Source organism: Wolffia australiana, chromosome 2, assembly GCF_029677425.1.
Source record: "Wolffia australiana isolate 7733 chromosome 2, ASM2967742v1".
Taxonomy (NCBI): Eukaryota; Viridiplantae; Streptophyta; class Magnoliopsida; order Alismatales; family Araceae; genus Wolffia; species Wolffia australiana.
In genome coordinates, this window is record NC_135836.1 from 3,459,413 (window position 1) to 3,603,591 (window position 144,179).

The 144,179-nt window shown below is 40.6% G+C and overlaps 4 protein-coding genes across 5 annotated transcripts; 1 reads left to right on the forward strand and 3 right to left on the reverse strand.

Moving 5' to 3' along the window:
• Positions 1-12,366: 12,366 nt before the first annotated feature.
• LCBK1 (long-chain base (LCB) kinase 1) lies at positions 12,367-22,098 on the reverse strand. 2 transcript variants are annotated; one of them, XM_078591685.1, is made up of 12 exons: positions 21,905-22,098; positions 21,126-21,190; positions 19,952-19,997; positions 19,795-19,868; positions 18,723-18,823; positions 18,154-18,610; positions 15,924-16,289; positions 15,750-15,843; positions 15,495-15,679; positions 15,333-15,432; positions 14,341-15,260; positions 12,367-12,641 (listed from the first exon to the last, which is right to left on the reverse strand). In XM_078591685.1, the coding sequence occupies exons 6-12, from the start codon at positions 18,541-18,543 to the stop codon at positions 12,501-12,503; spliced, it is 2,196 nt and encodes a 731-aa protein (XP_078447811.1). In that variant the 5' UTR covers positions 18,544-18,610; positions 18,723-18,823; positions 19,795-19,868; positions 19,952-19,997; positions 21,126-21,190; positions 21,905-22,098; the 3' UTR covers positions 12,367-12,500. The 2 variants fall into 2 exon arrangements, with proteins under 2 accessions (XP_078447811.1, XP_078447810.1); XM_078591684.1 differs by lacking the exon at positions 21,126-21,190.
• Positions 22,099-25,571: 3,473 nt separating this feature from the next.
• LOC144716542 (beta-1,3-n-acetylglucosaminyltransferase radical fringe protein, putative (DUF604)) lies at positions 25,572-30,032 on the forward strand. Its single transcript, XM_078591686.1, has 3 exons — positions 25,572-26,577; positions 28,149-28,700; positions 29,496-30,032. The coding sequence occupies exons 1-3, from the start codon at positions 25,723-25,725 to the stop codon at positions 29,604-29,606; spliced, it is 1,518 nt and encodes a 505-aa protein (XP_078447812.1). The 5' UTR covers positions 25,572-25,722; the 3' UTR covers positions 29,607-30,032.
• Positions 30,033-42,547: 12,515 nt separating this feature from the next.
• Positions 42,548-76,608, reverse strand: LOC144716543 (Protein prenylyltransferase superfamily protein). Its single transcript, XM_078591687.1, has 20 exons — positions 75,992-76,608; positions 75,568-75,715; positions 71,479-71,810; positions 58,256-58,337; positions 57,849-58,161; positions 57,563-57,621; positions 54,907-54,996; positions 48,657-48,748; positions 48,475-48,573; positions 48,301-48,378; positions 47,946-48,030; positions 47,811-47,869; positions 47,633-47,702; positions 47,062-47,153; positions 46,689-46,751; positions 46,543-46,609; positions 45,390-45,605; positions 43,586-43,702; positions 42,985-43,137; positions 42,548-42,884 (listed from the first exon to the last, which is right to left on the reverse strand). Exons 1-20 carry the CDS (start codon positions 76,429-76,431, stop codon positions 42,801-42,803), a joined length of 2,739 nt encoding a protein of 912 aa, XP_078447813.1. The 5' UTR covers positions 76,432-76,608; the 3' UTR covers positions 42,548-42,800.
• Positions 76,609-86,752: 10,144 nt separating this feature from the next.
• Positions 86,753-121,374, reverse strand: ETFQO (electron-transfer flavoprotein:ubiquinone oxidoreductase). The gene is made up of 19 exons (XM_078591688.1): positions 121,260-121,374; positions 120,783-121,139; positions 119,225-119,301; positions 119,026-119,132; positions 115,647-115,728; positions 115,466-115,574; positions 114,865-114,911; positions 114,679-114,753; positions 112,935-113,051; positions 95,648-95,716; positions 93,177-93,269; positions 92,682-92,784; positions 91,911-92,035; positions 91,750-91,799; positions 91,617-91,683; positions 91,473-91,552; positions 88,024-88,152; positions 87,872-87,938; positions 86,753-87,000 (listed from the first exon to the last, which is right to left on the reverse strand). Exons 2-19 carry the CDS (start codon positions 121,111-121,113, stop codon positions 86,917-86,919), a joined length of 1,812 nt encoding a protein of 603 aa, XP_078447814.1. The 5' UTR covers positions 121,114-121,139; positions 121,260-121,374; the 3' UTR covers positions 86,753-86,916.
• Between the last annotated feature and the right edge of the window lie 22,805 nt (positions 121,375-144,179).

Sequence of the window (144,179 nt, forward strand, 5' to 3'; positions counted from 1 at the left end):
GACGGAGAACACTTTCGACACCAAAGAGTTCAGGTGTACCTCGGCACCGTAGTGCGTGAAGAGGTTGTGGGGAATTCAGATAGTGACGAGGCTGGGCGAATCCGGGCGTTGAGAGGCCGACTGGACGAGGAAGATTCTGGGCGTTCCGGGCGTTGAACGGCCCTGGTAGTGAGTAGATGTCGTTGTCGCAGAGTCAGGCGTAGGCGACTACCCGCGCGCGCGGAGCAGCTCGCTCGGGCGCTGAGCGCGCAGAGCGCACAGAGCGCCAGCGTGCGCGCAGAGGGCGCGCAGCGCACCCGGAGCGCCGCCGTGCGTGCGGCGTGCGCGGAGGGGAGCGCGCGTAGCACGCGCAGCTCGAAGCGTCGGACGGCATCGACGACGACCGGCGGCCTAGGGCGCTTTGGGTGGCGGCCAAGGACTGCCTTGGGCAGCAGCGTGGGGTGGCCTTGGGCTGCCTTGGGCGGCAGCCTGGGGCAGCCTGGGGAAGCCTGGGGCAGCGGCCTTAGGCTGCCTTAGGCGGCAGCCTGGGGTGGCCTGGGGCGGTCTGGGCGGCCCTGGCTGGGACGGCCTAGGCGGCCCTGGCTGGGGCGGCCTTGTTGGGGCGGCCTAGGCTGCTCGTGGGCGGCCTTGGGCGGCCCTGGCTGGGGCGGCCTGGGCGGTCTTGGGCGACCCTGTTGGGGCGGCCTAGGGCTGCTCGTGGGCGGCCCTGGTAGGGGCAGCCTGGGGCGGCCTTGGGCGGCCCTGGCTGGGGAGGCCTGGGGGGCCTTGGGCGGCCTTGTTGGGCCGGCCTATGGCAGCTCGTGGGCGGCCCTGGCAAGGGCAGCCTGGGCGGCCTAGGGACGGCAGGTCTGAGAGAGAAAGAGAGAGAGAGAGAGATGAGATGAGGAAGAGGAAGAGATGGCCGGCGACGATGACCCGCGACGCGAGGGGGTTGTTGTGGCGACAGCGACGGAGGCGGCAGGGTAGGGTTGAAGAAGGGATAGGGAGGCTTGGGCAGTCCTCCAAGAAGAGTTAAACAAAAACTCGATTCTTGAATTATGACTGCCTAATGTTTCTTGAAAACAATGGCCTATATATAGGCCTTGGAGGAAAGAGAAAATGACGAGAAATTAGAGACAAGAAAGCAAAAACGTGCGCCGTGTCACGCCAAAGGGCAGTTGTGGATCTGCCTCTAGCATCGTGTCATGACGTGCGTAGGGACGTGTGCGGGTGGAGATGTGCTTGTCAACGGCTGTGGCGTGTTGACTTTGGTGTTGACTTCAGTTGACTGTGGCGGGTTCACTTCGGTTGACTTTGTCGTTGGGTCCATAGCAGGTATGTTGACTCCGGTTGACCGTGACGACGCGTACGACGGTGATGTGTTGGCGTCCTCGCCATCAGGTGGTGTTCTACCGTAGGCATGATCTGCCATCCTCGTCATCAACAGCCCCGCCAGTTTGCGTCCAGCCTGACCGGCACGCCAATGCTCAAGTGAAGATACCCCGGGTAAAGCACGTCTGCATTTTCACTGTTTTGATTTTTGTCAGTACGTGCTCGTTCGGTTTATCGTGTTTGCATGTTCATGTTCGTCGTGTCATGTTCGTGTATGTCATTTAGTCCTAATCTATCTTTCTTGTCACCTGTTAGAGATAGTGAAATGATGTTAATTATGATTCTCTAACTTTTTTTTGACACATGTTAGAGATAGTGAAGTGATGATAATTATGATTCTCTGACAATTTTTTTTGACACATGCGAGAGATAGTGAAATGATGCTAATTATAATTCTTTTCAGGGATATGTTTACATTACTTCGTAACCCGCTCACTCGCCCCTTCGGAGATAGTGAAATGATCTCCGATCGGGAAACCGTATCCAAGCTCCGTGGCTAGTCTGCGCTCTTTAGTGAAATACTAATGAACTCACTCTATGGTAGATTTGGTATGAATCCTCAAAGTACTGTCACGGAAATATGCAATCAAAAACAATACGAGGAATTGATAATGAAAGACACATTTCAATCTGCAGAGAAACTTACCGATCATTACTATATTGTGAATTCCATTACCAATTGTTACTCTCTAAACGACGATGACTGGAAAGCTCCTAAGATGTCGGCTGTTCAGTTGGCAGCTGCTATCACGGCTTATGTCCGTATTCATATGTATCCACACATTGCTAGATCAGACTGTTATTATACTGATACTGACTCCATAGTACTACATGTTGGAAATAGAAGATGAGGGAACTATTCTTAAACACAAGGGGCCTGCTAAAGATTTAATCACTGCGGATTGGTTTAAAAAGCAATATGAAGATCCATCTATAGCAAAGCAGATGTCCACTGAAGCCCATTTCCGAATAGATTAGAAAAAACTACAGATTGGAAAGAAGAATATAAACATAAGACTAGGACTACAAAGGAGTTCGAAAAGAGAGAATGTCTATGATGCAAATGAGGACTGGGTAGGCACACGCCCTATAAATGTCGTTGACCTAAGAACTCAAGATGCTAATACTATTCTTAAATATGAGCTTTTTAGTAAGAAGAAGCCCTGATAAATCTACCATTTAACTTAATCCGACAAATGCTAAAAATAGACTGTAATGAACAACCCCGCTCAAACTGAATCCGAAAGATCGACAAGGTGGACTAGCCCCTTTCATCACTCCGACTTACTTATCTTTGGTGGATTTATAGGTGTATTTGATTTTTTATAGGTGTATGTGTTATGTGTTATGTATACTATTATATGTGTCTTTTTCAATACTGTATTATTATAATAGGTGTGTTTGAGTTATAGGTGTGAGGTGTGAGTGTAAGGTGTATGGTGTATGGTGAAGGTAACGCTCCTCGACGTTCCAAAGATATGTTTACATTACTTCGTAACCCGCTCACTCGCCCCTTCGGAGAATTTCACTTCAAGATAAGTTATCTTGAAGATAACCTTCGCTCCTGAGCGCCTTCGGGTAACGTTACCTTCTTGGTCGAAGCACCACTACACCAACCTGGTGGTAATAAAGAAAGTGTATCATTCGCAGCCGCAAGTGCCTGCCTGCCTCTTCGCTTCCACACACGCCTTGCATTCTATTCTAAACGGTTGCCCTTCCATCTCCCCCCCTCTTTAAGGAGGGCGAACTCTGCTCCCGCTCAGATAGAACAGGAGCTACTTTAGGCACCGAAGCGGGGAATCTTCAGATTCAGACTGGAGCGCAGGTTTTTTTATCTTCAAGATAAAAAAAAAGTGGAGGGGGGCTTTGATTATACAAGACAGACCTTGACTGCCGCAAAATAAAGTGTTATACGCCAAGCCCTATAGAGAGCACCTTGGTCGTCTATAGGAAGGAAGAGAGGTTCTGAAAGAAGGTCTTCACCGGCCCATTGTTATTTAGCGTGGGGCGCCTGCATTACAAGAGCAGGTAACGAAGTGGGACCAACACTTATTTTTATCGCCAGCCACTTCATTCAATCAATCATATGTTCTGTTCGCATTCATTACTTTTTTATTTCGGGATGCTTCTTTTAACCGGTTGCTTGGTGCCAAACAACCCATTGGCAAAGAATAATAAGCAAAAAGCAACTAAGCTTTAGATTTGCTTTAGCTACCGCTTTTTTTTTCAACACAGAGCCGGGAGGCCAGGCCGTAAGTCTCTTGCACGCAAGGAGATACTGCTTTGGATGTCATGATTTTGGTGCGCCATGATCCTTCTCTTTGGAACAATCGAGGGCACTGACTTACTTCATCATCGCTCAGTGAGCTCTTAACGCCACGGGTGTATGATATGTGAAAAACACTTCGGTTAAGAGGCGGTAGTGAAAAGATGTTAAGAGACGAATACATATGATCCAAAACAGTCTATTGCCATGAAAAAGTAAAAAGGAACATGTATTGTATCATCTCAAGATGTAATCACTTTGTTCCTTTGAATATGATAAAACAAAAGAAATAACAATATGTACCCTCCTAAAAATTGGGACATTATCACATGGAAAAGGAATCATTAACTAGGTTTGGTAGTTTTCAACTTTATTAGTATGTTGATCAACCACATGAATGAAGTTATCGATAACAGTTGACAATATTATTCCCTAATCTGGACTTAGTCACTATATTTTCTGAAAGTCTCTCATTCTTAAAATGTACCATATTATTCAAGCCATCAAGGTAATCATACAATCAATGAGGGGGAAAATAAATACTTAAAAATAGAGATGCTATCACTATAGGAAAACAAAGACACATATTTTGCGCCTCTTATATATAAGTGTCCTTATCTAGTTGATAAACCTCAATCATCAGGCGTGTACCTGAACCCAAAATATATTTTGGGCTTAATGATTTTATATTCTAGAATATTTATACTCAAATAACACTTTACCCTAAATATTTCTAGTAAGATGTGTTTTGCATTAATTACTTAAATATCTGCCAACAATAAAATGTATCCCCATGTTTTATTCTCTAAAAAATGAAAACATTTCACCTTGTATAGAGTATTCCATAGATATGAGAGTTTAGGTCCCAAATAACGTCCAATTTAATTGAAGTTGTGACCCAACATGTAGTACATACTGATCTAATGTTTTTAAAATTTCAAGTTCAAAGTGGAATGTTTGACTTGTTTAGCATTCTGCTGAATGAAATTTATCATCATATCATGAAGGTATTAGGAACTAACTCACTTAATTGCATTCAAATTTTATTTTTTTCTACATTGTAAGGCATCTTAATAAGCAAAAATGCGTTGAAAAATAGTCAACTAGTCCATTCAGGACAAGTGGTTATATAGCCTAACTTGAATATTCAAGAAGACTATTGAATTAGAAGTAAATATTTGTTTAAAAATTCTATGACTAAATCACTCATCCAGCCTGAATGTCGTATTCACAATGTGAACCAATTATTTTGACTTTTTGTTACATACATGTTGCTTCAAAATATTAATTCCACGAGAATTCCGCCACATTATCCAATAAATACATTTGAAAACTCGAGAAAGTATCATTGACAGATATTTTAATTTTATGTAAACCAAAAAGCTATTCAAACAAGGTTGATTCATGGCTCATATCATTTTTTTGCATGTTCTCTACGTCATTAAATTTTGTGCATAATTTAAAAAATCTTCAACAGGTAATATCCTTACTTATATTATTGGCCCAAAATGATAAGATAATAGTTTGTTATGAATCATAAAATTCATTTTCAATTATAATGAATTTCAAGTTATTCCGTGAATATTTCGGAACGAAGAAAAGAACTAATTTATGAATTTTGGGATGACAAGGAGAAAATTTTACCTAAAACTATTATACTGATGATGAATCTATGAATTTTTTATTGGGAAATTTGGCATTTGATGACACCCCTATTTGGATTTTTCTAACCATTAGCGCGGAAAATAAATGAAATAATTAATATTAAGCTATATAAAAGATGATATTATAATAGATTCATAATCACCATAAATTTGTGTTAATCTACAAAATAAAATACTTGAGTCATCTTCATTTAATTTTTAATATTTATAAAATTAATAAATTTGATAGAATGTCCATCAACATGTCCTTAATTCTGATTTCTTGAAAGGTTAACCAATCAGTGTTTTTGAAAACAAGGAATAAATTTATCCCAAACGATGAATAAATACTTATAATGAAATATTATTTTAATTTAATAATTAATGCACTGTAAATATGACTAATTATTTTTAAAATTTTCATGCTTTAGAGTTTATTCAATGATATATTATTTTTAATTTAGAGGTGAAAAAAGAACATCAAGATATGATTAAAAACAAAATAATTTACAGTGCATTAATAATTAGATAATAAGATAATATAGAAGGACTTGATGAGATTCTTAGAACCATTGATGATTTTTGTCCTTTTTCACCTATCATGTGGTTCCATGAAAGAAGTGATGATCTCTAAGTTTTAGCAAATGAGAGTGGGACAAACGGAGTACATAAAATAGTATGAATTAAGGGGGAAATGTGTTTGACTACTGAATAATTTTTTTTTGTAAGAGTCGGAGATATATACCCAATAAGCCATCTCTCATGGGAGAAAGAGAGAGAGAGAGAGAGAGAGAGAGAGAGAATAAAATTGGAATATGTAATACCATCTTTACATTCACAGTTCAAATCTGCAAGGAAAATAAATGATCACCTAATGGATTGTGTTAGGGAACCACAATGGAAGTTATTTATTCCCTTTTGGAAATAAATTATCTACTTCAAAATATTACAAGGAACACCTCATTTCATTATTCAACAACAATATCAAGGAGAAACTTTTAAAAGTTTTGTATTCTATTGACTCCCATGAAGGTTAAGAATTGAATCCAAAATTTGTAATTCATGATAAATATATAAAATTAGTTTTTTATTATATTTGTTTGTGGACATATTATAGAAATTTTCTAAATGAAATATGCATTTACAACATCCAGTTATAAGGGTTATGATCTTCACCATAGGCAGACATCAACTGGATGCATCATAATTTGTGACATAGTCGCATTGCATCCAAGATGGGTCTCATGAGCAGAGAAGGTAATGGTCTGCCCAAAGTTTGGTATGATTGGACCATATGTCCAATCCAGTTTCAGTTTGCACATCAAATTGGGTCAAAGACTAAATAAACTATTAATAAAAATGTTCTATAAAGTAAGAATATATATATATATATATATATATCTTCACCCCTCTGTAACTCTGTTGATTTCTCACTCTTCTCTCTCATTATCTCCTTGATATTCTTCTTCATCCCTTTGTCTGTCTCTCTATCACTCTCTATTTCTCAATCTCTCATCCTGATTCTTTTCTCAACCGTTCCCCCACTATATCTCGCAATCTCTCTTATGTAGCCCAGAAGCCCATACTCTAAGGCCCATTAGCAACTTGTGGCATAAGAAGGAGATCATTCTAGAAGCTGACATGATCTGTTGAAAAGTACCTATCCCATAACAGATTTTTCTCTAACAAGATCCTTTGACAGATTCTTCTCTAACAGAATCCTCCAACAGATTTTCTCTGACACGATCCACTAACAGATTCTTCTCTGACATAGATTTTATTCTGCCACAATCTTTAGAATATCTCTGCTCCAACTTGTCATAGTTGCATACCTTCTATTTTTTCCTATAATGATCTTTTTGAGCCACAAAAATATCTTCTGACAGATTCTACAGGCCTGAGAATCTGCATAATATCTCTTCTCAGACTTGTCAGGCTACTGATACTCTATTTTAGCTAGTTGGAGTTGTTTTTCTTAATGTTTTGAGTTGTTTTTTCATAAGTATTGTCATTATGGATGACCCCACACTTGTTGTGGCCTATATAAGGCCTCAATGTACTTTGACGGATAGTTATTGAAGCCTATTATTTTGTTTAAACTCATATTTGTCCCCTTTGAGTGCTCTCTTTGTTAGAGAGTGCTTCAGTGCTTGTGGATTCAAGTACAACCCCCTTGTGAACTCAAGGGTTGGAGAAGATAGTTGTGCGGATAGAGCAAGGCTTTTGGATTCAAGTCATGTTCCTACCATGTTTGTGTACTAAGGCTGTGTCACTCTTACTCTTTCTTGATCTCTTATTATTTAGCTCTTACTGTCTGAATACTCTCTTGATACAATCTTATAATAATGTTATCTTTATATTGTAATTATTTTATTAAAATATTTATGATACACCCTTATTAGATTAGTACATCTTTTATTATAAAATAATATTATAGTCCTATTATATTCTCTTTATTCTCTTATTCCCCTCTCAGTATATAAATTGTTTATTCACTCATTTTTATTTAATCACCCTATTCCTAGACTTGTATTCTCTATTTTTACTATTCTCATTTTACTTCCATATTATAATCATGTATTCCCATCTTACTGTGGCATCATGCTAACTACTGAATTATTTTCTAACTTAATTCATATTCTTCTATTTTTTTTGATATCTTCATGACATCTTATCACTACCTTCTTATTCTCAACCAATCCTAGTAAATTCTGATTATATTCTTATTATTTAAGTAGACTTTTATGATGTCATGAATATATTTATATTATATTCTAATACTTAAATGACATCCATTCGTTGGATTGAACCTATCTGATAACTATCCTCCAAAATAAGAAGAGATGGAATCTCGTACGTAGGCCAGTCTAATCTGCATGATAGAATTGTGGTCTTTGCTGTGATGTAAAAATATTAAACATAATACACTTGAAAAGTAATATAAGTGCTCAAAGTAATAAATAAATAAAATTAACATTGGTGCTTCACTTTGAGACTTATTTTCGGAGAAAATATTTTAAATAAGGAAAAAATGTGATGCCCTTAAAAAGCCATTTCATAATTTAGTTCTTATAACATACTATCTTCTCTGAGTTTATGAATCAATATTTGGAAATAACATGAGGAACACTAAGTTCATTGTCTGCCACACAGAGAGAGAGGGAGAGGGAGAGAGAAAGAATACAGATATATAATTTGAAAAAATTAGATAGATAAATAGAGAGAGACGAGGGAGAGATCGTTGAGAAAAGGAGGGGGGGAGTGATAAGGGAAGATGGAGTAAAGAAGAGTGAGAGAGAGGAGAGAGGGGGAGAGAGAGTAGTGATGTTATAGAAAGCAAAGGGGGGTAGGAAGAGAAAGAGATATTGATCAAGGAAAATAATGAGAGATATAGAGGAGAGAGGAAGGGAGAGGGAGAGAGACAAAGTGAGAAAGGGACAGAGAGCAAGAGAGAGAGGAAGGGGGACAGTGAGTGAGAGAGGAGAAAGGGAGGGAGATGAGACAGAGAGAGAGGAAAGATGGTGGCCAGACGGGGAGAGAATGATAGAGAGAGAGAGAGAGCAGGAGGGAGGGCATTTATATATCTGTGAAAACAGATTGAGCTTAGTGCAGATTAATTCAAATATGACCCAAGGGAGGGCATTTATGAGGCCACCTGTTTCCGGACAAAGTGGAAGTCAATTTCAACATGCTTCGTGCTGTCATGGAACGCAGGGTCGGCTTACAAGTAAAGTTATTTCAAGGTTGTCTCAGCGAAGAGTTGGCGGCATGTTGAAGGGGACGTTGAGTTCATGGATCAGTGATTTCAGCAAGAGGAACTCTGACGTCGCATTAGCCAGTGATTCTTATTTCAGTTCTGTATTGTATTAAGCAACAGTTTGTTGTTTCATGGAGCCCCAAGAGATCAGGCTATTGCACAGAAATACAATGTAGCCCCATCAGTCAGTTGGCGAACCAGCCTAGTCAGTGTTTTGCATCAATTATGGGATAAAGTAGTTTAAATTTTTTGCCAAAATGAATATTCCTTACTAGGTAGTATAGAAGTAACTTCAAGGTCCTGACAGTAGTGCTCGTGATATGAGGTGCGAATGGTGGTTTGCAGTGATCTTGGTTTGTTTTATAATAGATGTAATGTGATATTCCTGAGAGAAAGTGCTACCTGTGGGATCAATTGTTAGTTGAATGCCAAAAAGTACTAGGCAGTGCCCAAGTCTTGGATAGCAAATGTCGAGTTGAGATAAGTGTTCAGCTTCCGGATACCTTGATGATCTGAGCTCATAACTAAAATGGGAGACTCATAAATAATAACTATGAATCGGTTTTGGAACCTTGGAAGCCATGCAAGGAGATGAGATGAAAGGATATAAGAGACAATACACGATTAGGATAATAAGGATGTTCAACGACATTAAGTTGTTCCATAAATATTAGTAGATTGGGGTGAAAATGCACGATGGCGCTGAGGATGTCTCATTAGCGAACAACCCAATTTTGAAAGCGGGCAACGGAAGGCATTGAACTGTGGTATGTTTATTGACAGGGCTGAATATCTCAAAGTAATCTAAACTTCCTTCTTTATTAAAACATTTGGCCATGAGTTGAGCTTCGTGGAGATCAAGTGGGCCTTCGGCTTGATACTTTAATCGATAAATCCATTTACAACCTATGACATTCATGATTCAGGTTCAGGGGACTAATGACCAGGTTTTAGTTCGGAGCAAGGCATCAATCTGTTTGCATGACTCTCAGCCAATGGCGATTTTGGGAGGCAGTTTTGTAGCAGCTAGTTTTGGCTTCAGAGGGATAGATAGATGTAAGACAAAGGGGTGTTTGGCAAATAAAAACTAGAGGAAAAAACAGGTCTGTAACTGAGATCTGTTGAAGAACGGTATACCGACCAAAATGAAAAGTAGCGCCGTTGCTATGAGCTATAGCTTTCAGCTTAGTTATTAAGTGCTAAATCTTAACATGGTATCAGAGCCAGGTTGCAAGTTCAAATCCCTGTTGCAACAGTGCTTCTGCCGTTGCGGGATTTGTTGTGCAGGAGTGTTGAAAAACAACAAAGTAATGAAGATCCAGACAATACTTATGTGCTTAAAATTAGTAACATCTTCCTGACCAGGGGCAAAATAGGTATAATGGGTAATTGAAGAGGCAAAGAGCAGAGATCAGAATTGCTAGAAAAAATTATAATCATCTTACATTACAAAGTAGATGCGTATCCCAGTTTTCAAAGCCACTTTACAAAGTAGTGTTTAAAAGAAACAGAAAGGAAAGGTTGTCCTTACCGCTGCAACCGCCGTTGGTGTAGAAACCATTCTCTTGTCAATTTCGGCGTGAAACCTTAGTTTCATCAGAGAAGAGCGAGAGAGAGAGATTACGTTGAGGGTGAAGAGAGGATGAAAGAGAGGGAGAGAGATTAAGTTGTGGAAGGGAGGAAAGAGAGAGAGAGAGAGAGAGAGAGAGAGAGAAACGAGAAAAAGTGACAGAGAGCAAGAGGAGAGAGAGATTTAAGTGAGGGGGAAGAGACAGAGAGCAATGGACAGAGAGAGATTAAGGTGAGGAAGGGGGGGGGAGAGAGAGAGAGTAAGGTGAGGAAAGGGGAGAGAGAGAGAGAGAGATGAAGGTGAGGAAAGGAGAGAGAGAGAGAGAGAGGGAGAGAGAGATTAAGGTGAGGAAAGGGGAGAGAGGAGAGAGAGATTAAGGTGAGGAAAGGAGAGAGAGAGAGAGAGAGAGAGAGAGAGAGAGAGAGATTAAGGTGAGGAAAGGGGGAGAGGGGAGAGAGAGAGAGAGAGAAATTAAGGTGAGGAAAGGAGAGAGAGAGAGAGAGAGGAGAGAGATATTAAGGTGAGGGAAGGGGAGAGAGGGAGAGAGGGAGAGAGAGATTAAGGTGAGGAAAGGAGAGAGAGAGAGAGAGAGAGAGAGAGGAGAGAGAGAAAGGGGAGGGGAGGAGAGAGAGAGAGAGAGAGAGAGAGAGAGAGAGAGAGAGAAATTAAGGAGAGGAAAGCAGAGAGAGAGAGAGAGGAGAGAGAGAATAAGAGGGGGAAAGGAGAGAGAAAGAGAGAGAGAGAGAGAGAGAGAGAGAGAGAGAGAGAGAGATTAAGGTAAGGAAAGGAGAGGGAGAGATTAAGGTGAGGAAAGGAGAGAGAGAGAGAGAGAGGAGAGAGAGATTAAGGTGAGGAAAGGAGAGAGAGAGAGAGAGAGAGAGAGAGAGGAGAGAGAGATTAAGGTGAGGAAAGGAGAGAGAGAGAGAGAGAGAGAGAGAGGAGAGAGATTAAGGTGAGGAAAGGAGAGAGACAGAGAGAGAGAGAGATTAAGGTGAGGAAAGGAGAGAGAGAGAGAGAGAGAGAGAGAGAGATTAAGGTGAGGAGAGAGAGAGAGAGAGAGGAGAGAGAGAGAGAAAAGAGAGGGAGGGAGAGAGAGAGAGAGAGAGAGAGGAGAGAGAGATTAAGGTGAGGAAAGGAGAGAGAGAGAGGAGAGAGAGAGAAAGGTGAGGAAAGGAGAGAGAGAGAGAGAGAGGAGAGAGAGATTAAGGTGAGGAAAGGAGAGAGAGAGAGAGAGGAGAGAGAGATTAAGGTGAGGAAAGGAGAGAGAGAGAGAGAGAGAGAGAGAGAGAGAGGAGAGAGAGAGAGGGGGGAGGGAGAGAGAGAGAGAGAGAGAGAGAGAGAGAGGAGAGAGAGATTAAGGTGAGGAAAGGAGAGAGAGAGAGAGAGAGAGAGAGAGGAGAGAGAGATTAAGGTAAGGAAAGGAGAGAGAGAGAGAGAGAGAGAGAGGAGAGAGAGATTAAGGTGAGGAAAGGGGAGAGAGAGAGAGAGAGGAGAGAGATTAAGGGGAGGAAAGGAGAGAGAGAGAGAGAGAGAGAGAGAGAGAGATTAAGGTGAGGGAGGAGATAGAGAGAGACAGCAAGGGAGAGAGGAGATGAATAAAGCTAGAGACAGACAAAAATAAAGCTAGAGAGAGATAAGAATAAAGCTAGAGAGAGAGAGAAGAAAGAAAGTAGAGAGAGACTGCAAGAGAGAGAAGAGAAGAGTCAGAGAGACAGAGAGAAGGGCCAAAAAACTCAAGGAGAAAAAGCAGCCAAGGAGATAACAGAAACCGCCGGAGCACGAGGAAGAGACCAGATCTTCACACAGTACATATAGCACAGAAAAAAAAGGGCAGAGATATAGAGATAGAGAGAGAGAGAGAGAGAAACCAATTGCCTGTACAGGACAGCGCGGTCAACGGACAGGGTGGCCCACCAGTCGGCACTGGTCTGGCAGCAGAGAACAGACCACCTCCCCGTTGACCCGAAGCAGCTCTCCGTCGATCCCACACCCGTTATGACACCCCTTCCCCGGCTTCACCTTCACTGACTTCACCTATAATCACCGCATTGATCCTTAATACTCTTAAAAAAACTGATAAGATCCTACCTAGGACTTATCACGGTACTAGGTATAGTTCCGGATCGTCCCGGACGTGGACAAAGGACGGGACGGGACGAATTTCGTCCCGTCCTACGTCCGATGTTAGCTCAGGGACGAAGGACGGGACGATTTTTTCGTCCACCGACAAAAAAACCATCCCGTCCAATAATCTCGGGACGGTTTTTCTTCCCGTCCAGTCCTCCCAGGACGATTTCGTCCTGAAATTCGTCTCGGACGAAAAAATACATTTTATGTATTTTATGTATTAATATAGCTTAAAATACAGGGACTTTGATGCAAATTGTCATAGCGAGGCCACGTGGCAACATCTCAACCGTCGGATGTGAATCCGGCGGTTTTCCATCCAGATTTGTCGGTCCATCGTCCGGAGACCTCTGGACGGACGGTTTTTTCATCCCACGGGATGAAAACCGTCCCGTCCGGATGTCCCCGGGGCGAATTTTCGTCCCAAAATTCGTCCACTATCCTCGGACGGGATGATTTTTTTGTCCCGGGACGAAAAAATCGTCTCGTCCGCATCCCTGCACTATAGTACTACGAGAAGAAGACGCGACTCGGCAAGTGCGGGCGACGGAGCACGTGGGAGTTTAAGTCCATAAAAGGCGGGGACTATAAATAAAGTAGAATTCATTTTCTTCGATGAGATCGTCTCGATTTGATGCCCAATTGAAGTTTTTGATAAGAATTTCCCTTGGTTCATCAAAGGGTCTCCCGGCTATTTTACCAACGTCCTCACATCTCCCAGTTGATCCCAATAAATTCATAAAAATATAAATTATACCAGGTGATTCTTTCAAAAAAATAAAAATTATACCAGGTGAAAATAAAGCCCGTATAGAAAAAAGCAGGAAAAGATCTTTCCGAGATTCCAGTGAATTAGGGATGGATAAATTTTGTTGGGTGTCATACAGATAAATGAACGATGATGTATGTCAAATAGTGAGAAGTAAAGTTTATAAATAATGATAAGCACTAATTAAAAAGGCAATAAATATTTGGGAGATTTTGGGAAGCAAAGACGGGAGCATTTTCAATGGCCCAGTTCTCTAAGCTCCTCGTGTATCACAATGGTTAACTAACGATAATACATGGCAATATTTTCACCTGATTATACATATTTCCGTTGATTTATCTTTGACAAAAACTAGGAAATAGGGATTAAATACACGTCCGTCGCAAATGAAGAAAAGACAAAAACATTTAAGAGTTGAAACTGAATGTCAAATGGTCCTTATCATATCCCTCATTATCAGCCTTATCATCCTCCGCCTCATCCTTACCCGTATTCTCATCCTTATCATCATCATCCTCATCATAACCTTTATCATCATCCTTATAATCATGATCCTCGTTATAACCCATATCATCAGTCTTATCATTATAATCCTCCTGATCAATATCATCATCCTTATCATAACAATCCTCGTCATAACCTTTATTATCATCCTCCTCATAACCCTTATCATCATCATTATCATCATATCCCATACCATCATCCTTATCAAGGGCTGCGTTCCCCATTGTCCTAAATTGTTGTGACTATAATGTATGAAGAGAGCCAAAAGATAAAAATCAAAAAAAAAAAAAAATAGTAAAGATTGAGCTGGAACTTAGAGGGTAAAATCGGTACCTTGACGTACTCAATGTAGGGGAGGGAGAGGTGGGACCCGCATTGGAGGCGAAGGAAGAAGCGTAGAAGGCGCAGGCGGCCGCTGCCATGCACAAGGAGAAGGTCGAGACTCCCGTCATCGTGCTGGGCGCGGGGCGCAACCACCTGCGAGCTGAGACTCTGTACCGTCCGGCACGAGTGGTTACACACGAGCACCCCGAGAAACCTCCCCTTCTTGCTCACCCACTGCTCCTCCGTCCCCGCCACGGGTAACGGCACGGCTCGCTCGGATTGCGCCTCATCCAGCGGCGGCTGCTCTTCCACCGGTGACGAAGACGGGGCAGGTCGTGCCAGGAGGTCGATGGGCCGGGCCGGGCCTTCCCATTCGGCCTCTGCGTCCCACTTCGGCTCAGAGTCCCAGACCGGGCCCGGGTCCGAGATAGTAGACGAGATCTCTTCCCTGTCGTTAACCCATGCAGACCTTGGCTCTTTGGTGGCGGCCCGAGATTTGGAGGGGCGGTTGCGGGGAAAGCGGGTCGCAGCTCGGACTACCTGCTCAGGCTCGGACTTCGTGTGGGATCGGCCCAGGGAAAGCCGCTTCACCTTTGGGTCCAGTCCCCGCACATAGTCTGATGGCTCTGGCGATGTCCGGGTCGGCGTCATGATAGAGTCAATGCTGGACATGCTCGAGGCCCGAGGGATCCCACTGCCGCTGCCATCTTTGCCCGTGCGCATTACGTCGGGGTACATGCTGGCAGCCGTGGCTACGTCGTCCTCCTCGGACCAGGGTCTGTCCGGTGGCGGCAATGTTCCTGCCGCTGCTGTCGGGAGGTACTCCAGCTCGTAGCTGTACTTGGGGAGGCAGAGGAACTTGTGAATACCGGCCACGAAATAACGCAGCGGGCCGAACCGTTTCTGGTATGTTTCCGACAGCTCCAGCACTGAGACATAGAATCGACAATGGTGATCATAATCAGAACATGATGATGGTCGATGATCATGATGCCACATACCGTCGCTGAGGAAACCAAAGTAAGAGACTGTGGAGCCATAGTGGACGGCCCCCGTTTGGATCCATTCCACAGCCAAGACATCTGTTGGCGTCAACCCTCCCTGCGACATCGGCCATTTAGAGAGAGAAAGAAAGGGAGGTAGAGATCGAATGAGATTTGGACCTTGACGATGGTGATTGCAGCCAATACCGGGTCTTTGACCCCCAAAACGGTCCACACGAGAGAGTTATCGGACCCAGCTGGAATGATGCCGATGGGAATGGAGATTGCTTCCTTCTGATCAATTCTTCCCAGTAAGCCATTAAGAACCTCGTTGACGATCCCATCTCCTCCCACACAAATTATGCCTACTCAAGCGTGATGCAAAGTCAACGACAGAGTCAAAGTCAACTGAGCTCGGACAGATGCGCCACTCACCATCAGGACAAGCGCTGAAGTCAACGGTAGAGGCGAGAGTCTTGGCATGACCAGCTGAGGTGGTGTTGACAATCTCCATCTTGAAACCTGCAAGCTAACTCAAGAATATTCAATTATTTTTTTGGTTTTGTGGTATACCAGGGAAGAGATGGACTTAATTATGGATTTATTTACCTTGAAAATGGGCTCAACCAGGGAGTGGAAGACCTTGGATGAGCGCCCGTGGCCGGAGCGGGGGTTGAGGATGACAAGCACCTTCTGGGGGGACTTGGACCTGATGTGGTATTCAAAGAAAGGGTCGTTGGAGAAGTCGTCGGGGCCGAGCTTGGAGGATTCCATGGGGTGGGGGAGGAGCTTGACAAAGCACTGCTGGTCCGCAAAGCCTGTGACCCATTTCCTGGCATCTTCGAGAGAGGCAGCGAGGAAGCGAAAGTCCTTCTGCCTCCTCTGCGGTTTGAGGAACCAGAGCAGCCCGGCAGATCTTCTTCTTAAGGGGTAGGCGTGCACAGTAAAGTGACGGAGGCCAGAACAATAAGAAACCTGTGACACAGACAGGACTAGGAGTTGAGAAAAGACCAAGCATGGAGAGAGAGAAGCGAAGATAGACGAGAGAGATGAGAGAGGGATAGAGATGAGCGAAGTAGACAGAAGACAGAGAATGATGAGTGTAGTACTTAGAAAGGAAGGGAGAGATAGACGGAAGGAAGAAAGGAGAGGGAGAAAGGGAGACAAGAGAAGAGAGAGAAAGACAAAGGGAGAGTAAGGCGAGGGACAGTAAGACAAGAGGGAGGGAGGCAAGAGATAAAGATGGGGAGATAGGTAGATGAAGAGAGAGAAAGAAAGATGACTTGATAGATAAATAGAGAGATGACAGAGGAGAAAAACCAAGAGAGAAGATGGAAAAGAGAGGAGAAAGACCGAGAAAGAGGAAAGAAGGGAGAGAGAGATAAATATAAGGATAGATAGAAGAGAAAGAGAGGTAATGCAGAAAGAGATGAATGTAGAGGAGAGAGAGAGAGAAACCAAATGTACAAAAGAGAGATAGATAGAGAGATGAATAGATAGGAGAGAGATGAGGAATATATAAAAGAGAGAGTGGGAAGAGATAGATAGATATAGAGATGAATAGATAGAAGGGGGGATAGAGAGGGAGTATAGAAAAGAGAGACGAAGAAGAAGGGATAGATGAATAGATAGGAGAGAGAGAGAACTTATAAAAGAGAGAGTGGGGGGTGGTATATATAGAGAGAGAATATATAAAGGAGAGAGAGATGGAGAAAGGGATTTACGGAGAGATAAATTGATAGGAGAGCTATAGAGAGAATACATAAAAGAGGAGATGGCGAACGAGATTTACAGAGATATGAATATATATGAGAGATAGAGAGAAAACATATTAAAGCGAGATATGGAGAAAGAGATAGATAGAGAGATGAATTAGATAGGAGTCATATAAGAGAGAGATAAAGAAAGAGATTTGTGGAGAGATGAATAGATTGGAGAGATAGAGAGCGAATACATAAAAGAGAGAGATAGAGAGATGAATTAGATAGGAGACATTTAAGAGAGAGAGATGGAGAAAGAGAGATGAATTAGATAGGAGACATGTCAGAGAGAGAGAGATGGAGAAAGAGATAGAAAGAGAGATGAATTAGATAGGAGACATATAAGAGAGAGATGGAGAAAGAGATAGATAGAGAAATGAATTAGGTAGGAGACATGTAAGAGAGAGAGAGATGGAGAAAGAGATAGAAAGAGAGATGAATTAGATAGGAGACATATAAGAGAGAGATGGAGAAAGAGATAGATAGAGAAATGAATTAGGTAGGAGACATGTAAGAGAGAGAGAGATGGAGAAAGCTATAGAAAGAGAGATGAATTAGATAGGAGACATATAAGAGAGAGAGATGGAGAAAGAGATAGATAGAGAAATGAATTAGGTAGGAGACATGTAAGAGAGAGAGAGAGATGGAGAAAGCTATAGAAAGAGAGATGAATTAGATAGGAGACATATAAGAGAGAGAGATGGAGAAAGAGATAGATAGAGAAATGAATTAGGTAGGAGACATGTAAGAGAGAGAGAGAGATGGAGAAAGCTATAGAAAGAGAGATGAATTAGATAGGAGACATATAAGAGAGAGAGATGGAGAAAGAGATAGATAAAGAGATGAATTAGATAGGGGACAATAATAGAGAGAGATGGAGAAAGAGATAGCTCGAGAGATGAATTTAATCGGGGAGAGAGAGATGGAGAAAGAATAGAGAGATTAATAGATAGGAGATAGAGAGAGAAACAACGTATACAAAAGAGAGATAGAGAAAGAGATAGATAGAGAGATGAAAAGATAAAAGGAGAGAGAGCAAGAGAGGGAGAGTAAGAAAGACAAATAACAAAAGAACTCACGGAAATAACGTCTTGGAGAGAGAGAACATGCGATCCCCAGTAGAGAGCCTTGGTGGTGAGTCTTGCGTCGACGGCATTAACACTACCATCTCCCTCCTCCCCAGCAGCGTTCTTCGGCCTCCCATCCAACGCAAGCTTCCCAGAGAAGATCTCAAACCCCAAAAGATCACCCTGCTCTTCTCCAATCTCAATCCTGTGCTCACTAACCTTCAATTTCCCCTCTTCCCCCTTACACCCTTCTTTCCCACTGGGCACCCCCTCTCCCCCCCTGCCCATCACTCTGCTCCGCTCCTGAGGAAACAATCTCAGCCTACTGATCTTCTCCGACAGACCCGCAGATCTGGGCATCTTAGCCATGGCCGGGGAATTCAACGGCAAGGATCGAACCATGGAAACACCCCCTCTAGATCATTGATTCCGTCCCAAAGTTTTGATTTTTCCGGTTTTTTTCTGAGATCTGGGAATAACCCATGAATAAATCGACGAATCCAGGGGAAAATCGACAATTCCGGGGAGAAAAATCGAATCCAAGAAGAAATTACGGCGATTGAGGAGATCGAAGGGCGTACCTTCAACTGCGGACGGATGGCGAGGGTACAGCGGATGATTAACCAGCTCCAGCAGCGAGAAGAAGGGTCGCAAGAGACGAGAGAAGAAGCTCCCTCCACGTCTGCATCCACGGAAATTAATACGTCTCTGAGGTTTATACCACCGCCCCCCTTCCGCGAAAAGCTGAAAATTTATTTTATTTATTTATTTATTATTTATTATTTACTCCGAATTTAAAAGCCGTTCGATTATCCTAGCACGTGGATAAAACAAAAAAGAAGGGAACAATCTAACCGGCAACGCTGTCCTGTACTTTTCCATGGGCACCGGTTAAGCAACAGACTCCTGCGGAGCAAGGCGGGATGGTTGACGGATGACGGTATTAGCGTCATCCGTCATCCGTCATCCCGCTTGACCTTGGTTCCCAAATGGAAGGAAAGCCCACATGCCTTCCTGCCCCTTGAACGGAAACGTAACCAAATTGCAGGACTCTGTGACGGATGACTGACCGAAGTACAGTTAGATCACGTTCTGTTCGTCCACGAGCCTTTATCAACGTTACTTTGTTTGTTGTCTCTATAGCTTAGATCCGTCCTAAACACGGATCGCAAATGAAAGGACAGCTTCTTTCATTCCAGCCCCTCGGACGGAAACAGAACGAAACTGCAGACTCTGAGACGGATGACCGACCGAAGTGCAGTTCAATTACGTTCTGTCCGTCCACCAGCCTTAGTAATGTTCATTTGGTTGCTCTCTCTATAGTTTAGATCTGTCCCGAACACGGATCGCACATGGAAGGAAAGCCTTCATGCGTTACCCCCCCCCCCCCCATGGGAATGGAATGGAATGGAATGGAATGGAATGGAATGGAATGGAATGGAATGGAATGGAATGGAATGGAACGGAATGGAATGGAATGGAATGGAATGGAATGGAACGGAACGGAACGGAACGAAACTGCAGACTCTGTGACGGATGACTGAACGAAGAGCAGTTCAGTCACATAAGCCTTAGAGATGTTAATTTGGTTGTTTTCTCTATAGCTTAGGTCCATAAAAAGAATAATTGGAAATTGATGAAAGAGGGGCTTACCAGAGACGTTAACGTGATTCCAGCTGGCAGAGGCGCCACCGGCGCCGGCGGCGTTGGCTCGCGCCATTGATATTCTGTAGAATTATACGTGAGAAATATAAATAGAGATTTTTTTTTCAAAGAAAATATGAAGAGAGGTAATAGGGAGGAGAGATACTGGTTTGACTTTCTGGGCCATGTGACTGACGCCAGCTGGATGGATGCTGAAAATTTGAATATAAATTATTAAATGTATGACATATGAGAATAAAATCAAGCTGGAGTCCAGATTGATATCGTAAATAAGGGGGTTAGTGACGTGGTTTTCCATGGAATAATTGCGACTTGAAACTAGAGTTTGTCTAGCCTCGTCCAACGGATGGATCGATCATGTCAATCCATGGATCCGATTTTGATCGATCGTTTTTTTACTGGTTGAAAGGATTGATCTTTTAACTTGATCGATCATAATTTCGATTGATTATGGATCTAATATGATTTTGACAGATCACGATCAACTGGTTCTTTCAATCATTTGATCTATAATTATTGAAAATTAATAAAAAACTATCGAGTCAACAATGCCCCTCTCGAAATTTAGACCGATAGATTCATTCCATCGATCAGGATTGCGACAATCCATTTGATCAATCGGAGGATCCGATCCATCCACGCGATCAATCGGGATCGCCATGATCAACTAATGGGCTTATTTTATGCCACTTAATGGATCGATCCGATTGGATCGGTTAATCTTATTGATTGATCAAATATGACTTAGGTTTCATAATTCATAAGGTTAGTCAACCGAAAAAAATATGATTGATAGATTACCATGAAATTTCAAAATCAAATAAGTCCAGAAGGTTGGGACTGAAAAAGAAATTTAGATTCAGAGATCCCCGGATGTCAAAGGTAAGAAGATGTGTTAGAGTAGTTTTTTCCTATCAAAGATTACAGGAAGAGTTTAAATCGCGACCTGGAAGTAGGGATAGGAATGCAGGATTGTGATTAAAGAAACTAATTCTTGCGGTCTTCGATAGGATTCAAAGCAGGCCTAAACCATGGCTAAAATTCGACAAACTATAACATAAAACCAACTATATAATCCTAGAATCATCATGTTGTTTGAGAAAAATGGAGGAATTCATAGTATAAACTTGTGATGGACGTTTGGCAACGGTGAGTTTGGTTCAGATAATTGATTACCCTTGATACAGACTTTATCATTTCTTTTACATTCGGACAGTGTTTTAAGCATTCTGATGGATAGAAGAAGGCAAGAATTGTACTGCTTTTAAATGCTTCAATATTTTTCCTAAATGCATTTTTGTTTGAGTAGAAATCTTGACCTCTCGGATCAAGAAGACGATCCTCGAAATATCTTTTCACCTCTCCAATTGCATGCGGATCTCAACTGAACGTAAAAAGTAAACACGGTCACATGATATGTTCAAATTTAACGCATTTAGAAGCACCGTGTTATGAGTCAAGTCACAAGATAGATGGAGGAGGTCGTGATTTAAACTAGAGATGGACGTTTGGCTACGGTTAGATTTGTATTTTAGAATAGATGAACAACGGTATGTTGTTGATCATTTCACATTTCAATTCTACGCTCGGACGATTTTTATGTATTCAAATGGACAGAAAGAAGGTAAAAAAGGTCGCACTGTTCGATCTTCCATTAAGCTTTCAAGCTTTTCGCAGATTTATGAGCATCTCCAACTTCATACGAATCACGATCAAACGTAAGAAGTTAACACAAATATATAAGATTTTCAAATTTAACGCAATTAAAAGCTTCTCAACGCATCCGCGTAACACAAATTCAGTTATTTCTAGAAGTGGCGCCATCATTCCCGCTTGGTATTACTTCGTTGATTTACCTATGCTCATAAATATTCGGAAAATGTTCTATATATTCAAATGGACAGAGTGAATGTAAAAAAGGTCTCGCTGTTCAGTGTTCCATTAAGCTTTCAAGATTTTCGCAGATCTATGAGCACTTCCAACTTCATACGAACATCAATCAAACGTAATATATTAACACAAAACATATAGATTTTCAAATTTAACGCAAATTCAGTTATTTCTAGAAGTGGAGGTGTCGTTCCTACTTGATAATTACCTCATCGATTTGCCAACGCCATTGATCACATGGAGCTGGGGAGATCATCAAATAGCTCTCGAATCGCACGATTTATCCATTTCATTCTCTTCAATTCCACTTCAGATCAGCAAACAACGATTACAATCGCGACAACAAATTCGATCGGCTGATCCACCCCAAATCCGTCGCAACAGACTCCGCTGAAGATTCAAACTCGTAAGAAACTATAATATAATATATTTTATATGATCATCGCAGAATATATTTATCCAAGTTTATATTAAAAAATAGTTATTTTATTTTATTTTAATATTTGTTTAAAATAAGTACATTAGATAAGCTTCCGATATGATTGATTTATCCAGATTAATAGAATTTAAAAAATTAGTCAATAACGAAAGCGACTATTAACACATAAATTAACTGTCTGTAAGCTTTAATAAAGCTACTACTGAGAAGGATGTTGATATAACGTGATATTAGATAAACTAGTTAGTTTAATTTTTTCTATTATTTAACTCCCATTATTACTTGACTTCTTCAATATTAACTTAACTAAATTATGTAATTGACTGATTTGCTATTCCGTCCCCAACTTTTCTACTAATTAACTGATTTAAATGAAGGCACTGGTGTCTTCTACAATAAAGTAGTTAATTTATTTACTTCAAATTAACAAAATTCAAATAAGTTTTTCTGATAAAAAATTGATAGGTTAATTTGGAAACTTTGAAACAGCTCGGAGTCGGCTCTCCACGTGGCGCAATCTCAAAGGCCGGCATCATACATTACATTACGCTGATTGTTCTATTCCATCCCCAACATTTTCAAATGTGTTTATACCCACACAAATATCCAATTAAATTAAATAATTTGATAAGTTTAGGAGGCGGAAGTTGGCCTATTGGGAGGACATTTGTAAACGTGAATTTTGCATAAATGAGTTAGTTTAAATATGTAAAATTATGAACTCAGCTGTATTATATTAGATAAGCCTCTGAGCTACTCTGTTTATTCCAAATTAGCTGACTAAGTTAAATCTGAAAGCAGTTAGAGACATCTAGATTGAAACAAGCACTTGCACTTCAAAATTAGGTCATTATTTAATTTGGAAGCTTTGATACAACTTTGATATGAAATTGACATTGTGATCCTGATTATATAACGAGGTATGTCTGGCAGGCAACTTATGGGCATTAAGGATGGTTATCTTGGCATAATAGGGTAAGGTAATGCCACAGTTTATGTGAAATTTGGTTAAATCAGACCAAATGGTTACTTCAGAACAAGACAATATAAACCCAAATATTAAGAAATAATTTTAACTTATTATACTTAAGCATCATATTGATAATCGCAACTGATATAGATCAACTTAATTCTCACACTCCATAACAAACTATTGATTTCAATCTAGGAATATGACGGGATATCTATCAAACTTCACTCATGATCTAAAACCATATATTTATATTGAAAAAATCGATAGACAGGTAGACTAACTCATACACAAGTACATCTAAGCTAATCTTTGAGTGGTTAGAGATGAATTATGAGGTTTAAATATTATGTTTACTGATTATTTGATATTAGATTATTGCTTAAAATTTTGAAATCCTTACTGAATCTTTGTCCATTTTTCTGTACTGCGACAAGACCATGACAAACTTCAGTTTTATTTTTTCCTACTGAATTTGACTACAATTTTGATTTTTATTGCTTCATGTTTGACACTGACAAGCATACGTGATTAGAGTTTGCCACATTGGACAGGGGACTGGTCAGACCGAGCGGGAACGGCAGGTCGGTCTCCTATTTAACTCATTTCCTTTTTATTTTTCACTTTGATTCTTCGTCTCTTCTTTGATTCTTAAGATTTTATTAATATTTTTTCTTCTTCCTCTTCGGTTCATCTCCCTTCATTATTATTTTCTTCTTCTCATGTGCTATTAATATTTTTATCTTATTTTCTTCGTATCTTCGTATTAATCTTCATTTTATTGTCTTTTTTATTACGCTCTTATTTTCTTCTTCTGACATTCTCTCTCTCTTACTCTTTTATTGTTTTTCTTATTCTTTTGTTTATCATTCTTTCTTCTTTCCTTATATTCTCGTATTTTTTACTATTATTTCATCTTCATTTTTACTTCTATTCTTTGACTTTCACATTGACTAGTCAACACGATTGGACAGGGACAGGATCAGGGCTGACCAGGACCATCAAACCCGAGACGTGACAGGATCGAGACTGCCAAACCCTAGATGTGACAGGACCAAGACCAGACCTACCTTTTAGGTATAGGTTTAGGTTTTTGCTAAAACCAAGGACAAAACTGTCAATTCCCAACTGAGAGTGAGACGTCCTCCCAACATTTCAAATGCATAGTTACACCCACAGAAATTCAAAACCTTTTTTTCCACCAACAGATTCAAACTTCTGCGAAATGTTTAAAACGCGTTGTTATACCCACAGAAATTTAAATGAATTTTCCCACATGATATTTAAACTTTTGCCCAATGTTTCAAACGCGTATTTATGCCCACAGAAATTTAAAACCTATTGTCCCACAAATACATTAAAATTTTTGCCCAGTGTTTCAAACGCGTATTTATACCCACAGAAATTTAAAACCTATTTCCCGTCCAACGGACTTAAACTCTTCGCCCAATGTTTCAAACGTGTTTTTATACCCACAGAAATTTAAAAAATTTGTTGGAAAATATTCAATCTTTGGAAGTTTACAGATAAATGCCATGTGGCGGATCCTGATAGGCATACAACGGGCTGGTTGGTTTATTATTATGTAATTTAAATTCAGGGACGAAATGCCACGTGCTGGATGCTGATAGGCTCTGATGGTACAGCTAGCACGCCACCTTCTCCGTCGAGGTTCTTATTAATTAGTTTAATATAACAATAATTCGATGGGATTTAAAATTTGGTAATTTCGCAATGGAAATGCCAGCGGCAGATCCAGATGGGCCCACGTTGTACAGCTAATAGCATCTTTTCACGATTCTATCATGCTACGTGGCGCACTCTAATAGGCTAGACCTGATACAGCTGGCACGACGCCTTTTTCGTTGGGCTTGTGCATTTGACAAGAGACTGACGAAGTTATTATAATATTCTCCGAAATAATTTAAAATTCGAATAAAATGCCACGCGGCGATCTCTGATAGGTCAGGCTCGAAACAGCTGGCGCGGCACCTTCCTTGTCGAAGCTTCTATATTTTAATCGACACGAAATTAAGTAATCTAATATCATCATTTCGAAATAATTTAAATTTCCGGAATGCCACGCGGCGCATCCTTATAAGCCAAACCCAAAACCACTGTTTGCTGAAGCTTCCGTATTAACTAGTAAAACTGACACGAAAGGATTTGAATTTCAAAAAAGTACACGCGGCGCCAAGTCCAAGCTGGAAAACGCCACGCGGCATATCGTGATAGGCTAAGACCAATACACTATGCGTCCCTAATATAACTGAAACGAAATCAACTAAGCTAATCCAAGCAAATGAAATTTCAAAACCTTCGGGATAAAATTCCACGCGGCGTATTCTGATTGGTCAGTCAGACAAATACCACGCGGCCCAGTCTGATAGGGCGAGACCAAATACAGCTGGCAGGCGACCGGCGGACGTTGGGGTCGGTTATTTTAGTTGACGAGGGGGGGGCAAATCTTCGTCTATTTCCCGACAAACCGCGTACCGCTGTCTTCTTCTTCTTCTTCTTCCCGTTCTTCCTGTTCTTCAAGTTCTTCGTCGTCTTCTTCGGCGATTTCGAAATTTCTAGGGCTCCGATCTCCGATCCAGAGCTGCGATGATCGACAATGGCGTCTCCAACGAGCAAGACGGCGCTCCCGACCTCGAACGGATCTCCAATGGCGGCCTATAGAAGCTTCAATCGCCGCCGGAGAAGCCCCGGCACGGCCGCCGCGGCCACCGTCACCATTGCCCTCGTCCTCGCCACCTCCGCCTGGTCCTCCCTCGTCTTCTCCTCCTCCGACGCCCATCCCTGGCCATACACCTCCTCCGACGACGGCCATGGCGGATCCAACCCCTCCCCCGACGGCCCCCTCTCCCTTCACCACGTCGTCTTCGGCATAGCTGGCTCCGCCGGGCTCTGGCACCGCCGCCGCGAGTTCCTCCGCCTCTGGTGGCGCGCCGGGGCCATGCGCGGCAACGTCTGGCTCGAGGAATCGCCCGATCGCGAGGACCTTCGATTTCCCCCAAATTCCATCCCCGCGATCCGAGTCTCCGAGGATATCTCCCGGTTCCGCTACACGAATCCCACCGGGCACCCCTCCGGGCTTCGAATTGCGAGGATCGTGGCCGAGACCTTCCGATTGGGGCTCTACGGCGACGCCCGTTGGTTCTTCCTCTGCGATGATGACACGATCGTCAGCCCGGAGAATTTGGTTAGGGTTTTGGCCAAGTATGATTGGAGGGAGATGGTCTACGTTGGGGGCCCGTCGGAGAGCCACTCGGCCAACACGTATTTCAGCCACGGCATGGCGTTTGGGGGCGGTGGGATTGCTCTGAGTTTTCCTCTCGCCAAGGCGCTCGCGGGTATGCTTGATGGGTGTGTGGATCGGTACCCGAAGCTGTATGGGAGTGATGATCGTCTTCATGCTTGCATAACGGAGATTGGAGTTCCGCTGTCCCGTGAACGTGGCTTCCACCAGGTGGGTTGATTTTTTTTTGTTTTTTTCTCTCTTGATTCCTTGTTATTTTTGGAAAGAAACCGAATTTTTTTTGAAAACGGCTGATTTCCTTTGAAAATTTTATTCAATCTTTGGGAAGTTTGCTTGAAATCATCATGATAATTGTAAAACTGCTTTGTGGTAGAGTGCATGCAGCAGCTGTGAAAGTGCCATCCTCTGTCAAACTGTTAATCCTATCGATTTTTTCTTTTGTTTGTTTTCGGTTTAGTTTTGGAGTTCCGCTGTCCCGTGACAGTGGTTTCCACCAGGTGCGTTGATTTTATTTTTTCTCTCTTGATTCCTTTTTATTTTTAGAAAGAAAGCAATTTTTTTGAAAACTCCCGATTTGCTTTGTAAATTTTATTCAATATCTGGGAAGTTTGCTTGAAATCATCATGATAATTGTTAAAACGCTTCGTGGTAGAGTGCATGGAGCAGCTGCGAAAGTACCATCCTCTGTCAAGCTGTTAATCCTTTCGATTGTTTATTTGCCGGTTTATTTCTAAGTTCTCTGTTTTTTTTTAATTCTCCGTTCATTGTTTTTCCTTCGGAAAGAAACCAAATTGACTGACATCGTCAGATTTCCTTCGTAAATTTCAATTAACCTGTGGGAAGTTTGCTTGAAAATCATCACGATAATAATAAAAATGCTTCGTGGTAGAGTGCATGGAGAAGTTGTGAAAGTGCCATCCTCTGGCAAGCTGTTAATCCTTTCGATTCTCTTTATTAATTGTTTTCTTTTGTTTATTGTTCGGTTTATTACTTTTTCTCTGTGGTTTTTGATTCTCTTTTCATTGTTATTCCTGCAGAAAGAAACCGAATTTATTGATACTGTCCGATTTCATGTATAATTAATTAATCAACTTCTGAAAAGTTCACATGAAATTAACATATGTAAAATATTTCTTGATAAGGGACACGTAGCACTGAGTTCTCGAAATGCCATCCTCTGTCAAGTTGTTTATTATTTTCCTTATATTATTTTTCGTTTATCCTCCAATTTACTTACATTTTCTTTAATTTTTTTTACTCTCCGTTGATTGTTTATCCTGCGGAAAGATATCAAATTTATTGGCCTCGCTCTAGTTCCTGTCTGCTTTGAACTAGAATCTGAGAAGTTTTCTTGAAATTATCTTAGGTGCCGTCCTGAAAGTGCCATCCTCGGTCAAATAGTTACAGAAAACGTTCTTTCTATTTTCTCTACTTTTTTACTCTCTATTAATTGTTTATCCTGCGGAAAGCATTCAATTTCATAGATGTCGTTTGTAGTTCCTGTGTGACTTTTTATAAAACTCAGGGAAGGTTACTTGAAATTACAACGCATAAAAAAAATTTCTTGGTAAAGTGCATGTAGCCACCTCGGTCATGTTGTGAAATCTTTCATTCTCTCTTCGGCTTATTTATTAAAGTCTGTTATTCTCGATTCATTGTCTATCATGGGGAAAGAAATTAAATTTATTGACATGGAAGTTTATTTGAAATTATTATACATAAATTATTTCTCAGTAGAGGGCAAGCAGCATTCATGTTGTTAATTTTTATTTTCCTCGCAGTGGGATGTAAGGGGCAACGTCCATGGCCTCTTGGCAGCTCATCCTATAACCCCTTTCATATCAATACATCACTTGGAAGCTGTAAATCCCTTATACCCTGGTTTGGGTCACCTCGAAAGCCTTCAGCTGTTTTCCAAGGCAATGAATACAGATCATTCCAGCTTTCTACAGAGATCTGTATGCTACGAGAGAAGAAGTAAGCTGACATTTGCAGTCTCCCTGGGCTATGTGGTTCAAGTGTTTCCCTACGTTGTTCTTCCCCGAGATTTAGAGAGGTCTGAAATCACTTATATTGCATGGAACTACATGGGCGGCAAGAATGAGTTTGATTTTGACACCAGAGACTCGTATCAATCATTATGCAAGAAACCCATTCTCTTCTTCTTGGAGGACATCTGGAAAAATGGGAGTGTCACCACCGGTTCTTACCTGAGAGCCAAAGAGAAGGATGAATTTAAGAGGAAAGTTCTCTGCTTTCCTAGAGCATTCCCATTGCCCAATGTGAAGCGAATTCGTGTCCTAGGGAATCGATTAAGCAAAAATTGGCACTTGGTATGTCACTTTTCCCTTCCTTATGTTTTGCCTTTTCATACTGTCACATTTTTCTCCAACCATATAGTCAGGAAAATAATTATTTTTCACACTGTATGCTCAGTATCCTACATCTATGGTTTTTATATTGTATAATAAGTAATTGAACCATTAACTTTTACATCGTGTACTCAGTATCCTATATCTTTGTTTTTTATGTTGTATAATTAGTAAATTAGATCATTAATTTTCACATTTTATAGTCAGTAATTTAAATATTTCTTTCTTGGATTATATTGTCAATCAGTTAAATCATTAATTTTTTACATCATTATTTCAGTAACCTAAATCATATTTTTCTCATTGTAGAGTCAGTACTTTAAATCATTATTTTTCACATGTATATCCAGTAATATAAATCATTATTTTTCTCATTTTATAGTCAGTAACTAAATCTTTATTTTCCACATTGCAAATTAAGTAACTTAAATAATTAATTTTTACATTGAAGTGTCAGCAACTTAAATCATTATTTTTCAGATTGTATAGCCACTAACTTGAATATTTATCGTTTACATTGTATAGCAAGTAGCTTAAGTTTTTTACATTTTATTGTCAGTAACTTGAATCATTATTTTTGCATTGTATAGTAAGTTGAAGTTTTATTTTTAAATTGTATATTTAGTTATTTTAATCACTAGTTTTTACATTGTATGGTTAGTAATTTAAATCATTAGTTTCTAAAGTGTACAGTTAGTCACCTAACTATTATTTTTCACATAATATAGAGTAAATAAAATCATTACTTTTCAACAGGCTCCGCGACGTTTGTGCTCTACAATTAGTGAGACAAATGATGAGCTTATTACATTAAAAGTTGGAGAATGCGAGAAAGGAAGTTTTGGATCTGGTGCCGGCTTTCCTTAGTTTGAGAAGGATGGAACCCATTTTTGTGACGGGTTGGCCCTTCCGTCGTATTAATGCTGGCCTTGAAAGTACTACTTTGGAGAATCAGGGAAACATGCATTGATAACTCATTTATAACCACTCTCCCTTGCACTATATCGACTCAGGCTTTCAAGTAGAATTTCAAGTGGAGAAGATTCGGAGGAAAAGCATTTCTTGAAGGCCAATGACTGGTGCAGAGCTTTATCTGTCTCTTTGTTATTATAAACAGATGAATGCTTGACGCCTAGTCCCAGTGAGTTCATGTGTTGGTCCTGAAGTTCTCCTCTGGCGGATAAGTTTTGATCCTCTGTCACGTACATTTAATGTTATTGATCACCTTGGCAGTGATAATTCAAATTACATTATCATTTCCTTTGATTCAACTATTTAAATTTTGGTTGTGTACCTTTGTGGCCGAATCCATCAGCTGACATTTTTTAGAGCTAACAGATTTTTGTTGAGATGATTCCGACTAATTTTTTCTTATTATCTTGTGTTCTTCCATTTCCAACTCATATTGAATGCCGACATAAACATCATTTCTCACGTATTTGTTGACCTGATAAGCTTGAAGACATTCATGATTTTGATTTTGATGAATTTGTTTGATAATACTATAAAATCCACTTCTAGTCTTTGATCGCCTGCCATCACATTGCTATATCATGAAAATTTTTGATTAATTTTCATTGTTGATAATCAATAAATTTTTGAGCGGTGACGCTTTCATATTAAAAGGATCATTTATCTTCTTTTCTCTGGCAAGAGAATCCCTTTTATAAGTTCAAATTAAACACTACCCAAACTTTGGACAGAATTTTCTAAACTCTTTTTTTTATTGAAGAGTACGTCTTGAATAAATTGTTTGTTAATGTAAGCCTTTATCGATTATTGGACCTTTTTGAAAGTTGGCTGCCAGAATAAGTGGTTTCCCAGCATTGGTGATATATTTAGTCTCTGCTCTTCTGCTGGTGAAGTGCTAAGGGATCAGATGAAAGCAATCAAACTATTTGGCTACAGCTGGAACTGTTTAATTTCACCAGGTTCACACCATGAAACTCATCATTCCACTGCTTTATTGATTTCAAAGTCATTGGGCATTTACATATTCGTCTTCATCTAAGGTTCAAAGAAGAACAGGAGCCATTTCCTATATTTTTTCCGGTCGTAATTTTATTTGCTCAATTCTTTTCATCTGGGGAAATATTATTTCATTTCCAATTAATACTTATATCTTTTCTGCATACTCTTTTATATCATAGATTGCCATCCCAAAAGCTCGTGGAGAAATAACGGATTGTCTTCCAGTCCATCCCGCACCCTGTGGTTATTTTCATTTAGTTTACGACTTGACGAAACTACCTACTCTGTGATGGATGACTGATCAAAATGCCATCCCATCCTATTGTGTCCATCCTACTCCATCGTTCGTCCATGTGTTTCTAAGTATTTCCCTTTGCATATGACTTAAGGGAGATATTGCCGATGCCGCCCTTGTAAATTTATTTTGGAAGGCCATGTTTTTTTTATTCTGATAATTTCTGGGTCAGGTTATGTGGAAAATCTTCTCCACTTGAGTGTCACTCTTCCTGCTATGAAAGTTCATACATCTGTTGCATTATTTGAAAATGACTATCTGAGTTAGATGTATCCAAACTCAGAGAACTTCTATATGTTGCCTTTTTTCAAGCAATTCATATAAAATTTATGGAGTGGTTACCATCATCGGTCATCTTTCTTGACCATGTAACGAGAACGGATGAAAAGTCTTTGTGCTTTGCGGTCCGTTTCATTCCATGCTGTTCCGGCATCGGGTGCTGGTGATTTGTTCTAGGTTTGTATTTTTCTGTCTGTTTAGTCATCTATCCATTCAAACTCTGTGACGGAAGTATGGCCGATGTGCTGTTCCGTCCCGTTGCGTCCGTTCTATTTCAACGTCTGTCCTTAGGCTTGTATCAGCTATTGTCACTTTTGGATCGATCCTCGGGCTGTCTCCAGCACTGCTTATCCCTACCTATATTTTTCTTGAATATGAGAGGAAAAAAACTTTCTTGAATGTGATTTAGCAACTGTGCCACTTATACACAAGCTTTACCTAAGTTTTAGTGAAGCACCTGGGCTAAAGTGTAAAGATAGTGTATATATATATTTCATGCAATAGAGACAGAATCAAGTCCTCAGTTGTGGCACACTTGTATACATTAAGTTTACGAACATCCTCTGTTGATTTCATCACACATTAAACTTTATCTACTTCGTATGCAGAGTTTTTTGTTTTCCTCTACAAAATGGTGAATCAAGTCCTTTGATACTTGGTGTACAATAGGATATAAACACTTAAATTACAAATTTAAACACATACTTTTGTTGGGTCTTTTTTGATCTCAAGTCTTTTACGTTGTGGCAGCTGCAATACAATAAATTGATGAATAAAAAATAATTATCGGGTGGCTTGTATCAGTGCAAACAAGAGTTATGAAATGGCTCGAAGAAACGGAACTTGGGAGTTGGAGGCAGTTAACAACTTCTACTTGATACTTGGATTTATCAAGCAAAAATTAACATTAGAGGAGCATGTAGTCCCAAGTATATGAGTAAAACATACCAAGTATCTTTATTAGAATTCCTAACTTCAACCTTGTACGATAAATAATAGTTAATAAGAAAAAAATGGAAATATTTATACATAATTTTTAGAAATAAATTTAATCAGAAGAATCTTTTATTTTACAGTAAGCTCAAGATTTATTGTGTTTTTTTTCCTGTTTGAAGGACATACATTTTGTGATATAATGTGAAAGTTTCTGAATCTTTTCAAATGGTACGATTTTCTTAGAATTATGTCAGTTATCGAGAAACATAGTATACAGCATAATAAATAATATCTGGGTGCTGACATTGGGATGCTCTCAAAATCAGACAACGCTCGCTGAAAGCATGTCCCTACTTTGGTGGAATTTATAACGGGCAGAGTTAACAGAAAATACTAATAAAATTTGTGAACAAATTAGTTGGTGAGCTAATATTTGAAAAGTAGAGTGAAAGGAAATAGTGGATTAAAGAAGGAAATCAGAGAGTTTGGGCCTTACAACATTCTTAAAACATTTGGCACTTTAAATCTATCAAATTACTTCCACAAGTTGGAATCAATTTCTATGACTATTGGCTGTGCTGCATTAGTTGAAATCCATCTTCTCAGTCACTTTACATCTCTCTACAGTGAAGATTGATGCGAGTACAAAAGCTTACTGAAAAATTTATGGTCATACCCTTTTTTTGACACATAATTGGTTAACATGCATTCTTAATATAATCTTGAACTAGAACTGAAATTTTACTAAGATTTTAAAATGATAATATGATAATACCAAAATATTTTTTTACTGTTAAACTGTCGAAAAGTGGATGCCACATTTAGCTCCATATTCATATATTCAAGGTATTTAAATATAAAAATAGTGGGCATTCATATGCCATAATGTATTATCCTATATATCCATCCATATTGTGTTTTGGACTCATCTAAGCAGATCCTAAATTGTATATGTATATCCTATTCTTATTATGCATTTACATCACACTTATCATCATTTTGTGCTAGGTTTAACATACATGATTCATATTATCCTCTATCTCATTTTATGCTTGAATTTCAAAATTTTAATTATTTATGGAGAGTTAAACATGCAAATTTATTAATCAAACACACTAAACATGACGGTCCAGAGCCGTCGGCGACCATCAGACGAGAACAAAATCTGGTTAGTAGTCATTTTAAGGATTCATATAAATTCCAGTTCTATGAATGTATGCATAAAACTTAGGATAAAACCAAGAATATCACATAAAAATGTTAAGATTCTCTTTCAGGCATTCTATCAAACATATTGTGATCATTGTATTTTAAAATTTATTTTCTGCAATTTTCTTTGCATGTAATATGCAATAAAATTATCTTAAAATAACTAATACCCATAAACTATTATTCATCTTATTCAACTATTTTTCTGTTTTTTTCTTAAAAAAAGATAATTTTATTTCTTCATAAAAATATTAGATAAATCTTCTCTTGGACTTAGACATTTCCATCAACACCTAGAATGTTGTCTCAATTACTTGATATTTTCACCTTATTAAATTATGGGTTGATTTGACCCAATTGATTGGTTTAGTTTCCACCCTGTGGGTGCCAAGATACACCTCATGCTTCAAAATAATTGAGTACACCAACTCTCTCATGGAATCTTACTGTTATTAGTTTTTGTGAGCGTATAGTCCCTCTTTCGCTAGATGCTCTTATGAGGACGTAGGGTATGGTCAAATGTTAAACCCTAATAGGTCATCGTAGTTAGTACTGATGCGGGGGGAAATCATTGCGGAACTCTTCTCTAATATTCCACTACCTTGGAAACAGACTTCATTGTATTGTCTTTATTGAACTATCTCCTCTTGTACTAGAGGGTAATCCCATCTTGGACATTCAATCAACTTTGTGAACTTCTTGTTGCATATGAGCTAAGATGATCTAGAATGGGTGTGACTAGATAGGATTATTCTATGTTTATATCTTGATGTCCTTCTCGACTCTCCTTTGAATAGGAATATTTAGAAAACATGCTTAAATATTAATGATATCCATTTTATGATCTCATTGTAGTTCACTTATTCATATCATGTATTCATGGCCTTTGCTATAAGCATCACATGTGCACTATGTGAATATGGTGTATCAATGAATGTTGAACAATGTTGGAATGCTTAATCGACCTTCTGACCATCTATATTTCCATCACTTTGATATCCCTTTGAGTTCACTTTCTATGTTATAATATCATCGATGTTCAAATAAAAAACATAATAGCTATTAAAACAAGGTAAACATAAATTTAAAGTAAATTTTACTGTGTTTAACCTTGAATTCATCGTCACATTAAATGAGACATGTATCCATTATTTAGTTTTAATGTTTGATTAATATAACCTAGAATTCATTTATCATTATTTAACCTAGCACTTGGTTCCATTTCATAGGATATTTGTGTCTAAAAACGTAGTTCTAATTTGGTACTTGACCCCCAGTTACTAGTTACATGAGGGCTTATCTCCTTGAGAAAAGTAATATATCTGTTTCTCTAATAAGAAAACATTAAAGTGTAAATATTATTTTGATAAATGGGAACTCTTTGAAAATGTTTTTTCTAGAGATTTTTTTATATATTATGAAAATTTTGGAGATATATAAGCTTCAATTAGAATCTTACTCATGTATATATGCATTTAATGGTTGAAAATGAATGTTTTATGGTTGAAAACCAAACCTTAATCTCTCATTTGGTGCTTAAAACTGATATTTCTGAATTTTATTTTTTATGGGTAGATGATAGCCTTATGCAGGTGCTCTCTCGAGTATTTTTTATCTTGGTCATTTCTATGATAACATTAGATGCATATTTAATTCGAAATAAATTAAAATAGCAATATAATATTAACTTTTTTACTTTTTTATTAAATCAATATGAAACCATCTTAGAAATCATGAACTGTTTTAATGTTATCTTATTGAGCCGTCTGTTTCCAAGTATGCTCGGATAAATCTAGGATGGCGTTTTGGGATGTTAAAACAAAAATTTTGAGGTACACTTTTCATCTATGGATATTTTGAATTCAGTATTAGAATTATATTTGATTCGTGTACTGATTATGTGGAATATTTATGTTCAATATGTTCCTTTATTTATAAAATTCTTTTGGCCCTTTATTTTTGTGATTTTGACATACAATAATGTTGATGTAGCTGAAATAAAATGGTACGCTCATTTTTCGAATCATATAAAATTAATTTCACTGAAAATGTCTATTCACCTATAAATAGCCCTATACCAGTCTATATCCTTATCTTCCCTATAAAACTAAATAAATATTTTTCCAAATAACGAGACTATAAATAACTTAATAAGATTATATTATTACTCATTCGAGTACCAAGGTATTATTCATTTCAAGTAACAAGGTAATTGGTAAAATGATAAGATGATATTTTCAATGATTATCATTATGATTTGCTTAATCAACTAATGTTTCAGATTATAGTTTACAACCTAATCAATTAGCTATTACTCATTCCCATCAAAATTCTCAGAAAATGGGAAATAAGAAGACATAAAGTTCTATGTGAACACATTAGTTATTTGACCAAAGATGTTTTAAGTTTTTTAAATATAACAGGATATATATTTATTTATATTCCAATTATTGTATTTATGCACTTTTAAAAGTCTCATATGTTAAATCTCATTTTTTCTCAAACTAATTTTCTTGAAAAATGTAAGTTATTTTTATGTTATTTTTATCACTAAATTCAAAACATTAATTATTTTGGTATGTTTATATGAATGAACTTTATGATTAAATGGTATTTTTAAACAAAATTACATTCTTCAATCCTTATAAAAATGATTATGATACGTTTTGAAACATTATTAGAATTTGTTCATGAATAATTAGTACACCTTTCAGTTATTTTTTTTGTGAAAAAAAACAGTATTTTTTGAGATATTCATCGTCATTATGTTCCAGATTATCAGTTATGATTTTTTGATAATGTATTTTAGTATCATTGGAATGATAAATTTCACATGATCAACTATCTATGATTTTATCACTAGAATTTTTTAAATAAGCACAGTGATGGGAAACAATGGGCATAAAAAGATTTTTATTAAAATCTTTGTAGGTCATCAAGGCTGTAGTACTTGGGCGGTACAAGGAAAATAAGATCTTATTTCTAAGACACTGTAAGTCTATCAATTGTTCCCTAGGGGTTTTCCAGAAGGCAACATAAGTAGGGGATAAGGTGGGGAGACTGTAAATGGTGGTGTCTAATATGGTTTGATCTTCACAAGAAGGTTCGTCTCCTAAAACAGGTTGCCAATGCTCAAGATCTTCACAATTTCTTGTGTGGGCTTAGCAGACATGGATGCTGCCTCCAAAATAATAATATCTATTAATGTGTAGATGCATATTGTTGGCATTGTGATAACCCCCTACCAATAAACTGCAGGAAAGGGGGGCTTGACTTGTCAGCCCATAAAAGAGGGAAGCATAAGCATATCCCCTTTTTGCTCCATTTCTTGTCCTATTTAGAGGGTTTTTACCCCCTTGTGAAGTTGAACACAAACTACAGCCGCTCGGACTTTTGCTCCTCTATTCATACCTTGATTTTTCTTTGGTTATTTTATTTTCTCTGTTGATGAAAAAGTATTTTACTGTTCACCCCTTGATTTTTCTTTCATCTTTAACTCCCTATCTCCCTTATTTTAGTATTATTTATCTTTTGTTTTTCTCTGCTGATTACGTTCTTGGGTTGGAAGCTCTTGCAACAGTTTCTGTTTCTGCATATGACAAGTGAATGCCCATCGGTACAGATTGAGGATGTGGATGTCATGTCAGTGATGAAAACATGTTTACAATACCTCTTTATTATGTCGTCATGTTATCCAAAGAGGTATTTTTTCACATCTATCATATCATCCTAGGATTTATTTCAACAAGAGGTATCATAACTAGTCGGTATTTTATTGCGACTTGATATGGGGTTGTCATCATCTTGCATTGAATTTCAAATGCTAGAGAACTCATCAAACTACCATTTGTGAGAAGGGATGTACTATCTGTTAGTCCAACATGAATTGATGTCAAACTTTGATGGGCCAAGAACTGATGATATTCAAGTGTCTAACTGTCACACATTTCATCATGAATCCATGTGCAGTTCATATTCATCTGATTGTGCTCTTTATTATGTTCTTGGTGACAAGGACCCCAAAATAAATTGGGAAATTTAATGAAGCAATTTTCTTCAAAGTTGATAATGAGAAAGTTAACATTTTAGAAAAGGTTATTTCAGATACACATGTTTGGAGACACTGACCGATATGTTCATACAAGTTATTTAATCAGTTGTTTACATATCCGATGAATATTATGAAGGTGTTCTCTAACAAAAATAATGTTATTTTTATGCTTGTGTCACTTCATTAAACTTATGATTACCTTGCGATGGCTTTGTAGCATGGAGTAAAATCACCAGGACTTGAATATGTTAATACAACCTTGATGGATTATTATTAGCGAGTGAAAGAGGTTGAAAATATTCATATGAGGCAGTCTATGAGATGAATAGAAATACACAAGGAAAAAGGAGAAGTGAAAGTCAGGAGAGAGCAATCATCAGTCCAAGTCCAGGAGTAACTAGTTGAAGAATATAAATTTTCATATGTTTCATGAAAAAGGAAACTTGAGGAGAAATTGAAGAATGGAAAGGCAGTTGCTGAAGACACGAACACTGCTAATGTGATAAGCTTGAGGAAGGTTGTGTTGGAGAAGTATATGCTACCTTGGATCAGGAAAATGAAATAGTAGACTAGTAGAATTATGATTCTGGGTTCTCCTATCATTTAGGTCATTTTGCTGATTGTTGACTACTGTTTAAGTCCTACATGAATATTTTCTATGCTAAATATTTTTTTTGCATGTTTGGTGGTGTGATTAAGTGTTGGGGGAATCTATGACATATACCATATCAGCTATTTGGAGGCCAATGGATGTACTTTTAGGGTTGTGAATGATGTTCGTAATGAAGAGCTCATGGTGATGAAAGGGACACATCCACGATCAAATATTTACAAGCTTGAAGTGAGCATTATGATATGTGAGTCTGCAGTTGCTACACCAAATGATCTGATGATGGATGATTCATTCTAGTGACACTTCTGTTTGGGCTATATATGAGCGAGATGAGTATGAACAGCTACACACATAAGGACTACTTCATGTGGTGAGAGCTTGAAAATTGTACATTTTCAAGTATTGTGTCGTGGGCAAATGACATAGGGTGACATTCAAGGTTGCAAAGCACGGCAATAGCAATGTTATAGCTTACATTCATGCTGATGTGATAAATAGAGGAGGTGCTTGATATTTTATGAATTTGTTGATGATTTTTTCATGAAGGTATACTTTTACTTCTTCAAGCATAAGTTAGAGATTTTTACATTGTTCAAGACATGTTGAGAATGAGTGGAGAACTAGATGGGCAGGAAAACCACGGGTTTAGAAATCTAAAAAGGTATATAGTTAAAGATTTCTGAAGTTGATCAGTTTTGTGTGAGCATCATAATTTATCGTCATATTACAATGAAGAAACATTTCATCAAAGTGACATACCAAAATGGATGAACCACATTTCTGAAAATATAAAAATATTTTAATGTTTGAATGCAGACTTACCCACAAAGTTTTGGATAAATGAAATTCAGATGGTGGTTTATTTGGTCAATAGGTCAACAAATTATGCTATTGAAAGAAAAGTTATTGAAAAGGTGTGGACTAGAAAATATGCTGACTATTACACATTGCCTATATTTGTATATCTAGCTTATACCTTTATACCTATGGATGGAATATCAAAGCTTTATCCAATTCTAAGAAGCACACCTTATTGATGTGTAGAAGGGGAACAAAGGGACATTGGCTTTAAGATATGAAATCAAAGAATGTTCTGTTTACAAGGGACATGGTTCACGATGAAAGTACCATTGTAAAGCTGTCTGATGAGTAGGGTGATTATGTTGAACTTGAAGTTGGAGATTTTAATGAAACTGCCATGAATTCGATAGTATAATTGTTAGATGGGAAAGGCTTCGGATGAGGTTGCTTGCTCATCTTGATGATTATGTGGCCGCTTCTTTATTTGCATCATTATGTCCTTCAAGGATGCACTTAATTGCCATAAAAAAATCAAAACACTTGGAAGCGATGTCTTACTACCACACAATCTTGGACAAGACCAAACACAAGAGTTGGTGGAGATTCATATCAGGAAATGAGATATTAGAGGCAAGAGGGTGTTCAGGAAGAAGGCACCACATTTTAATGCAGAAAACTAGCATGCAAGTGAAGCCTTATCGTTAAGGGTTTTGAGTAGGAATAGAGAGTTTCTTAAAATAAAACAACATATTTATTCATTAAGTTTTACCTTTGTTGCATATGAGGACATTTACTTGTACCATCTGTTGTCTCTAAGAGTATCTGTTGTCTCTCTCCTTTGTCCAGTTTCTCCAGAGATACGAAAAATAGAGGGACATCTTGAGAGATGTTTCAGCAGGTAGAGAGATTTGGATACATTGTGAAATTTCTGTGGGGACCTTCTCTAATAGAGGTTCCTTGAGAATTGGTCTGAAGATGCCATTTGTTATCTCCTGGCTTGAAAATTCCTCAACCTGCATCCCCACTACTGCATAATGCTACAACCTTTTTCTCTCTCAATAACTTTATCCTTATATCTTTCAATCTGCCTTTGATAGTTAAGTGCAGATCCCTGGAGACGTTAATATCTTGGAGTTTGATTGTGGGTTATGATGGGCGCACAGTCAGATGGCTCTTTCTCCATGTATTAGATATGTGAGGCTTCAAGTGATGATACATAAATATTTGAAGTTAGATAATTTGGTAACATGATTCTAAGGCCAGGAATATGGGTAAAAATAAATAAGGAAAAAAAGACGGCCAATGGGCCATCTACGAGGTCGTGATTTGTTTTATAATGCAATGAGAGTATTTGAACTAACTGGTTGAATTTGCAATACCAAAAACTGCACAAATTAGTCTGACTTTATTATTAAAAAAATAATTTAAACTATTAGAGTATTATTGTATTATGTGCAATACTATAAATAATCTGAACTGAATTTTCAAATAATAATAATACTTATGCTGTAGATATTAGATGTAAGATATTGGACAGACATGAGTTTTTAATAATAACGATAACGGGAAGAGTATTATTACTCAATTAAATAATTTTATCAGTCAAGTAGAAGATTGAGAATAAGATGAATTTAGAGAAGTTGAAGAGGAAAATATTACATAATTAAAAGTACGTAAACTCTTGCATGGAACCTTTACCATATTATATTATCATGTAAGTATAATCATTTATCAGCGTGAGACTCATAAGTGACTTGGCGTATGCTTGACCATTAAATCCTAATTCTCATTCATGCAAGGAGTGATGTGTAATAGATTAGAGAATGTCTTATCTTACATGTCCACCATCCTGGCTAGGGGATCAACGACACCTTATTCCGTGCATTAATTGCCACTTGATCATCCAATCATCTTCATGGACGGCTTGCTATATCCAAGCTAAGACTAATTACTTATCAAGCCATAAAAAAAGGTTTAAAAATTAGTTTGGAAAACCTCTGACAAGTTGTAAAATTAATAGGAAACTGAAAATAATAAAATGTATAAAAATTAGACAACTAATATTTTTTAAAAAAAACCATGAAAATATGGGAAGAAACAGCACTGGAACAAGGAACCCAGTCATTATTAATTGCCTCCTCTGTATTGCTCCTGTAATATACTGGAAATTGTAGAATTACAAGTACTGAAACTACTTGGCTTAATATACGAATTTACGTAGTTTACTGATCTGGAACAAAATCCAAATAGTTACACTGCAAATCTGTTTTAACAAAACTATATTTTTATGCAAATAATATTTCCTAAGATATGCATGAAAAGAGTCAGTATTTCTCTGAGCATATTGATCAAAGAATTATAATAGTAAGGTTGAGGCATTTAGAGAGTATATAATTAATATGCATTGAATCCGCAGTACACTTAGACGAAGCAGATTATTATCCTCTAGCCTTAGAATTAACTTATTATTACAAAGTCAATATACATCAAATGCCTTCTAAGTTGCCTACCTAGAACTAATAGATCAATACACGTACGATCCAATACTGTGTCTCTCTACTATGAATGTAAAATCTGCAAATCTATAATGATAAAAAAAAAAATGCACAGTAAGCAACCACACTCAACAAAATTATTACTTGACTTATTGTTTCATATTTTTATTAGAACTCTCTAAGCAACATGTTAAGAGGCAATAACTTTGACACATATTTTAGCATCTGAGGTTTTATTTGCTCTTTAAATTTATGAAAAAATGTTTGGATAAATAATAGTTCCAAGTAGCTATAGGACCCTTACAATCATGCAAGCCAAAATCACAAAGTTGCACACAGTTAGGACTACTAATCATACCCGTATACCAAAAATGCATTTTTAAAGTGCTTGACATTTAGAAGTACTAGCCACACAGGTATAATCATAGATCACATTATTCAATTTTGGTGAAAGACACCAACATCTTAATTGCAAACCTTGGAGGCTCAATGTTAATACATGTTTCATGGATATTGTCTCATATCCAATCAAGAAAATCCATAAATTCTGCAGAAGATAAATGAGAGTTTCACATATCTCAAGTAATGAAACAATGTTACATGGTTGTTTATACCATATCCAATAACTCCTATTTGAGAGGAAATTAACCTAATTAAATCATATCAGTCTGTTAAGACGAGACACAACTGCTTACATTGCATTATTCAGTAAAATGCATCTTTATGGATCTCAATCCAAAACTTAAATGAAATAGACTCTAGTAAAGGTGATCATGCATAGTACAAGAGATAATGACAAAGTAAGTTAGTAATCATAAGTACACGAAAAAAATGATGAATTGAGTTTGAATATGTTTTGTTCATCTAGAGTGATTATAAATACACGAAACAGTGTAATATTTCCCATTCCAGAAGACCGTTCAGGCATCAAATAACAAAATATTGTCGGATAGAAAAATGATATTTATCTGTCACTCAAAATTGTGTTCATAAACCGGGTGGTTACCGCTTTGTCGGGTGACCGCCTTAAATCACTTTTCAAAAAAAAAAAAAATTGTGTTCATAAATGTCACTGCCCCCTTTTAAAAATATAGCAATAGAGTATGACGCATACTCTTTATTAAAAAAGCACAAAAGATAATTTCAGGAGATCAGTCATCATGATGAAATAGAAATAAAAATTTGAAACATAGTTTTGTCTTAATACGACAACACTCTTAAGTAAAATGAAAAAATGAGGGCCATTCCATTGAACTTCAACAACCCCTAGTCTACTAAATTTATGCCCAAATTTAGATCCTCAACTTTAGGCACATGATGGGACCCATATACTTTAAAATACAATCTTAAAAAATAATAATCTAAAAAAGTATAATGATACAGAGAGGGAACCTGTTCTCTACCTTCTTCCTCAAGGCTCAGCAATTCGACTTCGAATTTCTTGAAGGCAGGTCTCAAGATCTTTAAACTCCTTGGTCTCGGCAAAGTCAATGCCCTGGGAATTTTGAGTCAATCTTAACATTAATATACTCCTTCCTCCCCCACTCCTCTTTAACATCAAGAATCTTTTCTTCCCAGAGAAAATATAGGCTGACCTGCTTCACGGCATTCTTTAAATGCATCTCAGCTGTAAACAGCTCCCGGCGCTGACCAGTGGATGAAGCGATTTCCATGTAAACTCGGCAGAGTTGCAAAGAGGCGGCAGCGAACTTCCGGAAACGGTCTCGGTCGCGCCATAAATCGGATCCCTGAGATGATGAAATAAAGTTCTAAGATTAAAAGAAAAAAGATGAACTTTGGAATGCTGATATCACATTCTATGCATATAAAATTAAACGAAATTTTAGATTGGCCAAAGGATGGAAATACTGATCTTATTAGATTGGAACCCGATCATTATCAGATTTCAAGATTGGACCTATCGAATTTGGGAATTGGAAAATAGATGTCAGTGCCTATAATAAAGGTAAATTAAACTAATAGCACTACTTTTAACAGCTAAGGTAGTTAGACTAGTTCCCCAAATCGATCACGCGTGTAATAATGGAGAACACTCTCAAATTAGTTGCATGCCGACTCGAACGCTTTAAAAAAATAAAACAATAAATGGTGCAATTAATAGAAATAAAAAATGCATGAGTAAACAATAAGGCCAAATTTTTCTTCAAGAAAAAAGCAAAAAACGCCATGTGATACCTGGTATGATCTGACTTGCTTCAAGAATGCTTCAGCACACATTGGAAGGTCTCCTTTGATTTTATGCCACCTCGCGTACAAACCCCACACATTGTTGGAGACACCCTTTTTAATTATCTATTCAAAACTCCAAACCGGAGAAACATAAGACAATTTGTTCGTCATGCAAATTAAAGCAGTACATCAATTAAAAACCAAAGGAAACCTTTTTAATATGAGCTAAAAGAGCATCCGTCATAATTGTGAAGGCGAAAATAAAAAAACTGAAACTATAATTGCACGCACAAACGAATTGCCACCATGAAAACATATGTTGGGTTACAGGAAAACTCATGCAATAGTTTTAAAAAATAAGAGTACTTTCAGCGCCAGTTGACAACTATGAATAATGATACGAAAAGTGAAATTATGCTTAACTGTAAATGCACATAAGTATCTGGATTGAGGGAAATACGTATGAGTACAAGAAAATGAATGACATGGTAAGAAAAGTACATTCAGTGCAAGTTGAAGGCTATGAAATACTATGTGTCAGCAAGGGATCTCATCAAGCTAATCTATTTTCTTTATGTTCCTTTTATCTTATTTGTATTTCCTTTTAAGTACTTTCTATGTATAAATGTCTTAGGCCCGGTAAGTGGGGCCCACCGTGTACCCATAAGACTATGGGAACGAATTAAGGAAGTAAGCCTTTTTCTCTCCAAAACCCTAGCCGACAAATCTCTGCTGAGGAAGCTCGACCGTGAGCAATCTGGACATTGTTTCTCACATGGTATCAGAGCCAGGTTCGATCCTGGGACCTGTGGGTTATGGTGCCACGGATCATATGACTCCCTGCTATAGGAAGTTTCATAATTATGCTCCTTATGAAGGGAGTAGACGGGTGTTTACTGCAGGAGGAGAGATGTTGCCGGTTACTGGGATAGGCGATGTTAAAATTGCTAATCTGGGTATTATTAAGCAAGTCTTGCATGTCCCAGGACTTCGGGCACAGCTCATATCTCCTCAGAAACTTGTTAAAGATTTACATATTACTTTTATAATGACGTCTGATGGATGTTTTGTTGATGACAAGGCCAAGAACCTGAGGACTGCACCTTTTAAGGAGAAGAATGGGCTGGTGTACCTGAACGACCGTGTTGAGGAAGCCTATACACCCAACTGTAATGCTCTGGGCTGGAGCAAAAGGAACCTACTGTTTTGTATTGTGACAGTAAAGTAGCAATTGATATTGCCCACAACCCTGTTCTACATGACAGAACAAAGCACATTGAGCTAAACAAGCATTGGATCAGGGAGAAGATCGACCAGGGTCGTGTTCTGATTAAACAAGTCAGATCTGCGAATCAAGTTGCAGACGTCTTCACCAAAGGACTGACAAGAGCACTGTTTGATCGTCTACGGAGCAAGCTTGGGATCAGAAGCATCTGTTCACCAGCTTGAGCGGGGGTGTCAGCAAGGGATCTCGTCAAGCTAATATATTTTCTTTTTGTATTTCCTTTTAAGTACTTTCTATGTATAAGTGTCTTAGGCCCGGTAAGTGGGGCCCACTGTGTACCCATAAGACTATGGGAACGAATTAAGGAAGTAAGTCTTTTTCTCTCCAAAACCCTAGCCGACGAATCTCTGCTGAGGAAGCTCGACCGTGAGCGATCTGGACATTGTTTCTCACACTATGAATGGCAAAAATAAATTGTGGAACTATAGTTAATTATAATTAACTGTGGGGGCACAAACGAATCAGAAATGTGAAAGATATGTAATATTACAAGACATTCAAGTAGTAATAAAAAATAAAGACTACCTGTTGCAAAACATTACCAAGCATTCCAATCAAGAACTCGGCTTCTCGTGGTCTCTCATTTCCTTTGCGAGATCCTGATTCATCTGCTCTGATGTCTAAATTATCCCCTGGAACTGAAGAGATTTCCTCAACTGACTGCACTATTTTCTCCAACAATTCTAGGTCAACTCTTTTATTATCACTCAAATCTAAGGCCATTTTGGTCGCCTCCAGTGCCTACAAAAACATTTAAATCAATGACCAATTTATACCATTATTGGCATTATTAATCCAGGCAACATTCTGTATGACCTCTTATGTTACCCTATTAATATGGGTTACAGAAACAAATGGCCTCACCCCATTCACTTACCCCTGAATAAGAGCTATAAAAATAAGTGGATCTACCCAAAGACATGTTTCTCATATATATATATATATATTGAAATAAGGATAGGGGAGATCACACAAAGTCGGTGACCTTCCCAGTGAGATAAAAATATAATCGATAAGTACATGAAGGGCCTAAAAGGCCGGCCAGGGCCTTGGCCTTGATATTTTACATATATATATATTACAATCACATAGATACGAAAGGTTAATTATATTTCAACAAATCCTTTGACCTTAATCCCTTAATGAGGAGTAAGTTCAAATTACATTAAAAGGTCTCCAAACCTCATAGTTTGGTGAACACAAAAAGGAAACACCATCATTTTCTTGATTTATGTGAAAGGTTTCGAACAAGAGATCGATCTATGCAACAGTTCAATTGCAATGAGAAATGAAATTTGCATCGACAAGAGACGCTGTTATGCAGCATAGTTATAATTTTTTTTTTAAGAAATAATAATCAATCAAAAGAAACTTGACCTTTTTCTTATCCCCTCATCAGACAACAACCATCAACAGCCCAAATCAAATGAAAGATTATTGTCAAAAATATTATATAAATCCATCATAGCAAATAAACTATTCCAGAGAATGCTTGCAGCCCAGCTTTCTAACATCTCCTCGTGAAGGACGCTAGGAATAGCTTTGTTTTTACATTGAAATGCTCATCTGCCTACTATTTCCATTCGATCCTTTATTTATATTGTCCATGGTGAGAAATGGAAACATAAAAAGAAACATATCAATATGGATACGTTTTACACAGGCAATGGTATCATACCTGTGCGATGTTTCCAATATCGAAAGCAACGTGGCTATAATTTTCCCAAAGTTGCCAACTGTTTCTCCTGATGATAATAATAAATTCACGGCTTACAGTAGACCCATGGATTTAACCAATGAATCAGAAAAGTGATCAGTAGTCACCTGAACTTCAGCGCTTCTTTGAATGCAACAAAAGACTCCTTGCTCCTCTTCTTCATCTTATGTCTTCAAACAGAAAATTTTAACAGGTCACCGAATTGGGTGATTATAGATTCTATCTAAAATTCTTTGAAATTCTGGTATCTGAGGATTAATTGTTCCTCTTCTTCATAATGTCTTAAAAAAAAAACATTAACCACGGCACATAACACAGCATGAAATGGACGACTATAGAATCTGTCTGAAGAAAATCAAAATCATATCATCATAAGCATAATACATATCTTCTTAATTCCTTACACTCATGCCTAGTTCTAAAAGGACTATAAAAAAAGGCAAGGACTTCTTTAAAATAAAAGGCAAGGATGGAGCATACAAGCAAGCAATATTATTCCATGCCTCCCCATTGTCTGGATCAACTTGCACTGCACGAGTAAATGCATCCACAGCTTTGTCGAGATCTCTGGCCTGTAAAACGAACTATGACACTGAGCCGAGAAATAACAGTATAGGCTTTGGCCTTCATGGACAAAAACATCATGACATTCAATTTATTCTGTTATCATGAAACTATTTTTAAAATTATATCTTTCCACTTTCTCGTTTATTGTCTAGCCTCTCTTCCACTAACCATGGCAGTGGCAGCTGCCTTTATGGCATTGGCCAACTGTTGTACCTGCCGCGTATATGCCAGCAGCGTGCAAAATGAGAGGGAGAGAGAGAGATATTGACAGAGCGTATGCCCCATCATAATCCAGGAATGACGGCGACAAAAAATACTGTCTTTGACAGCAAACTAGGTGATGATGATTCCCTCATAGTCACCGTCACTCCATGTAGTACAAAAGACTATAATGATGACAGCCTTGTTATCCGTCCACTTGGCTTTATCTAGACAGCGAACCATCTGTCAATGCGTAAAATATCAATGTTAAGTAAAAATTTACCTTCAGTGCAGCCGCTCCAAGGGCAAACCATCCATCAGGAAATAAGGAGTTTATAGCCATAGCAGATTCCCTGGTTAAAAAAAATTGAATTCTGATCATTGTGGCATCACATCTTGACAATTAAAATATAAATTAAACCCGAGTAAGCTCTTGAGTTTATTGAATGGGGCATGCATACCAAAGAATTTTAGATGTCTCAAAATCACCTCTGTTGTATGCACTTCGAGCCAGGGAACGCTGAAAAAAAAATATGGCTTTTGGAGACGGCCACGACAAATCGATATGAAATGGGGCAGAAATGTTATTTCAATACCTTTGCTCGAACAGATCTATTGTTCGAAACCTCAAGCGCTTTATGATAGTGAGCATCATCATTTGCCACGTCACCGAGGGAGCACCTGACCAATAAAAATTGAGTAAAACTGCTCTTGGTATCATATGGCTGTATTTCAAAACACTCTTGAACCAAGAAGCACTATGCACTGAGTAAAAGCAACTCCTCCCGTGAACTGTTTGTGTATTTTAACAAAATAAACAGAAAGAGGGACAGGCACTGAAACCCATTTTTCTGGTTAGCCGAATTTTTCATTTCTTTACTCTTTTAACACGACATTAAGCCATGTAAGAATTAAATGATGACACAGTAGAATTGAGAGATAACTGCATACCATAATCGTGGATCATCAGGCGTCACTGCAAGTCGTGCTCTAATAAGATCAACAGCCGCAGATTTTTTCTCCAATAATCTTCAAAGTAAGCATATTCAACAAGTCCATCAAACAGGAAAACGCTACAGGTAATATACAGTAGATCAGAAGTCAAACTGAAAAAAATAACCGCACCGATAACAGTGTATCAGGTCATCCCACAATTCAAGCTCCTCAAAGGTCCTTAGTGCCTCCCCAATCAGACCATTGCTAACTAGAAGCATCCCATATTCTCTGAAAAAGGACAACATCAAATATCAGAGAATACATGACAGAGGATAAAAAATAAAAACACAACATTATTAGGAGAAGCATACTTTCGCAATGCAGGAATAGTTGGGACATATACACTGAAAGAAAACCGAATCCTCTCTGTGGCATAAGGAGATGGTCCACAAACACGACCAACCTGGGAAAACAATACAAGATCATTCAATGGATTTTCATATTGCGGAACAACAACTAGAACGAAGCCCAGATCCTTCTGTTGAATCATAAGAGAAAAACCAATAGCTAGTGCTCTCAACAGGAAATGGAAATTTAATAGAAACACAAAGAGGGATGATTTGTTTGTAAGATCTCACTCCAAGAAAGCACAAATACACATTCTCAGCATTAACTCATTAACTCATGCAAGAAAACTCCAGCCTGACTTAAGGGTAAAATTTCTCATTTTGTCATGCAGTCATTGATATAGCCCCCATTGTGTCTAGGGGTATCCAAGTCATTTTGGCACACTAAGGATATTTCTGTCATCCCACCCCCTTGTGGTATTTTGGTCAATTTCCACCTTAAACAGATGAAACTTTTCCCTGAGGCAGGGCAGTAATGAAGTATTGAGGTTGTCTTGGGCTCCCCTATCTCTCTTCCCTGGAAATGTCCATCCCTCTGCCAATCCCTCGCCAACTACATCCATTCCACTCTTTCCCATGATGATGTCCATACCAACAAGTCATCTTCCCTTCATCTTCCTTAGCATATATTCTTCTCGCCCAGCGACGATCTTACTGCCAGTTTCACTTCACTTCTCCCTAATCCCTGACAATAACAATAGGTTCTTACAACAGCTCTATTTTACGATGGATAAATCATGGTTCCGTGAAGTCAATTTCAGGGATGAGATAGAGCAAGCATGGACTGCACAACACAAAGCAGGGTCGGATATAGGGACGATGGGTGAGAGACTGAAAGGGTTGCAGCAACATTTGATGGGGTATCAAAAATGGGTTTGGGAAATGAGGAAGAAGAGGAATGAAGCTCTAGGCAGAGTAAAGCAACTGGATGAGTTGGGAGACATCAGAGCTTTAGAGGGAGAAGAGGCTCAAGAACGCAGAGGATGGCAGGGGGTGGTGGCAGAGGAAGACAAGAAATTAGAGATGGACTGGAGACAATGCTCAAGACAATTATGGTTACGAGCAGGCGACGCGAATACGAGATTCTTCCACCTGGCAGCAAATGGCAGGAGACATAAATCAAACCTTGAGAATAAAGGTGGGACGTCGAGAACACATTGGATCACAGGCAGTGGGACAGGCCATTGCAGACCAATACTGATCCTTCTCCAAGAAAGGGGAACGGAACATCACGGGGAATTGATCCGTCTGTTTTCAGAAGATGAGTTGAAGGCGGCAATCAAGGGGTTGAATGGGGAGGGAGCTCCAGTTCCAGACAGCATCCCAGTATTCTTTTACAGTGCGTGTTGGAATCTGGTAGGACCGGATGTGATGGCCACGCTTGAAGACTTTAGACGAGTACGAGGGAATATGGAGAAGATAAATAAATCACATTTTTTCCTCCTGCCGAAATGTCAAGGGGTGAATAGAATTGAAGATTTCAAACCCATTTCACCGTCAAACTCCACCTATCTCATTATTTCAAAGGTGCTCACAAATAGGCTGAGGGCCGGGATAAGGGAGCTTGTTAGACCCACTCAGTCAGCTTTCATTCCAGGTAGACTCTTGGTTGACAAGGCAGTGACAGCAGGATAAATACTAACAACATGGAAGAGGTATGGTACGAGGGGGTTCAAGTGGAAGGTTGATTCTGCCAAGGCTTACAATTTATTAGACTGGGATTTTCTGTGGGCCACTATGGAAAGAAGGGGTCCCCTAAGGGATCATCTGGCGAAGAGATGCATCACAACGCACTCCTGCACGGTACTGATAAACAGACGACTAGAAGGTCGAATCCAGCGACAAAGAGGAGTGCAACGAGGATGCCCACTGGCACCATTATTTTTTGTCCTGGCAGTGGATGCACTCGCAGTCTGCAGCAATCAGGCACACTCCCAGGGACTATTGTGAGGCTATCAACTCTCCAACCACCAAAATGGAATTCCACTGCTTCAGAATGCTGATGACACTACCTTCTTCATCAAATGTTCAGCGAGGGAAGTGAAAAATCTATCATAATTGATCTATTTGCAGATTTCTCAGGACTACAAATGAACTGGAGCAAAGCAGCCTTTTTGTGCAACAGCCTATCTCCAGAAGAGGAGACATAGTGCGCAGAGATACTGAGAGCACCGATTTTTTTGAAATATAAAAGGGGTGAACACCCGATGAATCGATGAACCCCCCCCCATCAGGACCTTACAGTCCCTTCACCATCTTTAGTTAGAGAAATTTCATGTTAGCAAGGTACTGTCGCTCTTCTTGTTATCTTTCTTATAGTTGGAGCTCAAACCTCTTTGATGGCATTCACACTGATTTGTGTGGGCCATGTCCAACACCTTATTAACCTGGTGCTCATTTGCACCTGGTTCTTGTGGATGACCACACCTCGATGGTATGAACTTGTTGAGTAAATGACTACCATGGTCAAACAAATATGATTGAAAATTAGTATCATACAAAAGACAAATGTTTCGAATCTGATAATTTCAGGGATTACCTGTCAATCTCCAGGTTATTTAATATGGAAGGCAATACTCAAGAGCCCTCATGTACCGATGCCCCTCAGCAGAAATGGAGGCTCATTAAATACTGCCACGGCCTAATTATTTCACAATAATATTACATTTTTGTGGGAAGATGTTCTCGTAACAGTTAATCTGATCAATTGACTGCCATAAAAAATGCCAAGGGAAGGAGTTCCATTGATCTTCTCTCCTTTAAATATCTAGACGTGCCACGCAAGAGTGGCCTATCTGAAAATAGTATTCAGATGCATCTGTTAGCGAAGATAACGTCAGACACAAAATAAAACAAAATTTCCCATCTTTTACAGCTGTACCCAAAAGTCAGAGTAATTGTATATACATCCACTTCGTTTCTTTACCAATGAACCCCATAACCCTTTAATGTTGTATAAAATTAGGTCTTCTCTGCCCGAATAATGTCAGTGTTTTTCACTTCTATTTCTAGTTCACTCTCCTCTGCTGCTCACTTTCCAAAGCTCTCTCCATGGAGAATGAAAGCTCTAATGAAGTGCAACATTCACATATCTCTCTCTCCCTTGTCGCTGGTCTATTTAATTTCAATATCGCACCAGTAAATTCTCAGTATTAGGAGGGTAAGCTACATAAGAGGGGAATAAAGTAGATTTGTGGGTTACTTGAATAATCAGAAAGGCTATAAAAGCCTTAATCAAGTGCAAGAATGTTTATATTTCAGTGGATGTCACTTTTGCAGAGGGACAAAGCTGCTTTCAGGGGACACCTGCCACTCCTTGCATGGACAGCCGGACAACTATGCAACAACCACAGCCGACATCTAGTGCTCGACAGGTGATTGATGATGGGATCCATTCAAGTCTACATCATTTGCACCAAATGGATTGCAACGTACAAGTATATCATCGATGAGCCATGAATAGTCTGGAGACTTCAGGTCTTGGAAAACAATGCGGAGCTGATCCACCGAAGGCTAGACCTTTAGGACTACCAGGGTCATGATTTCCGCTCTTCCACGTCCACTTTTGAGCTTGCAGAATCAGTGATTTCCGCCGCGGTTTGCTTTGGCGTTGACCTCTTAATGATCTTGGTCAGTGCCCTTCCTCTGGTGTCAACCTTATGCAAGCTTGGACATCCCCGCAGTCGCTAAGTCATAGGTTTCCCAAATAGGATGAATCCCACAGCACGCTACCTTGTCCTCACTCTCTAACCCCTTTGTCAACCTTGACTGGTTGAGATGCAGCAGACACCGGTCGTCAGGCCACATGTCGCACCGTCCTGGACACCAGAATGTCCACATGCCAGATCAGAACTACGGTCAGGCGTAGAACCACCTCAGTCTTTCTGATGCCATGTCAAAGATATGGCTCCCCCTCTCCACCTGGTGACGGACCTGGCAACAACTAGGATTTAGAAGACTAAGGGTTTTGAGAGACAGAAGGAACTACTAACTTCAACCTGAAAAATAGAAAGAAAGATAAGAAAGGAAAGAAAAGGAAACACGGGAAAATGGAAAATGCCTGCCTCTGACGCAGACACTTTCTCCAGTCTACAATCCTTAGCAGCTATTTTTTTATGGCATCTTTCTCAGTATGATGTCCAGAATGTGTTCCTTCATGGAGCGTTCACAGAGGAGATTTTGTTAGCTGGCGCATTATGTCGTTCTTTTCCTTATATCTCTTTCTGTATTTGGCCCAATATGAGGCCCATTATATACAACCGGTACACCCTAATATATATAGGGTACACGGGAACAATTGAAGGTGTTGTTCATTATTGTTTTTTCTGTTCTTCTCGTGAGTTGGTCTCCTTCCACCCGTCGCCTAGGGTTTGGCTGGAGGAGAAGCTCTCAAGGGAAAGTTCACAGATTTATATGGAACCTTTGCTTTTTTGTCAACCCCTGGAATGCTGTTTCCCAGTGAAGGAGTCTATTGAATGGGGTTATGCAATCCCCAAGAGCTTGGTTGGGAAATTTTCTCAAACTGTAATGACTTGGGAATAGAAACAGAGCAATGGGGATCATATTATGTTTGTCAACGGGGTGACAGTTTTGTTGGAAAAAAATCTCTCTTAAAATTTTGAAGTCTCATGGGCAGATGAAGATTTCTTTGGCACGATGTACTTCTTGTTGTACTTCCCAAAGAATTTGGAAGTGAAGTCGACTTCTTGCCTTACAGTCAATCTTTCCTGTTTCCTGAAGGTCAACAATATACTTCTACTTTATCCAAATCTGAATATTGTGGCAGATAAAGAGAGTTCTCCTGTTTTTCAACGGCACAATCAGTGGCCAGTTGGGAAACCGATTAATCCAGATCACTCCAACACTGATGTTTCCCAAGGGCTCCTGAGTCAACTCACAAATGAACTTAAAGAACATTGTATCCAAGCTGAAAATCAGGTCTTCTCAATAGTGTACAATTGATGTCATGGTAGAATTGTTTAGACACTGAATATGTAAGATCAATGTTATCTTTAATTCCACAACCGGTTAATACTCCATTGGGGATAATTTTGTGAACTCGTGGAGCACGAAACACTTGGTGGCACAGTCTTGTGCTGAAGAAGAATACTGGGTCATGACACAGGACATCTGCTAAGCGCTCTGCATTAACGGTAAACTGCAATTCAAAATTCGTCCTTTATAGATAATGCAGCTAAATTGAGACGAAGTCAGCCACAGAGATTGCACACCATTCAGTGCAGATCGGAAAACAGCATGTTGAAGTTGCCATTTCATTAAAGAAAATTTTTAAGAGAAGATTCTCTCCATATCAATACAGTTTACCCCTAATGGAGGCTTTAACTTTCAAGTTATTGCATTTTTCTGACTGCATTTGTTGTTATTCCATTGCTGTCGAGAGGCGGTTTGAATCCTTTGCGAACAACTTAAATATGCGACAGGGCATTGTAAGTGGCAGAGTGGACTTGCTGACACGATTCATTGAGATCCAGCCCCGCGTCACACAGATTCAACAAAAGAGGAAGATTTTTCAAAATAAAAAATTCCTGTTATTCCACATATGTCCTTTATTCTCTAACTGTACTCCACGGGATCCGATACAGCCCTGATGGATAATGAATAATTTGTATTTCTATCTTCTTGTTTATGGTAGTACCATCACTAGGGCTTCTGATGTCACTGCAAGTTATCAAAGAAGGATACCCTGATCTTGATAGGAAAGGGTAGATATGATATAAAAGCCCATAACACATCCCAGTTGACATCCATATTCATAATTGATATAGATCCAAGGTCAAGTAGAGGTATGAGAGAGAGCAATGATAGAGAAATAACTAAAGAGGGAGGTCAATGTTGATCCCACTTCCCTCTGGACGTCAGGTCAATGCCTGGCAACTACCTCACTGACCTTTCCAGTAAACTCAATTCATGAATCTAATATCCCACTCCCAGCTTTATTTATATTATTTGCCATGAGTGTTCCTTTGTTGAGTTAAGTGTCATGAGAGGGTGTTACTCACACATCCGAAATGTTTCCTCTACTAGTAAAGATGATTTAAAAAACACTTTGAAATACAGTTGAAACAACAGGGCAGTAATGCAAGTTCATAGGTACTGCTGAAAGTTCACAAGAGAGAATAGTTCCTGTATACTACAACGATGATGCTGAAACTAATGAAAAGAAATTACAAAACAGATATTGAAGTCTTATTACCAGTTTCTCCATCATCAACAATGCTCTTTGCTTTGTGCGACCGCGAGTGGATTCCCATCTTACACGCAAGAGGTCACAAAGGCATTGAATCTGAAATAACGAAATACAACTCTAGTTTCATCCAAAAACTTGGGTGATCAAATAGAATCTTCAAAGTAAGCATACTTAAAGCAGGTAAGTGAAAAATGTAGAAAGAGATATTATTAACTATTTGTAGTGCCCACAGCAATTCAAGTGACCATGTCTCATTCATTATTCATTCCAATTAAGGGATTTTAGCTAATTGTCAACACAATACATAAACACTTCTGAAAACACCATCAAGGAAAAGTATAAGGACATCAGGCTGAAAATATTTTACAAATGAATCACATCTGTATAACTTAATTTTCATGTGTAATTTTTCAAGAGAAATCAAGGAGAACTCTATCTTCACAATTCATTCACTGATCTCATGAAAGGGATATCTTTGGGATAGTCACTGATCTCATAAAAGGAAAATGTGTTTTGTGTAGGATGAGACGGATGTAAAGCTATGGCTGATTCCTGGGAAAGAAGGAAATCTACACTATGTGGAGTTTGGCAGGACAGGCCGATTATCAGAGCAGGGTGCAGATCAAAATGAGCAGCCCACTGTACCTGAAGTAAACACAGAGGAAAAGAATGGGATGGAAGTTGAGGGGGAAGAAGTAGGGCATAGAGAGAAAACAAGTTCATGCCATGGAGGCATGGATCCGAAAGGAAAGAAGCTCATGTACATGAAGAACACAGAGGAGGTCCGCAATATAGTACCAGCTGTCATGCTGGTGGGATGCCAGGTTGAAGATCAGAAGTCCTGCGGAAGTGAAGGCAAGAAGGGGCTGATCCAGTTCACCCATGAAGTGCATATCATAGAATGTGGAGTGCTTGCAGGAGACCTGACTATGAGCACGGTACAAAGATCTGGTTGGTTGATAGTGGCCTTGAATGAGGAGATGTTTTCTAAAGAAGATTGTTGGATGGGGCAGTTCGCTGCGGCAGCATAACTGAAGAGAATAGATGGCTTTAAATTGGTGGTCCTCTCAGTTTACAGGCCGGCGAACTCGGTACCTAGGGCACTCCCTTGGGAAGAGCTTGCCGGAATCATTTCGAAATTTTCAGGGATTACCACTGCTGTTTGGGGGGAATTTCAATGTAACATTAGCGGTGGAAGACACATCTCATGGAGTGAAAGAGGGAATCAGATCTGAATATTTTTGGGCACTCATTCTGGGGCATTGTTGAAGAAAATGGCCCCAGTTTACGGAGTATACAGTTTGAGGAGCACGGTGGGCCTATAACACTATCACAGTTGGAATCCATGCTTTCACCTACACCCCTTCATAAGGTGGGTGGGGGTGGATACTGGATAGGCACATGCTTCCCTGTCCAGGATGCATACACGAGGCCCAGCTGCATACAAATAGTAGAAAAACTGAGGACCATCCACACGTGTCGCACCATATGGGAGCAAAAGATAGCCCTTGTTAGTTTGTATTGTCCCATTTAGTTATTTATGGTTTTCTTTGTTATATCCATTGTAACTGGCCCACTATTTGTAATTTTTGATGTTTGCCTCTGAACGGGCCCAGGCCCACAGAAATTAGATGAGTCCATGCCTGCTCTATGTAAGCCACATGCAGGAACACTAATGAAGGATATGGCAGCACTTAAGACATAACACTATTGACCAAAACAGAGGCCATGCTAAGAGAAGCATGCAATGAACCTATGGTACAATGTCAACTTTGATGGCACTAAGGGCCGATGGGCTAAGCCCCTTTGTCAAACAATGCATTGCTCAAGTCTCTTCAAGTTATTTTTCCACAAATTATAAGGAAGGTCATTGTCAAAAAATAATAAATAATATTTCTAGGATAATGTGATTAAATATTTGATGTCCTAGGAATCAGCCCTTTACAGCTATTGCAGAAGTTTCTATCCCCAGTTATTATTGTTAGTCAATGCCCTATTTACCCATGTCTTTCTATTTCTCTATATTTCTCGCTATTTCTTTCTATTTCTGTCTGTATTCTATGTTTCTGCTTTTATTGTATTTGTTAGTTATTGGCCCTGGCTCATTACGACTGTAACCTCTACATATACAGGTCCCCCCAAGTCAATGAAACAAGTCTTTTTCGTTTTCTTCTGTCTCCAAACCCTAGACGCCAGGTGTTAGTGGGGAAGATGACAGGATCCAGCAGGGATCCTAACAATTAAGAAGAGGACCTTTTAGGTGTTATAACAAATACAATAAAAGTCACACGACCTGTAGGTTTTGTACGACAGATTTGTCTTTATGAATGCCACACGACCTTACTGCATGAATATGATGAGCTGAACTACAATGCAAGTGACACAACTAAATACCCCCAAATCCTGAAGAAATCACAAATCCAGCGGTCACATTGGGACCCTTCCGGCAACTAACGTGGTCTGAATTGTTTTTTTTTGAAAAGTGATAGTGAAAAAAAGTCCTCAGATTCTAATCAGTTAACACCAAAACAAAATAAAGTGATAGTGAAAATTCGCTCTAACAAAAGTTGCTTTAAAAAGGTTAACAATCTGAGAAGATGCAAGATGTAATCGGATGAAATAAAAATTAAGGAACAGAACCATAACTAAAGGACAGACATACAATGAAATAAGTATGCTTTTGCGAGTCAATAGCTTCAATGAAGGGAGCCATTTCCCAACCTACAAAACAAAAAATGCAAGCTTCAGAGATCCCATAAATCACAATGCTAAAACCTATAGGCTTCTATTGTCATTAGAAAAAAGAAAAATAACCAGTAGAAACAGAAGATGCTTGTGAGTCAATAAATGACTCTGAGCCACAATAAATACAGGGATCTTCAAATATGGACAACTAGAATAAAAAAATTAGTATCCAAAAATCTTGCAAGTAGGATATAATTTCTCACCACTTAGTTCATTATCAGGATTCTTCTTCTTTATATGAAGGCACTGAGCAAGAACAATGGCTTTTTGAGCTTCTGTAAGGACTAAGTGATCAGACAATTTAGAACTTTCATTTGCTTTTGCATCACCATTGTTTTCTAATAGCCGTGGAGTCATCAGTATATCACAGTCATGATAATCAGCTGAGAACTGTGATGCTTCGTGATTTGGCTCAGCAGAGGATTTAATGGGGAATTCAGATGTCTGAGGTAAGCCACCCTTAATGCCCTTCACTTCTGTTTCTGCAACAAGGACTAGCTGGGACTTAGCATCCACCTGCATAGACGCATATTTACACAAAATATTTATTTTGAAAACAAAATATGAACTCATTGACTAATTTTGGAGGCCATAGAAATTTTTTAAACACCTGGTGGATTGTTCTAAATCCAAGAACACCCGTTACTGAAAGATGTAAGCCACAAGCCCTTTCAGCATCATTAAAATGAAGCCTAGAGACAGTACATAAAAAGTTATAGACAGGGAGTGGTAACAGCAATGGGAATATAAGAAACATATACTATGTCCTTGAGGAGTGAGAAAGATGAAACCACTTCAGAGGAAAAGAGAGAGCCGTTCAGATAAAAAAATTACATACGACTTTCTTGTAATGATTCATCCGAGGAAGGCAAGCTTTCACGATATGATTAACCATTTAACATATCAATTTTAATGAGCTTATCTTTACATGAAGACCGTTCACATAAAACATAATTTACACACCTTTCCAATGTTTGATGCCGCTTTCATTGACCTTGAGAACAGCGACAAGGAAATGAGAAGAGTTCAAATGATTTCTAATTTTGCAGCAGTGCTTTCATAATTCTAATGATTCCAGAACATATTTATCACATGACTAAGTTTTAATTTACCACGGACAAAATATACAACATTAAATCATTATTGCTCAAGCAAGTATGTAAAATAGATACTCTAATGCAGTGTAGAAGTCCACTTGAACTTGAATATGAAGCAGAAGAGAAAGAGAGACAGACAAGAGAGCAGGCGGCTGGAGAAACCCCTCCCCACCGAGAGAGTCGCAAAGTGCAGAATAGAAAAACCTGACTCACTTTATATGTGTCAGCTCTCAGCTGATCTTGGAGCGAAACAATGGAGAGGCTTCTTCTCCACCTGTCCGAACCCTAGCCGCCAGAGGAAGAACCCAAAGAAATTAGGATAACATTCATATTAACTTAGTTTTACATCATAACCCAGTCCTTATACTGGGTTTACTCGTATTGGGTCTCGTGGACCCAATATGAAGGATCCGGTATACCCATAATTTTAAGGGTAGATATCCAATACTGAAAATACATGGGTAGGAAACATAAAAGAGAGAGAGAGAGAGAGAGAGAGAGAGAGAGAGAAAACGTGGACGTCTGCTGACACCCCCCCTCAAGCTGGGAGATATATATTCTTCATGCCCAGCTTGCACGTCAGCCTTTGAAATGCACTGCCGGGCAATCCCTTGGTGAGGATGTCTGCTGCTTGGTCTGCTGACTGAACATACTTCATCTTGATAATGCCTTTATCAATCTTTTCCCTGATAAAATGTCTGTCAATTTCTACATGCTTTGTACGATCATGTTGAACCGGGTTATGTGCAATGTCGATGGCCGACTTGTTGTCACAATATAATATAACTGGTCCTTCTTGATGAGCTCCCAAGTCTTCCAGAATTCCCCTCATCCACAGTGCTTCACAGATTCCTTGTGCTAATGCCCTGAGTTCAGCCGCAGAGCTAGATCTGGAAACTACATCCTGCTTCTTGCTTCGCCATGAAGTCAAGTTTCCTCCAATTAATGAACAATAACCTGATGTTGATTTTCTATCAAACACTGATCCTCCATAGTCTGCATCTGTATACATTTCTAGTAAAATATTTCCTTCCCTTCAATAGAGTAGGCCTTGTCCAGCTGTACCTTTCAAATATGACAATACTCTGTTTGCTGCATTCAGATGAAGTTCTTTTGGATTGTGCATAAACTGACTGAGTGTGCCAACTGCAAACACTATATCTGGTCTTGTATGGCTCAAGTAAATTAACTTACCAACCAAGCGTTGGTACTGATCTCTGTTGACCGGTGCATCATCTTCACATACCCCAAGCTTGCTATTGGGGTCAATTGGGTAGGATGCTGGTTTATAATCAGTCATTCCTACTTCATGAAGAAGATCAATTGTATACTTCCTCTGAGAAATGAAGACCCCTTCCTCAGAATAAGCAATTTCAATTCCAAGGAAATATCGTAGAAGACCCGGAGGCTTAATATCAAACATCTTACTCAACTGATTGCTTAGATGTTGAATTTCTTCATAGTTGTCCCCAGAGATTATAATATCATCAACATACACCAAGCGAACTACAATTCCTCCAGAGGGGAACTGTTTGATGAATAAAGTATGATCCCAGTTACTTTGTCTGTATCCCATTTCTTGCATGGACAGGGAAAATCTTCCAAACCATGCGCTGGGGGACTGTTTCAATCCATACAGAGCTTTCCTCAATCGACACACTTTCTTTTCTGGGTATTCAGCATTATACCCAGGAGGTAATTCCATGTATACCTCTTCATCCAAGTCACCATGAAGGAAGGCATTTTTAACGTCGTACTGATGCATCTGCCATCCTAACTTCACAGCTACTGCTATCAGAATTCTCACAGTGTTCAGCATAGCCACTGGAGCAAATGTCTCTTTATAGTCTATTCCATAGAATTGGGTATATCCTTTTGCCACAAGTCTGGCCTTATAACGTTCAATTGAACCGTCTGACCTACACTTAATTGTATATACCCACCTGCAACCAATTACTTTCTGATTTCCTGGCGCCGGTACCACCTCCCATGTGTTGTTCTTAAGTAACACTTCCATTTCTGTTTCCATTGCCTCTTTCCATTTGGATGTCTTCATAGCCTCCTCCACACTTCTGGGTATATCTTCATTATCAATATTGGTGAGGAGTGCACGGTAGTGAGGAGAGATTCTTCCATAATTGACCACATGGGATAGGGGATACCTGCCCGTTTGGGTACACGTCCTCTTCTCTTTCCTAAGGGCAATTGGCCATTGCAGGTCTTCATTATTCTGATCTTCTTCGATAGGTCTCTCTTCATCAATGGGAGAGTTTTCTGCCTCTGGCTGTGAAACTTCTGTGGACGGACTCCCTGCATTAGTGTCTTCAGGAATAGTAGGACTATAACCCTCTCCTGACGGATGGTGACTCTCCTTAATAAATGTAGATGTAGTACCCTTTTCTTCTTCCCCACTTATTGTCACAATGGAGTCTCTGATAGGCTTCCCTTCATTAGTATTGCTTGATGAACTGTAAAACATTTCGTCTTCATTAAACGTCACATCTACTGAAATAAAATACTTCCTCAAAATTGGGCTGTAACATTTGTAACCCTTCTGAGTAGGAGAGTATCCCAGAAATACACACTTGATTGATCTTGGCATGAGCTTGCTACCAGGATTATGGGCATGCACGGAAACTGTACACCCAAAAACTCTTAGGGAAATAGAAGAGTGCCTCATTGCCTCTGGATAGTGCCTTGTCATCAACTCCAGTGGACTGTGATATTGTAAAGATTTGGTTGGGAGCCTGTTAATCAAATATGCAGCAGTTAGAAGTGCATCTCCCCAGAATTGCCTGGGGACCCAACCTTGAAAGAGCAATATCCTGGTGGTAGCAATCAGATGCCCAAATTTCCTTTCTGCAATTCCGTTCTGCTGAGGAGTATTAACACAAGAGGACTCATGGATAATACCACGGTCACGAAAGAAAATTGTCAAGTAGTTGTTGAAGTAATCTTTAGCATTGTCAGATCGGAACCTTTTTATGGTGACCGAGAACTGATTTTTAATCATAGTACAGAAATCTTGAATGATCTTTGGCACTTCAGATTTATGTTTAAACAAATGTACCCATGTCACTCTAGTGCAATCATCAATAAGTACCAGAAACCACCTTTTCTCAGAGACAGATGGGGTTTTACATGGTCCCCAAATATCACTATGAATCATGTCAAATGGACGATTTCTTCTTTCACTCTTGCCTGAGAATGAGGCTCGCTTGTGTTTTCCAAATTGACATCCATCACAAAACAAGTTTGACAGATTACTGTTTTTAACACAAACAGGGAACATTCTTCCCAAAGCATCAAAAGATGGGTGTCCGGTTCTAGAATGCAAAATCTTCAGCTCTTTCAGCTTCTCTGGTTCTGCACCCTCGTCTCCCCCTGGTGTAGGCTTGGAGCTCCCCACCATGAAAGCATCTCCAGGTTTCTCTTCGACTTGGAGAAGGCTGTTCTTCATTTTAATAGATCCAATCCTTCGGTTGAGTACCTTGTCAAATAGAAAACACTCATCAGAGTTTGAGACCAGCACACACTCAATATCTCTCACTAGTCTTTGCGGAGAAATAAGCTGTGCTCTCAGGCCCACTACATGCAATACTTCTTTAAGAATTCCCAGGTGATTAATCGAGACAGTTTCAATGCCAGTCACTGTAAGTATCTCTCCACCAGCGGTGATCACCTTCTTAGGGGTGTAGCATGGAGAGTATGTGCTGAAGATAGACCAATTTGGGGTCATATGATCTGTTGCCCATGAGTCGACTACCCAATCCAGTTTCAAGGGAGAAGAGTAGAATGCAGTTGAAATTAGATGTTCACCTGATTTCACCATAGAGGTAGAACTGAGCATATTCTTCAGCTTTTCAACTTCTTCCCTCAGAATGCTTAGTTCGTCCCCCAGAGTAGATTGGGGTGCTTTTCTTTCCTCTAGGTGCATTTCTTCAAAATCATCCGTGGTTTCTTCCTGGGCGGCAGTGGTATGTGCATGACTTGTACGAGCTGGACGTCCATGGAGCTTCCAACATTGATCAATATTGTGATTCTGCCTTTTACAATACTTGCAGAATAGCCCATCCTTTGATTGGAACTTCTGATTCTTCTGTTTATTCTGAGTCAACTGAGACTTCTGTGGTACTGTCTTAGACATAAGACTTGTGCCACTATCTCCAGTAAGTGTCCAGAAAGGTTACCGTTGCTACCACCCTCCGTCTCGGAGATTTTTCATCTCGGCAAACGTCACCTTTGCCGAGCATGAGTCTTACTTCGGTGATTCTACCTCGCCACGCCTTCCGCTGGTTGAGGCGTCTTCGACTCCTTCTTTGGAACCCTTTCCGTTTGTGGGACCCATTCCTCCACCGTCGCCGTCCCCAGCCACCTTCTCTCCCTTGCCTCCTACCGTCTCACCTCCCGGTGCACCGTATCCTCCCCCTAGTGCACCTCCTAACCCCGGGCAGTCCACCTCTCACCCCGGGGAGCTACCTCCTACTCTTGGTGCACCGTATCCTTCTCCTAGTGCACCATCTTCCCCCGGGGAGCCTCCCCCTACCCCCGGGGAGCTATCTTCTTCTCCCTCTTTTGCTTCCGCTCCTCCGTCGGACGATGCGTCACCCTCGTCTACTGATGATGATGCTCAGTTGGGATGGCCTATCGCCCTTCGGAAAGGGGTTCGTCAGTGCGCTCGCACACCTCTCTACCCCTTATCTCACTATCTCTCTTTTGATCGGCTAAGCCCTTCCTACCGGTCCTTTCTTTCTCACATCGAGTCGCATCCTCCTCGTCGCCTATCCGATGCTCTTGCTTCTCCTCATTGGAAAGCGGCGATGGATGAGGAGATGCAGTCCTTGCTCAAGAACCACACTTGGGAAGTCGCCCCACTTCCTCCTGGCAAGAGGGCGGTGGATTGCAAGTGGATTCATGCCAAGAAGCATCATGCTGATGGTACTCTCGAGCGCCTCAAGTCTCGACTTGTGGCTCGGGGGTTTACTCAGTCGTATGGCGTCGACTACTTCGAGACCTTCTCTCCTGTGGCGAAGATGGAAACAGTCCGTCTCCTCTTGGCGCTTGCGGCTCATTCCGACTGGCCGATACGACAGTTCGATGTGAAGAATGCTTTTCTCCACGGTGACTTGACGGAGGAGGTGTACATGCAGCCACCTCCCGGGTATACCCTTGGCCCCCCGGGCACCGTTTGCCGGCCGCGGAAGTCTCTCTATGGACTGAAACAGTCACCGCGGATGTGGTTCGGTCGGTTCTCTTCAGTCATGAAGACCGAGGGCTACACTCAGAGCAATGGGGATGCCTCCCTATTCTTCCGTCACAGTTCCGCGGGTGTCTCCATCTTGGCCGTGTACGTCGACGACATCCTCATCACGGGGTCCGATTCTGCAGAGGCCGGCCGCCTCAGCTCTGCGTTGGCCAAGGAGTTCGAAATCAAGGCCCTCGGGCCTCTTCGCTACTTCCTCGGCCTTGAGGTGGCCTACTCCCCCCGGGGGATCTTTGTGTCACAGCAGAAGTATGCCATTGACCTACTGGCCTTGACCGAATGACTGAGTGTGCACGGTTACTACTCCCATCGACCCTAACGTCAAGTTGGGTAAGGGGGAGGACTCAGCACCGGTGAACGCATATCAGTACCAGCAGGTGGTGGGGAAACTCCTGTACTTGACCCACACCCGCCCCGACATCAGTTTCGCCGTCAACCTCCTCAGTCAGTTCATGCACTCTCTGCGGGAGATCCATCGTCAGGCGGCCAACCGGGTACTTGCGTACCTAAAGGGCTGCCCCGGGAAGGGCTTGTTCTTTCCTCGGAGTATGGAGCGGACCGTGAAGGTGTACACGGATGTGGACTTTGCCGGCTCAGTTGTGGACTGTTGTTCCACCACGGGGTACTGCACTTTTGTCTTCGGCAGTCTTGTCAGTTGGAAGAGCAGCAAGCAGGACAAAGTGTCCCGCTCCAGTGCTGAAGCCGAATACCGGGCACTTGCCGATGGGGCCTTTGAAGGCCAGTGGATATCGGAATTCTCCATGACCTTCGTGTGGAGTATTCGGCCCGATCCACTTCTACTGCGACAACAAGTCGGCAACGCTTGGCAAAGAACCCTGGCCAACAGGGACGGATCAAGCATATGGAACTCCACCGCTACTTCTTCAAGGAGCGCGTGGACGAGGGCATCTTTGACTTGGAATTTGTTCCATCCGCTGATCAAGCTGCTGATGTCCTTACCAAAGGACTATCTCGACCTCTCCTGCAACGTGCAGTGTCCAAGCTCGGCATGGATGACATCCATACTTCGCTTGCGGGGGGGTGTTAGTGAGATAGTCAGCCTTATGGGCTAATGGGCCCTATTCTATAAGCCCATTAGCCCTCTTATCATTCTCTCTCTCCTAGGGTATATGTATACCCAGCCATGTACTCTATTGAGTTATGTCATTATCTTCTTCCTTCCTCTCTTGACAAAAATCATCCGTGGTTTCTTCCTGGCTCTACCAAACCACTCTTCTTCTTCTCGAATCAGTCGAATAGCCTCCTCCAGATCTGGAACCTTCTCACGGTTCAGAATTTGGCTTCTTACAGCCTCATACTCAGCATTCAGACCCATAAGAAACGTATATAGTCTGTTTTGGGAGCTTCTCAACATTGAAGCTTGTGACTTCTGGTGAAGGCTTGGGAGTTCCACAGTCTACAGAAGAGTTGTATTTCTGATGGCGGCTACAACATCTGTTCCAGATAAGAGCTTGCAAATCTCGGAGACATCTCCTCATCAGTTGGTGATACAATCAGTTCCGGAAGCAGTGAAGTATACTGGCCTCAATTTACTTCATTGGAGCAAGTATGTAGAGATGATATTGGAAGGAAAAGGTCTGAGTCACTATTTGACCAAGGAGGTTAGTTCTTCAGATGCGAATTTCTTACAATGGAAAGCCAATGACGCTACTATTTGTGCGTGGCTTCTTAGTAGGTTGAAGCCTGAGTTTTTCAACAAATATCTACTTCTGGGTTCTTCAAAGAAAATATGGGACACAGTCCATAAGAGTTGTCTGCAGCAAAGCAATGAGTGGCGTATTTACGATTTAACAATCAAGATTGCTAGGGTCAAACAAGGAGATCGAACAGTCCAACAATATGTCTCTGAACTTGAAGGTTTGTGGCAAGAACTTGATCATTTTAGAAGTGGAACCCTGGAAGGCTGTGCTTGTCAACAGTATATGCAGAAGGATCGACTTTATCGTTTCCTTGGTGGTCTGAAAAGTGATTACGACTTCCTCAAAAGTCAAATATTGAATCGTGAGCATGTCCCAACCTTGGAACAAGCTATTCAACAAATACTTGAAGAGGAGTGTCGACTACACTCCAATGAATCGTCGGAGGATATTGGCACTGCCATGGCAGCAAAATTCAAACCTCGAAAGTCTGCACTTCCGTCTTCGGGTGATCAGGCCCGGGAGACAGTTGTATGTTCACATTGCAAAAAAAGGGGCCACAAGAAAGAAACTTGCTGGGATCTTCATGGGAGACCACAAGAGATTTGGATCTGCTCACATTGTAACAAGAAAGGCCACAAAAAGGAGACTTGCTGGGATCTCCATGGGAAACCAAAGAACTACACACAAGCCCATGTCGCCAAGGGTGTGAAGGCTGAAGAAGGTCAAGAAACTGTCAGTGCCTCCGAAGTATCAATGTCTGAATTCCTTCAACTCAAAGAAGAACTCGAGAAGTTGAAGAACATGAACTCTAATGCACCGAGCTCATCCATGGCATGCTCTGGTAAGAGCTTGGCACTCCTCGGATCTACCTCTATTTCTCAAAAATCGAGTTGGCTTTTAGATACTGGAGCATCCAGCCATATGACCCCTCATCAATCTAATTTTTCGACATATTTTCCTAGAAGTAACCTACCTAAAGTGATTACAGCAAGTGGTGACAGATTACCCGTAACAGGGATAGGGGCTGTTTCTATTCATGGGTTGGGAAAGATACATAATGTTCTCCATGTCCCACAAATTCAAGCTCAACTTTTTTCTCCTCAACGCTATGTGAAAGATACATCAACTATACTAACTCTGAGTTCTGATGGTTGTTTTGTATGGGACAAGAAGTTGAACCGAAGGATTGGCTCAATTGAGGAGCGAGATGGCCTGCTTCACGTGGCAGATTGCTCGCCCACTGGATTAGCTGTCCGGGGATTGCATCCGTCGAACGACACTGAGCTGCCAGTGTTGGAACAAGTTAAATTATTTCATTTTCCTTTGGGACATCCATCTTTTGATCTTTTGGGAAAGATTTTTCCGTGTTTTGCGGAGAAGTGTGACCTTTCTAAAATAGTCTGTGAGGCTTGTCAATATGCAAAACATCGCCGAGCAACTTTTAATCGTCACAGTAAACATCAAAATGTACCTTTTGGATTAATCCATAGTGATGTTTGGGGGCCAAGTCCTACGACCTCTCCAAAAGGTGCACGGTGGTTTATTGTATTTGTGGATGACTGTACTCTTTATACGTGGGCATATCTGTTGAAGCATAAATCAGAAGTGACTGAAATAGTCAAAAGCTTCTGCATCTTGGTGCAAACCCAATATCAAACACAGGTTAAAATATTCCGATCTGACAATGCCAAAGACTATTTCAACAATAACCTCTCAAAATTCTTCAAGGAGCGTGGTGTAATTCATGAATCATCGTGCGTGAAAACACCTCAACAAAATGGTGTTGCAGAACGCAAGATTGGTCATATTGTTGCTACAACTCGTGCTCTTCTATTTCATCAATCGGTGCCCAAATATCTTTGGGGTGAGGCCTTATCTACTTCAATTCATCTTATTAATCGTCTCCCATCCAAGGTGCTGGAATTCAAAAGCCCAATTCATCTCATGTCCCAAGCATTTCCTAATATGATGTTTCGTACTGGACTCAAGCGAAGGGTCTTTGGGTGTGTTGTATTTGTCCATGTTCATGATCCAGTAGATAAATTAAGTCCGAGAGCTTTGAAGTGTGCTTTCGTGGGCTATTCTTCTACACAGAAGGGATATCGATGCTATCATCCTCCAACAAAACGGTTGTATGTATCTCTTGATGTTACTTTCCAAGAACAAGAGAGCTATTTTAGTAATTCTCCTCTGTCAGACGAGTGGTTAGTAGATACAGAAAGTACAGACCAGCCAGCGAATAAAGACAGTCAAGCCATAAATATGAACTATTCAATTCCATCCTCTACTATTCAGTCTTGTGCAGAAGCTGAAGTCTCATCTATTCAGGTACTACCGGAAGTAGGTGACCAGATGGGAGACCCTCCTGGGGGGGAATCAAGCACTCCTGATAAAACGACAGAAACAATTTCTGGCGAAGACCTAGAATCAGATTTGGGGTGGCCTATAGCTCTCCGGAAAGGACGGCGAGCATGTACTCAGAATCCTCGGTATATATTCTCTAACCTCGTCACCGATGAAAAGATGCATCCTGAATATCGAACATTTTTAGCTGAAATTGATAGTGAAACAATTCCACAGACATGGGGTGAAGCTTCACGTGACCCTAGGTGGCGAGAAGCCATGGATTTGGAGATGGAAGCGTTGGCCAAAAACCGGACATGGGAGATGGTGCAACTGCCGGATGGAAAAGAACCAGTAGGGTGTAGATGGGTATATACCATTAAACACAGGGCTGATGGATCTGTTGAGAGATATAAGGCTCGCTTGGTGGCAAAGGGATACACCCAAACGTATGGGATTGACTATGAGGAGACCTTTGCGCCCGTTGCAAAGCTGAGTACTGTCCATATTCTTGTGGGGGTGGCCGCTACCTACAATTGGAAGTTACATCAGTATGATGTTAAAAACGCCTTCTTACATGGAGATCTAGAGGAGGAAATATATATGCAAATTCCTCCCGGATATTATTCTAATTCCCCAAAGGGCCTAGTGTGTAAACTCAAAAAAAAATTATATGGGTTGAAGCAGTCACCACGAGCTTGGTTTGGAAAATTCTCCCATACTATGTTGAAGCTGGGATATGAGCAAAGCAGCGGGGATCATACACTCTTTGTTAAAGCTAATGCTGACGGAAAACTTGCTGCCCTTCTAGTATATGTTGACGACATTATTATCACAGGAGACGACGAGGCTGAGATACAACGATTAAGTCAGAGGTTATGTGAACATTTTGAAATTAAATCTCTTGGACTGCTCAGATATTTCCTGTGTATTGAGGTAGCTTATTCTCCTGATGGTATCTTTATTTCGCAATGCAAATATAGTTTGGATATCTTACGCGAGGATGGAATGGAAGACTGCAAGCCTTCGAATGTTCCTATTGATCAAAATGTTGTGTTGGGACTGTGTGAAGACTCACCTTTGGTTGACCCACTGAGATATCGAAAACTAATTGGGAAATTAATTTATCTGAATCACACTCGACCAGATATCGCTTATACTGTTAATCTATTGAGCCAATTTATGCAAAGTCCTCGAGAACCTCATCTGAAAGCTGCTCATAAACTGTTGGCATACTTGAAGGGGACAGCTGGACATGGCTTATTATTTCGCCGTGGAGGGCAACCAATCTTGGAAGCCTATACTGACTCAGATTATGGTGGTTCCGTGGTAGAAAGTCGATGTACTGGTGGGTATTGTACGTATTTCGGTGGAAATCTTATTACATGGAGAAGCAAGAAGCAGAGGGAGGTATGTCTTTCAAGTGCTGAAGCAGAGTTTCGAGCCCTACTTATGGGAATTTGTGAAGTTATCTGGATTCAAGGCATATTGGAAGATCTTCATATTCCACAGAAAACAGCTACCACAATCTGGTGTGACAGCAAATCAGCAATCGACATGGCTCATAATCCTGTAGTACCAGATCGGACAAAGCACATGCGTATTCGAAGACATTTTGTCCGACAGAAAATCGATGACCAGGTTGTGCAGATCAAGCATGTTCCATCGGCAGATCAAGTAGCGGATATTCTTACAAAAGGACTATCTGGAAAAACTTTTCAGTGGCTATTCTCCAAGCTGGGGATGTGGAGCATCTACTTACCCGCTTGAGGGGGGGTGTCAGCCGTCTATGATGTTTTATCATGTATTGGTATTTATATGTGTTTGTATTGTCTGAAGGCTTATGTCCTTATCGGATATAAGTGAAGCGGATCCAGGCTATCGGGTCCACAATAGCCTGGATGACTGAAACGCCCAGGCTACTTATAAGAAAACCCTAGGGCGCCGTCTGAGGGTGTGTTCTGCATTTTCTACTCTTAACGTGAGTTCCTTCTCTTGTTCTTCCATTCTCTACCATACATAGGTCCATTCTTCAGAATTCGGATTCCTTATAAGGCGATAGTGATCGATCTCTCTCCATATAGTCTGCAGTTCATATAACGTCACATTCCTCTCGCCTTGGACCAGGTTGGCTGCCTTGGTCACCAAGCGATAAATTCTCCAGTCTATGCCCTTGGAGCTTCCCTTCTGTGCATGATCCCATATGCCTTTCGCTGTCTTTAGCAGCAGGAAATTCTTGTACTCTTCTCCAGCCATGCTTCGCAGGAGCCATGCACGGATTAAGGCATCTTCCCGATTCCAAACCCTGTATCCCAGATCTGTAGGATTCAGGTAGAAAAACAGGTGTTCTGAGAGGTCCATACCTTCTAGAATAAGCTCAATGTATTGGCCCCAGTGCAGTATATTGAGACCATAATATCTTAGTGGCTCTGGAGCTTCAGGAAATATAATATTTGTTGAACGATCATACTCTTGACCTAGTTCTGGGTTTCGCCTCACTCCTTGCGTCGTCCCAGAACTGGTTTGGTCTTCTTGGTCGGCCATGGATCTGCCTGCTCCTTCCTTCTTCTAAACCCTACTCTGTCACACCTCAGACAGGGTGGGAGAAGAGAAGAACTTGGTGATCCAGATTAGGGTAGACTGCACGGGGCTTCTACTGTTCCTCCGTGTGAAGATGCTCTGATACCATGTCAGCTCTCAGCTGATCTTGGAGAGAAACAATGGAAAGGTTTCTTCTCCACCTGTCCAAACCCTAGCCGCCAGAGGAAGAACCCAAAGAAATTAGGATAACATTCATATTAACTTAGTTTTACATCATAACCCAGTCCTTATACTGGGTTTACTCGTATTGGGTTTCGTGGACCCAATATGAAGGATCCGGTATACCCATAATTTTAAGGGTAGATATCCAATACTGAAAATACATGGGTAGGAAACATAAAAGAGAGAGAGAGAGAGAGAAGTGGACGTCTGCTGACAATATGTAGGGGTTCGCCATCCTTATAGAGTGGGAAACCTTATGATAAATTATGTAGAGACCCCTTTCTTCAACACAACTCTTGAATGAAAATAGAAATAGAAATAGCAAAGGCTATGGACAAAGTTCAATAGAGAACAAAGCCAATCCGAGCACTGGAGACTATCAAGAAAAGAATTCAGATATTTAGTATATACAGGTTCATACATGTCGCAAATGAAGCAAGAAATGATCACAGATTCAGTTTTTAGTGTTGCCGCTAATGCACTTACTGACAACGAATACAATTCTCACAATCTCTTATTTCAAGAGGGAATCTTGCGTTCGCATGGATACCACACAAACACATTAGATGAGACTTTCACAGTTAAATACAATGAGGTATGTTTGTACGAAGGGTATATACCTGAAGGAGATGGCATGAAAAAGGAAAGACGGCCAGATGGACCCCAGAAAAACGCTAAAAAAGAAGTAAGAATCTTTAGCACTTACCCAGACGAGTCCACACGACCATAGGCCTGTTCAATAATCCCTACTTCAAGATGAGCCATTGACACAATTGTTGAAGCTTCTTTCTCATAGAGCTGAGATGGCCAATATAAGCTTATACAATCCAAGCTACCAAATTGACGCAATGTATTACTCATGAGATCTTGCAAAGAAGTATATAATGAAGAAGATAAGTTATCCAAAATCTTCTGTTGAACAAAAGTAAGCCTACACAGCCACCAAGAAACACTGGCAACTTCAATTCGATGAAAACTGAATCCATCCCCATGGGTACTCTTCAAATTGTTTAATAATATCCTTGCATAAATTATGTACTGCAACATGAAACGATATAGGGTTAGCATGGCCGATTTGAACAGAAAATAAAACCATTTATTGGACTATTAAACGAACAGTAGTAAAATAAGGAAAGATGACTATTTAACTTTGAAGATTTACATTCAAGAAAATGAGCCAAAATTTATCCAGACCACAAAAATATCGCAAGTATTAAAAAGGTATGAAAAAAAAAAAAAGATCGCGTATATTAGTCAGTGTATTGATGATTTCTCTTTTCAATTCTATCTGTTTATATCTTTAGTTTACATTCCGTATAAGTGGCTCACAATAATAAGTGACCCACTCGCATGTTTTCTTTAGGTTGGAATTACCCAATTGAGAAAATTTTAAGTAGCCCTCGGCCACTCATTTGTAGCCTAAATTTAAATTAGCTCTCAGCCCTGGATGCGCAGTTACCATCTACCTCGGTTTCTTCACGTCCGAAGAACAGATTATGTCCGCAAATCATTTCCTTTATTGTTATTTCCTTAGTGATATTTTCTTCATTGTTATGAAATGGGTCACAGTTACATGTAACCCATTTCATATCCCATTGTATAAGGGGTACATGGGAACTAATCAAGTATCAATCTGATACGAGGAAAGTTTTCAGACGGAAGAGGTACGAGGTGACCCTGGCGGGATGGACGATGCCAAGGGGGGCCAAAGGCGGCAGAGGAGTAGTGGAGTGGACGTTGCTGGAGGGGAGAGAGACCTGACAGAGTGGACACCGACGAGTGAGATTGTAGCTTCCAAAGGGAAACACTAAATTGCAGCTTCATGTCCTGCCCTCCAAGGAGGAGGGCCGCATATTCAAAGAGAAATGCAAGACAAGAATGCAAATCCGAAAGACTCCTAGTGGGCTTACTAGAGGGAATAGATCGTAACATGATCAAGAAGCTTCGTTTTCTGTTTCTTCTCGGGTATCTCGATCTCTCCACTTGTCGACTAGGGTTTGGTAGAGGAAAGATTGTCCATCTACCACTACGACAGATTAGGAAAAAAGAAAATTTTGTTATCTGAAACAAGTGGAAAATTCCCAGTTATAAAAGGTTAACGAGGGTTCTCTGATAACGGGCCTGTTAGTCTTTTACGACCCAAATATGTAACCTTCAATGTTCTTGAGCGATAACTCACAATAATATTCATACCCTGTCTTGAGACTTGTTCTGGGAAGAGTGAGAGAGAGAAGGGAGGAGAACCAGCAGAATGAACAACGCCGTCGAAAAGGCAGGACGTGCAACGCCGTGCACTCATGGAGGAGATCCGGTCCACGTTGCAGGGATGGACGCGTGTGAGAGGAGGGGATTAGGAGATTCAAAGAGAGCATGAGAGCACTTCCAGGAGTCAAAAGCAATCATCTCATCTCCATTCTTTCAAAAATAAATTTTCATCTCCTCTCCATTGGCCGGCTTAAGTAATCCTGGCAATTGGGCCAGTCTGGGTTGGCCCCTTGCCCTTCTGAGAGGCCCAGGGTTGACGTTCGTAGATGCGGGTGCGTATTGCATCATAGTCTCATAAGTGAAAAAGAAACATCCCTTCAATGCCCCATCTCCAACCTTATGGGTTACACCTGAGAATAAATGTAATAAGATGTCACCTTTTCTCACTGCAGCACCGGAGAAGAGTCAAAGGTAGCCCAAAGATAAAACAGAATCCGATCCATATTCAGTCTGGTAAGAATGTGAGCACCTTCATTGCAGAAGAAAGCATCACTGTCTTCTTCCCTTTATCTCGTGCAATCTCAGATAACGTGGATAGATTTTCTGGGGTCAATGATGAATAACCTGATGCAGCAGGGATGAGGAAAAAACATAAAAACAAGGCAAGGATGTTTGCAAAGATGCTTTCCTCACATGAAATGATGTTGAACTGATATCGCCTTCAGTAGTCAGTTGACGGAGATGAGAAGAGAGGAACTTCCGGTCAAGGAAACAACCAATGTACTTCAGAAGAAAAAGGGAAATAACTGAGGTTCACGGTTCATTCGCGAGGATGGAGAAGAGGGAAAGGGAAGGAGGAGGAAGAACTTGGAAAAGGAAAAGGAAGAACGATGAGAGGACTCTGCAGGGGTTGCTCCCTCTGGTTGCACGTACGAGCCCTCTTCCAGCCTCCAGTTGCAGTTGCAACTGACTCTGCCAAAAACGCCAAATGCCTCCTGCGGTTCCCGCTGCTGCTACTTAAGCTCCCCTGCACGTGAGAGGCTTTTCGTTCGCACGTGAGCTCCTTCATTTCTTTCTTTGATATTTTTTGGAGAGGAAGAGACTTGTATCACGAACCATCTTTAGAAACCAGAGCTTCTGCATAATGCAATCAAACATTGAAAGGCAGGCGCTCTCTGCTGCCTCCTTGTATTTTGGTGGACCTGAGCAGTCTTGTTCTATGGTTTGGCAATATAGGTTTGGCCACGCACCAACCATCCAAAAGACCATGGACTACACAGCCACTGTCCTTAAGCACAATGTCCACGGGATCAACACCCCAACCCCCCCACAAGGCACATCTCACATCTATGGGCCACTACAACTATCCAAGATGGCACTCAAAACTGGAAGGATAAACAAACTCCCCCATGGACTGCTGAACTACTTTTACAAGAGAATACCACGTTACAAGCTTCGTAAAATCCTTGCTTCAGAGTACTTATTCAGTGTACTTCTTCACTGAGAAGCCCTGCTTCAGTGCACTTCTTCAGCAATTCCCAATTTGGTGCATGTCTCTCGTGCTGCTTTGTCAGGCTTTCTCTTAGTAGTGTCACGAAAAACATCTTGCTCTTCTCTGCTTCTCTGAATAAATAGGGATCTGACCCCATTCAAATCATCAGATACTTTCATGCGAAGTGCAGGAGATCCTTGCGATCTGGTGGAGCAAAGCCAATGCAGCAGATCTCTGTTTATATCTCTCTAGTTCTCTTCCTCGTTATTCAAACTTCTACTCTATTCATTGCGATCACAACTGAAAGGAGAAGATCTCCAAGACTTGTCATTACCCATAAAGGAAATTTCTATATATTGTTTGAAGTTTTTTCTTGGATCATATCAGCAGCTAATTTTTTTTCAAGAAAATGCAGAAGGCCATAAGAAGCTGGTGCTCAACCTGATGCTATTAAAATATATTGACAATCCCATACACATATCAACCAAATTGGTCCTCTCTTCACCACCCTCCAAAGCAATAGGAGATGAGTACCAGATGCTATTAAAAATATAGACAATCCATACACATATCGACCAAGTTGGTCCTTCCTTCACCACCCTCCAAAAAAATAGGAGATTGAGTGCCTTCACGTTATGAATGACACTATCCTTGGAGACCGTCCTACCCCTAAACACCACCTGGTTGCGGCACAGCCAGATTGCCCATATCAGCAGCTAATATGTAGAGGTTACCTGTTATCTCACTGATACAAAGTACATTCAAAAAATAAAATCTCACTGGATACAAAAGAGTCTAACCTAAATCAGATATCACTTCCTTCCAGAAAAACCGACACTACTAAGAGCATCTTCTTGCCTTTGATTTTCATTTCTCTCTGACAACATCAGCACAAGTTATTCTTCACAATGCACAACTGAATCAAGAATCAAATCTACAGCGTAATTATGAAAATAAACCCAAGATTCATACCCTGGATATGAAAAAAGTAAAAAAATTATAAAACTAGTTTGATCCTAAAATACCAAACCCATTACAGGAGACGATCAGACAGAAAAGATAGTGGTAAATGAGTACTGCAATAGGAGGACGACAAACCTGTACAATTGATAACTTCCCCAGGACATCAGAACCTTCCAACATCAACTGATTACGAGCCCACACCCCCCACTGACCATCTCCTTCACCTTTTCTTTCACTCCACCCAGGCATATAAAGAGGAAACGGGCAATAATCCTCAATGGGCCTAAAGCAAAACAACCGTGTGGAACAAAAAATGGAGTCATTCTCACAGAATAAACCATTGCAAAATCAGTGATATTATCTTCAACAACAATTATCCAGCCATTTAACTGCAGTTGATATAGCTGAAATAGAATCAAAATATGGATTTTGCTGCTGGCATTTGTGGCGTCAGCCAAAACGGGTTTATAGTTTCTAAATTCCTTCTCCGGCAGAATGTGAGATATAATCAGTCGATTTGCCAGACGCAGATGAAAATTCAGATAACAAGGGCGCTCACCCAGTCAAATTCCTCTGCACAAAACCCAGAAACGCAGCAACACCCAGTGAAAGCACCAACGCGATCTTGTACCCAATATCCTCCTCAGACTCTTCATCCCCGTCCAAGCAATCAAGCCAAAAATTACGACCGTCACTCACGCGAACGAACTCCGCCGCGCGTTTCTCCACCTCCCTGTAGAATCTCTCCGCCGATTCGCTCGAATCCGCGAATTCCAACGACTCTAGAGACCGAAAGACGAGGGGAACAGCGTCGGAAGAGAGGGCTTCGGCGTATTTGCCACGCTCGATGGCTCCAACGACGGAATCAACGGCGAAGCGAAGGGAGGACGGCGGATCGTCGGGCGTCGACGGGGCGATCGATTGAGCGGGGGGAGAGAAGGTGCAGCGGAGGAGGCGGAGTTCTACGCTGCGGAGGAACTCGACGTCTGCTCTGGCCATGGCGGGAACGATTGCTTCAATCTTGAACAGAGGGTTTTATTAATGGAGAAGAAGGGGAGGGCCTTTTTATACTAGTCTTCACCGCCAACCGTCCCGTCCCCCACCAGTTCCTTCCCGTCGCCGGACTCCACCGTCCACCGTTCCGTCCCCTACCGTCATCAGTTCCTTCCCGTCGCCGGGCTCCATCGTCAGTCGTTCCGTCCCCTACCGTCATCAGTTCCTTCCCATCGCCGGACTCCACCGTCAACCGTTCCGTCCCCTACCGTCATCAGTTCCTTCCCGTCGCCGGACTCCACCGTCAACCGTTCCGTCCCCTACCGTCATCAGTTCCTTCCCGTCGCCAGACTCCATCGTCAACCGTTCCGTCCCCTACCGTCATCAGTTCCTTCCTGTCAGTGGAGTCCATCGTCAACCGTTCCGTCCCCTACCGTCATCAGTTCCTTCCTGTCAGTGGAGTCCATCGTCATCGAGGACGTAGGGAAACTGAAGGTTGAAATGGGGGAACATTACAGTACGGTATCGGTGGGGTTATATAAAAAACCTAAACCTAGACCTGAACTTTAGGGATCAGTCAGGTAGACTAGTCAATGTTAGTCTAGTCTTCACCGTCAACTGTTCCTGCCCCTTATCGTCACATATTCCTTCCCGTCATGGGAGTCCACCGTCATCGAGGACGGAGCCAAACTGGCGGTTGAAATGGGGAACATCACCGTACGGTATCGGTCGGGTTATATCAAAAACCTAAACCTAAACCTGAAGTTCAGACCAGTCAGGTAGACTAGTCGATGTTACTCTAGTATTCTTCATCAACAGTTCCTCCCCCTTACCGTCACATATTCCTTCCCGTCATTGGATTGCACCGTCATCGGGGATGGAGCCAAACTGACAGTTGTAATGGGGAATGTCAACGTCAGGTTTCAGTCTGGTTATATCAAAAACCTAAACCTAGACCTGAAGTTCAGACCAGTCGGGTAGACTTGTCAATGTTAGTCTAGTCTTCTCTATAAATGGTCCATGTCCCTTACCATCATCCTTCCTTCATGTCATCTGTTCTTACTAGCCCCTTAGGCGGGATGGAATGAAACTGGATATTTTAATGGGAACGTCATGGTCGAGTCTCAATCTGGTTTTAGCAAAAACCTAAACCTAGACCTGGAGTTTGGTGCAGTCTCGATCTGGTCAGCTTGACTGGTCAATATTTTGCTAGTCTTTACCTAGACCTGAAGATTGGTCTGGTCAAGTAGACTAATCAATGTTAAAATTGAAGTTCAAAACTATATGTCATGGTTTTAGCAAAAACCGAAACCTATACTTGAAGTTCTGTCTGGCTAGGTGGATTAATCAATGTTAAAGTTCAATTTAAAAAGTCAATGTCATGATTTTTGCAAAAACCTAAAACTTAACCTGAATTTCTGTCCAATCTCAATCCAGTTAAGTTGATTAGTCTATATCAAATTCAATTTTAAAAAGCCATGTTATGGTTTTGAAAAAAAAGTTAGATCTTAGAATAAATATTGAAAGATAAATCTACATATTCTCTCTTGGAAAAAATATAGTAAATCAAATAAAATACTGAATTGAATTTGCACAGTAATGAATAATGTCCTATATAGTGTATTAAATTGTGCTTGAAAAACATAATATTTACCTTTCAATAGATTCCACAAAACTCAATCTTCCTTTTGAGTGGATTACATTTCTCAAGCTGGTTTGAAAATAAAATATAATTATTCACTATAAGGTACCAAAACACGTGTTCTAAATGATGAGGAACAGTAAAAGGGAAATATATAGAGGTGGATAGAAACAGAGTGAAAGGAAAAGACAAATATTAAGAAAGGGAAAGGCAGTGTGAGGGAAGAAAGAATCAGAGATAGAGACAGAATGGAATGGAAACACATAGAGTTAGATAGGGTGAGCCATAAGAAAGAGAAAGAGAGCGATGGAACAAAAGCAAAAGAGTTCGGGACCCAGACAGCCACATAAACAAGAAGAACGAGACAGATCAGGATAGATAATGAGAAGGCATTAAATTGAGATAGAGAGCAAGAGACAGAGGGAGATAGAGAGGGAGAGATATAGGGAGAGAGAGAAGGGGGGAGATAGAGACCAAGAGATCGGTAGAGAGAAAGTAAGAGAGAAAGATAAAAAGTTAGATGGTAAAAAAGAGACCAAAAAATAGGGTGCAAGAGAGAGTCCAAGAGACTCGTAGAGAGAGACCAAGAGATAGGGAGAGAATGTAAGAGACAGACCAAGAGATAGATGAAGATATATATATATATATCTATATATATATATAGAGAGAGAGAGACTTTAAGAGGTGCATTGATAAAGAAAGAGGGTAAGAGATAGAGACAAAGACAGAGCCAGAGAGATAAAGTGAGTAAGAGGACCAAGAGAGCAACAGAAAGACGAGGGGAGGCAGAGTGTGAGAAACAAAGTCGGACAAAGAGAGTAATAGAGAGACCAAGAGAGAGCAAGAGAGAGAGAGATAGACGCCGGGAGATAGAGTGAGAGAAAGAGAATACGAGGGAGACTGACATGGGGAGAGGGGGAGGGAGCTTTAGAGAGAGAACAAGAAGAGATATTTTTCAAGCCTTGATGCCCAAATATTGTGCTTGAAGACGGATGATTTTGTGGTAAAAATGACTTTACTACGTTTAAGATCGAGCTGACTTATGGGTTCATGTTTTCTAGTTCCGCAAAGAAGAGCCGGGTTCCGCTCTGAGATCAGTGCCTTTAGTCGGGAAACCTTCGTGGTAACTGATCATCTTTCCTCTCTTAGGCTAGTGTTCAGAAGACATTCGTCCATGATGTAAACCTCGGCGTTGGACTTTTATGATGCTTTTCAGTCTCTTATCTAGAGTTCTCGAGGTTCGAGAAAAGATATTCAAAAGCGGGAGCGCATGCTATTGGTCCTTGCCCAACTATGCAAAAGGCCAATGCCTAGGTGTATCACCGTGAACCCCACAAGATTTTTGTGGTTTATTATCCCAAAGATAAATGTGTGATAACCATAGATGTCTTGCCAGGTGCTCAGAGAACAAAACACATGGAAGAGAAGAGAGGAGCCCTCGCTTTATTATCAGGGGACGCATCATAGTGGCTCCCGCCTTAAACAAGATGTCGTGCCCCGACAGGGTGGAAGGGCTTGAGACTGAGGCTGTTACAAGGAGAGCGACATTAACAGATGGCTGAGGATTAGGAGAGATGAGGGGGGTACAACATCGCGAACATCCAGGCGTGAAATCGGTCTGGAGATCATCATGGGTGGTTCCTTTAGCATCCAAGGAGTTGAACATGCTGACCGCACGCCTAGAGCAACAGTTTAATGTCCCCAGAGACGTTGACATCGGTGATGAGCCCGAGAACATTTATCTTGGCTAAGGCGCAGAGGCATTTACCAACTTGTACATGTTTTAGGGTTGCGAGCAACGCGCAGCAGGCGTTCATGACCATGTCAGTGATTCCCGCGATCTTGATGAGATTAAGTGCAGTACCGCACACAGTAACTTGGAGGACACTGCCACTGCAACTAATAATGCTCATGAGTAGCTGTGCGGATGCAAGTGGGAAGAAAACCAAGTTTAGTATCAGGAAGGTCACCACAAGTTCAGTCTTCTCGCCCATGGTAAAATAGAGACTTGGGGGTGGCAACGGAAGGCAGGGAAGTGAAAAGGAGAGATATGGAGGGGATGATTCCTGTAGGTGGCATGCGCCGCTATATATAGGATAACGGTAACCCCCACTCCAAAGAAGAAGATAACATCAACATCAATATCGATGGACGAGAAGAAGAAGAAGAAGACATTGGAGAATATAGACCTGACGTTCAAGAAGACCCGAGCTCAAGAGAGAAGACCTAGGAGGTCATATCCCATTCATGAAAGTGAATGGATAGAGAACAAAATGGATAAGTATGTTTCTTATCCATGTGAGACTATGCATCCATATCCGCAAACACATGTTCCAAGAAATGTGGCGCCATATATCCAGACAACACTATGCACATGGCTATTCTTGTAGATATGTTTCTCTTAGGAATTATCCTAGCATGTATCATCATCTCCCTACATCTATTTAGACATATACGTTCCCTCCTAGACATACCATACCTAGGAAATATGATATGGAACTCAATTTTCACCATGTCTATACTACTACACCTAGCCCACTTGCAAGGATGACATGGGTTAGGAAATTGACCTAGATTTATTTCAGGTCAGTCACGGTCAAAGAGGAGCTGGTACTTAGATAGTGGTTGCTCAAGACACACGACTGGTGACTTTTGGGGCCTACCAAATAAGTTTGAAGACATTGAGAAAGTGTGCTCAACATGTCTTAAGAGGAAACATGTGAAAGAAAGTTATGCTTCAAAACTTTATGTGTCTACTAAGAGACCACTATAGTTGCTACACATGGACCTATTTGGGCCAAACCAGACTCCAAGCCTGAGTGGAAAAGTACACTGCCTAGTCATAGTGGATGCCTATTCAAAATATACTTGGGTGTATGTTCTAGCACATAAGAATGAAGCATTTGAAATTTTCATGAAATTTTCAAAGAGAATCCAAAATGAATTTGATTTTAAGATTAAGATGATTAGAAGTGACCATGGGAGAGAATTTGAGAATATGTTATTTACTGAATTTTGTGATGAGAAGGGGATCACACATCAATTCTCTGCCCCAAGAACTCTTCAACAGAATGGATGAGAGGAGGAATCTATCTTTGATTGAAATGTCCAGGACTATACTATAAGAATATATGGTAACGAAGTCCCTGTGGCAGAAGCTGTGAGCACGGCATGTTACATTTAGAACAGGGTGGTCTATAAGATAATGATAAGAATGAGGAGGATATACCGATAAATAAAGAGATTAGTGAGAGAGAAAGAACTACAGATTTTATAGAACCGGATGTCAAGGAGGAAGTAGATCAAGAGATGATTGAACTTAGATTGGAACTAAGAAAAATCAGACTAGCTAAGGACCACCCACGAGAGAACATTCATGGCAGTCCTGTTGATCAAAATAGAGGTCGATTCACCTTTAGAGACAATGTAGATTTAGCCTCTACATCTCAAATTGAGCCAAATAAAGTGGATGAGGCTCTAAATGATCCGGATTGGGTAAATGCTATGCATGAGGAGTTAGCCCAATTAGAAAGGAATAAGGTCTGAGAGCTAGCACCAAGACCTAAGGGTAAGAATGCCATAGGCACTAAGTGGGTGTTTAAGAGTAAGTTGAATGAAAAATGAGAAATCAGTAGAAATAAGGCGAGGCTTGTTGCTCAAGGGTATGTCCAAATCGAAGGAGTCCATTATGAGGAGACACGCTCCAGTGGCAAGAATTGACGCCATTAGGATATTACATTTACTTTTACATTTTATTTAATTTGATATAATAAAACTGGTGAAATGCAAGAAGTATTATATTTAGATGAAAATAATTTTATTTTTTAAAAAACATTTTTTGTACTCCTGAATTTATGATTATTTTACTTTGAGTTTTTAAGAAATAAATATATTAAAACAAGTAATCATGCCAAGCCCAATTGTCCCAATCAGTAGGATGTTGGATTTGCGATTGGGCACACAGGTTGAGATGTCCTTAGGGGCCTTAAGACATGCTAAAATAAGGACGATGTTGTGGATGGTCCATTTGTGCGATGAAATGGAAGAGGAGTGTTTTAGGCATAGCAATGAGGAGGATTATTAGCATTTTTCATATTGGTTTTGTACGTCTAGTTGATATAATATGAATGAACAATAAATTAAAAAGAGGGAGAATCAAGAAATGGGCAGAAGATCACACAAACCTCTCTTTGAGTGGTGATTTTCTCTAGGCCCTTAATAAAACTATGTAAATATTGAATGTAAACTCTGGATATATAATAATGGACCTCAAGAAACTGTTGTTTCAGTCTCCTTGCCATTGCTTGGGCAAAATAAATTTCGGTGCATCAATGTTCTTATGTCAAAATATCTTACTCGAGGATGTAAGAAACCATCCATTTGATCCATGCACATGTGATTTTATCAATTGTTTTGAATGTTGTTCTGATTTTTTTTATGGGCTTCCCTCGCATGAAGCACATTATTTTCATCTAAATCAAGGTGTAAGGACCCAAAGTAGGTGGCATTCCTGTACAGAGGCCTGCACACTTACTGCGTTGGGTGCACATGCACACGTGCCCATTGGGAAACTCCGCATACTTGGACTTTGGATAGAAACCCAATTTTGTTGCACGAACACCACATGCATCACGAGTGGTGATGCACAAGGCCAATGCCTTCATGGTACTCGTGCTCGCCAGCATGAATACACTGCGGATCAATCCAACACTGGAGTGCCACTAACCAAGCGTGGGTTGTGCCTTGTCTCTATGTTTCTATATTGGCCTTGTGACCCATGTAATGGATACAACCTGCATGTAATTCCCCTTGTGTTTTTCAAGTGTCTCGATGTTCTGCTATGGACTAAACCTACCTCTCTCCGTAACCCCAAGACATCTTAAGCATTGCAAATAGACTTCCGATGTACAAGTAAAGGTCACTCAAAGTTCTTGCCCATGCATTGAGGCCGGCAAACATTCAATCCGAGCATTATTCTTAGCTTTGGATTTGTCCGCGTGACAGAAGGCGAAAGAACCAAACAACCTGTTCATGTCCCAGATCTAAAAAATAGCTTCTAGGTCGAAAATTGGTTCAGATAAACAAAAAGTTTCCTCTTATTGACTCCGTTAAAAGTATGTTTGATATAGGCATTAAATACTTTTTTTAATCAGCCTTATATTCTGGTCCATGTTGATACTTGGTCTTCTTATTTTCTCGGACTTTCCTAAACAAGCAATCTTTAAATGCACCCAAGTCATGTAGTGAAATAAGATTGAAGAAAATATGCCAGATTAACCAATTGCCTTTAAGGAAGTCAATTTATCAATAAATACCCAAAATAATTCAAATCATAATTCAAGTGATTATGTTTGTGAATTACATATTTATTCAAGAACAAATACATAATCTGCATAATTGTTATACTTTCGTAACTTAATATGGGATAGTGGCACATTAATGCACAGATTAATCTGCGATTATCATTGAAAATAATATTAGAAATATTTAAGTTTTCAGTTGATTGAATAACTAAAATCTGGCCTAGAGCGACCTTGTTAGAGATAAAGCAGTGGACTGAATAAGGTTTGGGGATAAGTGAAGTATTTTCATATCTTTCTTTTCATTGATGTGTGTGTGAGCCTGATGGTATATTTGAGATGACTTGAAAATGTTGTAAAGTTCTTTATCAAGTGTTTAGATAAATAGTAATAGTGTTTCTTTTTAGATGATATAGATAAAAGATAGAGAGACATGATTGTATTAATATTTATTGATTCTACGAAACCTAGATTGGTATTGTGGGTAGATTAATATCTTAAAATAAGTTATCTATATATTAGGACTTGGTAATGGTATTCTTGTATATATATATATATATACATATAAAGTTTCAGTATCTTGGGTTGAATATAAAGAAATAAGAGTTATTTGACAATATCCAAGAGCTTACGGGGCAGAGACTAGGGGGTGAAATTAAATTTGTGTCTGATTTTATCTGTTATGTACTGCCATTATTTAGAGAGACGTAGGTTTTTGCCTAGATAGTTTATTCAAGAGATACCATGAGATTGAGGCCCTAGATAAAATATAGCCTCTGAGACCACATGGGGTATATCATAACTTGTGTAAAAATAAAGTGTCAAATTCCTCTTATAACTCATCATTTATACAAATATGTCATATTTATATCTTAGCTTCTAATAAATGCATATCAAGAGATACTATGAGATTGAGGCCCTAGATAAAATATAGCCCCTAAGATCACATGTGGAATATCTTAACTTGTGTAAAAATAAAGTGTCAAATTCCTCTTATAACTCATCATTTATACAAATATATCATAGGTATATCTTAGCTTCTAACTAGATGCATATGATGTCGCATTGCTAAAACAATTCGCCCTCTGCTCGCAGGTTTTTAGAGACGCTAGACAAAAGTTTGAATTTTGAAAGGTGGTTGAAGGATTTTTAAAGTAAAAAAATTTCTTAGCTCAATTAGTTTTATTTATTCGAAAGATTAGGATAGTTAGTTTGAAGAATAAAAACACCAAAATTATTATCCAAAACTACTTAAACTAGGTGAAATATTTTGATTAATTTGATATCTTTTATTTTTGAAATTTGAAAAATCCAAAAAATTAATTCTCAAAACACATATGATGACGCTTGGGACGTTATTAGTCAAAACTGGAAAATTTCACTGTGAAAAATGTGAAAATAAAAGCATTTAAATATAGTGCTAAGGGGACGAATGAGAATAAAATGGAATCTGCTTAATCAAGGATAAAGTCAAAATAGGATAAACTGATGGAAAATAATTATCATTGAATGAATGTCAAAATAGTTTTATTCATGATTCCATTGTTATTCATTTGAATTTAATTTTCTGATGTTTAGTGGGGCCAAATGGTCTTTAATTTATAAATAATGGCCATAACAAGTTTACTGCATAAATAATATGTTTTATGCATATGACGTTTTACTGGGATGTTATAAGCTGCATAAAGGGGGAAAAGCGCTAAATTCATTATACAAAAGCGAATCATATTGTATTGTTTTATATAAAATAAAATTTTATATTTACAGAGTAATATTCATTGAATTCCCATGGATGCACAATTATACAACATGTTAGTAGCATTATAATTATACATGAAACCATAAGTAACCAATAGATTTCATAAGGGGAACCAAATGGTAAATAACAGTTTCTAATTATGAATTGGTTTAAATTTTCTGAATGGTATTTCATCAATCAATGTTAATTTGATTTTATAACAAAATACATATAATTGCATTGAAATATAGTTTTTGATAAATATTAGAATAAATATGAGACTTCATGTTGTTTGAGTATAAACAATTTACTTTGTAAGATTTTTGAGAAAAAAATTAAATAATATATAAATAGGGAACAACGCTTATTTAAGCAGTCAAGTCAGCTAGATTTGAGAGCACCTCCCTTTCTCCACTCTCTTCAATACTCAACGAAAGAGAGTGCCTTCATGGTCATAATATCTTTAAGATTTTTAAGAAGAGTTGAAGAATAAGACGTAGAGATCCATGCGCCGAGTGATCGCATGGATACTTCTAGAAGCCGGACGCGTGAACGGCTTCAGAATGATCTCAGAGCGACAAAGTCAAGGGTGGAACAAATTTCCCACAAGGTACATTCGATGTTTGATTTTAAAGATTGATTATGAATCAATTGTCACGCTTCTACATCCATGGAATCATGTTTTCCATGGACGAATCAAGGCACCAAATCCAACAATACCAACATGAAAAATAAAAATTTATCAGCTTTGATTATTTCAGAGAAAAAGATAGACTCTCCAATAAAATCTTCCACAAATAATATCTGGAATTATCAATAGAAGAGGTGATCATAATTCCATGTATAGTTCTAAATGTGATTATAATTTCGGAGAAAACGATAAACAATTGTTTACTAATAGCTTATAAACTACATAATGGACAATGATGCAGTATGATTGGTATTTCACAATTAGAGAATACCTAGAAAATACATCAATTGTCGAGTCATATACCATTTAAAAAACTCAAAAGATGAATCACAATTATAAATACGACTGAAGAACCTAGGGTACCACACGCCCATTTCTAAAATTAATAAAATGTAAGATTTTTTAAAAATAATATTATGGAAGGAAAACACAAGGGCATCTAGTACTAATGTAATCTAAGGTTAAAAATAAAAATAAATAGAAAGCATATCTTCAAGTAGAAAATGTCACTGATTGCTACTTTATCTACTTCCCTTATAATATTTAGCATTATAGAACAACCTAGAAGTTTAGAATTACTTCACCATCTTTTAGACCACCAAAGAACTAAACCTACAAGAAGATCGTTACATGAATGAACACTCAATGGCATTTAAAAAAGTAATAGAATCTAAGTTTTAAGATTACATAAATGTGATATAATGAAAGCATAAGGACAGTTCCAGTATTAATGGAATCTGAGGATAAAAGCAAAATACACATGCTCAAAATAAAGCTTAAATTCATAAAATATTCATTGAAAAAAATGTTACTGATTTCAAATTTAACATGGTCCAAGAAGTTAGAATTACTGGCTCAACTTTTAGACGACAAACCTAACTAAATTTACGAATAGTTACATGACCGAACAACCAAGGGCACCACCACAAGGGCATTTGTAACATTAACAACATGTAAGGTTTAAAATAAAATAAATGAGATAACTTGAAGGCATTTGTAACAGGATTTATTAATTGAGACACGCGAAATGACTGACTGTAAATTTAAGTATCTACTTTAGACATGAAAATTCACATCATAATACAGCCCAAAAAGTTAGAACGAGTGAAGTGGAGAGTATTTACATGACAGAGTATCCAGGCCCACCGCCTCCTTCAGGTACTGTCCACTCAATGTTTTGAGTAGGATCTTTGATATCACAAGCCTAGCGCACAACAAAGAAAGAAAATAAACTAAATAACTAGAAAACCATTAAAAATTATACTTTTCAAGATTAAATGATTACAATTCATCGCGATAAGAGATGGAAAAACGTTCATTACAAAGGCTGGAACTTTATTTGCGTTTTCCATTTTCGGGTATTTTGCAGAACTATATTTGGGTAAAACTTTGAGCTGTTGGCCAAGATAGAATTATAATCCGATGACTATGGAAGAAGATTTTTAGAAGATATTTTTGCCATTATGGTTGACTAAAATTTCTTCTATCCTGAGCTAGTTTAAGAAGCAGTAAGATGAAAGAAACTGCAAAAGTTATTTTTTCACACATGAATTCCGGATAATAACGCGCTTTAAATTCGTAACTGATTTAGTAATCCTGACAACCATCTCCTCTGAGTTTGATAGACAAACATGATAACTTGCAAAGAAAGCTACTATCGTGAACAGAAACCATATCCTATGTATAAAACAGATACAATGATTCATGAGAAAGATGGAAAACATCGAAATAGATATTTTTTTCACAGATAAGAGATCTGAATAATAATCCGACTTCAAATAATTCTAGATTTTGTATTCTTTAAAACTAATCCCCTTGAGGTACTCAATAATTGTGAAAAAACATGATACTTTACCATGGAGGCTTCTATGCTGGACTGAGAAGCCCAAGAAATCGTAGAGTGTGTACACAAAAGATAAAAATATTTATAGGTACCATGGAAAAGAAAATGATAGATGTTTTTTCACACAGGTATGTGATCCTAATCCTTATCGGGATCAAAGAAATATCTGTTCTAGAATGAGATAGCCGGATAGTGTTTTATATTTTCCAAAAATGAAGTATAAACAGGATACCTTGCAATGGAGGCAATTTTGGGCATTAATCTGCAGTTTTGATTTCCCCGTCTCATCGGTGACATACCTGATATTTTAGTCTTGAATCAGCCTCTAGGTAATAACATAATAAGTAAAGATATCTGGAGGTTCGACTATTCAGAACAACTTACTCATAGACACGAGCAGGACAGTAACGTGATTCGGGTCCACCGTAGATTGGAAGGTTTACCAGCTCAGGAACCGCAGGATCCTTCAGCCGAAGATGGGAGGGCTGGTCATGCTCATGGTTTGTGTTACTCCTGAAAAACCATCAAGATAAAAAAATGGCTATTTATTTTATGAACGAAAAAGAATGTATTAACTCGGTGTTTAAACCACAAAAAAATAATTGAATATTATTAAATGTCAAAATATGGAAAGACGGAGGAGAACTTGATTAAGATTATTGATGGATCACAGGTAAAACGTCAAATAAAGAGAGTTCAAAATGGATAGAAATGAATAACCAGACGGGAATCGCTTGCGGGAAGTGATTGATGGACTCGTCAGCCCCTATCAGTCAGCCTTCATTCCGGGCAGGATGATGACAGACAGCACCGTCTTGGCGGGGGAAATCGTGGCGGCATGGAAGCGAAGAGGAACCACTGCATTCATATGGAAGGTGGATTTTGAAAAGGCATATGATTCCTTGGATTGGGGCTTCCTGTGGGCAATGCTGCGCCGACAAAGATTCCCTGAGTTGTGGATCCAGTGGATGAAGCAATGCGTGACAACCCACGCGTTCTCTATCCTGCTTGATGGACGTCCACAAGGGGGATGGATTCACCCGCAGCGAGGGCTTCGACAGGGGTGCCTGTTGGCGCCACTGTTATTTGTCATTGCCGTGGACGCCTTAGCCATATGCACTCAGCAGCTCTATGGGAGGGGATTGCTCCAGGGATTCCAAACTCCTAGCCAGCCCCTGGGAATCCCTTTATTGCAGTATGCCGACGACACAACGTTCTTCATCGAGGGATCGGCTGAGGCGGCGGGGACCGTCTCCACTTTACTTGACATGTTTGCTGATTTTGCAGGTCTTCGACTCAATCGGCAGAAATCATCATTCGTGGGTTTTGGTATGACACCGGAGACGGAGCGACGGTGCGCAGCCACTCTTGATACCCCCATCGACACCCTCCCAATCCGTTACCTGGGGCTCCCTCTTTCCGGGGGGCGGATCCGGGACCGAGACTGGCAACCAGTTCTTGAGAACATGGAGCGGCGTCTGGAAGGATGGAAGTCTAGACTGCTGTCCAAGGGGGGGCGGCTGGTTCTCATCAAGGCGGTGCTCTCGTCCATCCCAACCCACTACTTGTCAGTATTCCGAGCACCAGGGGCTGTCCAGACCCGCATGGAATCCATTATGCGGCGCTTCTTCTGGAAAGGCAGTCAACCAAGGGATTGTTGGGGAGCAGCGCGGGTGGCTTGGAAGGACATATGCCGACCAACCAGATTTGGAGGCCTAGGCATTCGAGACATTCAGCTCTCCAACCAGGCTCTCCTGTCCAAATGGGTCTACCGTATGCTCCACCCATTGGACTGCTTGACGACTCAGGTCATTCGAGATTCCTACGGAGCCTGCCTGGATAGGCACAGCCTGGGCAGACTCCAACGGCAGCCGTCGGCGTTCTGGCGAGGAATATCACAAGTCTCCCAGCTGACCTGGCAGCACTACACCCCCCAACTCGGCGACGGGGGGACTTTTCGCTTTTGGCTCGACGATTGGTCGGGTCACGGGAGGCTAAAGGAGAAATACCCCCGCCTGTTCGCGCTAGCACAGGATCCGCGCGCCGCGGTCTGGGTGTGCTGGCACGAGGGATGGTCGCCGACTTTTCGAGGGCACCTGTCAGATCAATGACAGAGGGACCTCCAGGAGTTGAAGCTTTCACTGGGGCAGCTTACGCCCACCGAGGACGGGGCCGACCGGGTCGTATGGCGGGGAGCAGTTTTCTCCGCGAGAACGGTATACTCACGGCTCTGTCAGTCTCACTCCCCGGCTGTCTGAGACCTCCCCGGGGGGTGTCGCCTCATCTGGAAGCGGAAGATCCCCTTGACCGTGAAGATATTTGGCTGGTTGCTGCTGAGGCGTCGACTCACTACGCGAAGTGTACGACGAAAATGGAGACCGGGGGAATCAGCCGAGTGCGCCCTGTGCAGAGGGGAACTCAAGGACTGCGACCATCTGTTCTTCCGCTGCCCCCTGGCGCGGGAGGTGTGGACTACGGAAGAGATCCCGGGTGTGGCCACCCGATCGGTAGAGTCCTTCTGGACATCGCTCCGGGGCGGGCCATATCGGAGTGAAGCCGAGTGGCAAAGACTCTTTGCCATCCTTTGGACCTTGTGGCTTCACCGAAATGAGGTCATCTTCTGGAGTCGACTACCAGTAGCTCTGGCAGTCATACAAGACGCCAGGGCTCTCGCTTCAGTGTGAGGCCGCGGCATGTAACCGCGTTTCGCCTCTAGGCATCCATACCTTGTAATGATTTACATAGTTATGGCAATGGGGGCACCGTCTTACGGGTGACCCCCTTTTTCGTTTCAAAAAAAAAAAACCAGACGGGAACATCCAAAATTTAATAAAATAAATCACAGATACCACATGAGAACAGTTGGTTAGGCCAATGGATCTCAAAAGCATCCATACCTAAGCAAAAAATAGGGTGATGAATGATGATGAAACAAGTGTCTTCATGAAGAGATAATCAAGATTGAAGAACTGTGTTAACAAGAATACTTTTTCATAGATGTTAAAAATAGATCTGGAGAATAGATCATCAAATGGTGGATAAAATAGGGTAACATCAAACCGAATGAACATAAACAGTCCATTGAACATGACTAAACATCCAACTGTTGAATGACAAACAAAGATAATGCTAAATGGAGGACATTGGAAATATAATAAAATTACATAAGAGATATTAAAGTAAAAAATTGACCAAGTTAATGTGCACAAAAACATGCACACAAAAACATCAATACAACTGAAACAAGTGGCTTCAGGAAGGGATCATAAGATTTATGAGATATGCTTAACAACAGAAATAATTAACATGTGGTTTGGAGAATAGAAAAAGTTGTGGAAAAAATGAAGGAAACAGCTTCGTGGCATAAACACAACTAATCAGTTGAATTCAAGAAAAGGGAGATGATAAATTACATTTTAAAAGTACATGTCTAGCTATTAAATGAGAGGAAATTAGAATAAAAGTGTAAATCGAGGACATATTCAAATTAAGATATAGGTAGACAAAAAGATGAAGATAAAGAAACTTGGGGAAGGAATAGCCCGAAAGTTAAAAAATAAATCAGAGAAATTTAATAAAAAAATTGTTTAGGTAAATGAAGCAGAGAAACATCAATTGAAAAGCGAAAGAGTTGAAGATAAATCATAAATTAGGTAAAATAATAATCAAATGATTTTTGATAAGAAAGAAAATGATACATTGGCAATGTGACAAACGAAAAAGTTAAATAAAAAATATGATTTTTTAATAAAAAGGGAAAAAATCAACACAAAATAATGATATGAAAATATTGTCTTTAAAGAAGCAGAGGAAGAGAGGTAACACAAAATCACCTGTACAATGAAGTTGGTACATCAAAAGAAAGTATTCCATCAGCTTTGGGGTACTCTATAGGCTTGTGTAGACTGGCGACCTGAAGATAAAAGGAAATATTATTACGACATGTTTCATACAACATGTTTCGTGGAGTGGATTACATCTGTTGCTTTGTGATCTGGTTTACTGTGCTTGAGTGTGAAGGGTGATCTTCCTCTGAAAATATATCTGAACACAAAAGCATTTTGATTTAAAAGAACAAAGTTGATTGAAAAGAAAATCGAAAAACAATACCTCTCTACAACAGAAATAGCCAGACCAGGAACTAGTCCATACTTGAATGCCTATTTTTAGGATGAGAACAGAAACATTACTGAGTTGGGGCTTAAAAAAATTGATTAGTGGTTTTGATTAAAGAGTCCAGACAGAACTATTAGCTTGAAAATTAAGCTTACAGGTCGATAATTGCGTGCTTTGTGGAGCTCTTCCCAGATCCACGACTTCTTCAGGCTATCCCAATACGTAGACAAATCTGCCTCTCCTTTCAATGATTTGAAGGATGCCTCAGCTGCTAGCATTCCTGAGTAGAAGAATTCATATTAAGACTAGTGGAAACATAGTTTCCCCAGATTTTAAGAAATACCAGTATACACTAAACTTGTTTAGCATGAAATAAGTTTTAGACAGATTGAAACTTGTAGAGTGTAGATGGTACAAAATGCTTAAATCATTGAAGAATGTTTATGAAAAATCCATTTGTATACTCCATAAAACTGGAATGGCTTGGAATGGCATGAATGCAAATTGTAAGTGACTAAATTATCCAACTGTCAGACTGAAGATAAGAGATTACTTATTTTAAAAGGACAATTAAAAGGGAAACTGTGTAAGAAATATAACACTCAAAAATAAAAATTTCACGATGTACATAACAAACAGCCGACAGTAAAACACATATACACATGCAGTGCCCAACAGTTGAACAATTTCCAACACGTGAAAATATTTTGCAAGAAATGCAAATGTTTGTAAGAGAGACAAGCAAATGAAAATTTTGAAAATAAACTCAAATGAGCAAATTTTGCATGTATTTATATACACACCAGGAACAATCAACTCATCAATCAAGTTGAAATGGAATAAATTTCTACTTAATGAGGACTTTTCATTAGAGGGCAACACAACAGTGAAAGTCATAATGTGTAAGAATATCAAATGAATGCAACCTGATTTCATTGCCGTGTGAGATCCTTTTATTTTGGGTACATTGAGGAACCCAGCAGCACAACCGACAATTGCTCCCCCAGGAAAAACTGGGTAAGGGATGGACTGAAATAGACGAAGTATGAGAAGTTCCATAAAAATAATTTTAAGTCGGAAGGGTCACTGATTTTGTGTGATCTCCCCTATCTCTCTTAAAAAAAGAGGAAGTTAAAGGATTCATTTTTTGTCACTGGAATAACTTGAAAGCTTCTTGCCAATTCGTGAAACTTGACGAGTATAATTTCAACTAGCAGGACTTTACTAATGCAAATGAAACAAAAAATGATCAACAAAGCTTAAAAATCCTTGTATGGTGCCTGATATTGTACCAAACAGATGGAAAGGGAACTAGAACAATAAAACGTCGAAAATGAAAAAATTAACTATAAATCATTTGGGTCTAGAAAACGTCCCAGAGCTAAAATGATGTCCATGTGTTGTAGTATACCAAGTACTACCTGAAAACCACCTTCATTAAGTGTTCGTGCACCATATTGGAGAACTGAACCACCTTCCAAAAGTTTCCTGATCATAGGATGATGCTTGAATTTCTATTCACAAAGAAAATATGTGAGGATGGATATGTAAAACTGCATTAGTGTATTCAAAGTACAAACAAGTTGATGAATCTATCCACATTATTGAGGGTAAATGTAAATAAATTAGACACATTTCAAACCACATATTCTCTAAGAAAAATTAGTATCCACCAATTGTGAGACAAGTGGATCCTCCATAAATATACCGCATGTATTCACAAATAGATAGGGGTTACCAGTAACAGGTATTCAAATGCCCCGGTTGTTTTGAGCATCTTCACCAAACTTTTGAAAGTCTCAACAAAGAGAGTGCAACGCTTAAACGGAATCGCTACTATGTAATATGAATCCCAACCCCTTCAGGGCTATTTGATGTGACTCTACCCAGAACATATAAAAGGGTCAGACGTGTTTGGTCAATGTGACAGGCGTGTGGTCAATACATAAAGTGAGTCTATTAATTTTAAGGGTGGCTCTCAACCAGAAGAGGCAGAAATTTTCTTGAATTTGTTGCAGGATCAACCTTGTCTGGATTGTGGGAAGCATGCCCAATCCACATGGTAGGGTTGGGCGAATCCGACAAATCTTGTGCGTTCTGCCATATCTTCAGTTCTACTCTATCATTCCATCTTCTTCCTCGTATTCTCTCCACACCTCAAGACCACTTTTCTTGGAAGATCTTGATTGTTGTTCAAGGTCGTCCCCCACAGTTCTTTTGGGAGGCATATCCGTGTTTTAGTCATTTTCCTTGTGTTTTCCTTTTAAATACTTGTACCTCTGCCTTTACAAAGATCAGCAAAGAAGTAGTGTCCGGTTCTTGGTTATATCCGGTCCTTTCAGTCTTTTATGACGCCCTGTACCCATGATTTTTTCACAGGGTCTTCAGCTGGTTGCCCCTTTGGATCAATTTCCTCTTCCCTTTCCAGATCGATCTCTATATGATAGAGACCATTATGTTGGTCTCTATTCAAAAAGGAAAATCTTGAAAGACCGAAAGGGTAGATTGATATATTGGAAAAAATGTAGATAAAGTTTAGTGGCAATACAGCCCCATATCGCCGGTGTTCTCCTTATTGAAAGCATCTTGTGTGCCCATCGTCCCTCATCCTGATTGGCCACTCGACATTCCCTGTATCTTTCCGCTTCATCCTCTTCTACATTTCTCTAATGTAATCAGCCCTTGAGGGGTTACATTTCCTTGCCTACCCCATGGTGGGCTACTTCTATTCACAGAGGTTGGGGATCTTGCTTTGGATTGATCACCTCATCCCTCTATAAATCAATATCTCTATTTTCCCACGCCCTCATTCAACAGATGAGCCTCGCTGTTCGTATCAGCATGTGATAGTTACTGCAAATCCCAGGTTGGCGAAGCATTGATTTTCAGAGTAGTCCAATACCAGTTGCTAAAATTCGTCCTTGTTAAGCAGGTCTCCTCCAGCATCTCCTGTCTCTCCTTCCCGTGAAGCTAGGGTTTATGACAAATCGAATTTCTCACAGTAGCTGGTTTAAATAAAAGCTGGTATAGTTAAGTAGGCTGGGCCCATCAATCTTAAATTAAGTTACTTATTCTCTCACGTGAGAAAATAAGTAACTTACCTTTTTGTCTCTCAAGTGAGTCCACTAATATGAAATGGCCCACATGCAAATAGAAAGGGCAGAAAGAAAATAAAAACATGAAACATGGAGTAAATGGAATAAGAACAGCTGGCTAACACTAATCTTTAGGTTAATGTGCCGGGCGTTTTGCAGGGGATGAACCTGTTAGATTCCTAGTCCACGGTCTGCTAAGTAACAATAGCCCTTTAATGTGAACCCCAATATTGAAGAGAAAGAGAAGGAGAAGCATCAGAGAGTCAAGCATCAAAATGCTTTAATCTCACCAAAAATAAAAAAATAGCAGCACTCTTCAATAAAAGCCATAGATGTTCCCGATCAATGCCTCCTATCCTTGTCTATAGGGAGTGATTCTCAGCAGTTATATTTTTAAAGCAGTCGTGCTTCTTAGCCTGCAGGTGCTTGACAATGCTGACGCCTTTTTGACAAAAGATAGGTTCTTAAAGGAACCTTACCAATGAGACTTTCCTTTCCTGAATCTTGTTTCGTGTACCTTATATATTGAGGGATGTTGCTAGAAGCTAATTAAATATTAGTTTGGTTATTGGGTAAAGTCTAAGCCATGTAGACTACTGTGCATTAATCGTTAAGGCGACCAGACTTGAGGAAGTAAGGGCTTCACGTCATCTTCTCCCCTAAGGTATGTTTAACTAAAGTAGCAAAGGCTCTTTGTATTCCGCAGTCACAAAAGTAAAGAAAAGCATCAATAGAATGCACCGAGTTAGCATAGAACTATAATCCAGCATTTTATGAACTAAAATTTAAGCTCCAACCTGAAATTCATCATACGGGCTCAAAAAGGGATTCTGATAATCCAAGCCAACAACGAGGCCGATTGACACCTAAAATAAAGAAATGATAAAACCCTTTTAGTTGAACATAATTGGGAATTTTACAATTTATAGTTATTTAGGAGGCAATACATCAACATTCATTTGATAAAAAAGTTCATTCTAATTGTTCTATATCAGGACAAAAGTCAAAATAAAGTAAAAAATTGAGTTGCAATTTAACACAGATTGAGGTTTTTAATATCATCTGCAGTAAAGAGTCTTCAGAATCCAGTTTTGAGGACTTCAGGTAGAAGGCAGACGACTGCAGAAGGGTCCAGAAGATCAGTTCTACAAGAAGAGTTCCGCAAACAGAATTTGACTATTTCCTCTTGCCTTCTATTGATTTCACCCTATAGAAAATTTTTATTTGCAAACTCAGAGATTTCTACATTTTTCCTTTTTCAAGAACGTGAGAGGATTTTCATAATTTCTTGACTTGTGGATTTTTCTTCCGTTCTGCAGGCACAGGCAACAGAATAGTCCATTGAGAAGCGAAACTCATTATCTAACATATAGCTCATGCAATAGAATGATACAAAGAAACAAGGTTTGTATCGTGAGAAGAAAGGATAGACGGCTGACAGAATAGACATCATCAAGAGGAAGAATGAGAGGGTGATGGAATGGATGTTGCCAAGGGATAGGGAATCTGACTGGGTGGACATTGTCAGCAGGGTCTTTGGCGGAATGTACTAAAAAGAGTTCTTTTCCAGCCCCCCCCTAAGAGGACTGGAAGGAGAGGATTGAAAAGACAAAAATGTCCTCCAACGGCCTAAATAAATGCATTGGGATTTACGTGATGAAAATGGATCTGAGTCATCCTACACTTAGTACAAATTTTCGGATACGATTTTGTTAACGGAGTACACATGTGTATGTCACATATGCACACAGTTTGAGCAGATATGGTCATGTGGCTAAAGTGTACCTGTTTCCTGTCTCCCTAGCTTTTCCCTTCAAGTGGCTAAAGTGTACCTGTCTCCCTATCTTTTCCCTTCGAGGGCTAAAGTGTACCTGTCTCTTAATCTTCCACTTTGTCATGATATCAGCGCCGTTGATCTCAAAGGATGAACGATGGCACTCGTGATCGACAAGGGGCCAATTTTTTTTCACTATCAGAATGACCAGGGAGTCAGAGTAAGAGGCGGCAATCGGAGACATTTGTGCAACCCTATATCTTGCTGTTTGCAATTTTTTCTTCCAAGATTCTGTGTTCCTGATGCAATTGTTTCGCTGTTATCTGACTATCAGTCTGTCACTATATTCATATAAACTAGTATGTAGGAGAGCCCGGACATCTTACCTATGCTATTAAGAAATGTAACCTTTATCGGGGGCTATAGGAAACAATGAGAGGTGAATGCACTGGTCCGGTAGGATGTGTAGTACATTAGGAGGAAAAATGGTATCCACATCGTCCACGAATAGCACATCACAACCTGTTTATGGGCCATAACCTTTACTATTGAACTAAATACACCCAGAATATATTCAGGGCTTGGAACTCTTCAGCAAAATCTTATATGAAATAGTGCGGAGAAGATGATGTTCTCTTCAATTGTCTCTTATATTCAATGCTCCCAGAACTAAGTCAATCTGATACGCGTTATTTCAAGACTTACCGAAGGCGGAAGCTCAGATCTGGTCAACGGAGGGTTGACCAGACCCAGTAATTTGGGCGGGAAAAGACATACCTCGGACGCATATAAATAAAGCTTGAATAGCAAATAGGGTAACGGGTTTTTCTTGATCTTGAAGTCTCTTACCGGGTCGAGAAGGGTGGAGCTGGCGATCGGCTAGAGGAGCTAGGCGATCGACTTCGCAACTGAACTTCGAGGAGGGAGGAGTCCACCTGAGGCAGGGGGAACGCCAAGATCCAGAAGGAGCTCTCAGACAAGAGCCGTCTTGATCACTCCAAGGAGTTGTCGTGTTTCTTATCAACGATATCGATATATGTCTATAAGAGTTGATATTGTGGACAATTTGAATCTCAATTTCTTTCTTCATACATTGCTAGTATCAACTGGTATCAGAGCCGTCGGTTCTCGGAATTCAAATCAAGACGGGAATCTAAGATTCCGGCGATCCAAGATCAACCAAACTTCCGGGACCTTGAGCGACAAGAAGATCACCGAATTTCGCAAATTTGGTGCAAGATCTAGAAGCAACTATTCGGCTATCTGGTTCAAGATGGAGGATATAACTGAGAAGGGAAAATCAAGATGCGACGACGTACCGGTTCCGGCGGAGATATTATTGGGCATTATGCAGCAATTACAAGCCATGAATTCAAAACTGGAATCTATTCCAGCTTCATCATCAAGAAACGCACCAAAGGAAACTCCAAGGTACGGGAGAGTGCGGACACCAAGATTCGGTTAATGACAACAAGGTCTTGTTTAGAAAGGGCGACTTTCCCTACTTCAACGGCACTAATGCACAGATATGGCTGAATTGCGTAGAGCGATTCTTCAAAATCCACCGTCTTACGGATGACGAGAAACTACAACTGGTCTCCTTACACATGGAAAGACCAGCGCAAGGATGGTACAACTATACCGAAGAGAATTTTGGCTTTGATCACTGGTTAATATTCCGTCAACATTCTGAAAAATGTTATCATTTCTCCGCCAGATCTTTATGTAATCAATTGATGAGCCTCAAACAGACCGGAACAGTGTTGGAGTATCGATCAGAATTTGAGGACCTTTGCGCATTTTTACCTCATGTTCAGCCCGATATTCAAGAAACGGCGTAGTTCAGAGGATTGAAGCCCCCAGTCAGAGTGGAACTAAATAAACATCGACCAGAGGGAATTCAAGAAATGATGGAGTATTCAATAGAAGCAGAGAGTAATCTAGCTATCCGGGGAGAAGAGGAAGAGGCAAAGTACATTGCAAAGGCTTCTCACAAGCCTCACGATTTCAACTTACCCAGAGCAAACTATTCTAAAGGAGAGGGTCTACCATCGTCCCAGACTACCAGAGTAAATCACAATTATCTCAAGGGGGATACTTCCCACAAGGGCAACAGAAAGAAAATTACCAAGTTGTCCACAGAAGAGTTCTTACAGCGCAAAGAGAGAGGTCTTTGTTATCATTGTAATGATCAATATACACCCGGTAATCGATGTCAAAAGAAACTCAGTATTTACATGCTGGAGGAAGAGGTCGAGGAGGTGGATCAGCAACCACTCACCGAAGAGGACTTCATGCAACTAGATGAAGGGCCCCTAATGGGGGGTGAATTGATGTCATTGCAGAGGTTTAGCAATGATACAGGTCCGAGGAACAATTCTTTCAGGCTTTGGGGAGAGATATACAATCAAAAAGTGACCATCCTCATCGATGGAGGGGCCACCAACAATTTCATTCGACCCACAGTTATTCAAAGGCTAAAGATTCCAATTCATCCTTACCACAAGTTCAGAATTTCAATGGGCGACGGTCACTGCAGAGAAACAAGTGGGATATGTCTTAACTTGCCAATTACCTTCCAGGGTCTGGTTTTCGAGAAAAAATTTATTCCTTTTCCGCTGGGAAGTTGTGAATTGATTTTAGGAGTACCTTGGCTAAAAACATTGGGTTGGTTTCACTGCAATTACCATCACCTGATGCTCAAGTACACTTGGAAAGGGGAAATCCATACTATTATTTCAGATCCTGAATTAAATTCACTGAGGTATTCTCAATTCTATATTGATCAAGCTAACCAAGATTGGGAGAACTCTATTCAACACATTACGGAGATTCAGGAGCAAACGCCCGATCTAAAAATAGAGGTATCTTCTATTGCCCTTGAAAATTTCTTACATTGGCTGAAAAATGCTTTCCCACATGTATTTGAACAACCAAAGGATCTACCTCCAGTCCGAAAATGTGATCACCAAATATACTTGAAGCCCGGGGCACAACCTATAAATAAAAGGCCTTATAGATATTCGTATACCCACAAGAATATATTGGAGGAATTGATACAGGAATTACTCAGTTTGAAGGTGGTCAGACACTCACAGAGTTGCTTTGCGAGTCCAGCGTTGTTGGTAAAAAAGAAGGATGGAGGATTCCGGCTCTGCGTGGACTACAGAGCTCAAAACCAGATGATTATCCCCAATAGGTTTCCAATACCAATGGTGGATGAGTTATTAGAAGAACTACATGGTATGACTATTTTTTCCAAAATTGATTTGAAATCTGGGTGTTATCAGATTCGTATGCACCCAAATGATATTCACAAAACGGCTTTTAAAACATATCACGGACATTTTGAATTTGTGGTGATGCCATTCGGATTGTCAAATGCTCCCGCCACTTTCCAGTCTCTTATGAATGCAATGTTTGCTACACATTTGCGCAAGTTTATATTGGTCTTTTTTGATGATATACTGATTTATAGCAAGGATTACCAACAACATGAAAAACACCTTGCAGTGGTATTCAAATTATTGGCAGAAAATCATCTTTATATCAACCCCAAGAAGTGTAACTTTGGGTGTAAACAAGTGGAATTTCTGGGACATGGCATTTCAGCCGAAGGGGTTTCCACTGATCCTATCAAGATTGAAGCTATCAAACAATGGAAGGTACCTTCTACTATTAAGGAATTGCGTGGGTTCCTAGGCTTAACAGGATATTATAGGAGGTTTGTAGCGAACTATGCAGCTATCTCACATCCATTGACATCTCTACTGAAGAAGAACTCATTTAAGTGGAACGACGAAGCACAGTCAGCTTTTACTAATCTAAAGGAAGCTATGTCCAAAACACCAGTGTTAAGGCTACCGAATTTTGCAATACCTTTCAACATTGAGACTGATGCTTCAGACTTCGCTGTGGGAGCAGTATTATTGCAAGAGAATCACCCTATTGCCTTCTTCAGCAAGGCTTTTTCAAAGCACTCTAAACACAAATCAGCGTATGAAAGGGAGCTAATGGCAGTGGTGTGGGCGATTCAAAGATGGAAACATTATTTGATGTTTAATCAATTCAACGTATACACTGACCAGATCAGTTTGCATTTTTTAACAGACCAGAAGGAGGTGCCTATACAATATCATCGCTGGGTATCCAAGCTACTAGGGTACAACTTCACCATTCATTACAAATCAGGGAAGAAGAATATAGTTGCGGATGCATTATCAAGGGCCCCACAAATCGTTTCAGGAGAATGTAATGCAATATCTACAACGCATTGGTTGGATAAAATAAAGCTTTCCCAGGAAGTCACAGACGACCCCAAGTTGAGTAAAATCAAATACGACATCGAAGCAGGGAGAGACCCACCTCCTGGCTATTCACTTACTCAAGGCATCCTTATGTATAAAGGAAAAATTATCTTACCAAGGGGCTCCACATTAATCCAGAAGGTCTTGCTTGAATTCCACGATTCTAATATAGGGGGCCATGGGGGATTTCAGAGAACCCTGAAAAGAATTTCTCAACAAGTCACTTGGATGGGCATGAGAAAACAAATCAAAGCGCATGTGAATGGTTGTCAGGTCTGCCAACAGCAAAAAGCATCCACACTATCACCAGCAGGATTGTTACAACCTTTACCAATCCAGAGTTAGATTTGGGAAGATATTACCATGGATTTCGTGGAAGGATTGCCTAAATCAGAGGGGGCTGATTCAATACTGGTAGTGGTGGACTGCCTGAGTAAGTACATTCACTATATAGCTGTGCGACATCCATTTAAGGCATCTACTATTGCAGAAATATTTACCAAAGAGATAGTGAGGTTACATGGCATTCCACGTTCTATAATTTCAGATAGGGGCAGCCTGTTTACAAGCCTTTTCTGGAAGGAACTACATCGTCTACAGGGTACCCACCTCAAATTCAGTTTGTCATATCACCCTGAGACTGATGGTCAGTCTGAAGTAACCAACAGAGGCCTGGAGTGTTATCTAAGATGTTTTGCATCCGAAAATCCAAAGAAATGGAAGAACTGGTTACATTGGGCAGAGTAAAATTATAATACATCTCTACCCAATGTAACCAGTTCTTCCATTTCTTTGGATTTTTATAATACATCTTGATCAGTCATCTGCCCCGAACATAATTTTGGGCTGAAGGGAGGTCAACGGGGACGAAGATCGATGGGAGGAAGGGGATCGACGGGAGGTCGACAAAGATCGACGAGAACTTTTGTGAGGTTGACGAAGATCGACGGGAGGTCGACTGGAGGTCGATGGTGATCGACGAAGATTGATAGGGTGGAGGTCGACAGGGAGGGGAGGTCGACGGGGACGAGTAGCTCGACGAGGAAGGAGATCGGAGGTCGACGGGGACAAAGATCAACGGGAGGTTGGGGATCGACGGGAGGTCGACGAAGATCAATGGGAACTTTCGTGAGGTTGACGAAGATCGACGGGAGGTCGACGGGATAGACGGTGATCGACGAAGATTGATAGGGCAGAGGTCGACGGAGATCTGCGGAGGTGGATGCTATAAGGGAGGGGATCGGAGGTGATTGGTGGCGGAGAGCGGGGGGAAGGTCGGGAACGGCGGAGTGGTTTCGAAAACGGCGGAGGAGGGGAGTAGCTCGGTGGACAGCGGGGGAGATCGGAGGCTTTCCTTGAAATTGCATTGATTGCTGGGAGATCGGTGGAGGTCGACGGAGACCGGCGGACGTCGACGCTCTAAGGAAGGGGGTCGGCGGTGAGCGGTGGCGGAGATCGGGGAGAAGTTCGGGAGCGGCGGAGTAGATCAAGAACGGTGGAGGAGGGGGGAAGCTCGGTGGAGATCGGAGGCTCTGTGAAATCGCGTTTTGACCTCTGGGTGATCGGAGGAGGTTGACGACCGAGGAAAGGATAAAAGCTTGAGGAGGATCGGGGTCGGCGGAGGTGATAGAAAAAAAAAAGCAAGCTTAAGGAAGACCATCGAAGGAGCGCCGGAGAAAGGACGTCGGTGGAGGACCGTTGGAGGAGGATCGGAGGAGGAAAGAACCGTTGGAGGAGGTACAAAGAAGGGCAGAATAGACATGCCGAGGCAAGGGAAGGAGTGGACGGAGGTGAGAAAGCGCGGGGGAAGGCGGTCAGGATGGGCGGAGCATGGCAACAGGCGTGGACAGCCATGGCGAAGGAGGAGTGAGGCAGTGGAAGGCAGGGGACGAGAGACGTGGAGTAAATGCTTCAGGTGTCTGGGGTGGGGGCATCATGCACCTGATTGCCGAAGTTCGCTCGTCTGCAGGCGATGTCGGGGGGTGGGACATCGACAAGCGCAATACCCCGACGTGGCCTCTGACTATAGAAAGACAAACAAATTAATGGTCGCAACGCAGGTGAGTCTTACCCAAGCCACGTGCATTGTTGGGAAGATTGAAGCCGGTGAAGTGAGAGAGGAGGAAGTGCGAGAGGCATTGGTGAGGAAATTCTTGGAGATGAAGGGGTCGGAAGTAAAGAGATTGGAGACGGGAGAGACAGTGGTCCGACAAGTTCCGGTATCCGAATGCATTGCAGTGTGTGGGTGGAGGCAGGTGATTGGGGAAGCAAGAGTCATATGGCAGCGCATCATCTGGACAGGGAAGGTCAAGGATAGAGCGTCGAGGCCAGCTATTATTGACGTCAGGGGAGTACCAGCTGTATATCGTTCCACCCGGAATATGGAGGCATTAGTCTGATCTTTTGGGAGGCTGCGAGGGGTCGTTACGTCGGGCCTAGAGTCGGGTGACCCAGATCTGGCAGTGTTGGATGTGGCAGTGAAGGAGGATGCGGTGTCGTCGGCGCGGGTTCTGCTGCAGGGTCGAAAGGGCACATATAATGTTAGAGTCCTGGAGCGTCAACCACCAGCCCCACCTGATATAGAGGGTCAGGAGCCCCGTAATGGGGCGATCGGAGGCGGGAGGCGAGAGAGGTTGTCTACAAGGGAAGGGGAGATGGTGATGGATGAGAAGGATGGCGAAGGTGAGGTGGAAGAATGGGAGACAGGAACCAGGAAGGTGATGGCAAAGGGGAAAAGAATGTAGCGGAGAGCTCGCGGGTATCGGAGGATATGAATGGAAGTGATGGCATGATGGAGACACAGCGTTCGGGAGCGATCGACCAGAAAGGGGCCAAGAGAAAGGGCACAATGCGATTGTCAAGAGGGAGGCGGTTAATAAGGGGTGATTTATTAGGCCGTTGCATTGGTTATGAGAGGCAGCAACTTTATATCAAGAACGTTGACGGAGAGAAGATATGGCTGGAGGTGGGGAAAGGTGGGAGGATGCAGTTCCCCCGAGAATGGATGGCAGTAAGAGTGGGAAAGACAAGGCACGACAGGACGGAGAGGAAAGCAAACAAATTGAGAAGCAGGGCAATGGAGGAGAGTGTGATAGAGGAGACACTCGAGCCGGAGAGGGAGGTGGTGGTGACCGAGGTCGACAATGCGACACGAGACAGAAATGTGGGTGTGCTCGGAGGCTTCGGGGAGACTCAAAAGGACACGGAAGGGGTCTGTGCCGATCTCCATGAGATGCATATCATGGAATGTGCGGGGGCTCCGGGATGCCAAGAGGAGAGGGATTGTGGGCAAATACTTAAGGGAGTGGGTGCCACGGTGGTGTGCTTGCAGGAGACGATGTTGGAGGATTGTGGGGCAGGGGACTGGCGTGGGGTTGGAGGGAGTCTGCTGGAGACTTTCGTTTCGGTGAATGCAATTGGGCGATCAGGGGGGGTGCTGGTTGCTTGGAACGAAGCGGTCTTAAGGAAGGAGGAGGCATGGCGTGGTCAATTCATGGAGGCAGTAAGGTTGACACAGAATGATGGTTTGGGGGTGGTTATAGCTTCAGTTTATGGACCTGTGAACGCCAGTCTCAGGGAGGGGCTATGGTTGGAGCTGGTGGAACTTGTGGATAAATTTCAAGGGATGCCACTGTTGATTGGGGGGGATTTCAATGTGACCCTGGGGGCAAATGATAGGCCTAATAGAGGGGGGGGGAGACCAAGGGTCGGAGGAGTTCTGGGCTTTTTTTGGCACAAGCAGGGTTGCAAGAGATGGGCCCAATTGACTGTTGTTTCACACGGAGGAGTTCGGGGAGAGCGGCTTCTAAGTCTCGGCTGGATAGGTTCTTATGCTCAGTGGAGTTGATGGAGAGATTCCCGGGGGCAGATGTAAGAGCCTTGCCTAGGCCTATATCGGACCATACACCGATCATGTGGCAGTCTCATGAGGGCCATGGGCGGACCACATACTTTAAATTTGACAGGTCATGGTTACGAGAAGGGGGTTTCAAAGAGGAGTTAAAGGACATATGGCGGACAAATTCGGAGCAGGAGCCAGGGGCGAGCAGATTGGCAACTCGCATAGATGGGTTGAGAGATCACTTGAAAAGCTACAGAAGGAGGATAAGGGAGGCTAGATGTAAAGTGAGAGTCGAGGCCCTCACAAGAATTAGAGAACTGGATGAGGTGGAGGACGGTCGGACATTAATGAGTGCAGAGATTCATGAGCGAAAGAAGTGGAGATGTGTGGTGGCAGAGGAGGATAGGAAGGAGGAAATGGATTGGAGACAAAGATCCCGGCAGCTATGGTTAAAGGAGGGGGATGCAAACACGAGGTTTTTCCACCTTGTAGCAAAATGGACCACGGAAAGCGAATCAGATATTATCAGTGAAGGTCGGAACCCAAAGGGTTACAGGGACACAGGCAGTGGGTCGAGCAATGGCGGAGCACTTTCGTTTGATGTCACGGCGGGGGGGTCGGAACAGTTGGCGGTGGACGGGTCAAGGGGCGTCTCAGTTAACGCAAGGGCAGAGAGATGGCCTGGTGCGACCCTTTGATATGGAGGACTGAATGGCGAAGACACCCCAGGACCGGACGGTATACCGGTGTTTTTCTAAAAGGAGTTCTGGAGTGAGGTCAAATATGATGTGATCGCCACTTTGGGGGAGCTCAGGAACCCTCAAGCAAATATGGAAAGGATAAACAAATCCTTCTTATTCTTAATACCGAAGCGACAAGGAGCAGAGAATGTAGGCGACTACCGGCCCATATCGTTATCCAACTCCATATATCTCATTGTGGCAAAGGTACTGGCTAACCGATTATAAGGGGTACTTGGGGACTTGGTTGGGCCGTTTCAGTCTGCTTTTGTAACGGGGAGACAGCTTGTTGACTGTGCAATCATGGCAGGGGAGATTATTGCTTCGTGGAAGAAGAATGGGACCAAGGGGTTCATGTGGCAGGGAGATTATTGCTTCGTGGAAGAAGAATGGGACCAAGGCATATGATTTTTTGGATTGGCGGTTCCTATGGGCAGCGCTACGAAGGCAGGGATTCCCGGAGGAATGGATCAAATGGGTGAAGCGATGCGTGACGTCTCAGTCGTTTGCCGTGTTGGTAAATGGCCGCCCAGAAGGGAGGTGGATCAGACTGCAGAGAGGGCTCAGACAAGGATGTCCACTAGCGCCGATGCTTTTTGTTCTGGCAGCTGATGTACTAGCCATAAGTACTTCTTTGGTATGTGGAACGGGTTGTATTAGAGGTTTTCAGATGCCGAGCCAGCCATTGGGCATCCCTTTGTTACAGTATGCCGACGATACACTGTTCTTCATCGAGGGATCGGTAGAGGCCAAGAATTTGGCGGCACTCTTGCGGGTGTTCGCAGATTGTTCGGGACTGCACATCAACAAAGGAAAATCGGAATTTGTGGGTTTCGGCCTATCGATGGAGGAGGAGACTCAGTGTGCCAGTGCGCTTGAAACGCCAGTGGGTTCATTGCCTATGAGATACCTGGGGCTACCCCTATCTATTGATAGCCTACAACAAGCAGACTAGCAACCAGTGGTGGAGAAGGTGGAGAGACGGTTGGAGGGTTGGAAGCAAAGAGTCTTGTCACGAGGGGGGAGACTAGTGCTGCTGCGATCGATATTATCAGCAATTCCAACTTTTTATTTATCCGTGTTTAAAATCCCGGTGGGTGTTGAGAAACGCCTGAGCGGGATCATGCGGAGATTTTTTTGGAAGGGGGCAAATGCAGGGGAAGGACGTGTCATGGCGCTGGTTTCATGGAATGACATCTGCACGCCAACTAAACAGGGGGGGACTTGGGGTGCCTGACCTAAATAAACTGAATGTGGCGCTATTGACGAAATGGGTTAGACGGATCGTGGGACCGGAGGATGACTTGATTAAGGAGGTGGTGAGGGACAAATACAGATCCAATTTGGATTGGGAGAAGTTGATGCGTAATGTGAGGGGGGAGTCGGTTTTTTGGAGAGGGCTGAGGAAGGTGTGGCCACTGGTCAGGGAGTTTTTCTGGGCCCAATTGGGGAATGGCGCTGGTTTTAGGTTTTGGATGGACAATTGGTTGTCGAATGGACGACTCTGTGATCTGTTCCCTCGACTATATGCCCTTGCCCGTCACCACCATGACTTGGTAGATGAGTGTTGGGATGGAGTGTGGTGTCCAACTTTTGCGGCCATCTTATCTAGTCAGCGGTTGGAGGAGTTTTTAAGCCTTCAGCAAACTCTGAACAACTGGAGGCCAATGGAGGGGATGACAGATGGGTGGGTATGGGCATCGGGTCCGCTCTCCAGTCGAGGTGTGTACCAGAGTTTGAGACCACACCACTATGAGGACCCAATTAGGCATGTGTGTTCTGTTCTGTTCGTTTAACTCGCACAAAAAATTCGCACAAACGAACCGCACAGGGGTCTCTTCTCTGTTCAGTTCGTTTGGTGTACGAAAATTAGAACGCACAATTCGCACAAATTCACACGATCCGCACAAATTCGCACAAAAGGAACAAATTTGCACAAAAGGGAGACAGATTGGCGACGGGAGAGGGAGAAGCAGAGGAAGAGTGATTGAGAGAACGGACAACGCAGAATTGGAGAAAAAGAGGAAGATGGACAGGGAGAGGCATAGACATGGAGACAGATAGAGAGAGGATGAGAGATTGAGAGAGGAGGGTGGGACGAGTATTTCTGAAGAAGCGAGACTGTGAGAGGGGGAGACATGGATATGGAGAGGGAGAGGGAGAGGGGCAGGAAGAATGAATGAGAGACAGTGAGGGGCAGATAATTGGAGATGAATATACACCGTGACATTGGCAAGGGAGAGGGAGAGGCCTAGAGGGGAGAGTAAGAGGGAATGTGGGAGATCGAAAAATGGAGAAGAATAGGGGCAGTGAGAGCGTGAGGAAGAGTCAGTGAACGAGAGAAGAATAAGGAGAGGGAGAGGGAGAGGGGGAGACAGAGAATCGGAGAAGAAGAGGGAGAGGGAGAGGGAGAGAACGGGTGAGTTCTTACCTCGCAGAGGGTGATCTGACAGCAAGGAGGGCGGAGAGCGACGGCAAGGAGGGCAGACCGAGGGTTGAGGAAGACCTAGAGGACGGCGGACTGACGGGAAGGAGGGCGGCAAGGAGGAGGACGGAGGGAGTGGGGAGGGAGTGAGGACAGAGGGCGGCAAGGAGGAGGACCTAAAACGTTTTTTTCTTTAAAAAAAAAAAAATCGCACAATTCGCACAAACGAACCGCACAGGGGTCTATGCGAAGTGCAGTTCGTTTTAGAGTTTGTTATGTTCGGAAATCCGAACAGAATGCACAAATCGCACAGGTTCGCACAAAGCGAACCGCACAACCATGTCTAGACCCAATTATCTTAAGGGCATGTCGCTCAATCTGGAGGCAAAAGATTCCTTTAAAGGTCAGGGTGTTTGCATGGCTGCTCGCTAGGAAGCGGACAATGACCCGCGTGAGACGGCGAAGGTTTTTACCGGCTGAATCTTCACTATGCCTTGTGTGTACGGAGGAGGAGGAGTGCGAGCATCTTTTCTTCCATTGTCGGCTTGCTCGGGCGCTATGGGCTAGCCAGGGGTTGGCAGAGGTTACGTCGAGCTCGCAGTTATGGGCCACACTGCCACAGCACCAGCATGGGATTGACAAGGAGCGGGGGATGAGATTCGTGGTGCTTTGGGCGTTATGGTCTCACCGCAACGAGGTCGTCTTCAAGGGGGTGGCAATGTCGGTGGAAAGGGCTATAAATGATGTAGAGAGGCTGGTTTTTTGTTGGTTTGGTCCTGGATGAGGTGGTGGATATGGGGGGAAGGATGGGCTTATGCTTTTTGGCCTAGACCCATCCACGTCCGTGTGTTCGGAGGGTCACCAAGTTGGGTGATCTTCTATATTCTTAATAATAATAATAATAATTATAATACATCTTTTCATACATCCATACAAATGTCACCTTTCAAAGCAGTATACGGATCAACCCCATCACCTTTTGATTCCATAGACCAGCTGCTTATTGAAAGGGATCGGATTCTTTGCAGCTTAAAGCAACATCTAGCCAAGGCACAATCTCATATGAAATCACAAGCTGATAAGCACCGAAGAGATGCAGAATTCGAGGAAGGAGATATGGCCTATTTAAAATTGAGACCATATAGGATGAGGTCATTGGCAAAAAGGGTCTGCGAGAAACTCAGTCCCAAATTCTTTGGGCCCTATAAAATATTACAAAAAATTGGTCCAGTAGCTTACAAACTAGACTTACCTGACACCGCTAAGTTGCATCCTGTATTTCATGCCTCTTTACTAAAAAAAACAGTGGGACAACTTCAATCTAACATTCAACCACTGCCAGAAGAATTAACAAATGAATATGTCTGGCAGGTCTACCCGGAGGACATTCTTAAAATGCATCGAACGCCTTATGGAGCAGAAGTTCTCGTCCAATGGTCAAATCTACCACGGGAAGAAGCTTTGTGGGAACAAGTCCATACATTATGAAAGGCATTTCCAGAATTTCAGCTTGAGGACAAGCTGCATCTCTATGGGGGAAGTATTGATATGCGTTATTTCAAGACTTACCGAAGGCGGAAGCTCAGATCTGGTCAACGGAGGGTTGACCAGACCCAGTAATTTGGGCGGGAAAAGACATACCTCGGACGTATATAAATAAAGCTTGAATAGCAAATAGGGTAACGGGTTTTTCTTGATCTTGAAGTCTCTTACCGGGTCGAGAAGGGTGGAGCTGGCGATCGGCTAGAGGAGCTAGGCGATCGACTTCGCAACTGAACTTCGAGGAGGGAGGAGTCCACCTGAGGCAGGGGGAACGCCAAGATCCAGAAGGAGCTCTCAGACAAGAGCCGTCTTGATCACTCCGAGGAGTTGTCGTGTTTCTTATCAACGATATCGATATATGTCTATAAGAGTTGATATTGTGGACAATTTGAATCTCAATTTCTTTCTTCATACATTGCTAGTATCACAATCTTACATGAATTTTGATGATGAGTCCAAAATTGCTGATTTAGTGGATCAGTCCAAAATTACTAGATGGCATTGGAGTGTATGCCAATGAGCTTGAAATCCTTTGGAAGGAAATTGACTGTTATTGTCCCTCGCCAGACCACTCTCTAATCGATCAACAGATATTTCGTCCCCTGTGTGCCTGGCAGAGATCACAAAATGTCCAGGTCCTGAATGCATCCTATCACTATAATAGACCCTCTTTTGTGCATGTCTTCTGAAAGGCAAGACTCAGAACCACCCTTTCCGGTTGAGATTCCACTTTGTTCGTGCCTTTTGATGCGCCAGACTCAGAACCAACTGGTCCAGTTAAGTTTCCACTTGTTTCCCATGATCCCAGCAGGCATCCAGACATCCCAATGCAACTGGACTGGGTCAGCGGACATCCATGTAATCTCCTCCCAGATATCCAGCAGTCTCTATCCAATGCTCACCCCCCTGCTAACCCAACATTTTACTGATAAGAGACTTTGAGCAAAACCAGTTACATATGGTGAGTGATTATAGCTGTTCTGATCATAGCTGATAATCCTCTAGTGCAGATAATCCTACATGTTCTGATCCGATTATAGCTGATCCCGTTATTGCTCAGACCTCTCTTCCTCCATATGGTTCTCTGATTTTCCACACTAATATTTTTCGTTTGATTAATATCTGAACTCGTGACAATGTAATCTCTGAGCATAATAACCTATAAATAAATCTTCAACAAATAGGTATTCCAAAGTCATCAATGAGGTCATTGTTCAGCCTCAATGGAAACAATCCATAGATGATGAAATGGATGTGTTGCATGCCAATCATACATGGGAGGAGACCTTGCTTCGACACGGAAAGAAGTCGATTGCCTAGATATTATGCGATATATAGCGTCAAATACAATACTGATGGGCAACTTGAATGGTATAAGGCCCTGCTAGTCAGAAATATGATGCTGACTACATGGAAACCTTTCCAACGGATGCCAAAATGAGTACTGTTCCTACTTTGATCACTTCTGAAGCTAACCAAACATAGGAGTTATAAGTATGATGTAACATATTTTTTTACAAGGTAATATAAATGAGGAAGTCTAGGAAAGGCCCCCTGGGTATGCTTTTCAATTATGGGAAAATTTGTTGTTCGAGAAAGGCCCTCTATGGGCTATGTCCATGTAGAACAAATGTTACCATCAGTGCAATTGTGACCATATCCTTCTCTATCATCAAACGTTACCTGGGAATGATGTCACTCTCCTTGTCTATGTTGATGATATAATTATTAGTGGGAGTCACTCCTCTAGAATTGCTACCTTAGAAGGGCAACTTAGTGCCTAATTCAATATTAAAACCTTGTCTAAACCTTAAAACCTTGCATAAACTTAATCGAGGTGGCTTGTTCGTCCAATGGCATCACTCTCTCTCTGCAGATATATAAGCGGTCTTCTGAATGAGACTGACTCAGATTTTTCTGCCTCGCAGGTGACCACAAGTCTACAAAGGGGTACTGCTCACTACTCTCTGGCAACTTGGTCACTTGGCATTGTAAGAATAAAAATCTCTTTTTCTGCATCAGAGTGGAAGCAGAATTTTGTGCCTTGGCCTAAGGCATCTGTGAAGCTCTCAAGATCTGGGGGATTAAGCGAGTGGTCCACTTCTCACTGGCCAAGCCCATCAACCTTCTGTGTGACAAGTCGGTTATTAGCCTTGCTCATAAGCCTGTCCAGCATGACAGGACCAAGCATGTTAAAATTAATTGGCATTGCATCAAGGACAAACTGGATTTCAAAATCACGAAGTTGTCTATGTCAGGACTAAGCTCCTACTCGCCCATTTCTTGGCCAAAGGACTGTCCAGGGATCTCTGTGGGCCTCTTATGTCCAGACTGGGAATGAGGGATATCCATTCCTCTGCTTGAAGGAAGGTGTCAACAAAGTAAGCACATGTATGTCATGAGTGTGTACAATTTGAGGAGATATGGCCATTGCCATATCTTTTCTTATTGGGGGCTGAATGGACATTAGACCAAAAACTTTACTTGCATATAAAACAAACCCAATGAAATGAAACAACGGCGTTTTTTTCTGTTTAAATCTATTCTTCTGCTTTGTCAATTTTTTTTTTTTGAACAATAAAGAAGATCACCCAGCTTGGTGATCCTCCATACACGAGGACAGGAGGGATCTAGGCCAAAAAAGACAAATGGCCCATTAGCCCCCCATACCCTCCACCTCAGCCAGGACCAAGCCAACAAAATACAAGTCTCTCCACTTCATTAGTAGCCCTGTCCACCGACATTGCCGTCCCCTTGAATACGACCTCGTTGCGGTGGGACCATATCACCCAAAGCACCGCGAATCTCAGCCCCCGCTCCTTCTCATACCCACGTTGATGCCGCGGCAGTGTGGCCCATAAGACGGAGCTCGACGTAATCTCTGCTAGCCCCTGGCTAACCCATAGCGCATGAGCGGGCCGACATTGGAAAAAAAGATGCTCGCACTCCTCTTCCTCCTCCGTACACAGAAGACAAGTGTATCATCAACGGGGAATAAACTGGGTGGAAATGCAGCTAATGCTGCTCCAGACCAATAATAATAATTATAATGAAATGAAGACGAGGAAATGATGATTCCCGGAATTGAAAGATAACAATGACAGGAGTTGATATGCATATTCTGCACTCGTTTAAGAAGGTTCTGAGATGGATCCCAGAACATGATAGAAAACATATTAAGGATGACGATATCATCAAAATCATTTCAATACATTCTGATGTTTGATCATCAATTATAAAAGATACAAGCCACTCAACTCATGGAGTGAAATTAACCTTGGTGGGAGCTAGATTCCGTTCACAAAATGTTTATTTGGTTTGATGGATATTAATAGTTTTATAAAGGCCAAGAATCAGGTACAATATACCTAAAATTATATATTTTCAAATTCTGAGATAAGCGATGAACATTTCAATAGAAAAATTATCTCAAGGCATCTCTGCAAAAAATTTACCATCCTGTCTTTCATGTGGTATACGAAGCTTCCTCCATACGTGGAGCCATCCAAAGGCCATCCAACCGTGTGGAGAACAGAACCTGGCGTATGCTTTGTACCATCGATCTCCCAAACCTATTAATACAGAAAATTGCAAGGGGGTATGAATAAAATTGAGTTTATTTTGAAGTAATGACAAGCATCGTGATATGTCAATGAAGCTGGGAAGAAATGGGTCATGTAAGTCAAAAAAATATCGGTATCAAAGTTCCAGTAATGAACAAAGAACGAATTCTACGAGTAATCATAGTAGAAACAAAATTTACGAAGGAAATATTACTTATTAACCTAGGCTTCAACAAGAGTAATAAAGTAATTCAAAGTTAATAATACCAAAACTTGCATTCCATCTAAATAAAAAATATCCTCGTAGAATTACAATTCTCCTCAAATATTTTGACACATACAGAAGTGATTAAACCAGGGTGCAGGATGTTATAAATGAACCAAGAGACCAGAATTATACATTGCACGCAAGTGATGAAGGCAGCTATTACCCTAACTTCTTAAGAATCAGGGATTGTGGTAGATGACATAGTATAAGAATGACAATACATCATTTGTCCCATCGTATACCGCAAGGACAGAGTGTGTTATGTGCACGGAGGGTGAAGAAGAGGGTTCTCATCTTTGCTTTGAATGCCCACTCACTTGGGTAGTGTGGGTCAGCAAATCTATGACAGGGATGCATGTCTCCACAGAGGAGTCCTTCTGGGACACACAACAGGAAGGGTAACCGAGGGGTAGAGAGGAATGGGCATGCTGTTTCTGTGCTTTTGGCCACATGACTGCACCGCAACAAGGTCATCTTCAAAGGACGAGAGGCGTCGTTGGTCGGGATAGTGCACGATGTGGAGAAATAGTATTGGTTTGGTTTAAAGGGAGGTGAACAGAGGGTGTGGGGACCCCTAGGGTCTAGGCTGTATTTCCACCTTTCTATTTATTAATCCTATAGGGAGGACCACTGATCACGAGTGACCTTCCCCCACTTTCTTCAAAGAAAAAAATCATTCATCCCATATTGGCCCACATGCTCTGTCCATGGACCCTACCTGGATCTGACTTCCCCCTTGATCAACCTAACTTATCTCTGATTTCCATCCTTCCATCTAATTTATTTGCTAAGATCAAGGATATTTTCTGTGAAATCATTCTGCAATGACATTCATTAATTCTTGTTAGAGGATAACTTTCTGACCCAAAGGTGAAAGGAGCAACCAATAAAGAAGAAAGAAAAACTTGACAGATGTGTGATACGGAAGATCTAAAGAAAATATCCTCTCTAAATAATTTTTCTCTCATAATCACGGAAATCAATCAAATTTTTCAGAAAGATGATTTTACTATGTAATCGTAGATATTGACAGACATAGACACTTTAGTAACGACTAAAGATGGAACATCTTTGGATGCAAGCATAATTCATTTCACAACATTTCATCTGAACTGGCAAGCGTTTTCTGAAAACTCAACATCAAATGAAATATTGATTTTAACTCTTCAATTCAACAAAGAAAATTTCAGATCATTTGACATAACAATGTCCATAAAGTACCTTTCTTAGCCTTCAAGATTGACAATGCATAAATTAGACTATCCAAGGTTGACAAAAAGCTTACACTCATTTGACTGAGGCACAAAAATCTTGGTTGAACAGCATAAGCATAATTAGAACGGAAAAAAGACAATGACAAAAACTTACTTCTTTAATGCCGAGAGCATACATCTGGTGTTGTGAATGGCTCTTCTCTCGTAAACTAAATTTCTTAATAATTTTCTGGAAATAAATTGCCCAATTATGTGTCCATTAAATCAAACTTAAACAAAGATGTGTGTATTAATCAGTTGTTTGTGCAAATAAAGTCATAAAGCAAAATAATTTTCAGACCTCTGACAGAGAACCTCGGCATCCTTCTGCAAGTAGTGTGATACGCCCTGCACACCATTTTGCCGTCAGCATGTTCTCTAAGACTCTGAAACAACAGATTAAAGTAGTACAGTATCAATGACGGAAATCTAGTTCTTTCAAGAGAGTGATATTGCTAAATGGGGAAAATTTTTGACCCTATAGATGCCATTTAGAGACATGAGGAGCGAAAAATGCATTGTACAATTACTTAAACAAGATTCGAATGTGTACACTGGTGACTTAATAGTTTAAGAGTCGTTTTCCACTGCGGATGACAGCAATAAATTTAGAATTGGAGTTCAGACTCCACTTTTTGAACATGATGATAAATGGAAATATGTTTTTTCTAAGTGGAAATATTAAATGCAAGTCTCTATTTAAACGAGTAGAAAAAAGCGATAATGAATCCATGGGCCCAAGAGGAACCAATGAAAAGATGATGTCAAAGATCACAATTTGTGGAAATTAAGTTTCCAAATTTACCAAAGAATTACTATAATTCAAACCAAATAATTATTAAAAATATGATGATACCGAAATCACTTAAAAAAATTAATGATGATTTTATTTGCATACACACCTTTGAGATCAACACCACGCTGAAATGTTTCCCTTTTTGACCCATCCTTACTGATGCCCATATCATTAGTTCTGACACCAATAACATTGTGGTCTGCATCATATAAAACCTACAAAAATAACCATAATATCAAGTCAACGCAGCAAAGGCATTCATCTTGAACGGGAAAAAAACAAGTTACCTCGCTTGCAGCAAAACCTGCATAGATCTCAACGCCCAAGTTCTCAGCTGTTGTGGCCATCCATCGGTCTAGCTGGCTTAAGCTATAGAATGAATATTAAAATTGCACAATAAGAAACATGAAAATATCTAAGGCTCTCAGGACACTACATGAATGAAGGTACCAGTGTGCAATAATATAAAGTAAAAATACATAAAATAACACAGTACGAAGCTTAGAGGCAAAATCCTGCAGAAGCCTTATGATTTTTTTTTGAATGACGCACAAGCCTTATGATCATGAAGGATGATGCACTTTTAACTCCAAACGAAAATCATGGTACTGAAATGGATTAGATAAGCACATCAAAAATGAAAAGTTACCACTAATTAGAAAAATTCTTTCCTAAGCATTGATGAAACACAACGAATTCAGTTCAATGGCAATAATTTGAAAAAACAAAGAAACTGTTATAATCCTGGTTAGGGAACAAAGTTCAACCATAAAACTGAGTGAGAATCTCTTTCAAGAGTATTAAAAAGTAGAAATATCACCAATAGGTCACACTTCAACAAACAGAGTCACCCAGAAATGCGAGAACTCAGATGGAGAGACAAGTACAGATGACGATAGAAAATAAATTGAGTCAGATTGACTCTCTACTTTCTAGAATCAAGAGAGCCTCCTGTTATCCAGCCAACAACCACAGGTCCCAGATCTTGAAAGTAAACAACGTCCTTCACCTGAACCCCCAGGTTTTACTTAGTTCTGATCCTGGCACTTTTGTCTGAATTCCTCAACTGTCTGTTAAGCCACAGGTGTCTGTTGATGCCTCCGTTTCTTGGCACCAAGACAAGTCCTTAGAGAGACCTTATCGGAACTATCCCCTCTTACTGCTGATGTCCACAAACTTGAAGGAAAGGAGTTGAAACTTTGGCTCCACAGAACCCCTGAGAAAGTGACTAAAGGATTTTTGAACTATTAATTTGCATTCTTCTGATATCAATCCTGGCCGTGCTAGCTGCAGTAAGAACCAGCATTTCAGCCATAGTTTGAAGCCGGCAAAGATGTTGCAATCCCTATTAAACAAAATCTTACAGTAAAAAATGTAGTTATAGGAGGGGAGATAGAAGAGGCAGGGTGATGGGAGGAGCCCACCACACTGGGAGGTCAAAATAAACCTTAAGAAATGACTCATATTTTACTCCAATCTATCGGCATTAATTAAGAAAGTAGAGAGATATGATTTCACTGAAAATAACCTGATAACTATTCTACCCTGGCTTCTAACACCCCTCCCTCAAGCTGGTAACGTAGTAATTCATGGCCAGCTTGGAGGTTGCGAGAAGAGTAGAGAAATGAAAAGGATATCATGCTGATGATGTGGCACTTCTGACAATGTGGCACCTCTGATGACGTGGTGGTGCTCTCTGATGTGGTTGTCATTGATGACATAACCTACCAGCTGACGTGGCTGAATAAATGACATATCTCACAAGATGTGGCTTGATTGATGACATATCTCACAAGATGATGTGGCTTGATTGATGACATGGCCCATCTGATGACATAGCTTGTGCTGTGATGCAGCATCAGATGAAGCAGCAGCTCTGACATGTTTGTGCTTCTGCTGTCATGGTGCTGCTGATGAATCTCAGTAACCGCATAGTTATGACACACACCTAGGTCATACATATGGCAATGTCTGCTGACATGGCACTAACTGTTATGTCACAATACTCCTTTATGTGGTCGTAACTGTGGTCAACAATGTGATCCTATCCATAGACATACATGTATTCCCTGATGCAGTCATAGCTGCAGTCAATGCTAGTCCTTACACACTCATGTATGGAGTCAATGAGCAATCTCTAGGTCAGCACCAAGGTCTTCTGTTGTAGTCACACCCAGCGTGAACTCCCTGTCAACGCCGAGTTCCTTACCCATGGTCAATGCAATGGTCAATTTCCTCGGGTTAACACCAAGGTCTTCTGCAGTGGTCATACCCACAGTCAACTCCCAATCAATGCCGAGGTCTTCTGCCATGGTCAACACCACAGTCAACTCTCAGTTGACGCCAAGGTCCTCTACCATGATCAAGTTCATTTCTTGGTCGACGCTGTCATCATCTACCACAGTCAACTCTTGGTCAATAACGAGGTCTTCTACCATGGTCAATGCAGAAACCCTTCCTGCAATGAAGAACTGTAGTCAATGCCTGGTGAACGCTGAGGACCTTTGTCGTGGTCAATCCCACATGCTATGCCACGGCTGTGGTAGTCAACATCATATGGTCGACACCACGATCAACTCCTGGTCAGAGCCAAGGTCCTCTGCCAAGGTTAACACCACAGTCAAATCCGGGCCAAGCACTTGGGTCTTCTGCCGCGATCAACTACTATGGTCTACCATGGTTCATGTGGTCTCCTTGAGGTCATAATGTAGTCCTCAAGATGATGAACACCACAGTCATCACCAATGTGCTCTCTGCAGTCAAACCATGAAAATGCAATCACCTCATCTCAAGAAAATGCAATCACAAACAGTTCCCATGACCTATTTGAGAACAGAAGTGTTGTGGCCTCAACACGATCAGCCCTGGGAATGGCCGCCACCTCAAGGTCTTTGAGGCGGCTGCCTCGATGCACTTTGCCACCTCTGGTTCTTTCATGTGGCTGCCTTGAATATTGAACATGGATTCCTAGACACACATGCCAGCAGTGCATCCTCTGGCGCATGTTGTCGAATATCTGGAGTGGGTAAGACAGGTATGCCTGCCTTGCTGTGGCGTGTCAGCCTGTTGACTGCGTGCAGCCTTTCTGTAGTGCGCTCTGTGGTGCATCACGTCAAACACATGCAGGTGTGTGCTAGGCTTTCAGTGGTGTACCTATGGTGCTGGGGTAGGCCATTGTATTTCATTGAACATCTGGTGTCCACCATTGCTGGTGCAGAGTGCCCGTGCATTCCACTGAACATCCTCCTTGTGCTGGCATTTTCTTAATGCTCTTTCTGCTTTAAATAGCCAGACAGACATCACTATTTAACATCATACATCCTCCTTTGACTTAACTGACAAGACAATGGAATAGTTTAATTTGTATGAAAATCAGTATAGACATGCAAACAGGTATCCACATCATTATTATGTCAAACACATGTAAAGAGGGTTAAGCTTACCATAAGACTAGAAAAAATCAAACCAAGTAAACAATGTGAATCTAACTTTGTCTTCAGGGCCAATACTAATAGTTGGAGAGAAAATGACACAGAGTCAACTTGAATAAAAGCCAAGCATCAAGTTTTCAGATTAATTTAATATGGAAGCAAACGAATGTGCAGTGTTACCATCAGAGAGCATAATTTATAATAAGCCAGTAATAACTTGTGATGATGTCACTACCTTATCACGTAGTTTCCGTTGTTATTGAATGGTGACGGAAGTGGCACCCCTCCATTCTTCGTGAGCAAATAAAACTTATCAGAGGAAACTGGTACTTCTATTGGAGCCTACAAATTATTAAGAGATAGGTAGGCCTCAATTTCAGTCAAGGAAGCAGCAGGTAATGTCCATGAATCTCATTTCACGATTGAGTTTTTACCCCTTCTTGTCTCCATGCTGGGATAAGCTCATCTAAAGCACGGGTCTCAAAAACATTCCCTGACAATACATGCGCACCTGGAGAAAAATTATGGATTTTAAATCCAAACTGGACTGTATTTCAAAATAAAAATATGCAGTCACATGAGATATTTAAATAATTTGGAACATAGACAAATTGCAGATAAACTAAGACAAAAATCCAAACAAACACAGACCCATTTAATGAATTCGTAACATGAGCATCAGGTCAATGGTCAGCTGCCTTATTTCGCTCTAATAGACTGCTATAGAAAGATGAATTATCTGGCCATGATATCATCAAATTATGAAGATGCTTCCCAATCAAAGATGATACAAGATTTGGTCAAGGAAAATCCCAAGAATATCGAGAACAATATAATTAGAGCAGTAAGAATGACGGAAGATGTTTTGATCTCTGGTTGAGATCCCCCTTTCTGGAACATCAGGTTTGATCCCTTTACCACCCCAGAAGACGGCCAAAGTTGCTTGCTTCATTGGTTCACTCTCCTTCATTGGTTTTCTGGATAAGTTAATGAAATTATCACCCTACAAACAAGACAAATTCCTGGTCATAAGATTCGGACCTTTGTAATATTTTCACTTTAGAAGACCATCGCAATTATTATCATCACACGACATTTATCGGCACCTTTCCAATATCTTGGTTGCACTCATACATTCACAAAACAATGCGTTCTTGAAATCATATGGCAAATTTTGGTATTCTCCAAATGTAAAGTAAAGACGGCTCATGCGGAAGTTTCTCGGATTGAAGGAATGAAGTAACGTGCACCAATTCACCAGATTTTAAGCTCCACATAAGTATTTGTTGAAATCATTCATTAACGCACATAAGTTAGACTTTCATAGTTTACAGTTATCGTTATGGAACCTGGCGATTTAGTCTATAAAAAAAAAAGACCCAAAAGCCAATTAAATTTATAAGAAGGAATGAGCGAGAAACAAAAACAGTGAAGAAAAAGAAAGATCGTTGAAAGTAGAACTGCGATCGGAGGATCTTTGCCCAAAAAAAATAAAAAGCTACTCACCAATCTGTCACAACGCCCCTAACTTCATCAAATAACCTTAAATTGAAATTTTAATCTTGACTAGATTAGTAAATAAATTTAATCTCAAAAAGAAGGAAGTGATGGTAAACTGATAGTAAATGAATTCTTTTCTGATAAGGAACTGAATTGTATTCGACCTTAAATTATCATTTTCTCGAGTCCCTGAAACTGAAACGTATGGTCATGTTCTTTAACAGTTATCCAGATTTATCGTTCTTTCAATGCCTTGTTTTTGTCTGCCTCTCTAAGGAAGAATGATTTCCGTACTTGATATTCTACATTCATACGGCAGCAAAATGCTAGATCAAGACCATATCTCTTATCCCCGGTTTTGCTTTTCATGATTGAGCGTTTATTCTGATTCTCAACGTAATCATATCAAATCACGATGTTCTTCAACGGATATTAAACAGCAGATTAAGCCCAAATTTTGGAAAAATCTCGAACAAAAACCAAAAATCTTACCCACTTCGGCACCCTTCTCTAGTACGCACACTGACAGATCTGTCCCCTCTTCCTGACACAACTGCTTCAACCGAATGGCCGCCGACAACCCCGCCGGCCCCGCCCCCACAATCACCACATCATACTCCAAAGACTCCCGCCCATTTGATTCGCTGCTGAACCATCTCCGACCCCCTTCTCGCAAAAACGACGATAAAAACCCCCTTGATCTCGCAATCGGAGCCTGGAAACTAACAGGAATCGATGATACATTGCTTGCAGCGCAAAAACAGGCATTTTTCGCTTGTATTCGACGAGAATTGGATCGCAAAAATCGACTTAGCCAGAGCATGGCTACCCTACCAGCGACCTCTCAATCTGCAGCGGCGAAGAAACTGATTACAGACCGATTACAAAGAAATTGATTACAGACCGATTATAAGGAAATTGATTATAGACCGATCGATTATAAAGAAATTGAAGGGAAGAAGGACAGACGTGATCAAATCGGCGACTGTACGAACGCTTATCTGCAACGTGTCGATGATCTTGGACGGACCACCTCGGAGAAGACTACGATAGAACTCGTATGATTGCTCCAATTTCCTTGGAATGGGCCAAACGTATTTATAGATGCATGGATTGGCTTCGTGCTGGACAGTGATTTCCGGTATGGGACAAAAACACGTGGCAGATGCAACAAGCTAAAGAGTATTTTGGCATCTTCATTAGATAATTTAATCTAATTTACAATCTTAGGAAACCGTCCTTCCTCCGTCGTCCGCCCGAAGCGAACTGTCATTCGGCATCCGTCCACAGCCTTGTCTTGTGGACAAAAACACGTGGCAGATGCCAACAAGCTAATCATTAGATAATTTAATCTAATTTACAATCTTAAGGAACCGTCCGTCCTCTGTCGTCCGCCCGAAGTGAACTGTCATTCGGCATCCGTCCACAGCCTTGGCTTGTGGACAAAAACATGTGGCAGATGCCAACAAGCTAATCATTAGATAATTTAATCTAATCTATAATATTAGGGAATCGTACGTCCTCCGTCGTCCGCCCGAAGCAAACCGTCATTCGGCATCTGTCCACAGCTTTGGCCTATGGACAAAAATATGTGGCAGATGCCAACAAGCTAAAGAGTGTTTTGGGATTTTCATTAGACAGTTTCATCTAATTTACAATCTTAGGGAATCGTCCGTCCTCCGTCGTCCGCCCGAAGCAAACTGTCATTCGGCATCCGTCCACAGCCCTAGCCTATGGAGAAAAACATGTGGCAGATGCCAACAAGCTAAAGAGTGTTTTGGGATCTTCATTAGACAATTTCATCAAATTTACAATCTTAGGGAATCGTCCGTCCTCCGTCGTCCGCCCGAAGCAAACTGTCATTCGGCATCCGTCCACAGCCTTGGCTTGTGGACAAAAACATGTGGCAGATGCCAATAAGCTAAAGAGTGTTTTGGGATCTTCATAGATAATTTAATCTAATTTACAATCTCAGGGAAACTTTTTGTCCTCTGTTGTCCGCCCGAAGCGAACTGTTATTCGGCATCGGTCCATAGCCCTGGGCTGTGGACAAAAACATGTGGCAGATGCCAACAAGCTAAAGAGTGTTTTGGGATTTTCATTTGACAATTTAATCTAATTTACAATCTTAGGGAACCTTTTTGTCCTATGTTGTCCGCCCGAAGCGAACTGTTATTTGGCATCTGTCCATAGCCCTAGGCTGTGGACAAAAACATGTGGCAGATGCCAACAAGCTAAAGAGTGTTTTGGGATTTTCATTAGACAATTTAATCTAATTCACAATCTTAGGGAACCTTTCTGTCCTCCGTCGTCAGACCGAAGCGAACCGTCATTCGGCATCCGTCCACAGCCTTGGTCTGTGAGCAGTCCTTGTGGGTACTGTTTGGGATGGAACGGATTCTGAGGACAGTGTGAGGCTCCCAATCTATAGGCTTTGTCCAGCGGTCTCGGGGCACCTGCTGGCATGTAACGAAGCAGCATTAAGCACAGTGGCCAGATGCCATCCGTGATCCCGATGGCGCTACACATAGACAAGATGTCTCGCTACCAGTATATCTATGTACTCTCTTAGCAGTGGAAGTGTCCAACATTGTGCAACATGTGTGGCAGACCTACGCGCATTACTAGATGGTGTTTAGAACAACGGATGCGCCACAATTGGCTGGGGGCAAGTAGAAGCATTGTACATCGCCTACATGTTAAGTTCAAGCAACAATAAACTATACATAGTCGATGCTCGTTTTACATGAAGCATAGGCTGACCAAGGGTGGTGCTGGCATTGGGTAGGAAGGCCCCGTGTTTGGCACCACAACCTCCAGATGTTGCATATAGGGTGACAGATGCTTGGGGACATAGGAGGGCATCTTGTGCCCCACACCTGTAGACATGTTCTTCACCAAGAGAGATCGATTGTGGGTGAGTTGGCGCCGAGGGAGAACAACAGAGAAGTTGATGCTCTAACCATAGAGTTGAGGGAGGCCACCCGATGGGATGAGGTGTAGCGCCTTCTCATCAAATCTGATAAAAGGCCAAGTGAAAATACTTTGGCCATACTGTGGATGAGGTGTTGCGCCTTTTCAGATCCATTTTTATTACACATTTTTCACTATGTAATCAAAGTCGGATCATTGTTGATCAAAGCTCCAAAAGTCTCAACATTCACTGTCATCAACTTCATTAAGCACAACACACACCTATGTTTCTCTAGAAAATGGCATATTCCAATGCTCCTCTAGATCTGTCACCTAGGCACAACATCCAGAGGTCGTGGTATCAAGTATGAGATCTCCCTACCGCTGATCAGAATGTGATTCACACAAAGTCAACAAAAACTATGTGTAATTTATCACCTATGACTAGGACAGGCGTCCTCACCTTAATGTTGTGTGTCGGGTGCACATGACACCATTGCAAGCTACTAAATGTGTGCAAACTGATTTTGGTGCTAGTCAAGCACACAAGCATTTACATCGCACATTTGTCATAATGTGTGCTGCACCTGCCACTAAATATGTGCACTGAGCCATTATTGTTTGTTGACTGATAGAAAGGTATTCCATCCACATAGGGCATTAGTGGGTGCGTGCTTAGTTGGTGTTATGCCACCATGTGTTACGATGCCATGGTATGCCCCCATGGGCACTTGGAATGAATGCACAAAAGTATCGACATGAATGTAAGGTTGGAAATATGGCTTGTTGGGTTCTATAGCCTTCACTTGGACGAAAGAAAGTGATTCACATAGCAGAAGACTTTGAAAACATAATGAAAATGACATTGAAATCTAATGATCAAATCAAATTACCTAGTCATGGATCAGATCTGCACTTTCATTGTTCCTCGAATGAGATGTGTTGAGAGGCTCAATTCTGCAGCCTCTAGACATATCCATGTGATCCGAGTCACATCAGATATCCTCCTTAATCTTGATGAGCCTCACTCACCCTCCATTGTCTTTGTCACACTGTCTTCATTGCATTGAGAATGGGGAGACGCCAAGGGGAGAAGGGAAAATAAGGGAAAGGGCCCTGAAACTTTTTATTTAGGTGGACCTCGTTCAAGGCCTTCACTTATTTATACTAAATGGGTATTTTTCATATATCGTGAAATTTTAAAGATATATTCACACATCCAATAGACCATTTGTATGTGACACTCTAGGCCCCTTTATCAGTCTAATTAAGAGCTCTAATGGCCCAATAAATTTTATTTGCCTCACAAATTGATAAATGATATCTTCAAGTTAATTAATTAATGATGTATTGATTTAACCTGATCAATAGTGAAGTCTCAAGCACGTCAGGTGCCAAGATACACCTCATGCTCTAGAGGATACACATGTGCGTGCATCACCTCACTCATGGAACGTGTCTGTAATCATTTATCATGAATGTATAGTTCCTTATCCACTTGATGCTCCTAAGACAACTTAGGGTGTGGTCAAGTATCAAAGGCCTAGCCGGCCATCCAATTCAGTATTGATGCATTTGGAAATCATTCGATAACTCTTTTATGACAGTCCACTACCTTGGCCATGGGCTTATTCAAATCATTCATGAAACCCGAAATGACACACAAAATCCTACATATTTAAGGTTATTTTAGCATCATTATACTTATATTATCTTCATTTTGATATGAATTATCATTTCATGCACTAAATTGAGCCGTTCAATTAAAAAATGATTTTAACATAATTTTTACATAATTTTCATGCCCATTTATTCTTATTGAGAATTGATTTTAATAATATTAGTTTTGATGGGTTACTATCATGCAAAATCTTCATTTGAGTTGGCTATTTTATATTTTCAGGTCTGAAGTCCAATTTAAAGAAATGAAAAGTTATAAGAATAAGAAGAATGAAATATTGATTCAAGGGAATGCTAGCAGTGGAACCACCAGGTGTAGGCACACTCGAGCCCACGGTAGGCAGGCTAACGTAGAGTGCACATGCCCAACAATAGCTGGTGAGTGCTAGTGCACAAATAGCATCACCTGACAGCAGCACAAATACAAGGTCATCCCATAAAAGGCCTACACATAGAACTCATAGTATTCGATCCCAACACAGGGATAGCCCACATGCACACGAGGAGACGGTATTTTAATTAAGTTACCATTATTGGTCTGCATTTATATAGAGACATTTATTTCTAAGTTTTTTGATATAGGAATACCATATTAATGTATTTTTTAGATTTGCACCAATCCATGCCGGCAAGAGGAAAGAAGGATCTTAGCCAATGGGACACAATCTTAAGAAAATAAGAAACAATTCATGATCTCGGCTTCAAGCCAACATGTTCAGAAGCTTGGGTCATGACATGCCAATTTAAGTAAATGGATTTGATCTTGGTCATCTGATACTCTTAAGATCGAAAGCTTCCACCTAATCTTTTCCTCTTTTCCAGGTATCTAAATTGGTCATGGTCACTAACAAGGATGGTTCGACCCCTCGATGGGTGAATCACAATGTAGGATGGTTTATGGGGCCCGTTGATAGGACTGTTGATGTGGTTGGGGTGCCCCTAAATGAAAAAAATCTAGATATATCGTTTGCACCCCTGCTCATTGTCTTCCTCTAGTGAGAGATTGATGGCGAGGACGCCAACGCATCGACATTGGACGCGTCACCACCGTCAACCGAAGTCAACACCGCCGCTACGGACACTCCGCCACCGTCAACCGAAGTCAATGCCACTGCTACAGACACGCCACCACCGTCATCGGACGAAGTCAACACTCCGGCATCACGTACGTCTCCACGCACGCACACCCCTTCACGCATCATGACACGTCGCCAACGACAGATCAACAATTGCCTCTTGACGTGACACGAAGCACATCTCTCGTCTTTAATTTCTTGTCGTTAAGTTGTATTTTCTCTTTCCTCCAAGGCCTATATGCAAAGGCCATTATTTCAAGATACAGTTAGGCAGTCATTCAGGAATTGAGTTTGTTTCTAACTCTTCTTGGAGGACTGCCCACCCTCCCTTACCCCTTCTCCAACCCCACCATCGCCACCTCTGCCGCCGCCGTCGCCATCTCGCGTGGCCGGCCACCTTCCTCTCCATCTCTCTCATCTCTTTCTCTCCTTTTCTCTTGCCTCTCTCCTCTCTTTCCATCGCCTAGGACTGCCAAGGCTGCCCACCCTTGGCCGCCCAGGGTTGCCGCTCAGGACTGCCCAAGGACCGCCCTAGGCTGCCCACCCAGGGCCGCCTAAGGCCGCCCCTCGACCGCCCGCCCAAGACCGCCCAAGGCCCGCCCCAGGCCGCCCACCCAGGGTCGCCCAAGGCCGCCCCTAGGCCGCCCGCCCGCCCAGGGCCGCCCTAGGCCACCCCAGGCCGCCAGCCCAGGGCTGCCCCAAGGCCGCCTAGGACGCCCAACCAGGATTGCCCAAAGGGGCCACCCCGAGACTGACTTAGGACCATCCGTCCTTGGTCGGCCCGTGCGCGCCTGTCTTGCTCGTGTCTGCACTCATCCGTTTCGTTTTCAGCCAGGGCCGTACAATGCCCAGAACACCCAGATCCTCTCGTCTAGTGGGCCAGTCAACGCCCGAAATCGTCTAGTCTCGTCATAGATCAGAATTCCCCACAGCCTCTTTACGCACTACGATGCCGAGCTATCCTACATTAACTGCCAGTCAACGCCCGGAATCGTCTAGTCTCGTCACGGATCAGAATTCCCCGCAGCCTCTTTACACACTACGGTACCGAGGTACACCTGAACTCTTTGGTGTCGTCGTGTTCTTCGTCCAGTATTCTGCGAGAATTCTCCACCACCAACAGATTTGATTTGATTTGGAATTTCCAAAATCTCTCTCTTTCGTGAGTTTCCCTCGTGACGCGAATTTGGATATTGAATTTGGTGCTTCGGTTTCGTCACGGTGGTTGAAGACGGTACTTCCACCCTCGACGAGGAACGGGACTGCACCACCAGCATTTCATCGATTTTAAACTCCGAATTCGATCGTGTGGATTTCTGTGATCTGTTTTATCCATCCCTCCAAACCCGTCTAGCCCCTCCATCCGTCATTGTCCTATTCACCCTCACAATCTTCCTTTCCCCTAGCTGTCCTATATCCGAGATGGTTTTTTGCCTAGGGGAACTGCCACATGCAATCCAACAATCGTGAGAGGATCCCAAGTCTGGTTCATGCCATCAACGGTGGAGGAGGTCCTTCCTCAGCCTGAAAAAGCCTATTGAATCCCCTAATCACCATCTTCCAACCAATTTTCTCAGTGGAGGTGGGAAACCCATGCTTGGGTTTTGTTGGCCGTTTAGGGGTGAGAATAGTTTTCTAAAGACTTAAGGAGCTCAGGATGGCCCCACTGGAGCTCCAGTTTGTCACGGATTCATGCTAACTCAGAGAAAGGCAGGAGAAGCTCCAAACATAAGCTAGGGGGGGGGGGATTGGAGCCCTCACAATCTGCTTGCCTGAATCAGAGTGATTTAGATGAGCTTATGAACTCCATAAGGTAGATAATTTTTAGTTTATGGGTTGTAGATTCTTAGATTTAGCTGTGATCGCACACAATGAGATTTCATTGAGTTTTAGTACATCAACCTCATTGAGGCATTTTTACTCACATTTACCAGGCATTGAGCATTTTACACAAATTTCTCATACTTTTCTCCCAATTTTATCATGTGAAAGGTACCAAAAACTTCTTTTTAAATATCTATACCCATATAAACTCTATTTTTATACTATATCATATCCACTAATCATATATTACAATACTAATATTTACATCGTAATTACTCTTCTCATTCCTCCTCACAATCTCTTATCTCCTTCCAATCTCTATCTAGTTAAATAAACTCTTCAAAATTACAAAATATTTTTTCTCCCACCTCTTTTTCTGAATCTTAAATTCTTAGCATATATTAATCTTTCTTTATCTCATTAAATAATCTGTTCATTACTATTGTTAATTCTTACCCCCTTTTACAATTATATCTTTGAATTCTTACCCCATTTCTCTTATATCTTGCTAAAATAATATAATCTAATTTACTAACTGCTTAATCTCAATATTCGTTTACTTTATATATATATATATATATCCCTCCCATCTTACACAAAACCTTCTATTAATTAAAATAAATAATCATACTTAGTACATCACCAAAGATGGATAATATCTTATCAATCTCTCTAGAATGTTACTCTTATTAAAAATCTGAAATAACTCTTCGACTACCTAACTTACTCTCTCTATCTCTCAATTACTTACTATGTCTAATAAATTTTATTAATTATTACAACATCTTATCTAAAATTCTATCTTCATTTACATACTTCCTTTCACTCACTACTTATCATGTACATTTTCACTATATTTTTCTTACATAAGCTCATCCACCTCCAACTCCACTATATAAGTAATTTCTCTTATTATCCTCTATTATTCTAAACCCTTACTCAAACTATAGATATAACTTTAAAGTCCAGTCCCTCTGGAAGTGACCTCACTCCTATTATACATATTTGAGTGAGTTTATATAATTAAAAATTTTATTTTATTTAGGTGAATTAATTGTACAATGACATTAAAAATTGCAATGTAATGTCCATCAAATAATCATCTCTCTTGAGTTATTTCCTCATATACAGAGGGTGGATGATCCCATCTTGATTACTCTATCGTCCTCGTGAACTTCTTATTGAACCCAAACTAAGAATACTTAGAATTCCATGATTAAGAACTCGTACGCCATTGTCAAAGTACAATTGTTTGTCCACAAGTTTTCTTTGGTGTCTCTAGCCGTACTAAGGATAACTTACGCTACCTTGACACGAATCAACCTAATTAACAATTTAGTATAATACTTTTCATAGCTTTTTATGGATTAATTCAGTGAACTCTTTCTGCTATAGAACAACCACTATCTATTCTCAGTGCCATCCTACTATTAGATACGGAACTGACCATACTCATCAGATGAGTAAGACTAGATAGTGCTATGTATCTAAATACTTTGATGACATTCTCAAGTAGGGTTTGAATATGAATATCTGAACATATGATTGAGGACTAGTGATTTGCAAACTATAATATAGTCATAATTTACCAAATCACGTGTACTATAATGAATACATCATATCAATCGACAACAAACAGTATGTGGAAAAGCTGATAAATTGTGGGGCTCACAATACTTCTCCTTGGATTGAAGGGAAGAATTGTGTCTTAAAAACTGATGAGTGGCTTGCACCAGATCACTAGCCTTTTCATATTAGACGCTTAAGTTGGTCTAGTTACTGACTCACATAACTTACAATTAAAGAGCACTAAAGGAACTGACCAATGTGGCTTAACAAAAACACAAATCACATTCAACTTCACTCATATTTTATTAAAATTTTTATCAATTGAAAATGTCATTTATCATGATATACCACAATCACAAGCTACCCTATCAAATTTATTCAGATTATGACCAATCATTGGTTCCAGCCAACATGCACTTTTGACAACTGATTATATGTCCTAATCATTGAAAAAAGGTGCAACCATGACATTGTAATGCCATACTACATTATTTCTGGTCTAACCATTGTCACTTTTTGGTGTGTAGGGATACAAGGTGACAAAAATGTTAAAAACTTAAATCTCACCAAATGGCATTTGTGTAATTATCATTTATAAATTCATTAGTTCCCTATAACTATTTGTTAGGCCCCTAACTAGGTGGCATTCCCTGCCCAGAGGCCTCCGTGCTTATTGGGAGGGCGTGTCCATGTAATGCGGCTCACGACATTAAAGGAGTGAGTCATTATGGGTCGCGATGCCCAAATACCTGATCTTTTAGGCCATTGCTACTGTACATGGTGATACACTGCAGACTATGCACGTGCCCGTCCACGCCCAAGGCGGGATGGATCAGGTACGGTCCGCGCGTGCTGGGCATGCGGGCTGAACGGTGTGTGCGCCATGCGTGGGCGCCAACGCTACGCACCAACGCTGAGCGCTGTGCGCGGGTGTGGGACGCGCAGGCCGGGCGGCGTTCCACGGTTGCAGCGCGCGGAGTTGTGCGGGGTGCCGCGTAGCGACCGCGCGGGAAGCGCGCCTATTGCATATGCGGGGCGCGGGGCCGGGAGACATCCCGCCAGGAGACTAAGGCATGTGGCGCACTGAGAGCGCCGAGACGGCACAGCGGGCGCGTAGAGCTCCTGCGGGTAGTGCTGGGCGCGCGACGCCCAGCTCGGGGGCGTCGAATGTGGCAGCGTCGCGCAGATTGCGCACTAGAGTGTTGACAGGGGTGCCGGTGGCGAGTGTGATCGTCAATGCATGGATGGCGTGTGTGATCGCCTGGCCCGCGGGCGCGTGGCACCGGCCCGGCGCACTTGTGTAGCGGCAGAGCGGGCGCGCGCGTGGAGCGACGGCCCTGAGGCGGTGTGGCGACATTACCTCGGCGCAGGGCGCCTCGTCTTGTTCCTTGTATCACCCCTCGTCTTCCCCCATGTAACGATGATGTGCTTTTGATGATATTAATGCAATGACCCTATTACCTGACAGTGCTGAGCACCACCATCTCCTCTAACCCCTTTTATGCGATCTTAAGCAATTGCAAAAGCTTCCGCTGCAAGAGATCAAGGCTGCTCAGTGTTTTGCCCTGAACATTGAGGCTGGCACATGCCAAATTCAAGCAAGAGACCTAGCTCGGGATTTGACGGTGTGACACTATTCCATACAAATACTACCGTTCTCCATCACTACATTATCATACTTTTAAGAGTCAATGTCTAAGTATAAATATTATTAACTCAATTCTCAAAAAAAGATACACACCTAAAATCATCATAATGTAAAGTTGATTGCTCACTTTTTTAAAACCATTTAAACAACCCATTTTTAATCAGTTTCTTCATTTTTATTAAGCCAATTAACATTTTAGCCTACATTCAACTGTTTAATTTGTAAAAGTTTTGGAAATACAAGTTTGACCTCAAATATTGACTAAATTTTACAATTCTCGAATTTTATCCTAGTAAAGTATGAGACCAATAATAGCATCAAAGAAACAGTTTTCAACAGTCTCCCTCATGTAAATTTCATTTCAATATGGAAGGTACAAAAGTGAATTGAAAAAAATAAAAATAAGAATATTTCAACAATTGATCAAAATAAAATTTAAATAACATAATAAAACAAGATCAATTCACTGTGCCCAGAGCTGAATTCATAAACAATTGATTCCCTGAAAAAGTCTCATCAAGACACATAGATATTCGTCCTCCACATTCGACACTGCACACGTTACATTAATGTCTTGAATTATAAATTATTGCAATATGATTTACACAGATTCCCCATTTACGGCTGCCCCAATCATTGCTAAAAGGTGTGCTAATAACATCACAATTCTAGATGCCATAATCCACCAGTCATAGAGCTAACCTCTATCTTTTTGAAAATTCATAGGGGCAGACTATGTCATGATAAAATTTAATAATTAGAATCACAACAAATGTGAAGAAAATATGAATATGTGGAGGGAATAAAAAGTCGTAATTAAAATCATATTAAATGCATTGGAAAGTAGGGACATGTGGCCACATGAAAAAGATACTTCATAAATAACTCCACTGGACTTCTTGATAATACAATAATTATTAGGTTGATAGCATTAAAGTTATATGTTTTCTGCATTAAAGTAATTAGTCCATAAATATATGCAAGTCAACAACTGGTGTTGAGTTGGGAATTTATAGTCCAAAAGGAAGTGATTCTAGGCCACCTAATAAGAAGCTATGAGCTAGAAATTATACAAAATGTTCCACATCCCAACAAGATCAAGGAACTTAGAGGGTTTCTTGGCCATGCGGGCCTCTACAGATGATTTATCAAAGATTTTGCGCACTCGTCTAAATCATTGATTAACTTATTAGCTAAAGATGTGATTGATATTTATAATTTATAAAATCAAATTGGGGAAAGAGTTACGTCATTGAGAATTTGAGTTTAATAAATAAAATTTATAAATCTATGCTCGTTAATAATTTAACTAGCTAGTGACAAGTAAAAGTTGTCTCCACATGGAACATATATTAGGGAAAATATGATCTCAATTGGGTGAAGCACGAAGATCAGAAGAGTTATGTATACGGGAGTGAATGCGTGATGAGAGTGGACAATAAGATGGGAAATGGCTAATTAAAGTTTAAGATAGATGAGAATGGGAAGTGAGATGGGATCCTAACAATGGCATGATGGGTGGCATAAATGTGAGTGGATATTGTGAATGATTTAGTGATATTGAGGTAGGATGATATTGGCTTAAATGTAGTGATATTGAGGTAGGTGATGAGATCATGATGGTGTGAGAGGGGATGTGAACTGGGTGAGAGTGGATGATAAGGGACGATGACGGAGTGGATGAAGGTGACAGATGGAGAAGATGATGGATGATGAAGATAGGTACACTAACTACATATGTTGGAGACAATTCAATGTAAGGCGAGAGGCTTACCATAGATCCCTATATTCACTGGGATCACAGTGTCTTCCTACTTCAGATCAACATCCCCGCTTCTATGTTGAACCTCCTCAAGTACTAGAGACACCAAGGAACACTTGATGGACCTTCAAAACTTCACTTTCTTTCAATAAGCCTCACTAGGAGAGAGCAGCTTAAATTTTTAGAAATATCAAGGGCTCCATTTATATATCCAATTCTATGGTGGATAGAGGATGAAAAGACAAAACCGCTCTTAAAATTTTATCTCTATCAGAATTCTGGATCGTCAGATATCAAGCCCGGAATTTGAAAAATTTCTAGGCGTCGATTTTATTCAAATATTTCTCTCTCCTCATCCTCGTTAATGCCATCACGTCATTCAGGTATGGTTGTCTCATATGGACATTAAATGCGATGATTGTCTGAGAATCATTCACGTCATTTGTAATCGATGGCTCTTGTTGCACCAAGTGTTGCCATGGGAAAAAAACAAAAAAAGGAATAATAATAATATATTATTGAAGTATATTATAAAATACTAGCTCGCAGTTCATGTGGCGGCGTGTTAGTGTGCGCCACATCAGCCATTTATCCTTTTTATCCAATGGAAAATTGACATTTCTGCACCACATGTACGCGTGCGGGCCACGTGTTCACATGGCGCCATGTGGTGCTGCCACGACGCCCTAGTGGTCATTGTTGACCATTCCAAAGAGAGAGAAAGGAAAAGATAAATAATAGTATTTTAATCATCTCTTGCTCGGTCCACGGAGTGCATTTATTGTGAAAAAAGAGCTTCTTTTTTTGGATTGGTTCACATCACCTTCTCCAAGAAGAGTAAAAAAACCCAAACACATATTCTAAAATTCATATTCAATAAAATAAAGGCCCAAAAAATTCAAATAAATATATATTTTGACCTATAAAAATTATATCTTTCCGAATTTAATGTCAAAATTCCATAAAAATCATATTCTGACTTAGAAAATTGTAACCTACTATCAGAAAAATCTCCAAAATTCCATAAAAATATATAACATTCAGAATATCATTCCTAAAATGAATAATCATTTGAAGCTTGATAACATGCATATATAATTAACTTAATACAAATAAACATGTAAATATGGTCATATTAAGATACTAAAAATGCATGTTATCAACAATCGAGGAAGCATGCTATTATGAAGATTAAAAAGTATCCATTGAAAGAATCAGTTGTATAAGCTCCAGACCATAATTGTGCCTCTGAACTCATTTGCAATGCTTTTAATTTTGCCGTAGTAGCAGTACTTGCTGAAAGGATTAAAGAAAATTCAAAAGGCCATCAGTTAGCTACAAAGAACTTAAGAGACACTCATGTACATTACACAACACACTGAGAACGAATTGCTGGCTATTGTTTTGTTGAAGAAAATTTGTATGATGTGAATTAACTAGTAAGATAGTTATATATTTTTTATCATGTGTATTAAATAGTAAAATAGTTTTATCTTTTGGATCATTTGTATTAACTAGTAAAATAGATAATTTGGATCATGTGCATTAACTAGTAAAATAGATAATTTGGATCATGTGTATTAACTAGTAAAAAGTCACCTGCTTCCATTATCCCAATGGGGAAAATATATCTCCTTTTGTGACATTTATCATTCAAATTCATACCCATAGCATGTTATAGCTGAGAACTATCGTGTTTGAGAACAAATTGGAAAATAATTTAATTCATCTGTCAAACTAAATATATGTTTGATAAAGGAATGGTGCTTCAATATGATCAATCAATTGATAAAATTAATCAGCCTTTCTACTGTCAAATATTATCCAAAATCAAAGGCCCAAATATCATCAGTGTCTGGAAATGATGGCCCCCCACCATAGTCATGGCCTCTACCCCATCGGAGGTACCTTGGCACGAAATTCCATCTTAATTTTTGCTGACTTCCCCATGATGTCATCTTCCTCCCACCCCCACCCATTACCTTGGTACCCTCCATTTTCTCTATGTTGGACTTTCCACATGAAGACCAATGGTTGTATGAAATATCCCATAATGATAATAGTCCATTGGATGACTCAAACTGAATGCTTGGATTTGATCAGCAATTCATTATTGAAAAGCCTTATGGATTAAATTATCCTGATGTGTGATTATGTTTTAGCCCAAATGAATAATCAAATATTTTGATCAGACATCATATTTCATTACTTTATAGTTCAGATTAGATGATCAAATATATTCTGATCCCACTCACTAGGGACACATGATCCAGAATTTCCATGTTTGATGCAAGAACATCAAAGAACTGACAAAATCACGAGTCCACTAATAAACTCAAAATCAGGGAAAATTTATGTCATTTTTGGGTTTGAGTTTAATCACAAAAAATAGAAACCAATACTCACAAAAATGTACAAGGTAGTGGATGAGTATCGGTTTTCTCCACAAGGAATACATCTTAGGGAAATAACTTTCTTGATATGGCGATTTTAAGACAACTAGAAGGAATACATGTAGCATAAGAGATAGTGATAATATGAAGATGGTGAGATAAGATGGGGATAATAACTATCTAATAAGAATAAGATGAATATTTCAACTGAGTGGTAGAAAGTGGAATGTGAACAAAGTGACTGAAAAAGAGAGTGTGATAGAGGAAGATGTGAGGAGATGAAAAATGAATAAGTAAAAATGATAAGAGGAGGTTTGGACAAGAGGGTTTCAAGATAAGACGTGATGGAAATGACGAAATGAGGCATAGGGATGAAGGTGATGGATGTAGGGAACGAGTGAAGAATGAGGTGGAGGAAGGTAGTGGTTTAGAGCCTCAGGACACCATAACCACCCTTGATGGACCTTGAGAATCTCACTTTCTTTTAATTTGCGTACCTAGGAGGAAGTGAATGTAATTATATTTTTTAAAAATATCAGGGGCTCAATTACTGTTCCTACACAAAAGTACTTAAAATAAACAACTGTGTGGTTAGGAGCAGTACCCTGCCATAGAAAGACAAAGCTACCCTCAAAATTTCAGCTTGATTAGACTTCTGGATTGTCGAATAAAAAGCCCTAAAGTTGGATAATTTCTAGCCGTTGAGTTAGTCCAGATGGATTAAACTGATTAATCTAGCCTTTTGTCTGATTTTATGATTTTCCAGATTGTTTGGTATTTTTCAGATTTTTATGACATTAACTTAAGAAAATTTTAGTCTGGAAACTATTTTTTTGAATTAGTAAAGACGTGATTACTTAGTCCCAATTTTTTTGCATTCTTTCATAACTTTCGGATGACTAAATCATAGAAAAATCAAGTTTAGAAACTAGAAATGATTTTTTGCTTTATTAAAGCCATTTAATTCTTTGCTTTTTCATGATTAATGCCAGAACGCCACCTGGGACCTTTTTGTGGGCCCGACTGCGCCTTTGGGCTTCAAGGGCTCTAAAGGATATTTTTATCATTGTTTTTTTTACCGATCAAGGTATGTGGCAGCCAATCATTGCATGGTGGAAAAAACAAGGAAATCATTATAAACAAATCAAATTGTGGATCTCGATGAAGGTGGCACCCTCGTGGATAAGAGAGTACAAAGATCCAACACAAGACATTAAATGAATTTAAATGATGATATGTTGAGAACAGACAGTCTGATCGAGCTGCAATTTTGAGGGCAATTTCCTCTTTTTCCCTCTGTCAATCTATTTGGTGGGATTAGAAAAGTGTTGATGGGAAGATAGAGAAAAACATGAGGAACTCGCGCTAACATAGTTGACCAAGAAGGACGCAGTTGTTGCTTTTGGAGTCGAAACTCCTTGATTCTTGGCCTAATTTGTGACTTCCTTCTTGATTGGTAAAAAAGGCAAAGGTATAGGCTGCATATTCATGCCCTAGGAGGATTTGTGATAGTGATGAGCACTTATTTGGATTCATAATTAACATCCAATCATAGAAAAATTATCAGGTATTTATGTTATCTTGTTGCCATCTTATACAAATAGATCAAATATCAAACAATCCTAAAAATCCAATTTCCCCCAATTTATCTCCATGTCCTCTCCAATTTAATCTCTCTAGATCACTCTCTCTACTTTCTCTCCCTATATTTGGAACTTTATTGCCATAAAATTAAATTCCCTTTATAGAGTATCTCTCCCTAAAATTTCAGAAAACAATTGATCCATCTTCATCCTCGATTTGAATTTCTAATTTTTCTCTTTAAATCCTGCAACGAATACAGAAAAATAAGATTAAATCTAGCATCATTGATAGGTACAAATTGATTTTACTGAAATATTTGACCTCAAGTTGCATTTCTGAAACTCTATTAAAAAAATTTATAAAACTCTCATAACATTCTAAAATCATAATACAAGAATAATATAAGTAATTAATTGTTTATATCTTCTTCAATCAGTTTAATCAAGATAAAAATCAGTTTTCAATAGGTAGTTATATTCATGTGGATTGACCCATTTCTTATCCTATACTTCTGAAATTCTGAAAAAAGAAATTTTATAAATACTGTTGAATAAGTCTAAATTCTAATGACACAATTAATTCACCTTAACTACACAACAATTTTACGCTTATCAGTGACACACTAGATCGACGCGATATTGTTGACCTATCAAAGCATTAAAAACATATTTTTTTGAAAATTACCAGCCTTGGTTCACATGCACATGTATTGAGAAAAAAAATAGCGCCCTTTTTCTGATTGGGCCACACCATCCTATAATTAAAAAATAAGAGAGAATTTGTTAGCAATAAATGTCATTATGGCATGACCAATGATGATGTCATAACAGTTTCACTTTTATGATTGGCTGAGGCCAATCATTAAAGAGGATTAATGATTGGCTTCCCTAATCATTAACTTTTATTATTGTTTGGTTGTCATTGTACAAATTGAGTGGCAATATGTGTCTTATAGTTCATTTACAATTAAACATAAATCCACAAAATATAAATAACGATATATTTTTATTTAGAAAAAGTATATCTTTATGAATATGACGTCAAAAAATTCAGGAAAAGCCATATTAAAACTCAAAATACTATTTTGTTTCAAAATGTGATGTTAGTAAATTTGTAAAATTCAAAGCATCAGTCTAAAAATGGCTTTAATCATGTTAAGCTTCATAACATACGTATAAAACCAATTTAAACTGATTAAACATATGTATATCATCATACTAACCCATTTATATTGTGTGTTATGATCTACCATGTGAAAAAATAACAAATGTTGTGAAATCAATTTATCATCGATTTATGTTTTGAGTTAATATGGTTCGTAAATTTATTAAATTCTCTTTAAGGATTCATAGTGTTTAGGCCTAACCTTGAGGGCAGGATCAATAGATGACATTCATAGAAGAAAGTAAAATAAAGAAGAATACTATGCTTGATACAGCTCTAACAGCTTCTTTTTTAGAGTTATTGTTGGGTTCTAGGGGAGTGATCGACATGAAACTAAGCCAATTTAACCAATTGAGGCTCCTAGGTTGCGTTTCTAATCCTTGGGGTGCCAAGCTACACCTTGTGTCATAGAAGATACAAAAACGCACAATGACACTCGAATGGAACCTTATTGTTATCAATTACCATGTACAGATAATCCCTCATCTCCTTGATAATTCTAGGAAGAATGAGGGTGTGGTCAGCTGTTAAATCTTAATCAGCCATCCTGGTTAGTATCGAATGTTATATAGTCATCAGATAGCTCTTTTCTGATACTATTGTCTAGGCCAACAACTTCCTCTCCTCATCTTCCTTGAGCTGTCACTTCTTATATTAACAACGAATGATCCCATTTTGATACAATCATCTTTGGGAAATTATTGCTACATCCAAGATTGGACAGTTTTGAAACTTCTAATCAGATACTTGTAGGTCACATTCAAAACACAATCGTAAATCCATAAAGTGTCTTCGGTCTCTTGGGTTCAAGGATTACATACAAAAAAACTGACATGAATCGACCTAATTAGCAGTTTATTATTCCATTCTGAGATTTATGCAGATCAATTCATGAACTCTTTTGTCCAAGAGCGCCCACTATCTGTCCTTAAACGTCTCTGCACTACAGATTATAGGATCGGCCGTACTGACCGAATGCATGGCGCTAGATAATGCTATTCTACCTTAGATATTTTGATGTCATTCTCGAGTACCATTTTAAAATGAATAATTAAAATAAATGTTTAAATATTAGTGCTCTCAATAGTATGATCTCATAATAATTCACTTGATAATGTATTGTATACTTTGTTGACATGCAACTTACAGTATTAATTTCATACATATTGCATTTTTATTTGCACTAAAATGATTATAATTACATGTTATCACACTAAAAATGAAACAAATTTGTCTTCAGTATATTCTCCTGAATTTTAATGATTTTGAATTTATTTTTTGGAAATTTTGAGAAATTATTTAGTGGAGAGCTTGAAGAAAAAGGCTCTAAAACTGCTTTTGGTAGTTTTTTTAGGCGTAAATCTCCTATTTTATTGAAGTTTTTGGTATTTAAACTTGTCTTGGGAGGCCAGAACAAGTTAAAATACCAATTTAATGGAAAGAGGGGCATATATCCAATTATTACTAGGGGGCGTCCAAATAAATTGTCGCAAAAGCAGAGGGGTTTTTCTAAAAATTTTGTGGAAAGAAAGAAGTCCAAAAGATCAAACGCCTTAGATTACTCCACATTTAAACATTAATATTGAAAGATCCAACAGCCTGATTGAGCTCAAATTTTGAGGGCTAGTTCTTCATTGAGTTCTCTTTTCGGCCATAAGGATGAATCTACAAGAGGAACCCTAAAACGAAATAAAATTAAGGAATACTTTGGGGAAAAAGTGTAATTATCTCACCCCTTTACCCTACGTATAAATCCCTAATTTTCTCTTTATTCATTCTTGGATACTCAACCAAATTTTGCAGTCAGAGGGGAGCTCTTCTCGGATCAACTTTTATCCTGGTATTTTATTTGAGTCTTAGTTTCTTTTTTCATTTATCCTGACGTGTGTTCTTCTAAATCGCTTTTGCTAGGGCGAAATATATTAGTCCTTGTCTTGATTGAAGAAGGAAGTTACCTAATGATCATATTCTATTATCAGACATAAAAATAGCCCAAAAATTAGAAATATTATCTGTCCTTGCATCCCTCTAAATATCTACATTATTCCCCAACCATATTATTTAAAAACCCTATATTGAGTACTCTTCTTATCTTATTACACTTCTGATTCCCGATCTTCTCTAGTGGACCAGATTGAATGAAGTGAGGACCTATATTCTCTTCATATCCTCTCATCTCTCATACCTCCCTCTTCTCAATTATTTCACTTATGATATCTAAAGATCCACCCTTTTACTTAGAAGGGAAATCATTAAAGATTGTCCCGATTTAGCCTTGGAAACTAGAAATTCCCTGAATATAATATCTAATCAAGATTAAATCTTTTGAAATTCCATTTTATTTATTTTTAATTAAACCCTTAAACTCTGGTTCCCTGTAGACGACCCCTCTACTCATCATTTGCATCTTAATATAAAGGTTTCATTTTAAGTATTATTGTATAATTGATTACAAACAATGATAGTAATTATCCTTGTTAATTTCAGTGAAATTCAGCTTATCATACTTCATAATAAGTATCACACACAAATTATAACGGCTGTATTATATCAATGAGAAATGAGCGAGTAATGAAACATGTGATTAACTTGTTGTCCACATATATTTCCATCATGCATGGGGTATCTTATTTAAAATACAAGTACAGAAACTACCCCCTCCTTTAAAAGATATCTCACTGGAAATTTACTCAACTAATAGAAAGTTTCTTCCAAATATTAATTAACTTGATATAAAAGGAAGTTGTATAGGCCAGCTTTTAAAAGTGATAGAGTCCATCCAAATAAAAAGGAGCCATACCTCACTTCCTCTTCAAGACTCTAAACAGAGGGTGTCTGGTGAGTCTAGCTCTAGCTCCTCACTCTTGGTGCAAGCCTCCAAATGTATAGTTGCTCGCAGGCACCACTCGAGTCTAGTCTCATGCTCCTCACTTCACCTCCAAGCCTCCAAATGCACAGCTGCTAGTGACTAGCTGCTAGTAGGTACTAGCTTCGTCCCCAAGCCTCCAACACTATCCCCTTGTCTTGCCAAAAAAAAATACCATAACAAAGATAACTTTGACATTCAGCATGTTGTGATAGGATCGATTCGACAAACCTCCACCATACCAAAATATTTATAAGAAAAGATAGCATACACATTCAAAATGAACTTATTCAAGAAACCAATACTTTTTTAAAAGTCTCCAACCAATATTAGTGTAGTGATTTAGGGCTCAAAATTCAGGGTGAATTCATTACTAACTCAAACCTTTTTTGTACCCGATACATTTAAAAAATAATTTAGTACACCCTATAGTACTTGTGTAAAGCAATGTCCATTATCCTTAACTGGACAACAAATGACACCAGACAGCAATAATGTTGTCTAATAATAATCTACAATAATCATTTTTCTTGTGAAATTATCTGGATGATGTTCTATGTTTTAACATTTTCTTTTACATTATCATGTAATTGAAGTTCAAACCTTTTACATAATGGGTATGATAAAAAAAGAAAGAAAGAAAATTATATTTGCGATTAGTAGGTTGGTTTTACTCAATTCCGCAGCAGTGAATCCCAGTTTGGAGTCTGCCGGTCGGTCGCCAACTGCAAGGGCGGCTAACTCCTTGCGTCAACTACGCGATTTTACGGACAGATTCCCAACCCATAACTCACTGATGTACAACGAGATTCAGGGCGGAATAGCAGCTCTCCAATCGGGCAGTCCGATCAGAACGCTAGAGCGAAGCGATACTCGAGGCCGGTAGGCCGAGGGCACCCCGCTTTCGGTTAAAGAAAATCCCCGGAAATCACAGGGAACCGAAGTACTCTGGAATCCCCGAAGGCGCCTAGAGATCCGGAGATCCGGAGTTCGAAGTGCTGGAGTTCAGGAGTTCTGGAGTTAGGCAGTTCCGGAGTTTCAGAGTTTCGGAGTTCTGGAGTTCTGGAGTTTCACAGTTCCGGCCGGAGTTCTGGAGTTTCGGAGTTTCAGGTGCTTGCAGTTTTGGTTATTTACAGTTTCGGCTAGGAACAGCTGTCCGAATGCTACAACAAAGCAATTCTCGAGGTCTTTAGTCCGAGGGAGCAAGGTAAAAAGCGGTTTAGAAAAGCTGTCTCGGATCTGGGCAAGGCAGTCCGAACGATAAAAGCTGTCTTCAGAAACTTTCCAATCCGCGAGGGCACTTAGAGTTTTGGTTAAAAACCCACAAGTGAGGAAGTCCGGAAGTCACGAGTTTAAAAGCTTTGCAAGTTAGGAAGTTTGGAGTTTCCATTTCTTGCAACAGAAAAACAGGAATTGCAGTTTTGAGTTTTGAGTTGCTGATTTTTATACTTGGAGAGTTTGCCCAACGTGACTATCCGTGCGAGTGTGGTTGCGAGCGGATACTTCGAGTGATAAGAGACAGCAAAGTTGAGGGTTTTCGAGAGCGAGCTTTTGGGGCCCCTAACCGCAAGACTTCGTCAGCTAGAAACTTGGGGCTCGTTCCGACTGTCAGCTACAAGGGAGGGCTCTTACTCGCACACGTACTCGCACACGTGCGCGCGCGCATGCATAACACGTGCAATAGCGAAACCCCCCTCAAAACCGGCGTTTGCAGCCTCAAATGATGTTTATACCATCAGCGCCGAAAACTCTCATTTTAGACACTGTTTTTCTAAACAGATTTTAATCGTAGGGATCCGACGAGACCCGAATATTGGGTCGAGGAGCTCCTTGTGCACTAGCGTGCTCACACGCGCACTCGGGTGCGCGCTCTAGGATAACAAGCGCACTCGCGTGCGCGATCTATATCGCACGCGCGTACGCGTGCTCGCATACACGGGCGCCTCCGGGCGCGCTTATTGGTTTATTTATTAATAAATAAATGAACGCGGGCATGCATATGCGTGCAGGAAAGATAACAACTACCCGGGGGGTAGTTGATATCTTACACACACACGCAGGAAATATCTATACCTCCTCAGGGAGGAGGTATATATATTACACGTGCATATACGCGCAGGAAGAAATGAACTAACTCGGGGAGTTAGTTTATTTCTATGCGTGCGTGCGAGGCTCCCTCCCTCTAGGCCTCCTCCCGGGTTAGGTTGGGAACCCCATTCGGAAATCGCGAATCTCAAAAACCGGGAGGACAGTCCGGCTCAGAGAAACGCGATCCCAATCGGGAGGACAGACCAATTATATTGTCCCACTCAACAGATTGGTTTTATTCAATTGGCATTTTTTCATCCTTTGTTCTTTCATTACTGTCTAATCAATCATCAGTCCTAACCTAAGAAAAGTGAACTAAAGCCTTCATCCCTTCCATCCCATCCAGCTCTGTTATGTCAATTTGTAGTTTACAACCATTCTTTGACCTTTCCTTCATCCTTTTTGTCCAATTCTCTATACATAAATGAAATGTAACTACTGATGGATATTATGTGCCCGTCAAGCCAATCACACCACCATATTTATTTAAGTTCATTGAATAAAATATTACGTCTATTATTATTCTAGTGTGATGAGTATAATGAAGTCCATGAATACATGCACCGACCTTGTGAATTATGATGAGATCATAATTCAGTGATCACTAGTCTTTAACCATGTATTCTAAATATTCATGTTCAATGGATAGTTGAGATGTACATCAAATTATCCAGATAAAATAGCATTAACTAATCCTACTTATACGATAAGTATAGCTGATATTGTGGCTATTAGTGTAGCGACACTAAGGAAAGATAGTGGGTGCTCTTTGAAGAAAGAGTTCATTGAATTGATCAGTATGACTCCCTGAATGGTATTAGACCTAAACATCAATCAGGTTGATTCATGCCATGGTTCTATAAGTGATCCATTGACCTAAGACACCAATGACATCTAATGAATGGACAACTACATTTTGACTACGACTTACGGGCCTCTAATCATGGGGTGCAAATAAATCATAGATCGAATGTAGCAGGAAGCTCATGGAGATGATTGAGTGGTCAAGATTCCTCAGTACAAGAGGACATAGACTCAAGGAAGACAATAGAACAAATCCCTGGCCAAGGTAGTGAGGATATTAGAGAAGGCATTCTCCAATGATCCCGTTACACATCAGTCCAAATTGAATGACGGATTAGGGTTTGATGATCAACATACCCTAAGTCATTCGAGAGTCTCGTGCAGATGATGATATACATACATGGTGACCGATGGTGGTAAAGGTTCCATGATAGATTTCAAACACTACTCGGTATCTTCTATAGCACAAGGTGTATCTTGGCACCACACGAGTTGCAAACTTAACCTATCGATTGGGT

Bases quoted from the DNA above. Each gene is read 5' to 3' on its own strand.
- LOC144716542 (XM_078591686.1), top strand. From the start codon at position 25,723: ATGGCGTCTCCAACGAGCAAGACGGCGCTCCCGACCTCGAACGGATCT. The intron at 26,578-28,148 runs GTGGGTTGATTT...TTTTCCTCGCAG, and splicing joins GTGAACGTGGCTTCCACCAG to TGGGATGTAAGGGGCAACGT. The intron at 28,701-29,495 runs GTATGTCACTTT...ACTTTTCAACAG, and splicing joins TAAGCAAAAATTGGCACTTG to GCTCCGCGACGTTTGTGCTC.
- LCBK1 (XM_078591684.1), bottom strand. From the start codon at position 18,543: ATGGTTCGATCCTTGCCGTTGAATTCCCCGGCCATGGCTAAGATGCCC. The intron at 15,433-15,494 runs GTCCAAATCTCA...CCGATGTCGCAG, and splicing joins CTGCAATCACCATCGTCAAG to GGAGGGTTGACGCCAACAGA. The intron at 12,642-14,340 runs GTACCGATTTTA...CGGTGATTATAG, and splicing joins CCTACATTGAGTACGTCAAG to GTGAAGTCAGTGAAGGTGAA.
- LOC144716543 (XM_078591687.1), bottom strand. From the start codon at position 76,431: ATGGCCAGAGCAGACGTCGAGTTCCTCCGCAGCGTAGAACTCCGCCTC. The intron at 48,031-48,300 runs GTATGCAGTTAT...TTTATTGGTCAG, and splicing joins CCTGATGATCCACGATTATG to GTGCTCCCTCGGTGACGTGG. The intron at 42,885-42,984 runs GTCAGCCTATAT...CAAAATTCCCAG, and splicing joins TAAAGAATGCCGTGAAGCAG to GGCATTGACTTTGCCGAGAC.
- ETFQO (XM_078591688.1), bottom strand. From the start codon at position 121,113: ATGCTCTGGCTAAGTCGATTTTTGCGATCCAATTCTCGTCGAATACAA. The intron at 95,717-112,934 runs GTAAATTTTTTG...TCTTTATTTTAG, and splicing joins ACCACATGAAAGACAGGATG to GTGTCAATCGGCCTCGTTGT. The intron at 87,001-87,871 runs GTATCCTGTTTA...GTTGTGCGCTAG, and splicing joins AAAATTGCCTCCATTGCAAG to GCTTGTGATATCAAAGATCC.